Source organism: Salvelinus namaycush, chromosome 35 (assembly GCF_016432855.1).
Source record: "Salvelinus namaycush isolate Seneca chromosome 35, SaNama_1.0, whole genome shotgun sequence".
Lineage (NCBI taxonomy): Eukaryota > Metazoa > Chordata > Actinopteri > Salmoniformes > Salmonidae > Salvelinus > Salvelinus namaycush.
Genome location: NC_052341.1, coordinates 26,432,693 through 26,576,871, shown reverse-complemented (window position 1 = coordinate 26,576,871; position 144,179 = coordinate 26,432,693). Strand labels below are relative to the sequence as shown.

The 144,179-nt window shown below is 45.1% G+C and overlaps 5 protein-coding genes across 6 annotated transcripts; 4 read left to right on the top strand and 1 right to left on the bottom strand.

The window, feature by feature from the left end:
- The first annotated feature begins 2,636 nt into the window (after positions 1-2,636).
- LOC120029801 (protein kinase C epsilon type-like) lies at positions 2,637-16,827 on the top strand. Its single transcript, XM_038975074.1, has 16 exons — positions 2,637-2,837; positions 3,073-3,219; positions 7,180-7,243; positions 9,050-9,206; positions 10,084-10,118; positions 10,288-10,376; positions 10,628-10,757; positions 10,997-11,139; positions 11,218-11,293; positions 11,393-11,565; positions 14,659-14,832; positions 14,927-15,081; positions 15,215-15,353; positions 15,553-15,741; positions 15,926-16,072; positions 16,174-16,827. Exons 1-16 carry the CDS (start codon positions 2,637-2,639, stop codon positions 16,315-16,317), a joined length of 2,163 nt encoding a protein of 720 aa, XP_038831002.1. The 3' UTR covers positions 16,318-16,827.
- Positions 16,828-31,548: 14,721 nt separating this feature from the next.
- LOC120029310 (protein transport protein Sec24C-like) lies at positions 31,549-67,721 on the bottom strand. Of its 2 annotated transcripts, none has more exons than XM_038974529.1 (20): positions 67,574-67,721; positions 62,191-62,369; positions 61,415-61,577; positions 61,160-61,326; positions 60,306-61,073; positions 58,492-58,634; positions 52,615-52,854; positions 52,293-52,431; positions 52,092-52,207; positions 51,734-51,858; positions 51,439-51,630; positions 49,846-50,056; positions 49,465-49,635; positions 44,208-44,304; positions 39,756-40,040; positions 39,405-39,523; positions 38,954-39,133; positions 38,590-38,775; positions 38,412-38,501; positions 31,549-33,168 (listed from the first exon to the last, which is right to left on the bottom strand). In XM_038974529.1, the coding sequence occupies exons 2-20, from the start codon at positions 62,348-62,350 to the stop codon at positions 33,028-33,030; spliced, it is 3,693 nt and encodes a 1,230-aa protein (XP_038830457.1). In that variant the 5' UTR covers positions 62,351-62,369; positions 67,574-67,721; the 3' UTR covers positions 31,549-33,027. The 2 variants fall into 2 exon arrangements, with proteins under 2 accessions (XP_038830457.1, XP_038830458.1); XM_038974530.1 differs by having other exon boundaries at positions 33,028-33,168; positions 61,415-61,547.
- A 15,450-nt stretch (positions 67,722-83,171) lies between these two features.
- On the top strand, positions 83,172-95,372 carry LOC120029667 (synaptopodin 2-like protein). The gene is made up of 6 exons (XM_038974946.1): positions 83,172-83,264; positions 85,684-85,835; positions 85,992-86,267; positions 86,602-86,807; positions 92,480-93,504; positions 93,802-95,372. Exons 1-6 carry the CDS (start codon positions 83,172-83,174, stop codon positions 95,167-95,169), a joined length of 3,120 nt encoding a protein of 1,039 aa, XP_038830874.1. The 3' UTR covers positions 95,170-95,372.
- Positions 95,373-102,872: 7,500 nt separating this feature from the next.
- On the top strand, positions 102,873-105,835 carry LOC120029481 (myozenin-1-like). Its single transcript, XM_038974720.1, has 5 exons — positions 102,873-102,954; positions 104,080-104,246; positions 104,340-104,415; positions 105,258-105,438; positions 105,595-105,835. Exons 1-5 carry the CDS (start codon positions 102,873-102,875, stop codon positions 105,833-105,835), a joined length of 747 nt encoding a protein of 248 aa, XP_038830648.1.
- Positions 105,836-116,553: 10,718 nt separating this feature from the next.
- LOC120029666 (inactive ubiquitin carboxyl-terminal hydrolase 54-like) lies at positions 116,554-135,506 on the top strand. Its single transcript, XM_038974945.1, has 18 exons — positions 116,554-116,721; positions 117,937-118,029; positions 123,458-123,592; positions 124,334-124,447; positions 124,681-124,763; positions 126,286-126,391; positions 127,379-127,525; positions 128,003-128,152; positions 128,388-128,568; positions 128,742-128,921; positions 129,160-129,475; positions 130,314-130,700; positions 130,899-131,023; positions 131,194-131,386; positions 133,509-133,828; positions 134,057-134,404; positions 134,546-134,755; positions 135,328-135,506. The coding sequence occupies exons 1-18, from the start codon at positions 116,554-116,556 to the stop codon at positions 135,504-135,506; spliced, it is 3,435 nt and encodes a 1,144-aa protein (XP_038830873.1).
- Positions 135,507-144,179: the final 8,673 nt, after the last annotated feature.

The following is a 144,179-nucleotide window of genomic DNA, read 5'->3' as shown; positions in this document are numbered from 1 at the left end:
CGATGACTACATTTCTAAAAAACAGGTTATAGTCTACATGTACACCACCAAGTCAGAACAGTAGGCAAAATTAAGAGGTGAAATAGACCAAATTATTAGGGTGAGGCACATGGGCTACTAACAGCTTACTACACAACATACACTTAGTATTACTTTCTTAACTACAGTATACATACCTTGATTACAAAGTTTGATGACAAAATTTGCCCACGGAGGACCGCCACGCCACCTTCCTTTTCAAGTGAGCACAGCACAACAAGGTGAGTCCAAAAATGTCTTGTATGCTGCTGCATTAATGATGTAATATGCCAGGGAGGTATGTATACTGTAGTTAAGAAAGTTCTCTGGATTTATGGTGCTTTTAAGACATCTGGGAACTCAGGAGAAAAAGGTTGAATCATGATGATGTCAGTGATTTTCAGGTCGTAGCTTTAGAAAGAGGCCTGAGTTCCGAATTTACAATTCCGAGTTGGATGAAAGTTCAAAAACGTATTTTCCCAGCCATCCCATCTGGTTTGGGCTTAGTGGGACTATCATTTATTTTTTCAACAGGACAATGACCCATCACACCTCCAGGCTGTGTAAGGGCTATTTGACCAAGAAGGAATGTGATGGAGTGCTGCATCAGATGACATGGCCTCCACAATCACCCAACCTCAACCAAATTGAGATGGTTTGGGATGCGTAGGACCGCAGAGTGAAGGAAAAGCAGCCAACAAGTGCTCAGCATATGTGGGAACTCCTTCAAGACTGTTGGAAAAGGATTCCAGGTGAAGCTGGTTGAGAGAATGCCAAGAGTGTGCAAAGCTGTCATCAAGGCAAAGGGTGGCTATTTGAAGAATCTGAAATATACAACCTATAATGATTATTTTAACACTTTTTTGGTTACTATATGATTCCATATGTGTTATTACATAGTGTTGATGTCTTCACTATTATTCTACAATGTAGAAAATAGTAAAAACAAAGAAAAACCCTTGAATGAGTTGGTGTTCTAAAACTTTTGACCGGTAGTGTATTTCTTTTCTTTTAACTTAAAATGTGGGGCTCAAACCCATCTGCCCTAAATGACGGGTTGCATGCATGGCTCCAGTAGAATGTCCTTGGCCATTTACATTACTGTTAGATGAAAATCTAATCTCCAAAACAGAAACTTTTCAGGAAATCAAAAAAACTGCCATATTTTCCCATGAACGAATATACAATTATAAAACTTCAGAAGCTATTTCAAATAGGCCTTGGTCCCAGAGTCATGAAATGTTCAGAGTAGGCTACATTTGAGGGGAGTTAGCCAACTGCTTTCAATAGCCTATCCCTTCATGTAAAAAATGAAAATAGGCAAAAATTGAGTAACATGGCTTTCATCCAACAGCGACGGGATGAACTAAAAGCCCTTTGCGGATTCCCTGTGTGTGTGTGTGTGTGTATGTGTGCGCGCGCGCATGACAGTAGACATCACGGAGATGGTTATAATGTATGACATCATAGCAAGGACATAGTCAAGCTTTCATCAACACACTCCTCTTGTGTCCTTAGGTAAACCACTGGATTTGAACCGTGGTTGTCTGCGCAGTCAGTGCGCCACAAGACTGTTAGTCCGCTGAGCTAAAGCCAAACCATTAGGCTATTCATCAGTGTACCGAACCATCTCTTCTACACGTGTGTGTGTGTGTGTATCGTTTCTTTGGCCAGAGAGACTGTCTGATTGACCATATTGGGTGTGGTATCTTGCACACACAAACACACATACACAATCCCTTATCCGGCGCAGAGGGCAAGCGGCGCGGCTGACGCGTTTTGCGCATTTCCTGAAGCTCGCGCTCACACTGGGAAACCGCTGCTGGCTGGAGAAACGGGTGAATGCGCACAGGGAGAGATATAGGGAGAGAAAGAGAGAGAGAGGAAAACGACAGACAGATTGGGGGGGACCGATAGCCGGTCACTGGTTAGTTCTTTAAACCGTGGGACCCACCGGATAAGCAGACAGACATCCCGGGAAAGAGGAGAACCAGTGCTGTTCAAGACAGATTCTGTCGGAGCTGTTTACTGAGTTCGAGCTGCTTACAGCCGGCACGAGACACGGTGGAGGGATCGCGGATGTCTAGGTCTCCTCCCCCGCCCTGAGCCCGGGACAGCAGCTGCTCTACCGGGTACAGTCTCTGATCAGATGATCAGGACCGGAGCCGTTCTCTGTGATTCATGATCGGGCTTCTCTCCTTTCCCCCCACCACCGATACCTATTCTATAGCGTCGTTATTCGTTATTTCTGCTAACGACAACCCTCGCTATCTCTGCCATCTGCACGGGACGGACTGTAAACAAACACAGAGTGCACCGTCTGTCGTCTGGCCCGACCTGGTTTGGCGCAAGCAGGCTCGGTACCTGACTGTGGGGTGTGTCCAATAGACTCTATTAAGGGCGAAGAGGGGTGTTTTTACCCATGTTTACGTTTTAACATGACCGTGTGTGTGAGACAGTGTGTGTAGGCTATGTGTGTGTATCTGTGACAGTGTGTTGTAAACGTCTGACTGTTTGAATGGATTCTGGGATGTAGGATTACCTATCTAATATGGTGACTAGTTAGAAAGAACAGACTTACAGACAGACGGACCATCTGCACACACATACACACCAACATGCCAGTGTTCAGTGGGGTGTTGAAGGTGCGTGTGTGTGAGGCGGTGGATTTGAAGCCCACCCCCTGGGCACTCCGCCATGCAGGGGGGAAGAACTCATCCTCATTCCTCCTGGACCCCTACCTCACCCTCAACCTGGACCAGACCCACCTGGGACAGACCTGCACCAAGAACAGAAGCAACTCACCTGCATGGAACCAGGTACTGTACCAGATCCACTTCTCCAGGGCAGCGCAGCATTGGTGGCACACTTTTGCTTCAGCCCAACACAAACACCTGTACTAATCATGTGCTTCTGTTTAGGGCTAGCCTAAAGGTTACAGAGGCAGACTAATGGGAAGAAGGTGGCTGGTGTAAATCTGGCCAACAAAAGTGTGCAGTTGGATATAGATTGACAAAAATTATATTATATTATTCTGTTCTATTTTTTTTGTAGGACTTTACAGCCCAGATGACGGACGGACGGAAATTGGAGATGTCAGTGTTCCATGATGCACCAATCGGATATGACGACTTTGTGGCTAACTGCACCATACAGCTGGAGGACATTCTGCAGAACGGCAGCACACACTACCAGGCCTGGGTAGGAAGACGTGTGTGTGTGTGCGTGTGCGTGTGTGTGTGTGTGAGAGAATCATGCTTGCATGATGAGTATCCTTGCCTGAAACATTAAGACATGCATTAGCTCCCCAAGCTAATGCATAGGAGTTTAGCTCAGCAGGCTAACACAGTTTGTGGCACACAGGATAAATTAATTTCGTTACATTTGTGTCTGTCCGTACTTGTGTGTGACGTGTAGAGGTTGAGGGGGCCTGCTGAGGACTGGGCTGATGAGTATGTAGAGGTTGAGGGGGCCTGCTGAGGACTGGGCTGATGAGTATGTAGAGGTTGAGGGGGCCTGCTGAGGACTGGGCTGATGAGTATGTAGAGGTTGAGGGGGCCTGCTGAGGACTGGGCTGATGAGTATGTAGAGGTTGAGGGGGCCTGCTGAGGACTGGGCTGATGAGTATGTAGAGGTTGAGGGGGCCTGCTGAGGACTGGGCTGATGAGTATGTAGAGGTTGAGGGGGCCTGCTGAGGACTGGGCTGATGAGTATGTAGAGGTTGAGGGGGCCTGCTGAGGACTGGGCTGATGAGTATGTACAGGGCCTTCAGAAAGTATTCATACTCCTGATTTATTACACATTCTGTTGTGGTACAGCCGGATTTCAAAATGGATTGAAACTGACTGCACACAAAATCCCATAATGACAAAGTGAAAAGCTGTTTTTAGAAATGTGTGTAAATGTATTGAAAATTAAATACACCAATATAGTATCTCATTACATAAGTATTCACACCCCAGAGTCAATACCTGTTAGAATTACCATTGGCTGTGATTACAGCTGTGAGTCTTTCTGGGTAAGTCTCTAAGAGCTTTGCACACCTGTATTGTACAATATTGCACATTTTATAATTTTTTTAATTCTTCAAGCTCTGTCAAGTTGGTTGTTGATCTGTGCTAGACAGCCATTTTCAAGTCTTGCCATAGATTTTCAAGCTGATTAAAATCAAAACTGTAACTAGGCCATTCAGGAACATTCAATGTCGTCTTCGTAAGCATCTCCAGAGTATTTGGCCTTGTGTTTTAGGTTATTGTCCTGCTGAAAGGTGAATTAATCTCCCAGTGTCTGGTGGAAAGCAGACTGAACCAGGTTTTCCTCTAGGATTTTGCCTGTGCTTAGCTCCGTTTCTTTATAACCCCCAAAACTCCTGAGTCCTTGCCGATGACAAGCATACCCATAACATGATGCAGTCACCACCATGCTTGAAAATATATAGAGTGGTACTCAGTGAGGTGTATTCAGGAAATTTTTTGCAGTTTTACTTTAGTGCATGTTTTGTCATTTTTATTCCGTACCGGCTTCCTTCTTTTCACTTTGTCATTTAGGTTAGTATTGTGGATTAACTACAATGTTGTTGATCCATCCTCAGTTCTTTCCTATCAAAGCCATTAAACTCTGTAAAAGTCACAATTGGCCTCATGTTGAAATCTCTGAGCGGTTTCCTTCCTCCAGCAACTGAGTTAGGAAGGGCACCTGTATCTTTGTAGTGACTGGGTGTGATCATCCATGTAGTGACCATCCAAGGTGTAATCAATACCTTCACCAAGGGATATTCAATGTCTGCTTTTTTACATTTTACCCATCTAGCAATAGATACCCTTCTTTGCAAGTCATTGGAAAACTTCCCTGGTCTTTGTGGTTGAATCTCTGTTTGAAATTCACTTCTCGACTGAGGGACCTTAAAGATAATTGTATGTGTTGGGTACAGAGATGAGTTAGTCATTCAAATATCACATTAAACACTATTATTGCACACAAAGTGAGTCCATGCAACTTATTATATGACTTGTTAAGCACATTTTTACTCCGGAAGTTATTTAGGCTTGCCATAACAAAGGGGTTGAATACTTATTGACTCAAGACATTTCAGCTTTTCATTTTGAATACATTTCTAAACATGTCTAAAAACATAATTCCATTATGGGGCATTGTGTGTTGGCCAGTGACACAACATCTACATTTAATCAATTTGAAATTCAGGCTGTAACACAACAAAATGTGGAAAAAGGGTGTGAATACTTTCTGAAGGCACTGCAACACACACACACACACACACACACACACACACACACGCACACACACGCACACACACACACACGCACACACACACACACACACAAACACACCCCAGGGCTTCCTGCCCTGCTCTGTCAACCAGTATGAGGTCAGAGTGTACAGATCAATGGATCACTCCGATGATCGATCAGTTTTTATTGATGAGCCAGCCAAGTCAATACTCTCTCTCTGTACTGCTACAGCTAGTTACCCTCTCCTGTCTCTGTGGTGACATCACTGACTGTGGCCTCCTGGGTAATAACTGGATGGTTGCCGGGCAGTGACATCACTGGCTACGCCCCTCAGTGACCCTCTGTAGAAGTAGGGCAGACTGGGCTTAAGATGCCCTTGTAAACACACACACACACAAATGGGCCAGTGCATTCACAAGCACAAAGGCACTGGAAAAGAAACCTGATCAACAATACAATGTGTGTGTGTATCTAGTGTGTGTGTATCTAGTGTGTGTCATATATGGCCTTAGTGAAAGGGAAGCAATAGGGTGAAATTTGAGAACTCTCTTTCTGTGTGAGTTGACGTGTGTGTATATAAGTGTGTGTGTGTTTGCTGAAAATGCTGAAATCTCAATTCTGAGAATTTTTCTTTGATGTTGGAGACAAAACTCTCCTGAGAGAGGGAAAGGATAGATCTTTATTTTAATTGATCTATTTAAACAATGTATCAACATTTCTGTTACCATTATTATTACAAATGTACCCACTAATTAATTGCCCTATTATATCTCGAGATGTACTAGTCATCAGTAACAATGCATGTCATTTTAATGTGATGTTATTGGGATTTCACTGTGATTTAAAAAAAGTGATTTTATTAATAAATAGCATTTGAAACTACCTTACTTTGGAAATGTTTACCTATCCATGTCATGGCAATAAAGCATATTGAATTTGAGATAAAGGGAGGGAGAGAAAGGGAGGGAGAGAGAGAAGTGACTGGAGGGAGAAGAAGAGGGACAGAGAGATGATGACAGGAAGGGGTGCAGACACAGTGGAAGTGTAATGTGAGGTGTGTGTGTGTGTGTGTGTGTGTGTGTGTGCGTGTGTGTGTGTGTCAGGTAGTGAGAACTCAGATGTGTATTTAATGCTGGCCTCAGTCTCCAACCTACTTTAGGTTCCCTAGACACCAGACACTTACAGATCACACTCAATGATACAGTGTGTGTGTGTGTGGCTAGGGCTGTATCCCTGCATCCTAATTGGCTAACCGGATTAATGAGGTGAACTAATTTTTCCATGTCCATGGCGACAGTAAAGTACTTAAAGTCTCAGCCAGGCAATGTCTCTGAGTGTGTGATTCTAACTTAGCCATCTTGTTGTATGTGTGTGTGTGTTTATATTATATTTATATTAGGTCTACATATGTATTGCTCTGTGTGTCTGTGTATGGTGGCAGATCTGCTGTATGACAGGCAGAGTGTTGCGTAAGAGGATCTACGGCTGTCCAGAGCTTAACCAAGGATTTAACCCCCATCCCTCTCTAAATCTCTATCCCTCTCTATCACTCTCTCTCTCTCTGTCTATCCGCAGCTCTCTCTCTCTCTCTCCATTTGGAAAATGTAAAATACTTGTGAGGCCAGCTGCCATTGACGCTATGAAGGGTGGCAGGTAGCCTAGGTTACAGAAGCAGGTTCAAATCCTGGTGTGGGTAATAAAACATGTGAGAATTAACTGACAACACTTACCTGGCTCCAGGAGCTATAGGTGCTCCTCTCAATAATATGTGTTTGAATGTCTGGATGTTGGAAATACATTTCCGTCATAACAGGTGGACTATACTACTATTCTTTGATGTCATTGGTGTGTGTGTGTGTGTGTGTGTGTGTGCAGTGTGTTGTACATCAAAACAGACTCTTTCTCTCTCCAGGTTGATTTAGAACCAGAGGGGAAGGTCTATGTGATTATCGATCTGTCAGGATCTTCTACTGAAGGTAAAACTACTCTACCCACAACCCTCTGCTTCACCCACAGCCTCCTGTTCTACCCATAGAGAGTGAGGTCAGACACTAGCCCTAGGGCTATTGTTGCAAGGCCAGTCAGCAGAGCTGTGTGTGTGTGTGTGTGTGTGTGTGTGTGTCTCTCAATCGATTCTCACCCCTTTGTCCTACACCCCGTCTCACACAAGCTCTGACTCTCTCTCTCTCTCGATCTCCCTCAACATGTCAGTGACTAGATCAATATGATATTGCAGTCTGATGCCTGACTGGTAATTTAGATGTTGTGGCGTTTAATCATTGGTTAATTTTTTACAGCTGCTTCCCTGACCCCCTCTCACACCTGAACTTCCTCACAGTTCAGCTAGCTAATTTATGCTAATATATGCTTATTATTCATTTGTACTATATTTGTATATAAGGACGGGCAAGAACTGGAGAGTCAAAAAGAGAGAGAGAGAGAGAGAGAGAGAGAGAGAGAGAGAGAGAGAGAGAGAGAGAGAGAGAGAGAGAGAGAGAGAGAGAGAGAGAGAGAGAGAGAGAGAGAGAGAGAGAGAGAGAGAGAGAGAGAGAGAGAGAGAGAGAGAGAGAGAGAGAGAGAGAGAGAGAGAGAGAGAGAGAGAGAGAGAGAGAGAGAGAGAGAGAGAGAGAGAGAGAGGAGGTATTTTTAGGAGTTATTCTCTCTGCAATCTGTTCTGTGCTGCTCAGGGGCCTTCTCTCGTCCCCTCCCTTCCCCTCCCTCCATCATCTCTCTTTCTTCTGCTGCGTATCCTCCTATAATTCTTCTACCTTTACTTCACCATCCGCTCCTCTTCACTCCCTTTACCCTGGTTGTTGAGCTTTTCTATACTTTTCCCCCCTACACTCCTCTCTCACGTTTCCTTATTTGAGATCCTCTGTGATTGTGTGTGCTTGTGTGTGTGTGTTGTGATTGGTCAGTAAGTGTTCTGTGAGTTCATAGTACACCCGTCTCCACGGCAATCACTCACACCTGCCTAACCCCGCCCCTCTGTGTGGTGTGTGTGAACAGATGGATGATGTATTATGTAAAACACACTGATCTCAGTAATGGCCTGTTTAGCTGCTCCACTTTCTTGTTTTCTCTCTCAAACACACGCACACACACACACACATACACACACACACCTGCACGCACGCATGCACACACACACATACACACATACACACACACACACACACCTGCACGCACGCACGCACGCACACATACACACACACCTGCACGCACGCACACATACACACACACACACATACACACACACATACACGCACACAACAATGCACGCACAAATGCACGCACACACACACACACACACACACACACACACATACATACTGTACACACACAGTAACCACCTCTGCAAGACAACCTAGAGAGAGAGAGAGCGACAGAGAGAGTAGGAGGAGTGGAGGTGGTTCTCTTGTCTCATAAGGCTAATTCGGTCCTAGGGACACAGAGAGAGGGAGAGATGGATGGAGGTAAAACGATGGGACTGGAAGAGAAGAAAATGTAAATATCTTCATATTCTGTCCTTTGTTGTAGTGCCCACACAGAAAGACACAAAGAGAGGTAGAGGAGGACGGAGAAAGAGAGGGAGAAAGATACTGTACTTTTAGGAACGATCTCGTGTGCCCAATCCACAATCGGATGCTAGCCTCTACCCCAACCTCCCTTAGGCACTGGTGGAGATCTTACAGGATAAGTAATATGGTGCATCGGGTGATTTGGGATTTGCGAATTGGACCCCTCTTTAATGCTGCCTGTCTGTTTGTTAGCCTCGGCAGCCAATGAGAATGAGGAGCGTGTGTTCCGAGAGCGGATTGGTCCTCGGCGGCGGCAGGGGGCCGTCCGGAGGCGTGTTCACCAGGTTAACGGACACAAGTTCATGGCCACGTATCTACGGCAACCGACCTACTGCTCACACTGCCGAGACTTCATCTGGTGAGAAACACACACACACACACACACACACACACACACACACACACACACACACACACACACACACACACACACACACACACACACACACACACACACACACACACACACACACACCAGCATCAGCCCTCTGTTCCATCCTAGAGCTTCCTCTGCTGGTGAGACCCAGATAAAGCAGCTCAGAAATCAGCCCCAGTAATTATCATAGAATACACTACATGACCATAAGCATGTGAACATGCTATAACAGCCTCTACTCTTCTGGGAAGGATTTCCACTAGATGTTGTAACATTGCTGTGAGGACTTGCTTCCATTCAGCCACAAGAACAATAGCGAGGTTGGGCAATTAGGCCTGGCTCGCATTCGGCGTTCCAATTCATCCCAAAGGTGTTTTATGGGGTTGAGGTCAGGGCTCTGTGCAGGCCAGTCAAGTTCTTCCACACCAATCTCTACAAACCATTTCTGTATAGAGCTCGCTTTGTGCACGGAGGCATTGTCATGCTGAAACAGGAAAGGGCCTTCCCTAAACCACCGCCACAAAGTTCGAAGCACAGAATCGTCTAGAATGTCATTGTATGCTGTAGCACTAATTTGAAGACGTGTCCATATACTTTTGGCGATGTAGTGTATTTACATTTTAGTCACTTAGCAGACGCTCTTATCCAGAGCTACTTTCAGGAGCAATTAGGGTTAAGTGACTTGCTGAAGGGCACATCGGCAGATTTTTCACCTAGTCGTCTCAGGAATTCAAACCAGCTATCTTTCGGTTACTGGCCCAATGCTCTTAACCGCTAGGCTACCTGCCACCAATATCCCTGTTTTCTCTACAAAATGCTGTCTTTCTCTGTTTCTCACCCTCTCTCTTTGATTTGACAGGGGAGTACTCGGAAAGCAGGGTTACCAATGCCAGGGTGAGTTGTCTGTGTCCGTCTTTCTGTCTGGGTTCTTGAATTATTATGATGGTTCTAGTGATACCTGAACATTCTAGAATGAATCGAGACATTTTTGAGTTGTCTTTCTGTTGTATTCACATCGTGTGTTCAGTGTCCACTTAAGTGTGCAATTGTGTGTTTATTGCAGTGTGCACATGTGTGGTCCACAAGCGCTGCCATGAGCACATCATCACCAAGTGTGCCGGGATGAAGAAGCAGGAGGACACACCAGAGGAGGTATTGTGGACTGTTATTGGTCAACAAGGCCACCGTAGAGTTATCATGATGTATTTTGGTTTGGAAACACAAATGCCAAATTCTGTCTATTATAAACTATAGGCCTATATTCCTCTGTGCGCTGGACATAACTGTGTGTAGAGAGATGCTCCTATATACTAGGTGTAGATTCCTATCTCAGCTCCTAACTCTCCCCCCCTCCTTCTCTTTCTCCCTCCTTCCCTCCCTCCTTCACTCCTCCCTCTCTCCAGGTTGGTGCCCAGAGGTTTAGTGTCAACATGCCTCATAAGTTCAGCAACCACAACTACAAGGCCCCTACCTTCTGTGACCACTGTGGATCTCTACTATGGGGACTAATGAGGCAGGGCCTGCAATGCAAGGGTATGGCACCTGTGTGTGTGTGTGTGTGTGTGTGTGTGTGTGTGTGTGTGTGTGTGTGTGTGTGTGTGTGTGTGTGTGTGTGTGTGTGTGTGTGTGTGTGTGTGTGTGTGTGTGTGTGTGTGTGTGTGTGTGTGTGGTAGTATGCAAGGTGGGTGTTCATTGTCAACAGATGGTGTGAATATAATGTAGGTCCTAACTAAGACGTGTGTGTGTGTGTGTGTGTGTGTGTGTGTGTGTAGTGTGTAAGATGAATGTCCACAAGAGGTGTGAGGCCAACGTAGCTCCCAACTGCGGGGTGGATGCCAAAGGCATCGCCAAAGTCCTGGCTGAAATGGGAGTCACCCCTGACAAGATCTCCACTACCGCACAGCGCAGGAAAAAGGTATACACACACACTGATGATGGCAATGATGACAATGGCAATGTTGACGATAACCTTCTCTTTCCCCTCTCTCTTTAGTTACCCCCAGGGTTAGACTCCCAGTCACCTTCAGAACTCTCAGACGAGCTTCCCCTCACCTCACCCTCACAGCAAGGTAATACACAAACACACACACGCTCGCACACACACACATGGTCACAAACATACTCGAATACACAGAGTTGTCTGACTTCCTTTATGTGTGCGTGTGCAGAGCTGTCCGAGTTGGAGCGGCTACAACCGGGGACGTCGCTAGAGATGCAAGGTTCTCCCTCCTCCTCCACATGCTCCTACGCCTCCTCTACCTCACGGGAGAACGGAGCAGTGAGGAGGACTCTCAAAGACTTCAGTTTCATTAAGGTCCTGGGGAAAGGAAGCTTTGGAAAGGTGAGGAGGAGAAGGAGGGAGGAGCATAGGTCTGTGGCGGTCATGACATTTTGTCAGCCGATAACTGTCATGCAAATAACTGCCGGTCACACGGTTAATTGACCGTTAATTAACATAAACACATTTAGCATCTCCGGACATAGCCTACAAGCCACTGATGCAGACCTTTTGAACATCCACATTTTTTAAAAGTGTAATAAATCCATTTAATATAGCCTACACCAGAGATGGGCAACTCCACTTTTCCCCCATCCCTAGCAAACACTGCCGATTAAACTAATTGCATTCTAATCTGAAGATCATAATTAGTTGATTATTGGAGTCAGGTGTGTTAGCTGGGGCCAGGGCAAAAGGTGTGACACAAATCAGGCCCCCCCCCGAGGACTGGAGTTGCCCATCCCTGTCCTACACCATCGCAATAATTCCGTCATTTATTTTAGGCAGGTCTAAAGAAAACATGATGTGAAGAAAATGTAGCCTATTTCAGAAGAACAAAATAGCGTATTCTGAGTCGTTCTTAAGTTTGGCCCTGATCTGGCTATGCTATATGGCTACGGGCTACACTAGTTGATTTAGCAGGCAATATTAGCTTATAATTTCCGTGGCATTATTTTAATTATTTTATAGTAAGAACAATACAATTGAACATAGCTGAATAAAATAGAAAGGATATTTTTCTCAGGGAGTGCGCACATGCGGCTATTCTGTGTTGAGCGGTTAACAAAGAAACAGGTCCTCCTATATGCTTAATTTAGAGGTATTTATGCAACTTTACTTGTGATACAAACGTTGGGCTATATGTTTCGATTTCTAATACATTCTAAGGCTGCATGATGCTACTCTAATGATGATTTGAAAAAAGTCGCATGAAAGGTTTTTCAGGCTGCATACCGCCCCAACGCTTTTTTGGTTGCTACGTGATTCCATATGTGTTATTTCGTAGTTTTGATGTCTTCACTATTATTCTACAATGTAGAAAATAGTAAAAATAAAGAAAAACCCTTGAATGAGTAGGTGTCTCAAAACCTTTGACTGGTACTGTAATTACAAATAGTTTGTAGACTGCAAATTGACCTCAAGAAGCCCAAACAAATATGTTCCCTAAATTATAATCATTTTCAAACTTTCTTACATTTGTATACGATCACGTCTCTCTATTATGCTTAGGAATACTTGGGAACAGATTTCTTAAATTAAAATCGCTTGGAGCTGATTTCCAAGTGTTATTATTATTTTTTGCACAGAAAACGTGTGGTGCCAAATAAAACCACCCGCGGGCTGCCAGTTGGGGAACCCTACACTAGGCTCTCTGTAGACTATGGGCTCTCCAACCCTGTTCCTAGGCCTTTAGGTTACACTTGGAGTTATTTGGCCACTTGAGTTGTGATACAAACCTTATCAAAACATATAGCCCTATAGGTCGCGCTGTTTCTCAATTTAATCTTGTCTTTACATATACTAAATAATATATGTGTGAAATTATACTGAACAAAAATACAAACGCAACATGTAAAGTGTCAGTCCCATTTTTCATGAGCTGAATTCAAAGATCCCAGAAATGTTTCATACGCACAAAAAGCTTATTTCTCTCAAATTTTGTGCACAAATTTGTTTACATCGCTGTTAGTGAGCATTTCTCCTTTGCCAAGATAATCCATCCACCTGACAGGTGTGGCATATCAAGAAGCTGATTAAACAGCAGGATCATTACACAGATGCACCTTGTGCTGGGGACAATAAAAGGCCACTAACATGTGCAGTTTTGTCACACAACACAATGCCAATTTACTGACGGAGAAAAATACATGTCATCCGTATGCACTTGAATAGCTTTTCCCACATCCCATTTCATGCCATCAAGGTAGGCCACTCTGTTGTAAAGCAAAGCAACGTGCTTAATATTAGGACAGTTGAGAAATTAATATAGTAGGCCTAGCTTATAGAAGCTGATGGGATCCTCCACTTTTTAGTGGAGGCCATCAAAACTCTGTTTTGCCACACAATTACATAGCATAGCCTATAGAAATGTTGCACAACATGTGCTTATAGGAATATTAATTGAATTCCATCAAGCAGCTATGAGGAGCTGGCTCTCGCTGGCCAACAGCTGATCCTATTCCGCTCAAACTCTGAAGTGTTTGATGTGGTTTTTGATTGTATTTGCATTGATGTCAATGTGATTAGAGGGACAATGGAGCGCTGAGTACCAGGCCATTAGCGTCGGGCCGTTAGCGAGTTCGGTAGGCTACTAATGACCATCAGCGGCATCAGAGTGCAGTTTTGGAGAACCCTAGTTCCCGTGACTCAACTGGCCACCGTAACAGCCCTAGGAGGAGGGAAAGAGGTGGAAGGGACGGAGAATGGACATGGGGATGGAACTGATGTTTAAGGGTTTTGAGATGGTGTAAAGTCTCTTTTTCTCTCTCGCTCCCCCCTCTCTCTCGCTCTCTCCCCTCCCCGCTCTCTCTCCCCCCTCCCTCTCGCTCTCTCCCCTTCCCACTCCCTCTCGCTCTCTCCCCTCTCGCCCCTCCCCACTCTCTATCCCCCCTCCCTCTCGCTCTCGCCCCTCCCCTCCCCCCCCTCCCTCTCGCTCTCTCCCCTCTCGCCCCTCCCCGCTCTCTCTCCCCCTCCCTCTCGCTCTCCCCCCCCCCTCTCGCTCTCTCCCCTCTCGCCCCTCCCCCCGCTCTCTCTCCCCCCTCCCTCTCTCTCTCGCCCCTCCCCTCTCCCCCCCTCCCTCTCGCTCTCTCCCCCCCCCTCCCTCTCGCTCTCTCCCCCCCTCCCTCTCGCTCTCTCCCCTCTCGCCCCTCCCCCCGCTCTCTCTCCCCCCTCCCTCTCGCTCTCGCCCCTCCCCTCTCCCCCCCCTCCCTCTCGCTCTCTCCCCTCTCGCCCCTCCCCCCGCTCTCTCTCCCCCCTCCCTCTCGCTCTCGCCCCTCCCCTCTCCCCCCCACTCCCTCTCGCTCTCTCCCCCCCCCCCCTCCCTCTCGCCCCCCCCCCCCCCCCCCCTCCCTCTCGCCCCTCCCCTCCCCCCCCTCCCTCTCTCCCCTCTCGCCCCTCCCCTCCCTCTCGCCCCCCCCCCCCCCCCTCCCTCTGCAGGTGATGTTAGCAGAGCTGAAAGGCAGTGAGGAGGTGTTTGCCGTGAAGGTGTTGAAGAAGGATGTGATCCAGCAGGATGACGATGTGGACTGCACCCTGACAGAGAAGCGCATCCTGGCCCTGGCACGCACACACCCCTACCTCTGCCAGCTCTACTGCTGCTTCCAGACCCGGGTACACACTACACACACACACACGCACACATGTACACACACACACACACACACACATATACACTCACACCCCAACCCTCTCCCTGCTTCTCCAGGACCGTCTGTTCTTCGTGATGGAGTACGTGAACGGAGGAGACCTGATGTTTCAGATCCAACGCTCCAGGAAGTTTGACGAGGCTCGCTCTCGCTTCTACGCTGCTGAAGTTACCTCCGCACTCATGTTCCTGCACCGCAACGGGGTCATTTACAGGTAACGTCTGACCTTTAACCCCTGACCTTGAACCACAACATGAGAATTATATCGTGGCAACTGCTGTTGTTGTACCAGTGTTACGTTTTTTGTTGTTGGTGGCAACCATGTCCTCTCTCTCCCCCTCTCTCAGGGATCTGAAGTTAGATAACATATTGTTGGATGCAGAGGGACACTGTAAGCTGGCAGACTTTGGCATGTGTAAGGAGGGCATCATCAATGGAGTCACCACCACCACATTCTGTGGCACGCCTGACTACATAGCCCCTGAGGTGAGCTGAGCCAGTGTTACACACATTTCTGTCCCCTACGGTGTTTTTAGTTCCTCAGATGTTAAAGATAACGATGAGTGTGTGTGTGTGTGTGTGTGTGTGTGTGTGTGTGTGTGTGTGTGTGTGTGTGTGTGTGTGTGTGTGTGTGTGTGTGTGTGTGTGTGTGTGTGTGTGTGTGTGTGTGTGTGTGTGTGTGTAGATCCTGCAGGAGCTGGAGTACGGTCCATCAGTGGACTGGTGGGCTCTGGGAGTGTTAATGTATGAGATGTTGGCTGGCCAGCCTCCGTTTGAAGCAGACAACGAAGACGACCTGTTTGAGTCTATCCTCCATGACGATGTCCTCTACCCCGTCTGGCTCAGCAAGGAGGCTGTATCCATCCTCAGAGCTGTACGTACCATCCCTCCATCATTATACACCTTTGTCTATCTCATCCCTCCATCCATCCCTCTTACATCTGTGTGAACGGATATCTCCGTGTCTGTTTTTCTGTATTTCTCTCTTTCTGTCTTTCTCTAACCTCTTTGTGTCTGTACTGATCTCTCTCTCACTGTGTGTGCGTGTGTGCGTGCAGTTTATGACAAAGGCTCCAGCCCAGAGGTTAGGGTGTGTGTTGTCTCAGGGCTGCGACGAGGCCATTAAGAAACACTCATTCTTCAAAGACATCGACTGGACCCTGCTGGAGCAGAGACGACTCAAACCCCCCTTCAAACCACGCATTGTAAGTCACAAACACACGCACAAGCACACACACAGACACGTGTCTCCTGGTTGACTCCGCCTTCTCACTCTCTCTCTCTCTCTCTTCTTCTCTCTGTGTAGAAGACGAGGCGTGATGTGAATAACTTTGACGAGGACTTCACCAGAGAAGACCCAGTGTTAACTCCCACAGACGAGGCTGTTATCAGACAGATCAACCAGGAGGACTTTAAAGGCTTCTCTTTCTGTGCAGAGATACAGACATGAGAACTCTACGGTTTACGTGTGTGTATAAAGCCTGTGTTGATTGGTTACAAAGTGTTGTGTCTGTAGAGAAGTCTGAAGCATGGACCGGTGCTACTGGTTACTATTATTATTACTGTCCACTGTAGTGAGAAAAACTATACCTGGGGTCAAGTACATCTGTCAAATACATTCGTAAAATACCTGTGTTGTGCTTTATTTGGTTTGTCTGGTACAAAGGAACCAATAGAATAGTCCCAAAATTGCAAACTCCAATGTGAAAGAAACGCACCGCCTGACCCTGATTATATATATTTTATCGGTGTGTTTATTTCTTGGCTGGATATGTATTGTATTGTTTATTTTCTTGACTGGAGATGTATTTGATTGGTTAATATTGTTTTGTTTGTACAGTTTGTTTCATTTGCTTATGCGTCAGTGTCCCACTGGTTCATTTCAGCTACTTTCACCCAATCAGAGACGAGTAGTCCTCAATGTAGTACAGACTACCTCACTCTCACACTCCGTGTGTGTGTGTGTGTGTGTGTGTGTGTGTGTGTGTGTGTGTGTGTGTGTGTGTGTGTGTGTGTGTGTGTGTGTGTGTGTGTGTGTGTGTGTGTGTGTGTGTGTGTGTGTGTGTGTGTGTGTGTGTGTGTGTGTGTGTGTGTGTGTGTCTATATATATTTGTGTACGGTGTGTGTGCGTTTGTGACTTTCGTTCCCATAGTACTCCCCCTACACCCAGAAGCCATTTCTCTCAGCCAAAACCACTTTTAGTTCCTGCTGCTTTTCTACAGATATTTCTGTTTTATGTTCTGTTTTGTAAACTGTCAACAGTAGCTAGTGGAGGGAATCGCACCCTTCCCTATATAGTGCACTACTTTATGTACGCACACATCCACACACACTCTCTAAGAATAATTGTGTATAGTGTACAGTGTTAAATACAGAGGTGGTTCATATAGCAGGCCTGTTAGAGGCGATGTAGTGATGCTATGTGCACCCCGGGGTAAAATTGTTCCTGGTCACACTATTTCACTGTGCCAAATGTAGTGTAACAGCAGGAGGGGTGTCGGTTTGTCTGTCTGCTTATAATAAATACTCAACTGTCAACATGAAACTACCTCTCTCCCACTCTCTCTAACTGAGCTGTGTGTGTGTGTGTTTAAAGGTGCTGCACAGTGGTAATAAATTCCACATAAAATCATTTCTGAGTAACAATAACGTCCCTTACACTGAGTGTACAAAAAGGGATACTAGCTTAACTAATACGGCAGAAGGTAGAGCTGTTCGGCTCTGCGGGCATGTGAGGACATGAAAAAGACACCCATGATTCAACAAAACATGGTAGAGTCTGGGGAAATGACAGTTTTTAGCAACGAACATCAAACCACTGACAGACAGCTCCCTGTTTTCATCTGCAGCACGCCACCAAGCCCATCATACAGGAAACTGTTTCACTGACTGGTACACTGGCACGAAATGACATTTGCATGAGACAGAAAACAAAGAGACGACTAATAGAGAGCGAGAGGGTGAGAGAGACAGTGAGGGAGAGGGAGAGGGAGATGTAGTGATGCAAAGTAAAGGAATGATGGACATTTCAGAAGCTAGACCGAGAAATAGTTGTTCCATTTCTGCAGAGAACCCGTGTGGATAGATAGACAATGTTCAGTTCAACACGTTTTGAACATGTCAGTGTCTGAAGTGTAACTTACTGTGCTCTACGATGGCGACACCTGCTCCTGTCCCCGAGCTGCCACTGGCTATTCTGAAGGAGCTGGTTGGACATTTCACTGGTACCTGACTCAGAACGGACCAGATGGCTTTCATCTCATCCCCGAGGGCCATCTGGAGAACGCCGACAGGCAAGACACCGTGGATACCATGGTGAACTCCCACGGCCACGATGGAGCTATGACGATCTCCCTGGAAATCATGAAGATGAATCAGAAGTGAATGGCAGATCACCAAGGTGGGTATACCATATTCTTTCACTCCTGCACTGCTTAGTATTGCCTGAGAAAAGAAATATGCTGGAAAAAATCTGTGTAGGAGTTGAGAAAAAAACCTCTTCTCTTCCGCTCTCTCTGTAAAGGCTGAGATTGACGGAGCAGCTGCCTCAATTCCGGTTCCTGCCTCTCCTGTCTACCTCACCTGTACATCTCAGACTGGCGGCCATGTTGTGGCCCCTTCACACCCCGGGTGCTATATTGATGGTCCAATTCACTTCAACATCAGAGTCAACTCCATAGACGGTAAGTAGCCTACATACTTCTAAAGTATTGATGAGTTCTACAAATGTAAATCCCCTTGCGTTAAGTATTACAACTCATTTATCTTGTTCTTTCCTCTCTCTACCGCTCTCTCTTTTCTCGTCACCTGCCCGTCTCACCATGTTTCAACCTGTTCCTGTAAAGAGTGAGGACAACGGTAAGACAGATAGAATGGGGTGTTTGGCAGTCTTACTGTAGATCTGTATAGAGAAGGTTGTTCGGCAGTGGTAAGAATAGGGAAACGCTTTGGAAATGAAGTTGATTTTGGTATTTTACCAGATGAGCGAATCGAGAGGTGCCAACTTTTATATTATTATTATTTAAAAATATTTATTTTAACCCATCAGGGAGGACACGTATCTTTTTTTATTTTTTTTACAGCTTTTCTGCTACATCTACATACACTTTACATACATGGAGAGGTGCCAACTAAAACTCAAACTCAATCTGAAAAGGAGATTTTACCGTGTGTTTGAAGCCTGTTTTGCATGTTATTTTGGCATTAAGACCTGTCACATCTCCATTTGCAAACAATGTCAGAAAAAAATCATTGAGCTAATAAAGCTGCATACTAACATGGTCTCTTTTTTAGTTTTTTTGAGTAAGGCAGCTACAAAATGCAGGTGTTTCAACCTAGCTCATTGCTTTCTGTTGTTGTGGGGCAGCCAGCGGGAAATACGGAGCGTAGGGGTTGGTAATGTTCCATAGTTGCGCTGTGATTGGCACTGTGTTCTGTCACTCATGGGGAAACTACGTCACCGCAAAATCTACGGGGAGAACTCGAAAATTCAAGCCCCTTGGGTGCTGCCATAGATTTACATTAGAAGTGTCCATCCAAGGCTCAAGGTCATTGGCTACAGATAAAATGATGTCAAATCACATTATATCTACCGTAGCTTTGATTGGACTGATCATGTCAAAATCATACTTTCAGAATCTTAGTGTCACGTTCGTCATATGGAGTAGACCAAGATGCAGCGTGGTATGTTTCCATCCTTTATTTCGGAATAGAAAACTTCAAAGAACAAAAACAACAAAACGAACAAACGAAACGTGAAGCTAGAATAATGCTCACAGGCAACTATACATAGACAAGATCCCACAAAGCACAATGGGAAAATGGCTACCAAAATATGATCCCCAATCAGAGACAACGATAAACAGCTGCCTCTGATTGGGAACCATACTAGGCCAACATAGACATATAATTCACCTAGATAACCCACCCTTAAATCACACCCCGACCTAACGAACATAGAGAATAAAAGCTCTCTATGGTCAGGGCGTGACAGTACCCCCCCCCCCCCCCCAAAGGTGCAGACTCCGGCCGCAAAACCTGACTCAATAGGGGAGGGTCCGGGTGGGCATCTAACGTCGGGGGCGGCTCCGGTGCGGGGCGAAGTACCCACTCCGCTCGTGGACACGTCGCCGGAGGAACCGGACCGTGGATCGTCGCCGGATGCCCTGGACCGTGGATCGTCGCCGGGGGCTCCGGGCCGTGGATCGTCGCCGGAGGAACCGGACCGTAGATCGTCGCCGGAGGCTCCGGACTGTAGATCGTCGCCGGGGGCTCCGGGCCGTGGATCGTCGCCGGAGGAACCGGACCGTAGATCGTCACCGGGGGCTCCAGACCGTAGATCGTCGCCGGGGACTCCGGACCGTGGTTCGTCGCCGGGGACTCCGGACCGTGGTTCGTCGCCGGGGACACCGGACCGTGGTTCGTCGCCGGGGACTCCGGACCGTGGTTCGTCGCCGGGGACTCCGGACCGTGGTTCGTCGCCGGGGACCCCGGACCGTGGTTCATCGCCGGGGACTCCGGACAGGACTGAGAACTCCCGCTAGAGGCTCTGGACCGCAGACCGTCGCTGGAGGCTCTGGCCCGCATACCGTCGCTGGAGGCTCTGGACCGCGGACCGTCGCTAGAGGCTCTGGACCGCATATTGTCGCAGGATGCTCCGGACCACGGACCGCCGCAGGATGCTCCGGACCACGGACCGCCGCAGGATGCTCCGGACCGTCTCAGGAGGTTCCGGACCGCGGACTGTGGAGGCGCACTGGAGGCCTGATGCGTGGGACCGGTACAGGTGGCACCGGGCTAATGACACGCGAGTGTGGGGAGGAGGCACAGGACGCACTGGACTGTGAAGGCGCACTGGAGACACAGTACGTATGGCCGGCGCAGGATATACTGGGCCGTGGAGGCGCACTGGAGGTCTGGAGCGACGAGCTGGCACAACGCGTCCTGGCTGGATGTTCACTTTAGCCCGGCAAGTGCGGGGCGCTGGCACAGGACGCACTGGGCTGTGAAGGCGCACTGGCGACACAGTGGTAGAGCCGGCGCAGGATATCCTGGACCGAGGAGGTGTACTGGAGACCAGGAGCGCTGAGCCGCCACAACCCGTCCTGGCTGGATGCTCACTTTCGCACGGCAAGTGCGAGGAGCTGGCACAGAACGCACCGGGCTGTGGATGCGCACTGGAGACACATTGCATATCTCCGCAAAACATGGTGCCTGACTGGTCCCACGCTCCTCACGGCGACTGTCTTGGTCTAGACACCAAAACATCCACTCCAAGTCATCAGTCCCCTCAACTATCTCACAATACTCCTCGCTCAGTCTATCCCAATATTCCTCTTCGCTCTCAGACTCGCCCCTCGGCTTCGCCGACCAACCCGTGTGCCCCCCCCCAAAAAAATTGGGAGCTGCCTCTCGGGCTTCCGTCGTGGTCGTGAACTTCAGAGTCGCCGTTGATCCTCCTGCGTCTGCTTCCATGGAAGGCTTTCGTCTCCTGCCATTATCTCCTCCCAAGTCCAGGATATCTTCTCATCCTGGCCACGCGCCTTGGTCCGTTTGTGGTGGGATCTTCTGTCACGTTCGTCATATGGAGTAGACCAAGATGCAGCGTGGTATGTTTCCATCCTTTATTTCGGAATAGAAAACTTCAAAGAACAAAAACAACAAAATGAACAAACGAAACGTGAAGCTAAAATAATGCTCACAGGCAACTATACATAGACAAGATCCCACAAAGCACAATGGGAAAATGGCTACCTAAATATGATCCCCAATCAGAGGCAACGATAAACAGCTGCCTCTGATTGGGAACCATACTAGGCCAACATAGACAGACATATATTTCACCTAGATAACCCACCCTTAAATCCCACCCCGACCTAACCAACATAGAGAATAAAAGCTCTCTATGGTCAGGGCGTGACACGTAGTTAGAAAGCTAGACAAGCAGTCATCATCATGAATCAATTCAACAATCTACTGGCGAATCCTTTTCAATCTTTGTCAGATGAAGAGAAATTATAGATAGAACGTATCGGTGCTCATCGGCCATTGGACATAAACATTAGACAACAAGTTGGAAATTGCAAATTCAACAATGAGTGGTTTGGAAGGAATCAGTGGCTAACTACAAGCGTTGCAAAGCAATCCCTAGCCTTCTATTCAGTGGAGAGGGTGTGTGGTCCAAGTCTGTGTTTAAGGGACTCTTTCCAAGCTTAAAAGGATAAACATTCACATGCAACAGAAACATGGGCCAGAAAAGGTTGGATACATTGGCCATGCTGTCAATCCAGCATGACTTTAGCTGTGTTCAAAACAACTGGAAACTCTGAAATCTCAGACTTCAGTGAGTTCAAGACAACTGGGAACTAGGAAAAGAATGAGCTCCGACTGGGAAAGTACATTTTGAATGGTCATCCAACTCGGAATTCCAAATCGGGAACTCAGGCCTCTTTTAAGAGCTCCGATCTGAAGATTACTTACGTCATGATTCAACCTTGTTTTGTTTTTTTTAAAGTTCCCAGTTGTCTTAAAAGCGCCATAAATCCAGACAATGCCAGACTTTGATGACAACATTTGCCTACAAGAAGGACTGCCATATTACTTTCTTAGCTACAGTATACATATCTCCCTGGCATATTACATCATTTATGCAGCAGCATACAAGACATTTTCAAAAATGTCTTGTATGCTGCTGCATAAATGATGTAATATGCCAGGGAGATATGTATACTGTAGCTAAGAAAGTAATACTAAATGTATGTTGTGTAGTAAGATGTTAGTAGCCCATGTGCCTCACCCTCATAACTTAGCCTACTGTTCTGACTTGGTGGTGCAAATGTAGCCTATAGCCTGTTTTAGAGAAATGTCATAATTTAATATTGTAAGAGCTTTCACGGTCTGCTCAAATGCCCACTTTATTTATCCTACGGTTCTGACTTGGTGTACAGGGAGAATACTGTAAGAATGGCCAATGTTCTGAATTATGTTGCTGTACATTTCAAAAGTGCTGAACAAATAGTTATATTGACTACATCTATCTTAGCTCGCTCATTAATGTCTTAATCAAAAGTACGGATTGCCTCTTATCCGCTCATCGTGCCCTTATGCCATAGTTAGTACATCTCAATTGTCAGTAGAAGCCTCATTTGTTTAAGCAAGTCAGCCATACCAGCTATGTTTAAAAAAAAAGGCTGAATGAATTGTTTCACTGCCAGACAAGGCTCCGCTGATAGCCAGGTGTAGCGGTGGTAAGGATTCACTCCATGGTGCTGAAAAGAAAGCTCTGCTGTTGGGACTCTGCTGTTGGGACAGCTTTATGTGGGCCCTAACAGTTTGTGGGAACCGTTTGTCACCGTTACAGTGCAATTCATGTATTGATTAGTGTTATGTTGTGTAGTGGCTTTGCTAGCATGCATCAAACCATGTTTTGGGGAATTTTCCCCAACAAGATGTACATGCAAAAATTGCCACTGGTCTACACAGACGTACAAAGCTCAATAATGAACATGAGGTGAGACAGCATCCAGGAGACCAGCAACACAAGAAACACCAATCAAATGCAATGACATCTTTCAACCTTCACCTGGACAAGATCAACCTATCAGAACTGTTCTGACAAAAGGGAGTTGCTGGCATCGGGTTAAACGTCTTAGTGCAGAAGTTCATTCTGGACTGGGATGAAGGAAAAGCCAATCAAGATCTACAGTTGATATTTCCTCTTTTCAAGTGCTGAATTTGATGAGCAAGAAAAAAGTTTTATAGAGCTTCTCTACTGATTTTTAAGGAAACAAAAGAATCAGAAATATCAAACTACGAGAAGTATCAGGTTTTATTTGTGTTCGATGGCCTGGATGAGTGTCGACTTCCTCTAGACTTCCACAACAATGACGTATTGTTTGATAGAACCGAGTCAACCTCAGTGGACGTACTGCTAACAAACCTCACCAAGGGGAATCTGCTTCCCTCTGCTCAACTTTGGATAACCCCCCGACTTGCAGCAGACAATCAGATCCCTCCCTGAGTGTGTTGACCAGATGACAGAGGTAAGAGGGTTCAATGACCCACAAAAGGAGGAGTACTTCAGGAAGAGAATCAGTGATGAGATCCTGGTCAGCAGAATTATCACACACATAAAGACATCAAGAAGCCTCTACATCATGTGCCACATACCTGTATTCTGTTGGATCGCAGCCACCGTTCTGGAGAAAAATCTGGTAAAAGCAGAGAGTGGAGAGACTCCCAAGACCCTGAGACAGATGTACTCACATTTCCTGGTATTTCAAGAGAAAGACAAGAGTCATATGCTTCACAGAAGAGGAAACCTTGGCCCTGACTCGATGAGAAAGAGCATCAAGTCCCTGGGAAAACTGGCTTTCCAACAGCTGGAGAAAGGCAACCTGATCTTCTATGAGGAAGACGTGAAAGAGTGTGGCATAAATGTCAGGGAGGCGTCTGTGTACTCAGGAGTGTGCACTGAGATCTTCAGTGAGGAACCGACCCTGTGCCAGGGAAATGTTTTCTGCTTTGTCCATCTCAGTATTCAGGAGTTTATGGCTGCTCTGTATGCGTTTCTCACATTCTTCAGTGACAATGTGAATCTATTAGCCAAACAGCAATCCTTCTTTAACCTCTAATTCCTCCCAAACCCGGATCCGGGAGCACCCCCATCAGTAAAAAAGCTGACTAGCATAGCCTAGCATAGCGTCACAAGTAAATACTAGCATCTAAATATCATTAAATCACAAGTCCAAGACACCAGATGAAAGATACACATCTTGTGAATCCAGCCATCATTTCTGATTTTTAAAATGTTTTACAGGGAAGACACAATATGTAAATCTATTAGCTAACCACGTTAGCAAAAGACACCACTTTTTTTACTCCACCAGTTTTTTACTCCATCAGTAGCTATCACAAATTCGACCAAATAAAGATATAAATAGCCACTAACCAAGAAACAACTTCATCAGATGACAGTCTGATAACATATTTATTGTATAGCATATGTTTTGTTAGAAAAATGTGCATATTTCAGGTATAAATCATAGTTTACCATTGCAGCCACCATCACAACTCTCACCAAAGCGACTAGAATAACTACAGAGACCATCGTGTATTACCTAATTACTCATCATAAAACATTTCTTAAAAATACACAGCGTACAGCAAATGAAAGACACAGATCTTGTGAATCCAGACAATATTTCAGATTTTCTAAGTGTTTTACAGCGAAAACACAATATAGCGTTATATTAGCTTACCCCAATAGCAAACATCACAACAGCATTGATTCAAGCCAAAAATAGCGATAACGTATAAACCACCAAAATATATTAATTTTTTCACTAACCTTCTCAGAATTCTTCAGATGACAGTCCTATAACATCATATTACACAATGCATATAGAGTTTGTTCGAAAATGTGCATATTTAGCGGCACAAATCGTGGTTATACAATGTGATTAGTGGCCAAAACTTCAAGCAATCTGTCCGGCGCCATCTTGGAGAGGCACCTAATCTAATCGAAAACTATTCATAAACTTGACTAAAAAATACAGATTGGACAGCAAATGAAAGATAAATTAGTTCTTAATACAATCGCTGTGTTATATTTTTAAAATTAACGTTACTGCGCAATACAGCGTGCGCTAAAGCGAGACCGCACTGAAATTCATGGCGGAATTATTATTTGACATTTGTCAACATAAATACGAATTAACAGCATAAAGACTGCTTACTATTTTCTGAGCTTCCATCAGAATCTTGGGCAAGGTGTCCTTTCTCCAGAACAATCGTCTTTTGGTTGAAAGATGTCCTCTTCTCCTGTCGAAATAGCAGCTAACGATAGCCACCCACTGGAGAGGTGTCCAACTCGTGAAAGCGCATGACAAAGAAATCCCAGAAAATCGCAATAAACTGATATAAACTGCTATAAGTCGGTTTAAATTAACTACCTTATGATGTCTTTAACAACTATAACGAATAAAAACATGACCGGAGATACAGAACTGCTAAAACGAAAGCTTTGCAGGAGGCCATTGTGATGTCCCTGATGCGCCAGGCGCCCCGTTGAAAAGAACGGTATTTCCGTTCCACGGTCTTATATAGGGCCCCAGATTGCGCAATCCACTCCATTCAAATTCTCCCCGCTTACTGACATCTAGAGGAAGGCGTATGCAGTGCATGTAGCCCGATGGCTTACATGGGGACTTATAAACTGACCTCAGAACAGGGACCTCGATTTCTGAAATCTCACTCCCTTACAGGAAATGTGCTGCAGAATGAGTTCTGTTTCACTCAGAGAAATAATTCAAACGGTTTTAGAAACTAGAGAGTGTTTTCTATCCAATAGTAATAATAATATGCATATTGTACGAGCAAGAATTGAGTACGAGGCAGTTTAATTTGGGAACGAATTTTTACAAAGTCTAAATGGCGCCCCCCTAGTGTCAAGAGGTTTTAAACATTTACCATTCAGAGATTCATCTTCAACCAGCTTTTACAAAGCAGCAGTGGAAAAGGCCATACAGAGTGAGTGGACACCTGGACCCGTTCCTCCGATTCCTTCTGGGCCTCTCACTGGAGTCCAATCAGATTCTCCTACAAGACTTGCTAACTCAGAGGATAAGCGGATCACAGATCAACAAGGAAACAGTCAAGCACATCAAAGATCATTTCAAGGAGAATCCCTCTCCAGAAAGATGCATCAATCTATTCCACTGTCTGAATGAACTACATGACCATTCTCTAGTGGAGGAGATCCAAAGCCACCTGAGCTAAGGAAGTCTATCTAGAGCCAAACTCTCACCTGCACAGTGGTCAGCACTGGTCTTTGTGTTGCTGACTTCAGAAGAGGAGCTGGGTGAGTTTAACCTAAAGAAGTACTCCAGATTAGAGGAGGGTCTTCTGAGGCTGCTGCCGGTAATCAAAGCCTCCAGAACAGCCCTGTGAGTACAAAATCGACAGCAATACCTCAGATCACATCAACAGACACTGCACACGCTCTTCTCACTCTTTCGGTTTAGTCAGGTTAAGAGTTGAGTTTATCCATTATATTTCTTAGGCTGAATCGACGCAAACTCCCAGAGAGATGCTGTGAAGCATTGGCCTCAGCTCTTAGTACAAACTCCTCACACCAGAGAGAGCTGGACATGAGTGACAATGACCTGTAGGATTCAGGGGTGAAGCTGCTCTCTTCTGGACTGGCAAGTCCACACTGTAAACTGTAAACACTGGGCAGTCCAGACAGTAAACTGTAAACACTGGGAAGTCCACACTGTAAACTGTAAACACTGGGCAGTCCAGACAGTAAACTGTAAACACTGGGCGGTCCAGACAGTAAACTGTAAACACTGGGCAGTCCAGACTGTAAAATGTAAACACTGGGCAGTCCAGACAGTAAACTGTAAACACTGGGAAGTCCACACTGTAAACTGTAAACACTGGGCAGTCCAGACAGTAAACTGTAAACACTGGGCGGTCCAGACAGTAAACTGTAAACACTGGGCAGTCCAGACTGTAAAATGTAAACACTGGGCAGTCCAGACTGTAAACTGTAAACACTGGGCAGTCCAGACTGTAAAATGTAAACACTGGGCAGTCCAGACTGTAAAATGTAAACACTGGGCAGTCCAGACAGTAAACTGTAAACACTGGGAAGTCCAGACAGTAAACTGTAAACACTGGGCGGTCCAGACTGTAAACTGTAAACACTGGGCAGTCCAGACAGTACACTGTAAACACTGGGAAGTCCACACTGTAAACTGTAAACACTGGGCAGTCCAGACAGTAAACTGTAAACACTGGGCAGTCCAGACAGTAAACTGTAAACACTGGGAAGTCCACACTGTAAACTGTAAACACTGGGCAGTCCAGACAGTAAACTGTAAACACTGGGCGGTCCAGACAGTAAACTGTAAACACTGGGCAGTCCAGACTGTAAAATGTAAACACTGGGCAGTCCAGACAGTAAACTGTAAACACTGGGCAGTCCAGACTGTAAAATGTAAACACTGGGCAGTCCAGACAGTAAACTGTAAACACTGGGAAGTCCAGACAGTAAACTGTAAACACTGGGCGGTCCAGACTGTAAACTGTAAACACTGGGCAGTCCAGACAGTAAACTGTAAACACTGGGCGGTCCAGACAGTAAACTGGAGATAGTAAGGTGAGTGTTTTATAAACAGTCTGGTTATACTGGTAAAAAACAAGTATATAAATGTAATATTTGCTTATCACCACTTTTAGAGGCAGCTAAAATGTTAAACGTTTTTCTCTTTTTGTTTAAAGGTTTTCACTTTGTACTTTCACAGAGGAAGGATGTGCTTTTCTAGCCTCCTCTCTCAATTCCAACCCCTCACACCTGAGATAGCTGGACCTGAGCTACAATCACCCAGGAGTGAAGCTTCTCTCTGCTGTACTGGAAGATCCACACTGTAAACTGAGGAAACTTAGGAAAGAATGAATGTGTAAAAACAAAAAAGCCATTAACTCGGGTTTGGGATTGAGTGAGACTGTGTGAATCCCATCCCTGTTTTACTGCCTCTCTCTCCGACAGTGTGGCGTGCTGAGTTCAGGATTAGACCAGGACCACAGAGATGTGAGTATGTACAGTATGGGTATGTGATATTCTACTATGAGTTTCATATTTTTTTCCCAGATACATGTGACCTCAGACTGGACCCAAACACAGCACACAGAGAGCGCTCGCTGTCTGCGGAGAACAGGAAGGTGACAAGAGGGAAAGAGCAGCCGTTTCCTGATCACCCAGAGAGATTTGACTACTGGAGGAAGCTGCTGTGCAGAGAGGGTCTGACTGGGCGCTGCTATTGGGAGACAGAGTGGAGTGGGATCAGAGGGATCAGCAGGAGAGGAGAGCGACATGACTGCTGGTTTTGGATGAAGCCCTGTGTCCTGGAGTCTGAACTGCTCTAATGACAGTTACACTACATGGCACAATGACAAGAGCACTGCCATAACCGTCTTCTCTCTCTTAAAAATAGTAGGAGTGTATCTAGACTGGCCGGCTACAGTGTCTCCTCTAACACACTGACCCACCTGCACACGTTCCACTCCACATTCACTGAGCCCTTCTATCCAGGGTTTAGGCTAGGCTGGGTAGACTCGTCAGTGTCCCTGTGTCAGGTAGAATAGCCTCCCTGGAGGAACACCTGAGACTTCAGGGCGATCACACACGTTTTTGTGTGTGTAACATGCAGTAGATGACAAAGATAACGCAACCCCTAAACCTATATTCACATATGTGCTTTGAACCACACTAGACCTGACTGATAAATGAATGATAATCGGATTAAAGTACATACTTTTAAACAAGCAAGAGTTTTTACTATTCTTCTGTAACATTGTTTATTAGGTCCACCTGGTCCTGGACTAGTGTTGGTTTTAGTAGCAGTGTTCTGCCTGACCTTTCACCCAGCTGTTACCTACTAGGATCCCTATACAGTGAGCTCCAAAAGGTACTGGGACAGTGACACATTTTAGGTTGTTTTGGCTCTGTACTCCAGCACTTTGGATATGATACAATGAATACATGGCTAAAGCTCAGACTGTCAGCTTTCATTTGAGGGTATTTTCATCCATATCGGGTGAACCGTTTTGAAATGACGGCACTTTTTGTACATAGTCCCCCCCCCCCCCATTTTAGGGGAGCAAAGGTTTTGGGACAAATTCACTTATATGTAGAGTACCATTCAAAAGTTCGGACACACCTACTCATTCAGAGGGGTTGGTTTAAATGCGGAAGACACATTTCAGTTGGACAACTGACTAGGTATCCCCCTTTTGTTCTTTTCAAGGGTTTTTCTTTATTTTTACTATTTTCTACATTGCAGAATAATAGTGAAGACATCAAAACCATGACGTAACACATATGGAATCCAAAATGACAATACATTATTCCCCATTCATATCTATTGGATACAAACATTATCTGAAACACAACCAAAACAGCAAATGCATCCCAAAAATCAGTCACAAGCTTGCTTGGAATATGGGACCAAATACTAAACTTTTGACTACTCTAACACACAAGTGAATTTGTCAATTTTTTTTGATCCCCTAAAATAGGGGGGACTATGTACAAAAGTGTTGTAATTTCTAAAATGTTCACCAGATATGGATGAAAATGAAAGCTGTCAGTCTGCACTTTAATCTCAGTCATTGTATCATTTCAAATCCCAAGTGCTGGAGTACGCCAAAACAACAAAAATGGTCACTGTCTCAATACTTTGAGCTCACTGATTGACACTTTTCAAAAATAATTCCCTATTTCTTTTCAAATAATTTGAAATCGGAAAAAAGCAACTTCACAGAACCATTTTATTTAGTAACCTTAAGACAATTGGCATGGACAAAATCATTGGCTCCACTGTAGCTAGTACTTGGTTGCACAGCTTTTGGCAAAAATAACTGCAGACAAATGCTTCTTGTAGCCGTCAATGAGCTTGCAGCACCTTTTTACTAGCAATTTGTCCCAGTCTTCAGCAGCAAACTGTTCTAATTCTTGAACGTTTGCGGGGTGTTCAACACCAGCTGCTTTTTTCAGCTCTCGCCATAGATGTGATCTGGACTCTTCTCTGGCCACGCCATCCTTCAACAGAGACCCCGTTTTTGGACACTGGGTTGAACATTTTACTCAAACACCTTGGTAATCTGCTGTTTTCATGATGTCTTGCACATGTTCAAGGCTCCCCAGTATCAGAGACCGCAAAGAAACTCAACATTATCAAACCTCCCCTATGTTTGATTGTAGGGAGGGTGTTATTTTCTTGAATGTTTCATTTGGTCGTTGGTAGACATAGGAAGCCCCCCCCTGCTGAACTTCTCAAAAACCTACCAAAACAAGTCTAAAGTCTGTGGGAAATGTTATCTGTACCAATGAAACAAAATTAGAGCTCTTAGACAATACAGATCAGAGCAGTGTTTACAATGACCAAATGATGCATTCAATGAAAAATAATACCCTTCCCACAATCAAACATGGGGGTTGATTTGCTGCCTCTGGTACTGTGGGCCTTAAACGTGTGCAAGGCATCTTGAAATCAGCAGAATATCTGGTGTTGAGTCCAATGTTCAACCCTGTTTCCAAAACCACGGGTCTCCATTGAAGGTTGTGGGTCTTCCAGCAGGACAACCCCAAACACACATCAACAAGGACCCAGGAATGGTTCAAGAAGAAAAGCTGGACTTCTCTAGAGTGGCCAGCCAAGAGTCCAGATGTAAATCACATTCAAAATCTATGGAGAGAGCTGAAAACAGCAGTTGGTGGAGGGCATCCCTCAAACATTGAAAAATTAGAACAGTTTGCTGCTGAAGAGTGGGACAAATTGCCAGTAGTAAAGGCGCATCAAGCTCATTGATGTTACAAGAAACGTTAGTCTGCAGTTCTTGGCCAAAGGCTGTGCAACCAAATACTAGCTCCGGGTTGGCAATAACTTAAGTAGACAAAAATAAAATTTGTTCTGCAATGTTGGAAACCAACATTTTAGAATAGGGAATTATTTAAGAAAAGTTCAAGGGTGTCAATCTTTTTGGCTGCAACTGTATATAGGGCACTACTTTTGGTCAGTCTTATCAGGTGCAATTTATGAGTGACAGTTTGGCTAGGAAAAATTCCCTTACTGTAACCATAGTGCCAATGAGAGCAGGGATGGGAGAAGCATGGCATGGTGATTCAATAACTTTATTAACAGTCCAGGAGGCAATGACAAAAACACAGAGAAGGAAAACTTAAGATCACGGTCAGTCAGAAAGAAGGTCCATTCAACAGAGAGATGGGTCAGAGAAAGTGGCAGCACACCAACACTGTGTTAAGACATGAGAGCGAAAATAAATGCAAAAGTCCGTATGTAGCGACAGATCCCTCTTTTCCTTTAGTTTAGAGAAATTCACCAGGATCTGCCTCCAGAACCCCTCACACACACAGACTAAGCTGCACACCTAGACGGAACAAAAAGCAGGACTGCTTTTGTGTGAGCGGCAGCGACGGGGTAGGACTGACAAACCACAGCATTTGACACAAGTGTTTAAAACGGAGGATTTAATTCTGTACAGGTTATAGACGTAGGTTATATGTGTAAATATGAACTGAGGTTCTATAGCAGACAGTCCGCAGTGTGGGACAACTCAGACACAGCTGTATGTAGAGCACAGGGTCGTGTTCAGCAAGGTACAACGTAGCAAAAACATTCTGCTACGGAAACCAAAACAAAAGTACTTCCCTGTTTCAAATAGTTTTCTCCTGTTTCGTGCCTACTGAACATGACCATGCGACCCACCATTATTCTCATCACTCTTTCTCTGACTGACCTCAGTTTTGAGAAGCACAGCCAGTCACTCCTTCCCTTCACAGACAGGAAGACAAACAGGCATCATGTCGAGCTGATACACACGTTAATAAACAACATGACACACACACCTCAACCAAACAGTCTATACTGTGTGACTCATAGTGGGACCCCCACGCTGGTTGAACGTTCAAACCCCTCGCCTCTGGATGATTAGATGCATAGACTTTTATTGGGAGTTTAACCTCAATCACAGATTATCTCTATATACTTCTCCCTATCTCCTATTGCCTCAGTAGTAAGTCACAGAGAGCGTGCGCACACACACACACACAAGGCCATGTCTGAGGGAGAGCGAATAAGACAAATAGAAAAATAATTCTAGAGATGGAAAAAAAAAACATTTATTTCATGTCATGTATAGTTTGTCATCTTCAGCTCTACTGGGTCTGAATCATACAAAAAGAGTGAGTTTCTACCAGCGGCCGGTACACCCACAACAGCCTTTCAGTGCTAGTGTTAGACAGAACACCTACTACAATCAACAGCAACTCTCTCCCACACACACACACACACACACACACACACACACACACACACACACACACACACACACACACACACAACCTCCATTGGCCAGTGGATCAGCTCCAGCTGTTTTAGAGCTTGACGTTTGGAATAGTAGAGTCGTATGAGGACACACACACGGAATCTGCCACGAGGCTTTGTATATGTCTCCGGCCTCTCGCTGACAGAGGGGGAGGGGTTAAGTTTATTAGGTAAATAAAAGATAAAGCGCATCAAGGGGGGGGTTGAGAGGTGCCGGAGTCAGGTTTGAAGGGTCAGAAATCAGGGTCCTAGCTGAGTAGCTGGCGGATCTCCTTGTGCATGTGACACAGGAAGTCGACGTAGGAAGCTCCTCCGCTGGTGCCCTTGTCCTCACACAGGAAGTGCTTAAAGATTAGCTCCGCCTTGTCCTCCTGCTTCACCACCATCAACTACAGACACGTGTGGAGAGAGAAAGAGATGTTAACACACACACACCTTATGCTTCTGTACTACAACCAGGGATCTCCACTTACTTTTTCTAGTTGGTGGCACATGCACATCAAATTAATTTATAAAGCCCTTTTTACAGCAGCAGATGTCACAAGGTGCTTATACAGAAACCCAGCCTAAAACCCCAAAGAGCAAGCAATGCAGAAGCACATGATTTAGTCGATAATGATGATTGATAACAACGAGCCTGTCGCCCATAAGGTGCCTGCATTCCTTCCAGAACCTGGCCATCTTTTAACTTGTGTTCTTACATTGATTTGGATAGATTTACTGGATCAGCAAAGAAGAGAGACGTAAAATAAAGTGCAAAATGTATTGTGTTATTGCCATGTGTTCTTTTCTGCAAAATCCTCTTGAGGTCAGAATAAAAAATAAAAAACGATACTTCGAAAAAAATGTAAACTAGGGAGGAGGACTGATTGTCCTCTTTTTTCTTCTTAATGTTTTCACTTTCAAATCTCACTTTAATAGAAAAACAACAAAATTGGATGTTCCAAGTCCACAACAATGCTTAAACCACATCAGGGGACAATTTTTTAGGTCTGGGGGAAAAAGCTGAGAAACGTAGCCATTTTAGTGTAGTCACAATTTAATTCAGTGAAGTGATGTTTCTGTAGGGCCCTTGTGGCGTTCTCAAAACAAACGGTGACTGGATGATGCAAATAACCTGTTTGGGCTGCAGGGGCAGTATTGAGTAGCCGGATAAAAGGTGCCCATTTCAAACGGCCTCGTACTCAATTCTTGCTCGTACAATATGCATATTAGTATTACTATTGGATAGAAAACACTCTCTAGTTTCTAAAACCGTTTGAATTATATCTGTGAGTAAAACAGAACTCATTTTGCAGCAAACTTCCTGACAGGAAGTGGCACATCTGAAATCGATGCTCTGTTCTAGGGCCTGCCTATAAAGGTCCTTGATATTTATTGGAATACATGCACTTCATAATGTCGACAGGCAGTGAGAGAAGAAATGGAGTGTATAACTTGATCTGGGGTCGAATAAAAGCTCTCGGCATGACGTGTCACCAGTTTCCTGTTTTCTGGAGAGCGCGTGAAGGGACCTGGTTTTGCCTTCTGATAAGCTGTCGTTATAGAAGACTAATATCTCCGGCTTTGATTTTATTTGATACATGTGACAATATCATCGTAAAGTATGTTTTTTCAATATAGTTTTATTAGATTATTGAAATTTATTCGGGACGTTAGGCGTGTTGCGTTGTGTGCCTTTGTTCAGGAAGGAGAGCTTCGCGCTACTTTGCTAGCTTTCTGTGCTAATTGACTGGAGAAGAGGACATTCTAAATCCAAACAACGATTGTTCCCGACAAAGGACCCCTTGTACAACATTCTGATGAAAGATCATCAAAAGTAGGACCCATTTTATGATGCTATTTCATATATCTGTCGAACATGTGAAATAGTCGTTTGCGCCCAGATTTTGGGTACTCTCTCGCTATACCTATGTATTTTTTAGTAACGTTTATGTATAGTTATTTGGTCAGAATAGTTGAGTGCCATAAAAATATCCGCACATTCTGGGAAAAAGATGCTACGTTAGCACAATGTATAACCACTGATTTCAGCTCTAAATATGCACATTTTCGAACAAAACATAAGTGTATGTATAACCTGATGTTATAGGACTGTCATCTGATGAAGCTTATCAAGGTTAGTCAAAAATTTATATATCTTTTACTGGTTTATTCGCTATCGCTAACGTGCCTATTGCTATCGCTAACGTGCCTTGATGAATGAATGCGGTAGTGTGGTAGGCTATTGTAGTAAGCTAATATAATGCTATATTGTGTTTTCGCTGTAAAACACTTAAAAAAAATCGGAAATATTGGCTGGATTCACAAGATGTTTGTCTTTAATTTGCTATACACCATCGATTTTTCAGAAATGTTTTATGATGAGTATTTAGGTATTTGACGTTGATGTCTGTAATTACTCTGGCTGCTTCGGTCCTATTTGTGACGGTAGCTGTGATGGTAGCTGCAATGTAAAACTGATTTATACCTCAAATATGCACATTTTCGAACAAAACATAGATTTATTGTATAACATGTTATAAGACTGTCATCTGATGAAGTTGTTTCTTGGTTAGTTTGGTTGGTTCTTGGTTAGTTAGGTTGGCTTTGTGCATGCTACCTGTGCTGTGAAAAATGTCTGTCCTTTTTTGTATTTGGTGGTGAGCTAACATAAATATATGTGGTGTTTTCGCTGTAAAACATTTTAAAAATCGGACATGTTGGCTGGATTCACAAGATGTTTATCTTTCATATGCTGTATTGGACTTGTTAATGTGTGAAAGTTAAATATTTCAAAAAAATATATTTTGAATTTCGCGCCCTGCACTTGAAGTGGCTGTTGTCATATTGTGCCCGGCTTCGGGCTTGCAGCCCAAAGAAGATAATCATGAATCTGCCAGGCATACATAGGCTACTTTGTAGTTACCTTTGAATTGCTTTTCCATCTACCCGAAAACAGTCAGGCTATCATTAGCATCGCTAACGGCTTCACAACATAGTAGACATAGGCCCTACCTCGCACACGCAGGGCTCAACATTCATTACAATTTACTAGTGACACACCCGGGCCAGTGCCAACAAAGCTACTGGCCAGAATAAATAGAATAAATCTTACCGGAAAGCGAATGATGCGTGCATCCTTTCAATAGCCTGTGATTTTATTTTTCATTTGCCGGCTGGGCAAGTGGGTTCATACAGACATTGGCAAGTCACAGTCAAGGACTTTAGGACTTTTTCAAGCACTTAATTGTGACATCTGCTGATGTAGAAAAGGGCTTTGTAAATAAATTACAAATCAATTAATGAAATGTAAGGTCCTACATTTTATATTTAAATGTTGTAATAGCCTACAGATTTTTTTATATATATATATTTTTTAAATAAACTCAAATTGTATGCATTCCCACTAAGAATAATGCTTGTTTCAATAGGACTTAACAACAGCATTATGCATTGACACTCACATTATTTTAATCTGTTAGAATAATGCGAGCATTGCCTGACTAAAAATCTAAATCTAATTCATTTGTCACCTGCACCGGACATAACAGGTGTAGACTTTACAGTGAAATGCTTGCTTATGATCCCTTTCCCAACAATGCAGAGTTAAAAAGTAAGAAAAATGTGCATGTGTGTGTGAGCATATGTGGTGTGTGTGTGTGAGATGGAGTGTCAGCGTAGTATGTGTGTGGGTCAAGTCCAGTGAGTGTGTATAGACTCAGTGCAAAAATAATAAAAAGTCAATGCCAATAGTCCAGGTAGCTATTTGATTAACTGTTCAACAGTCTTATGGTTTTGGGGGTAGAAGATGTTCAGGAGCATTTTGGTCCCAGACTTGGCCCGAGTGATGTACAGGACCGTACACACTATCCTCTGCAGTACCTTGAGATCGGATGCCAAGCAGCTGCCATACCACGCAGTGACGCAGCCAGTCAAGAAGCTTACAATGGTGCAGCTGTAGACCTTTGAGGATCTGAAGGCCCATGCCAAATCTTTTCAGCCTCCTGAGGGGGGAAGCGGCATTGTCGTGTCCTCTTCGCGACGGTGTTGGTGTGTTTGGACCATGAAAGGTCCTTAGTGATGTGGACACAGGAACTTGAAGCTCTCGACCAGCTCCACCACAGCCGTGTCGATGTGAATGGGGTCGTGCTCGGCCCGCCGTTTCGTATAGTTCACGATCATCTATTTTGTCTGGCTGACATTAAGGGAGAGGTTGTTGTCCTGGCACCACACTGCCAGATCTCTGACTACCTCCCTATAGGCTCTCATCATCGTCAATCAGGCCTCCCACCGTCGTGAATGTTGGCAAACGTAATGGTGTTTGAGTCGTGCGCGGCCACGCAGTCATGGGTGAACAGGGAGTACAGGAGGAGACTAAGCACATAACCCTAAAGGGCCCCCGTGTTGAGGGTCAGCGTGGCAGATGTGTTGTTGCCTACCCTCACCACCTGGGGGCGACCCGTCAGGAAGTCCAGGATCCAGTTGCAGAGGGAGGTGTTCAGTCCCAGGGCCCTGAGCTTGAAGGACACTACGGTGTTGAAAGCTGAGTAGTCAATGAACAGCATTCTCACGTAGGTGTTCCATTTGTCCAGGTAAAAAAAGGGCAGTGTGGAGTGTAATAGACATTGCGTCATCGGTGGTTCGTGAACTGGACTGGTTCTCAGGTGTCTGGGATGATGGTGTTGATGTAAGGGATGGCAAGCCTTTCAAAACATTTCATGGCTACAGATGCGAGTGCAACTGGGCGATAGTCATCTCGACAGGTTACCTTGGTTACAGGGACTATGGTGGTCTGCTTGAAACATGTAGGTATTACAGACTGGGTCAGGGAGAAGTTGAAAATGTCAGTCAAGACACTTGCCAGCTGGTCAGCGCATGCTTTGAGTACGCATCAGGGTAATCCGTCTGTTAACCTGTTTAAAAGTTTTACTTGCATAGGCTACAGAGAGCGTGATCACACAGTCGCCCGGAACAGCTGGTGCTCTCATACATGGGTCGTTGTTGTTTGCCTCGAAGCGAGCATAAAAAAGGCATTTAGCTTGTTTGTTAGGCTCACGTCACTGGGCAGCTCGCAACATGGTTTTCCCTTTGTAATCTGTGATAGTTTGCAAGCCCTGCCACCTCCGTCGAGCATCTGAGCCGGTGTAGTACGATTCGAACTTAGTCCTGTATTGACACTTTGCCTGTTTGATGATTCAGCGTCGCTGGTACTTCCTGCTTTAGTTTTTGCTTGTAAGCAGGAATCAGGAGGATAGAGTTATGGTCAGATTTGCCAAATGGAGGGCGGAGGAGAGCTTTGTATGTCTCTGTGTGTGGAGTAAAGGTGATCTAAAGTTGTTTTGCCTCTAGTTGTACAGATAACATGATGGTAGAAATGAGTTAAGAGATTTCAGTTGTCATGCATTAAATAGACAGCTTTATCCAAACAAACACACGTATGAAGTGTGTCCATGTGGTAGTTAGTCTCACAAAAGGTGTAATGCGTTCCAATTAAAAATGTGTGTGTTGCACTGCCAAGTCAAACGGTTGCAACGTGACTGTTTAGGTCGCAGTATTGAACCCTGACAAGACAGAAATAGAGATGGAAAGATACAGAGAGGGAAGAAAGAGAAGAGAGAGACAGAGACAAAGAGAGGTAGTGGAGTCTGACCTTCATGTATCGTGACCGTTGTGATCTGAAGGAGTCGATGATCTCTCGGAGTCTCTGGGAGAACGGGTTGTCCAGCTCCGGCAGACTCGTCTGGAACACAACACACACATTTAGGAGACACCCACACACTTAAAATCAAGACAATGATTTGTAAGAAGTTGAAGTCTGTGTGTCTCACCATGTTGGGGTCTATCTGGCTGAAGGTGGGCGTTCCAAAGATGTTGCTAAGCAGCTCCTGCTGAGCATTGGCTCCCACCCACAGGAAGAGGTGGAGCCCTGTCTCCAGGAGGTAGACTCCGCCCTTCGACAGGCGCTCCTCTGAGTTACGCACGGCCATTGGCAACGACCCTCCATCCAACTTCACCTGAGATGGAAAGGTACTTGATTAACACACGATTTAACAAACTGATTTCACATTGATGTAATATGTTCTTACATGTTTGCTTCAGCAAAGTAAGATGATGCCTTGTCATGCCAAATGAGGCTGATTGAAGTGAATCGAGAGACAGAAAGAGAGCGAGTTGGAGAGCAGTGTCTCTCACCAGGGGCAGTAGGCGGGGATAGAAGAAGATGTGGCTCTCTGATACGTCCATACAGCTGAGCAGCTGTCTCAGGTAGGCTCTGTCGTCCAATGAGATGTCAGCTCCCGGCTGCAGCACGTCACTCTTCAACACACAGTTCAGATAGACCGGCAGCAGCTTCATACACTCTGGTAGGATCAGCTACAACAGGAGAGAGGGGAAGGGATTGAGTGTGTACGTTTTTGGGGTGTGTGTGGGGGGTTTTTGGGGTGTGTGTGGGGGGGTTGATGTGTGTGAGAGACTGACCGATCTGACTGGCATAGGAGGTGCAGTGTGAGGGTGGTAATGGGGTGAATGTATAGTGTTTGTATGTGTACAGTGTTTGTGAATGGTGTCGGGGGGGGGGGGAATGTGTGTATGGGGTGTGTGTCACTGACTTGGCCAATAGGGGGTGTGTGTGTGAGTGACTGACCTGTCCGGCAGACGAGGGGCTGGCACAGTTCTTGCGGTAGCAGGCCAGAATCTGGGCACACTGGTTCACCATGGTGTCTCTCACCGTCTTGGTGGGGGTGTTCAATATGCTGCGGTACGCTACACACAGACACAGAGAAAAGCCCTTAAGTTGGTTCGAATCCTACTGGTATCAATCACACCTACAGTATCTCACATCTAAAGTAGATGTAGGTGTTCGGTGATTGGACCCCTGCTGATCTTTATACATTCTTTCTCTTAGTAACGTGATCTCGAAACACACTACACAATTTCACGGCTATATAGACTGAGGCATAGGGGGATAGACGGATAGTGAGCGTGTGATACTGACCATACTTGGAGAAGAAGTTGATGATTGTGTCCGTCTCGCAGTTCCGGTAGAGGTCGGCGAGCTGGGAGCAGCAGTTGACCGCCATGTTGTGGACCCGCAGACGCCGCTGACCACTACAGCTGGTGTACAACACCGCGCACTGCATGAGCGCCCCGGTGTCCTCGCTGAGCTTGTCATCGTGGCGGAATTCCACGGTCACGGTCTTGTCACAGTCCAACCCTGCCAGCTCCACGTCTGTCGTATTGCTCATAAAGAACGAGCCGAAGAAATCTGTCGCTCTGATGCCTGGAGGAGAGGATGTTATGACGGAAGTGAATAACACCACTAGGTGAAGAGTGAGTGTGCAGACAGACGGCAATACAAATTGTTCCAGAGAGACACAGAATAAGTTATCTTCATCATAGAAATGCCACCAAACAATATTTTGAAAGAGGAAGCAAAGTACTTTAAGCATACGTTCTCTTTTCAGTCTCCTCCATCTCCACTAAACAAAGGTAACTGTATCGATTTTGTTTCTTCTATTAACAATGTAAAATGTACAGAAAGACTCATGTGAAGGCCAAATTACAGAGGAGGAACTTCTTGATGCAATTAAAGCCTTTAAGTCTGGGGCTGGATGGCATTCCAGTGGAGGTATACCAATCCTTTGTTGATGTACTCAGAGGACCGTTGTAAGCATGTTTCAACCATATAAAAAGAGTAGATTATCAGATACTCAACAGGGTCTGATTTCATTATTACTGAAACAGGAACCAAGTGGTAAATATAAAGACTTGGAGGCCCCTTATACTTCAGTGTTGTGACTAAGGCTGTTGCGGTGACCGTACTACCGCCACACCGGCGGTCACGAGTCACGAAGGCAGTCAAATTCCACGTGACCGTTTAGTCACGATAATTAGGCTTCTCCAAGCTCTGATGCTGGCTGCTGGTCATTAGTAGCCTACCAAAACAAGCTAGCGCTCCATTGTCCCTCTAGTCACTGACATCAATGCAAAATCTAATCAAACACTTACTGAGATCCCGAGATCCCGTCTCTATTCAATAGAAGATCCCATCAGTTTTCTATAGGCTAGGCCTACTATATTTATTTCTCAACTTCCCTAATAATAAGCACATTGCTTCTTTTACAACAGGGGTATTAGCCTACCTGGCTGGCATGAAAATGAACCATGGGAAAAGCTTCCTCCATTCGCTATTTAAGTGCATAGATGACATGTATTTTCCCCCCTTTATAATAAAAGCATCACATGGATAATTGCATTTGCGGTCACTTTAGATAATGGGTTATAGCCTACTACCATGTGTGCATTGCTGCGCTTATAATGTGAAGAAATAGCCTAATAGTTTATCAACATTTTAAGCTAAACGTTCTGATCTGTTGCATCAGCCACATTGCATAAAAAAAGTTTTGATTCAAGTGGTTGTATTAATTTGGGCTCTATTGCAACCTACAACGGTTCGAGACTATGTTTGGAATATTTATTTCTCGCATAGAATGTCGACTTTTGTACTATGGGGGACAGTAGATTGACATGCTGTTCGTTAGGCCTACTCATCAAGTTGTCTAACGAAAAGAAAATGTGGACAGTTCTACCAATATCTTCAATATGCACCTCGAAATTGGGTAACGAAGCGTGCAGTTGCGTCCCCGATGTGTCGGTCTTCACTTGTAGCCTGTGAGAAAGACCCGATCACGTGAAGGTGTGAGAGGTGATTCGGAGCGCATTGAGAAGGGCACAACGCAAAAGGTATGCCGCCGTGAAATTCTAGGTATTATCAAGTGCTTGTCAAATTGTGAATGAGTGACTGATGTGTGTACAGCCGGCGAAAAAAAAAAAAAAAAAAGCAGAGCTCATTTAGTTGTTTGGAGAACAACTAAAGTTACATTAACTAAATTAAGCATATACGAATAACTATTTATTTGTTAACCCTCAACACGGAATAGCCGCATGTGCGCACTCAAAATCATTTGGAGAAAATATCCTTTCTATGTTACTCAGCTTTGTTCAATTGTATTCTTCCTACTATAAAAGAAAGCCACAGAATTCTAAGCAAATCTTGTCTGCTAAATGAACTAGTGTAGCCCACAGCCATATGACATAGCCAGATCAGTGCCTAACAATTCAGAGTATGCTATTCTGTTCTTCTGAAATAGACTACATTTTCTTCATATCATGTTTCCTTAGACCTGTCTGAAATAATGTATTTATTGTGATGGTGTAGGCTATATTACATGGATTTATTAGACTTTTTAAATGTAGATGTTCCAAAAGGTCTGCATGAGTGGCTTGTAGGCTGTGCGTGGAAGCCAGGAGATGATAAATGTGTGTGTTAATTAACGGTCAATTACCGTGAGATCGACAGTTACTTGCTAGACAATCCACGGCTGACGAAATTAACCGCCACACCCCTAGTTGTGATGCAAAAAATTCTGGCAAAACTATAATATAATTTTAAAAAATATAATTAAAAAAGGGTATTGTCAGATATTATCTATTCTAATCAGACAGGTTTTTTTACACGGAAGATACATTGGAGATAATATAAGACAAGTACTGGAAACAATAGGACACTATGAAAAATCTGGGAAACCAGGCCTGGTATTCATAGGGGACTTTGAAAAGGCTTTTGATAAACTACGACTGGAATTTATATATAAATGCCTGGTATATTTAAGTTTTGGAGAATCTCATACAAATGGGTTAAAGTTATGTATAGTTACCCCAGGTGTAAAATAGTAAATAATGGCTACATCTCAGAAAGTATTAAACTGTCAAGAAGAGTAGTGCAAGGTTTTCCACTAATCAGCATATCCATTTATTATGACCATCGAAATGTTAGCTATTAAAAACAAAAGGTGTCTTCGTACGCTGATGAGTCATGTTCTCTTTTAAATCCACAATTTGGATCCCTCCACAGCATCATAGAGGATCTAGATACTGTTCTAACCTCTGGGTTACAACCAAATTATGATAGTGTACTATATTATATATTGGATCATAAAATAAAAAATTTAAAAAATTTACATTTGGAACGGCAAGCTAGATAAAATTAAAATTGGCCTATTAATATAACGAATATGAATTCAGAGGGCAGAAATGATTTAATATTAAAGCATTAGATCTCTCACTAAAGGTGTCAGTCATACAGAAGGTATACTTAAACCCAACTGGTTCTCTAGCAGATTAGTAAGAATGTCTAACCCCTTGTTCAAGAATGGCCTTTTTCCTTTTTATTCAGATTACAACCTCTCACATTTGGTTATTTGAAAATGAAATCATCTCCAATATAGCTATTTTCAGTTTAGTCCACCAAATAATACAATATATTATGGTTAAACTCAAACATACTAATTGATAATATTTTATAGAAAAAATAAAAAAAATTGACAAAAAGGTATAATATTTGTAAATTATATAATAAATAGGACTGGTGGAGTTATCACATGCAGTTAACACAAATATATAGAAATGTCTGCTCAACCCAAAAGTACTACCAACTAATTGCAGCATTACTGCAAAATGGAAGAGGCAAGTAGAAGGGAGAGAAAGTAAGGAATTTATCTGTCGGCTCTGCATTAAAGACCAATTTTTTTTGTTTTTTTAAAAGACAAAAAAAATGTAAGGACCAAAAAAAATGGACAGCTGTGCCATATAGATCGCAAAATAGTTGGGAAGAGATTTGACGTACCAATTCCATGGAACATGGTTTATGAGCTGATACACAAAACAGTCCATATGTAGCTTCTTTGTGGTCGCGGGTTCAGGAATGGCTGAAGAATTGCAACACTTATATGGAGCTAACTCTGTAAATAGCACTGCTGGGTGATTTGAAAAGTCAATCGATCAATAATACTTCTAGCAAAAATGTTTCTTTAAACGTACTTTTGTGAAACATCACGGCACAGTTGAAAAATATTTGGCAAATAGAAACTGGAAGGTGATCAGAAATATATGGGAGGGGTTGAGTGGAGCCGAAGGGTGGGACTAAAAACAAGATAACTATTGTAAAATATACTGGGTCCGTAAAATGTATATAGGTTCAGAACCTTTATGAAACAGCACAGTAAAAAATATATTGCAAATAGAAATCAAAACGAGATGTTCTTCAGCGATGGGAGGGATTGAGGGTAGTTGAAGGATAAAAAATTATAAAAAAAGAACTATTACATTGTGTCCGTAAAACATATATAGTATGGATAACCTGGAAGTTGAAGCCTAAGTGTTGTCCATTAGTTTACTCAAATTAGGGGAAGGGTTGTAGGGTTAAAAGAACATAAAGGGGGGGGGGGAAGTGTGTGTGTATGTGTGTACACACGAAAGTATTCAGACCCCATAATAAATGTGAAACAAGTTAGGTTACAGCTGATCTGGCCCCCCACCCCCCAAAAATGGTGAGTGTGTGAGACTGTGCGAGCGAGAGAGAGCAAGTGAGAGAGAGCAAGACACTTACCTGTGCTGGTTCGGACCCTCATGACAGCATCGAAGCCCATCGGCTTCTGAACGTCTCTCCGCAGATCATTCAGGAACCGCTCACGGTCCGTCTCGGCCTGACAAACCACACAGACAGTGAGTGAAGGCAGGTAACAGGTGAAGGGTGGACGTGGTTACACCCAAACGAGCCCCGCCGCGTTGCATGCACGAGCGTTGTAAAATAAAATGTATAAATGTTATTCAATCATTTCACCCACACCGCTCGTGCAATGTACTATGTAGAACAATGTAGCCTTGTGGTAAAATAGAACTTGGTTCCATTTGAGACACTTGACGCACTGCAAGTCCCACCTCTCCCATCTAATCATTGGTTTTCAGGAGCATACAAACCCACTTGGGTATTTGAAAGATGAACAAGGAGTGATTAAATCGTAGATATCTTAGGGCTGCGGCGGTCACGAAATTTTGTCAGCCGGTTATTGTCTTGAAAATGACTGCCGGTCTCATGGTAATTGACCATTAATTAACATAAACACATTTAGCATCTCCAGGCCTCCATGCACACAAGCCTTTGGAAATCTACATAAAAGTCCATCACAATAAATCCATGTATTTTAGGCACGTCTAAAGAAACATGATGATATTTTTCCCTATTCCCGAGCGAGTGTGCATATGAAGTGCCTATGTTGACCATAAAAGTGATGAATTTGAAACAGGTACTATACACGCTAGATTGAGTTGTGAATGATACAAACTAGAGGTCGACCGATTAAATCGGCATGGCCGAATTCAAGTTGATAACAAATCGGTAATCTGCCTTTTGGACACCGATTATGGCCGATTACATTGCAATCCACGGGGAAATTGCGTGGCAGGCTGACCACCTGTTACGCAAGTGCAGCATCAAAAGGACCTTGTGGCTGCAAGGAGCCAAGGTAAGTTGCTAGCTAGCATTAAACTTATATTATAAAAAACCATCAATCTTCACATAATCACTAGTTAACTACACATGGTTGATGATATTACTAGGTTAACTAGCTTGTCCTGCGTTGCATATAATCAATGCGGTGCCTGTTAATTTATCATTGAATCATAGCCTACTTCAACTTCGCCAAACGGGTGATGGTTTAACAAAAAGGGTATTCGCGGAAAAAGCACAATCATACCCAACCATAAACATCAACGCCTTTCTTAAAATCAATACACAGAAGTATATATATTTTTTTAACCCTGCATATTTAGTTAAAAGAAATTCATGTTAGCAGACAATATTAACTAGGGAAATTGTCTCACTTCTCTTGCGTTCAGTGCAAGCAGAGTCAGGGTATATTGTGGGGCGGCAGGTAGCCTAGTGGTTAGAGCGTTGGACTAGTAACCGAAAGGTTGCAAGATCGAATCCCTGAGCTGACAAGGTAAAAATCTGTCGTTCTGTCCCTGAACAAGGCAGTTAACCCACTGTTCCTTGGCCATCATTGAAAATAAGAATTTGTTCTTAACTGACTTGCCTAGTTAAATAAAGGTAAAATAAAAAATAAATATGGAACAGTTTGGGCCGCCTGGCTCGTTGCGAACTGTGAACTAATTTGCCATAATTTTACATAATTATGACATAACATTGCACAACCTTCAATGTAACAGCAATATTTTGACTTAGGGTTGCCACCCGCTCGATAAAATACGTAACAGATCCGTATTTCACGAAAATAATAAACGTTTTGTTTTCGAAATGATAGTTTCCGGATTTGACTATATTAATGGATCAAAGGCTCGTATTTCTGTGTTTATTATATTATAATTAAGTCTATGATTTGATAGAGCAGTCTGACTGAGCAGTGGTAGGCGGCAGCAGGCTCGTAAGCATTCATTCAAACTTTACTGCGTTTGCCAGCAGCTCTTAGCAATGCTTGCTTCACAGCGCTGTTAATGACTTCAAGCCTATCAACTCCTGTGATTAGGCTGGCAATACTAAAAGGGCCAATTAGAACATCCAATAGTCAAAGGTATATGAAATACAAACGGTAGAGAGAGAAATAGTCGACGCGTCATAATTCCCATAATAACTACAACCTAAAACTTATTAACTGGGAATATTGAACCACCAGCTTTCATATGTTCAGAGCAAGGAACTTAAACGTTAGCTTTTTTACATGGCACATGGCACATTGCACTTTTACTTTCTCCTCCAACACTGTGTTTTTGCATTATTTAAACCAAATTGAGCATGTTTCATTATTTATGAGACTAAATAGATTTTATTTATGTATTAGATTAAGATAAAATAAAAGTGTTCATTCGGTATTGTTGTAATTGTCATTATTACAAATATATATATATTTTTTTAAGCCGGTATCGGCTATTGGTCGGTATCGGCGTTGAAATATCATGATCGGTCGACCTCTACAAACCTTAGAATGTCTTAGAAACCAAAACATATACTTATGGGCTGCATGCTGCAACAAAAGGCTATTGACAAAAAAGCTTGCGCTCAGTTCCTTGACTCAGACTGCAAACGCTGTTCTCTCAAGTGATCATATTTTCACCCAACAGACTAGTCTCAAATGTAATCTTGTCTTTACTAATATGTAACATTTGTTTCAATTTAGAAAAGCCAAATGATCAAAATGGGCAGGAACGGGGCAGGGGGAAAATGTCATCTGTATGCACTGGACTAGCAAAATGGAGGCTGCTTTCATGCTGTTGGATACTCTGGTTTTATGGCGGAGCAGCTGAGAAATAGAGTAGCAGCTGGGATCCTCTTTTAGTAGCAACCATCAAAACTCTGCTCTCACACAGGATTGCATATAGAAATGTCTGGGCTTATAAGAAAACTTATTTCACTTCACGCATCGACCACTGTTTGAGGAGCCTGCAGCCTCTCGCTGCGTGACAGGTGATATACCGCACAAAATCTGTATGCCAAGGGCTCTCCAACCATGTTCCTGAAGCCATCCAGTGCTTAAATTTGGGAAACCAACTGAAATCTGTTCGGAAGCATCAACAGTAACATGTTTTCACAACGAAACATAAATAAACTGCTGCCAGGCCCTCTCTCTGCACGCTCGAGAAAGGAATGAAGGAAAGAGGAGATGCAAATGAACGGAGGTTCTGTATAGCTGAAGGTAGTCAGCCTATTAATTATGAAAATATAAAAATGCCCTATTACTAGGCTATTCAACATCTAATTATTGTAGGCTAACTCTGTAAGCCGCCCTGCACAATCAATGAACCAACAGCATCGCCTAGGCCTATATGTTCTCTCCCAGACTTATAGATAGAACGTTTGGAGTGTAGCATAAGGTAACCAGTCCATCCAGTATGCATAATAAGTCAGATTTCTAGAATTAGTTTAATTTGAGTATAGGCTAGACCAATTTGTTTTACATGTTTTTCCGCCATGTGTAATATGCAGTAGGCCATTAGGCAATGGACATATACATTGCATTCAGAAAGTATTCAGACCACGTTTTACAGCCTTATTCTAAAATACTTTCTAAAACTTGATTGGAACAATTAAAAAACGTCAAGGATGATCAATGGAAACAGGATGCACCTGAGCTCAACTTCAAGTCTCATAGCAACGGGTCTGAAAACGTACGTAAATAAGGTATATTATTTTGTATAACTTGGTAAAAAGATCTAAAAAACGGTTTTTGCTTTGTCATTATGGGATATTGTGTGTAGATTGATGAGGATTATTATACAATTTTTTATTTATTTATTTTTTATCCATTTAAGAATAAGGCTGTAACGTAACAAAATGTGGGAAAAGGGGTCTGAATACTTTCCGAACACACTGTATTGCATAACTGCACAATCATTATTTTAATGAAGACAAAAAATAAGTGGGCTTGGGCTCACATAGGCCTAAAGCTCTAATATGCATACGGTTCTAAACGTCTTGAACGCTTTGAATTAATCATCACCTTAGAAAGCGTTGTCCATTTAGTTGTGTTTGGCTTTGAAACATCCACAACGACCATGTTGTTCGCTCAGTTTCAACCCGTTGAACTATTTACTTCAATTTGATCAATCACAGTGAGGTCAAAAAAATGTGGCCTAACTGAGTTTTAAAAGCATGATACTGTTTTGATAATTGTTCAATGTGATTTTCCATAGCATTTGCATTGATGTCAGAGTGGTTCCCTGAGTACCAAACCATTAGCTGGTCGTTACCAACACATGTCCAGAGTGCAAAAATACCGTGATTTTACAGGTAACATGATTTTAATTATATATATTTTTTTATCTATCCAATTGGATATCAGATTAACCTTTTTTTTTTTACCCCTTTTTCTCCCCATTTTGTGATATCCAATTGGTAGTTACAGAGGTCGAGAGCCATGCGTCCTCCGAAACGCGACCCTGCCAAGCCGCACTGCTTCTTGACACACTGCTCGCTAAATCCGTAAAAATCAGCCACACCAATGTGTTGGAGGAAACACTGTACAACTGCGGCCATAATCCCTGTGAATGTGCCCAGCCCGGCACAAGGGGTCGCTAGAGAGCGATGGGACAAGGACATCCCGGCCGGCCAAACCCTCCCCTAACCCGGACGATACTGGGCCAGTTGTGTGCTGCCTTGTGAGTCTCCCGGGTCACGGCCGGCTGCAACACAGCCTGGGATCGAACCCGGGTCTGTAATGAAGCCTCAAGCACTGCGAGGCCCAAGTCACGTGGAATTTGACTGTGGTCATGACTGCCGGTGTGGCAGTAACTGTCACCACAACAGCCCGACAGACAACTAAAAACTAACCAGGGTTCGCCTTTTATCTGTGGATTAACACTAGAAGCTCAGAGAGCATCATTGAGGTTAAGAATTTCACTTTTGAATTACTCTAATTTTCAAAGTCATGTCTCCCCCATGCTTGACTTGTCCTAAATAAGTTGATTCAACACGGTCGTTGCTAGATTTCCAATAACACAGAGTTGTGTTCTAAGCAGTTTTAGGAGGACATAGCCATTTCCCCCCCTGCCTGCCCTTCACCCCGATAGTTGGCTGCCATCTGTCAATGGCCCATTGAAACTAAACGTAAACTATATAGAAACTAATTTCACACATAGGCCTATAATAGATGTAGCCTAAAGACAAGATTACATTGACAATCGGATGCGTGACATTATCTTCAATTGCTTTGTTAAAACCTCACCCTTTTCACCCCAATTTTCACCTAAAATGACCCACAATCCCAAATCTAACTGCCTGTTGCTCAGGACCTGAAGCAAGGATGTGCATATTCTTGGTACCATCCATCAACCAAGAGAGAGGTGTTTCTCACCTGGAAGTAGGTGTATTTGTAGACGGAACCCCCGGTGGAGACGGGCACCACGCCAAGCGTTGCCACGTCCACGTACTGGTTGGGAAACAGGAAGAGGTCGACACAGCAGCCCTGTGCTACACACTCCTTAGAGAGGTTACTATAGAAACCAGACTGGGGCTGGAACAGAGACTGGAGAGAGAGAGAGACGCATAGACCGAGTCAATGACCCAACCAATAGCAGATAGAACACTTTCTCCAGAATGAGGGTTCTTTATGTGTTCAGTGTCTAATTGCAACAGTATCTGCCACACAGTTACCATATCAGTTTATCTTGTCCTTGTTAGTGTGTGTGTGTGAGAGAATACATATGTATGAGTGTATCAGTGTGTTTGTGTCTACCTTCTCCTTGTCTGTTCCCACTAGTTTCTTGTCCTCTCTATTCTTCAGTTTCCCAGGAGCCTCAGCGATGGGCAGAGTGGAGTGGAACACAAATAGCTTCCCAGCACAGTCTGCAGCCTTCAGTGCCTCCAGTCCTGCCTGGATGACTGGTCCAAACACCGTCTCAGTCTCCCTGGTGTCTGCAAACATCTCCGGAATCTGGTCTAGCAAACTGACACACACACACACACACACACCAAATGAGTCTACACAACTTAAACCAGTTGCGAAGTCTGGACAGATGAGACGTCTGCTTTAATACATGTGACGAATATAAATGTTAATGGGTGTATACTAGGGCTCCAGACAGTGACCTGTTGCTTGGCTGTGTGATTAAATAAAATGTGATATTTCTTAATCTTGCTATTTTTTGGGGAGGCTTAAGCCATGATTTGGTCAAACAGTAAAGTGCATTATCCTGATTCATCTAATGAAAGTTCATGCCCTGCGGCTGCCCCTCTGCCTCTTGTTTCGCTGACGCTGTGACGAGCGAACCACTCTCACTGCCTTTCCCGGGAGAAAATAAAAGAAGCATTCTGATTGTATAACATTTCAAAATCCAATTGCAGAGTAAAACACAGCTTCCTGTGTAACGCTGTAGAGAGGAGGTGCTGAGCTTTATGTAGGTACACTTTCTCAACTTGGACTATTGCGCTAAATTGCAACTATTTTACAACCCTGATATTTGATGTGGCTTTGAGATCGGCCATTGCATTTGCACAGGTATTTGGTAGTAGGCTACAACTGCAGTTTTTTATTTTAGGACATTACATTTGCTGTTAGATTAACATATGGCTACTAGCAGTGGGTTTTACACTTCGAGTTAGTGATCTAGAAAATGTGTTTTGAGTTTCCACTTAGGTGGTGAATTAGCCCCCCCCCCCCCAAAAGTAACCAATGATATTAGTGCACATAAAGATGTAGGCAAATTCATCTCTATTGAAACTATTTTAACAGTAAAATATAACAATAGCCTAATTGTCAACCCGAAAGTCATGACAACCACTGTAATAGGATGCGCATAAAAATATTTTGAATCACAACATGTTAGAAGAAACAACTTATTTCTTAAATACCATCTCAGTTGTTGATTACAGTCCTTAATAAAGCCCAGAATTATAAGATCTTTATAAGGTAAGATCTTTATAAGATGATTCATGTAATGGAATAAGTTAATATTCAGTTAAGAGTAATTTACACAATGCTTAGCATATTCAAATAGGTTTTCCCTTTACGTAACACACATGATTTCCAGTGTTCTATTTGAGACGATCATTTGTGTACAGGTTCATGGCCACTTAGACAGTAAACTGAATGTTATGATTGTTGTCATATCTGTTGACAGTGATTGACTCCAGACCGGAGGTACAAGGACCCGGGGACACAATGTTATTGTATTCTATGACACTCTGTGATTCTACAGCAACTGATATTGTGACTTCCTACCGTTCCTACTGTTTTACAGAACATTGGTGCTGTGGGATTAGATCACGGGCTGGTGCCACGACAGGAACCTTAGTCTGGAGGCCTGGTGTAGATGTATGTGTTGCTTACCTCTCGATGACCATCCGGCTGTCGTTTACGCTGACCAGGAAGCCGTCGAGCAGAGGGAGGAACATGTCACTGACGTCACTGACCACCATCATCTGGGGCTGGGCCAGGCTGGACTTGACGTTGTAGAAGTGTAACACCTTGTTGTAGGTCACAAAACCCACACGCACCACCGAGTCTTCCTCTGGGTTCTCCCTGGAGGGTGAGTGGGGGAGGGGGGGAGAGCAAATGTCATTAATTAGCTAGTGGGTGTGAGTTTACATGGGTGAATAGTGTGTGTGTGTGTGTGTGTGTGTACCTGGGCAGGTAGTCCAGTAGAGTCTTGAGCTCCTGACAGACGATGTTAACCATGCCGCTCTTCACTGCGTTGTAAGACACATCGATGAAGAAGATGAACGACGGGGGCTGGGGGAGCTTATTGTTCTGAGAGAGAGAAAGGAGGAGAGCGCGAGAGAGAGAGCGTGAAAGAGAGAAGTATTTAGACGAACCAGTTGGCACGTTACATAACGGCACAGCTTTTCTTTGGTCGAGAATCTCTGCTATGTGCCAAACCTGGTCATTGTCACAACAGACAGAATCTGGCTCATGAAAATCTCCTGGTCCAAAATAGAGCAACGCTACGGGCCTCCAGTCTTTTCTAAATGCAGACACCTTACCTTACAGTAGTCGACGGTGGCCACAAACTCGTAGCTGCCCTGAGAGAGCTCTGGCCGATCGTAGCAGTCCACCCTCTTCCCTGTGTGGTCCAGATGCTGGAAGTAGTGGGGAGGCACTATGGGAGAGAGAAAGAGGGAGTGTTATAACAAAAAATAACATTGACGTCAGACACACACACAATATCACCCGCGCACACATACCCTCTGTGACACAGCTGCAGAAGCCACACTGGAAGCGGCGTCCGGCCTCGATGAACTGCATGTAGGGACACATGTAGGCCTTACAGCGGTTACAGCGGATAGGACCGCCTTCCCCATGGTCCACAATGTACGGAGGGGTCTGAGAGACAGAGGGGGGTCTGTTTAGCATCGTATACCGTAGTTCAAACCCAGAAACGGCAGAGGCCTCCAATTCTTGCAAAAAATTAACACATACGAGAGAGAGAGAGCGAGCAAGAGGTAAGAGTGTTTTGAGAGGAGAATAGACCAGAGGAGATTAAGGGGGGTGGTGTGTGTGTCTCACCTCGTCGGGGGGCAGCATGGCCAGGGGTTTGATTACAGCGGCCAAGGGGACTTGGGACTGTTTGGCCATGTCAGCGGTGCAGGGCATGTTGTAGGCTGTACAGCGGATGAACCGCGGGCTGGCATTGCCCTGGTCTTTCACCTGGAAGTTGGTGGTGACCAGGGGTGGAGCCTGACCTTTGACCCCAGTGGTGAACGGCTCACTGCTCTTGTTGACCCGGTCATCCTCAATCACCTGAATCTGAGGTAGAAAGAGAAAGCGAGTTTTACAGACACACTAATGTTAATTTGACAGAGGGTGGAGTATAAAAGACATGCAGGGGAAGAATCTATCCACCACACACACAAACCTATTCTCCTGCAGGAGAGTAAAAAAAAAAAAAACAGATCTCCCAAAGAGAACAGAGAAGATGAACCAAAAAGCAGTGATGCCATTCTATAATATAAACACAATGACACAGCAACCATGGCAACAGTGCACAACACACTAACACTACTAGGGAGGGCTTAATATGCAAATGTAGCATGATTGTGGACACAAAAAAAAGCAAGGAATTTGGGCAAATTTCAGGGTGCTAGAAATTGTGGGCAAATTTCAGGGTGCTAGAAATTGTGGGCAAATTTCAGGGTGCTAGAAATTGTGGGAAAATTTCAGGGTGCTAGAAATTGTGGGAAAATTTCAGAAAGCAAGGAATTATGGGTGAGTCGTGTGTGAGACACTGCAGGCTGGCATGCGAGGAGGAAGAGAAGAGGTTGGGGGGGGGGGGGTCAGAACACACCAACGACCTGTTGGTCAGACATAGAAACATTGGTAGGCTCCAGAGGGTCTGGGTTCAAAGGTTAGGGTGTAGCAGTTAGAGAGAAGACACACAGGAGTTTGCTGGGCTGGAGATAGGGTGCAGGTTAGGATGTAGACAGGGTAGTGCTGAGCTGTGTGCTTTGAGGTTGTTTCATTTAAAAAATTAAAATCACAGTTTTCAATTTCAGTTCCCCCTCAAAAAATAATGCATTATGTGGGTTCAATGCTGTAACAGCATAGCATAAAACGATTGATGGTGAAACAACTTATGAGGCTCCAACAATCACTTATTCACATTACTTTCCTTAAATAAAATATTTTGGTTGGGTACAGCACATTTGGAAAGTATTCAGACCTCTTCCCTTTTTCCACAACGTTACATTAAAGCGTTACAGGTTGACATTTTTGCAAATGTATACAAAAATCAAAACAGAAATACCTTACATAAGTATTCAGACCCTTTGCTATGAGACTTGAAATTGAGCTCACGTGCATCCTGTTTCCATTGATCACCCTTGAGATGTTTCTACAACTTGATTGGAGAATTCAATTGATTGGACATGATTTGGAAAGGCACACCTGTCTATATAAAAAAAGGTCCCACAGTTGACAGTGCATGTCAGAGCAAAAACCAAGCCAGGTTGAAGGAATTGTCCGTAGAGTTCCGAGACAGGATTGTGTCGAGGCACACATCTGGGGTAAGGGTACCAAAACATTTCTGCAGCATTGAAGGTCCCCAAGAACACAGTGGCCTCCATCATTCTTAAATGGAAGACGTTCAGAACTCTTCCTAGAGCTGGCTGCCCGGCCAAACTGAGCAATCAGGGGGAGAAGGGCCTTGGTCAGGGAGGTGATCAAGAACCCGACGGTCACTGACAGAGCTCCAGAGTTCCCATCTCTACAGAGGAGAACCTTCCAGAAGGACGGCCATCTCTGCAGCACTCCACCAAATCAGGCCTTTATAGTAGAGTGGCCAGACGGAAGCCACTCCTCAGTAAAAGGCACATGACAGACTGCTTGGAGTTTGCCAAAATGCACCTAAAGGACTCTCAGACCATGAGAAACAAGATTCTCTGGTCTGATGATACCAAGATTGAACTCTTTGGCCTGAATGCCAAGATTCACGTCTGGAGGAAACCTGGCACCATCCCTAAGGTGAAGCATGGTGGTGGCAGCATCATGCTGTGGGGATGTTTTTCAGCGGCAGGGACTGAGAGACAGGATCGAGGGAAAGATGAACGAAGCAAAGTACAGAGATCCTTGATGAACCTGCTCCAGAGCGCTCAGGACCTCAGACTGGGGCAAAGGTTCACTTTCCAACAGGGCAACGACACTAAACACACAGTCAAGACAACGCAGGAGTGGCTTTGCGACAAGTCTCTGAATGTCCTTGAGTGGCCCAGCCAGAGCCCAGACTTGAACCCAACCAAACATCTCTGGAGACCTGAAAATAGCTGTGCAGCGATGCTCCCCATATCCAGCCTGACAGAGCTTAAGATGGATCTGCAGAGAAGAATTAGAGAAACTCCCCAGATACAGGTGTGCCAAGCTTGTAGCGTTATACCCAGGAAGACTCAAGGCTGTAATCGCTGCCAAAGGTGCGTCAACAAAGTACGGAGTAAAAAGTCAATAGTTACGCAAATGTGATATTCCACTTCATTTTATACATTTTCAAAAAAGTCAAAAAATTTGTTTTTGCTTTGTCATTATGGGGTATTGTATGTAGAATGATGAGGGGGGAAAAAACTACTTAATCCATTTCAGAATATAAGGCCGTAACGTAACAGAATGTGGAAAAAGTCAAGGGGTCTGAATACTTTCATTTGTTTTTAGTATGATGACTATTTCATGAAACTCCAATGAGAGCAGACTGCCCATTACATTTATCACTTATTAATAAGCATTTTTTTTCTCACATGACTTATTACTTTATTTTTTCTCTCACTTTATTTGAAGACTTACTATTTCATTCCAAGTGATCATATCATCTCTGCTCAGGTAGTAGCAGCCAGCCATCTACACTACTTGACCAAAAGTATGTGGACACCTGCTTGCTGTACATCTCATTCTAGAATCATGGGCATTAATATGGCGTCCCCCTTGCTGCTATAACAGCCTCCACTCTTCTGGGAAGGCTTTCCACTAGATGTTGGAACATTACTGCGGGGACTTGCATCCATTCAGCCACAAGAGCATTAGTGAGGTCGGGTACTGATGTTGGGCGATTAGGTCTGGCTCGCAGTCGGCATTCCAATTCAAAGGTGTTCGATGGGGTTGAGGTCAGGGCTCGGAGCAGGCCAGTCAAGTTCTTCCACACCGTTCGACAAAAAAACATTTCTGTATGTACCTCGCTTTGTGCACGGGGGCATTGTCATGCTGAAACAGAAAAGGGCCTTCCCCAAACTGTTGCCACAAAGATTGGAACTACAAAATCGTCTAGAATGTCATTGTATGCTGTAGCGATAATATTTCCCTTCACTGGAACTAAGGTGCCTAGCCCAAACCATGAAAAACAGCCCCAGACCATTATTCCTCCTCCACCAAACTTTACAGTTGGCATTATGCATTGAGGCAGGTAGCACTCTCCTGGCACGTGAAAAAAAACAGATTCGTCAGTCGGATTGCCAGATGGTGAAGTGTGATTCATCACTCCAGAGAAGGCGATTCCTCTGCTACAGAGTCCAATGGCGGCGAGCTTTACACCACTCCAGCCGACGCTTGGCATTGCACATGGTGATCTTAGGCTTGTGTACGGCTGCTTGGCAATGGAAACCCATTTCATGAAGCTTTCTACTAACAGTTATTGTGCTGATGTTGCTTCCAGAGGCAGTTTGGAACTCGGTAATGAGTGTTGCACCCAAGGACAGGGAATTTTTACACGCTACGTGCTTCAGCACTCGGCGGTCCCGTTCTGTGAGCTTGTGTGGCCTACCACTTCGTGGATGAGCCTTTGTTGCTCCTAAACGTTTCCGCTTCACTATAACAAGACTTACAATTGACCCGGGGCAGCTTACTTGTGTATATACAGTACCTGTCAAAAGTATGGACACACCTACTCATTCAAGGGTTTTCCTTTATTTTTTACATTGTAGAATAGGAATCATGTAGTAACCAAAAAAAAAAAAAAAGTGTTCAACAAATTATAATATATTTTATATTTCAGATTCTTCAAAGTAGCCACCCGTTGCCAAGAGTGTCAAGCTGTCATCAAGCCATTCTCTGAACCAGCTTCGTGAGGTAGTCACCTGGAATGCATTTCAATTAACAGGTGTGCCTTGTTAAAAGTTAATTTGTGGAATTTCTTTCCTTCTTAATGCATTTGAGGCAATCAGTTGTGTTGACAAAATAGCCCTATTTGGTAAAACACCAAGTCCATATTATGGCAAGAACAGCTCAAATAAGCTGAAGAGAAACGACAATCCATCATTACTTTAAGACATGAAGGTCAGTCAACTCGGAAAATTTCAAAAACTTTGAAAGTTTCTTCAAGTGCAGTTGCAAAAACCATCAAGCGCCTTGATGAAACTGGCTCTCATGAGGACCGCCACAGGAAAGGAATACCCAGAGTTACATCTGCTGCAGAGGATAAGTTCATTAGAGTTACCGGCCTCAGAAAACACAGCCCAAATTAATGCTTCAGATTTCAAGTAACAGACACATCTCAACATCAACTGTTCAGAAGAGACTGCGTGAATCAGGCCTTCATGGTCGAATTGCTGCAAAGAAACCACTACTAAAAGGACACCAATAAGAAGAAGAGGCTTGCTTGGGCAAAGAAACACGAGCAATGGACATTAGACCGGTGGAAATCTGTCCTTTGGTCTGATGAGTCCAAATTTGAGATTTTTGGTTCCAGCTGCTGTGTCTTTGTGAGACGCATAGTAGGTTAACAGATGATCTCTGCATGTGTGGTTCCCACCGTGAACCATGGAGGTGGTGGTGTGATGGTGCTTTGCTGGTGCCACTGTCAGTGATTTATTTAGAATTCAAGGCACACATAACCGGCATGGCTACCACAGCATTCTGCAGTGATACACCATCCCATCTGGTTTGCGCTTAGTGGGACTATCATTTGTTTTTTTAACAGGACAATGACCCAACACACCTCCAGGCTGTGTAAGGGCTATTCGACCAAGAAGGAGAGTAATGGAGTGCTGCATCAGATGACCTGGTCTCCACAATCACCTGACCTCAACCCAATTGAGATGGTTTGGGATGAGTTGGACAGCATAGTGAATATTTTTAAGACCGCTAAATAAGATCCATCAATCAATTAGATGTATTGTCAGGTAGAGATACCTAAGCAACTGCTCTCTATCCCTCGTGTCTACCGCTCTCCCCGTCTTTCTGCTGGACCCACAGGCTTGCCTGTGGCAAGAACCAATGAGAACAGGCAGCTGGAGGCACATTGGATTCTGGTCATTGTAGTTAATTACAACGTTTTCTGCGCTTAACTATGATGAGTTGGACAACATGAAATCTTTATAGAGATATTGCACATTGAGCTCAGAAAAATATATAAAACAAATGGAATTCAAATAATTGAACCAATATCAGTCAATTAGTTATTTAAAAAACGTAAATAAACACATTTCAGTTAATTGCTCAGCACTAAGGATAACGGGTTAAAGGGAAGGGCATAGGGGTTAGGAGTTAGACAGGACTTACTGGGCTGGGGATAGCGTCTGGGTCTATTCTATGTCTCGATTTCTGCACAGCCGGCAGCTCAGACGCTTGCTTTACATTCACAACAAAGATTTGTCCAGCAAATTATCAAATCAAACAAAACCAAAAGAAAACAGGGGACAGAGAGAAGAGGATGTAAATAACTCAGGAGCAGGATTATTAGCTCCCTGGCTGATTCTGTGATTATTGGTTATAGATTAGTCAGTCATCAGAGAGAAGGCAAGCAAATCATCGGTGTTTGATGCACATGCTCAACAGACTGGGTTAAACTGTTAGACTGCGCGCACACACACACACAACATACAGTCCAATACCTAACATCATTATCACCAATACACTATCACAAGATAAAGTGAGCATGTGTTACCAGGATGGGTTGTGTGTGTGCCTTACCGGGCTGGGGATGGAATCAGGGTCCAGTCTCTTCTGTGCAGGGGGAGCGGGTGCAGGGGCAGGGCCTGCTCCGTAGTTCTGTTGCCCGGGATATTGCGGGCCTGCATAACCGGGCTGGGGCCCTCTAGGCTGCCCAAACGCACCTGAGGAAGAAAGTATTGATCGATTATAAACTCTACAGGGTGGGCTTTCGTTCATTAGCTGGCAGATGTGGGTCCAGGGTGTCTGGGACATCACTCTCTAATTCGCATACAGCCCCAACAGAGCCACAGATGATATTGCACTCCACACTGCCCTCACCCACATGGACAAAAGGAATACCTACGTAAATACTGTTCATTGACTACAGCTCAGCGTTCAACACCATAGCCCCCTCCAAACTCATCACTAAGCTCAGGACCCTGGGACTTAACACCTCCCTCTGCAACTAGATCCTGGACTTCCTGACGGGCCACCCCCCAGGAGGCAAGGGTAGGCAACAACACATCTGCCACGCTGACCATCAACACAGGGGCTCCTCAGGGGTGTGTGCTTAGGCCCCTCCTGTGCGCCTGGCTCACCGACGACTGCGTGGCCGCGCACGGCTCCAACACAACATCATTAAGTTTGCTGACGATAACGGTTGTAGGACTGACTGATCACCGACGACGATAAGGCAGCATATAAGGAACAAAGACCTGGCAGTGTGGTGCCACGACAACAACCTCTCCCTCAACGTCAGCAAGACAAAGAAGCTGATCGTGGACTACATGAAACAGGGCACACCCCCACCCACATCGATGGGGCAGTAGTGGAGGCGGTTGAGAGCTTCAAGTTCTATCCATGTCAACATAACTAAGGAACGAACATGGTCCACACACACAGTTGTGAAGAGGGCACGACAGCACCTCTTTGCCCTCAGGAGGCTGAAAACATTTGGCATGGGTCATCAGATTCTCAAAAAGTTCTACAGCTGCACCATTGAGAGCGTCTTGAAGGGCTGCGTCACCACTTCGTACGGCAACTGCAAGGCACCCGACTGCAAGGCGCTACAGGGGGTGGTGAGTAAGGCCCAGAACATCACTGGGGCCGAGGTCCCTGCGAACCAGGACCTCTATACCAGGCGTTGTCATAGGACGGCCCAAACGTTTGGCCCGCGGGTGGTTTATTTGGCCCCCAAATTTGAGCAAAAATAATAAATATTTATTCATTTTATTATTGTTAAACAAAGACTAAAAACACAAGGAAATCAGCTCCAAGTGATTTTAATTTAAGAGATCTGTTCCCAAGTATTCCCACGCATAATAGAGAGACGTGATCGTATACAAATGTAAGAAAGGTTGAAAATGATTATAATTTAGGGAACATATTTGTTTGGGCTTCTTGAGGTCAAATTTGCAGTCTACAAACTATTTGTAATCATATTCCTAGTCACTTTATCCCTACCTATTTGTACATATATACTTTAATTACCTAGTACTCCAGCACATTGACTTGGTACTGGTACTCCCTGTATATAGCCATGTTATTTTTACTCTAGTGTTATTCACCATGTATTTATTTATAGTGTCACTATTTCTGTTTCATTTTATATCTTTAACTCCCCATTGTTGGAAATGGTCCAGTAAGTAAACACTTCACTGTTCGTCTACACCTGTTGTTTACAAAGCACGTGACAAATAACATTAGATTTGATTGATTTGACTAGAATGACATTTGATTTTCACATCCATTCTGACTGCCAAATACATTATATTACAAAAACTCCAGACTTGCCAAAAGCAAGCTAGTGGTCTAGTAGAAGATGAACAGGGGTTTGAACATGGTGTACTCACCATTCTGGTGGGTTGGGTATCCTCCCTGCATGCCAGGCTGAGGAGGCTGCTGTTGCTGCATGGGGCCGGGGGGAAGGTGATTGGCCTGCTGCTGGGACATGGAGGGGGGTGGAATGGGGCCTCGAGGAGAGGGCCCAGAGTGGAAGGGAGGGGGTCCGGGTTGGGACGGGGGCTGTGGACCTGGGTACTGGGAAGGGGATATAGAGATAGGTGGGAAGGGGCCAGATTGGGAGGAGGGAGGGAAAGAGTGCTGGGTGGGAGGAGGGGGGCCAGAGTAGGAGGCCTGGGAGACAGGAGGAGTGGCGGAGTTGGGGAAGGGTTGCTGAGCAGGGGAGCCAGGTGGGAAGGACTGCTGTTGGGAGACTGGAGGAGGGGCGGAGTTGGGGAAGGGTTGCTGAGCAGGGGGGCCAGGTGGGAAGGACTGCTGTTGGGAGACTGGAGGAGGGGCGGAGTTGGGGAAGGGTTGCTGAGCAGGGGGGCCAGGTGGGAAGGACTGCTGTTGGGAGACTGGAGTGGCCTGAGGTTGGCTGGGAGGGCCCAAGTATGGAGAGGAGGAGACGAAGGGTTGGGAGGGATGGTGGGCAGAGGGGAAGGGTTGTTGTTGGGGGGGAGGGGGGCCACCATAGTACGGCTGGGAGGCTGCAGGTTCACTGGGAGGGGAAGGCTGGGAGGGGGCAGCAGACAATGGGGGAGGAGCTTGCGTATAGGAGGGTGGGGCTGCAGAGGAGTATGCAGCACTGATTGGAGGCTGGGAGCTGGGATGGTGAGCTGGAGAAAGAAAATTCAGGTAACTAGGATTGTGTTTAGCAGGCGCAAAGTTTGGCACGAAATTCGTCAATCAATCCATTTCTTACCATATCCCGGCCCAACAGAGGTGGGGGGACCGGACCCGATCTGCATCCCTGACATCTGATTGGTAACCTGTTGCATGGGGGGCGGAGCACCGTACTGCTGGGAGTAGGAGGGGTGTGGCCCGGACAAGTTCATAGCACCTTGGCTATACGGCTGAGACACTGGCGACCTGGACACACAAACAACTTGTCACACACACACACACACACACACACACAACGCTGTCTAGTATATATACTGTGTGTGTGTGGTCTGACCTGTGAGCTGGCTGGGCCATAGAGTGACCCATAGGTGGGGGTCCGTTCTGAGAGTCTCCCTGGGAATACTGGGAGTACGCCTGGGGGGTGGAGACTGGACGGGGGGCAGAGGTAGGGGGGCCTCTGGCAGGTCCTGAGAGAGAGGGGGGCGTTAGGCACCTGCCTGCAAATGACCACAGGTTTGAAGCACAGCGGATGGCATTCAGAACGTGAATAGGACGCCCATTACGTCATCAACGTTAAAGATATGATTAGGCCTACTCCCAGACAGAAAAACCTGCATAGATTCAGAGTGAGAGAGCAGTTACCTAAGTCAATAGGAGAGGACAGGTCAGAGACAGGGTTAGCTGCCACAGCCTTAGAGGGAAAACTGGCATAGGGAGAGTAACCTGAAAGACAAGAAAGGAGGGCGACACCGTGTACAGAGGCAGGAATAGAAATGCAGAAAGCCAGGGGGAATGGAGGAACACACACATAATATGCTTATTCACGCAGGTCCACACACACACAAACAGGAAGAGGAGCAACTAGAAACCCTATGGTTGTTGATGCATTCGCACTACAATCAACTACATCCAAACACACACGAGCTGCCAGGAAACGATGGTGGGAAAGGCAGGGAGTGGACTTTGCGATGGGTTCAGAGAAAGAGGGACAGAGACAAGTTTTACCTTGCAGAATGTAAGCTAGCTCGTGGGAGGAGGGAGAGAAACCGAGACAGAGTCCCTTGCGAGACAGAAGAGGTGGGTTAGGGTTAAGGAAAGAGAGAGACTTACCTTGTGGTGGAGCCCCAGGCTGGTAGGCTGTAGCGGGCCCGTTGTAGGGTCCGTAGGGGCCAGGGTAGCTCCCTCCCAGGGGAGCGTAGCTGGGCTGGCCATAGCCAGGCTGGGGCGGGCCGTACGGAGACGCCATGGGAGTCTGCTGGTTCACATTCATTCTCAGTTCATACCTGGAGCTGGGAGAGGTTAACATGCATTTAGCACCCCAAGCAGGGTTTGATTTATACCTTTGACTTCACTGCCCTAACAATACTAGTCTGGGCCAACGTGGATCTTTTGAAGTTCAAGGGAGTGCCCTGCTTTGTGCCCTGTAGCTGGAAGTGGACCCTGGCTATCTGAGCTGAAGAATTTAAAGTCAAGGTGAATAAAAAAGGTTTCTGTAGAATCCATAATGGTTCCCCTAGAGGGGAAATATGCCCACTCAGCACAACCAGGCCAGCCCCTGTGTACTGGAGTCAGTATAGTACTGTAGGGCTCCGGGCCAACACCGAAGACATGGGCTCCATCTCAATAGTGTTCTCATCTCTCTCTCCATCAGTGCTGACGTGAACGATCTGGACAGCTGAGAGCAAATTCCTAGAGAGCATCCACCTATCATGTTAGATCACTGCAGTAGAGAGAAAGACACTAGAGTTATGAAATGCAGGTCTTGTTTAGCAACTAGTGCTGAGCGATTAACCAAAATGTTGTTTTTCCCCCCCAGTTATTAAGGCCGTGATTGGGAGTCCCATAGGGCGGGCACAATTGGCCCGGCGTCGTCCTGGTTTGGCCGGTGTAGGCCGTCACTGTAAACAAGAATTTGTTCTTAACCGACTTGCCTAGTTAAATAAAAGGTAAAAAAACAAAAAACATTTAAACTACTAATTGACCGACATCTGTTCAAATACTTGAATTCCATTTAGTTCAGGTTTTTTGTGAGCCAACACCGTTTCTCTAGAGAGAAATCGAATCATTCTCAAGAGAAATCAAGTCAAGAACTATGTGGGACGCTGGGCTGAAAGGCGTTGTTTTCATTAAGCAAATATTCAACCTAGTTCAGTGCAGAAACGTGGTAGTTAACTACAACGACCATACTCCACTGCACCCGTTTCTGGCTCGGGCAGAGACGGATCAGAGAGTAAGAAGCAATGCGAGCGGTTTCACTCTTGGTGAAATCTGTCCAAAATAAGCCCAATGCTTTTCTATGGGCTTATTTTGGACCTAAGCTTGTCGCCTGCCTTCCCGCCTTTGGGACAACGACTCCCATTGTTAGGGCGGAGACATGAACATCTCGTCATTATATACAGAACTCTGGAGGGATACACTTTTATGCCTGCTACGTTAGTTTAGATAAACACAGACCGATTGCATGAGAGTGGAATGTATGATGAGAAGGATAGAGAGAGCTTGTGAAAGGATGCCTTATCTACTTTGAAGAACGAGTCAAATGATTGGGAGACAGCTCTGCAGCATTCTAAGGCAGGCTAGCCTTGCTAAATAGGATGACCCAAGACAGTACAGTATGGGAAGCACAGAGATAACAGATTGTCTGGCTGGCTGCTAGTGCCTGAGCAGAGATGATTACTTTAAAGAATTCTAAATATTCAAATAAAAACCAATAATATACACAACTGAAATATTTCATTTTATAGTAATTTCCTATTGATGTCTACCCAATGTGGACCAGACAGAGACAATGGAATATGTTCTGTTTCGCCAATTGAATATTCACTATTTTGGGCTTTGGAATTTCCATTAAAAAGAGCTAAAATCTTTTTTGTGTCATTATTTCATAATGCATTTAATGTTTAAAAAATATACGTTTTTTTATATATAATCGAACCGAAACCAAACAGACCTCAAAAAGCACTAAATTGCTCAGTACCATTAGCTAAATAGCCACAGTCCCAAACCTACACAATGTATGCAGAAAACATTTTCTCTTTTTGCCTGTTCTCATGTCTCCTGTGCTCCTTCTGCTGCGACTGTCCACCATCCCATTTACACACAGACAGCCATGTGTTTGACCTTTAAATTACTACAACAAAGCTTAGAGAAAACATGAAAACAATTAAGATATATATCATCAATTGCCCATAAGGTTGAAAATATGATTTTTAGGCCATATCGCCCAGCCATACTTAGTACACACTTGGCCCCGCCTACATCACCCTACTACAGGCCTGACAAGGAAATCTGATTTTGGCAAACAGGTCAGGTTTTTCCCCAATTCACCTTCTTTAAAAACACACCTAACCTAATTTCTCTTTATGTGAGCAAAATACAACCCTAGCTATACAGCACAAGTAGGATCAATCAACAGACCTTGTTGACACACAAGGCTCAATCAAACATCATGTGACTGGCTATAACCAAGCTGACAGCCATATAATGGATAGACTAGTGTCCTGTCCTCCGTACACTGACACTAGAGGCCAAGCTACACCACCCACTTGTCAAAAAGCATGTTAGCTAGCTATTGAGCACCCATTCACTTAGCTACCTCACCAACAACACATCTTTCTTTTAAAGCTGCAATATGCACGTTTTTGGGCAACCCAACCAAATTCACATAGAAATGTGAGTTCTAGAAATGTAATTCTCATTGAAAGCCAGTCTAAGTGTTAGATATGTTCTATGTGCGCTATTTCTATGCTTCCCGTTCTCAAACTTAGTATTTTACATTCGGTGTTGTCCACCAGCTTCAAACAGCTGAAAATATAATATTTGTGGTTATGGAAAATATCTCACAGCCGTTTATGACTGCTTGTTTTGTCAAATAAACTGAAATTAGGGGAACTACTAGAATTTTTTAAACCAGGAAATGGAGGAGCGATTTCTGCATAGTGCAACTTTAAAACATCAAATGTCGTTACATGTAATCTAAATGTATCAAATTATTTCTCATGAGAGGGCCATACAGAATAACTAGTAATGCTGCATACTCCAATAAAGTTAATCTCACCTTTCTGGTTAAAATTGTTTTGAATTGCTGGGGTGTAGCCACTTTTGGAGGACACAAGCTCAAGTACACAGTAGAAATATGATGAAAAATAAGAAATATTTTATGACGTATTTCCTATTCAACAAAACTGTATGAATAAGGCTTGAAATGACATATGCTTTCTAAATAAAGCATAAGCAAATTATAAAGCCACCAACTATAAGCTTTCTCCTTCCTTATAACTGTAAAATACATATTTGCATGTTCGGTGTTAGAGAAAATGTGCATATTCTCTAAATGTCTCTCTTGATCAAAATATCCTGACCTCTGAACGTCACACAGAGCTAGCTCTTGCTTGGCTTCCTGAACTCGTCCAGGAACTCGCCTTTCACCTAATAGTAATCTCTTCCATCTCTGACAAACAGAAAGTGTTTGTTTAAAATCTATGACTTATTTATCAAATACAATTCTTTGTCACATGTGCCAAATAGAACCGTGAAATGCGGGGGGGGGGGGGGGGGGGGGGGGGGGTAAATGTAAATAGTCCGGGTGGCCATTTGACTAATTGTTCAGCAATCTTATGGCTAGGGGGTAGAAGCTGTTAAGGAGCCTGTTGGACTTAGACTTGGCTACAAATAGATCTCTGAATGTGCTATAGTGATGAAATCACTCGCCTTCTGCGCTATGGTGTAAGGATTGCAGGCATGTGCTTTGTCAGTGGTTGTGATGTAAGGTTCAGCCAGGAGTTGGACATTCGGAAGAGCAAATTAAATGGTAGGAGGGACATCCCAGTGTTTTCATATTTCACATCCTACGTCACACAGGCACAAAAGAAATATACTACTGTGTCTGTGGGAACCAGGGCTATCTCTCAATGCAAGCTGTGGTGTCCACAGATGGATTTATAAGCAAAAATGACAGCCGGAACCGGTACCAGAACCACACAGGTCCCCTAAACAGGGGACTTTACATCTATGAGGTTAAAATCTGGTTAAAGGCATTAACCTAGTCTGCCAAGACCTGACCTGGATGTTAACTCATTGACTTGCTGGCCTCATCTAATAGAATTTGCATCTATTAGCTAGCTAGCCACTGGTTAGCCTAATATTGGACTAAAGGTCCCTTAAAGTCACTCCTTAGTCCAAGGACCTTACATGTTCGATTCTCAATTGCGATATGGTTCTAGAAACATAAATCCCTATACTTTCATATTACATAAAAATAATTTCACAAATGCAAAATACACACTTAGTGTACACTGTTTTAACACAGTTTCAGCCGACAGTATTGTTCGGTGACAACAGTCTGCCATTTACACACAGGTGTTCGGATAACGTTAATTAGCACATGCAGTCCACTCAGTCTTTTATCTGTTTTTCCTAAACAATCCTGTAACATGGAAATATATGTCTGTGTGGGAACCCTAACCATATAAAAAGGTGTGTATCAATTTAACCTATTGTTTTTAGATGTTTTTTCTTGTCAATATTAAAGATACGGTCCTTATGCTTCCAAATCCGTTCCATCCGAGCGTCGTGGCTCTAAGAAGCCTTCATCCAATGACTTATGTGTAATGTAATGGCACAGAGTCATAATTAAGGACTAGCCACTGCACTGGTTACCTTAGCTAACTAGTCACCTCTGGTGTAGCAATATTATATGATGACAAACACGGGTTCATTCAACACAGCTCTTTAAATAATTCAAGGTAACAGGTGCCACGGCTAGAAATACAATACCGTTGGATCTGTATACTGTAGCTATTAACAGTTAACGCTAGCTAGCGTAACGGGCCTGTTGAATGACTTCGACGTATCGGTGTTAGCAAGAAACTGTCAAACGTGCTGAGCTACGGCTGGCTGACTAGCTAAAGTTCATTGAATAGCTTACGTCTGTTTAGCAACTAGTTATCGTTCAAAATGCTAATTTGCGCTTGATCTATACAGCCCATTGAAGTTGAACACACTTTAATGGACAGAGAGGAGAGGTATTTTAGGTTGTTATCCCGTGAACTAACGTTAACTACAAGCTAGAGACAAGCAATCTCAGTACGTTAACTAGCGCGGGTAACTATGGCTAGTTCTAGTTAGCTAGCCAACCAATGTTGCATTTCACCGGGCTACAGTAGCTGAATCAATATTCATTATTGTGATCAGAGAAACAATCAGTTTCTATACACGGTCTTGAGTAAAACACCACTAACTAGCTAACCTTCATGTCAGTTGACGTCTTTGGGCCTACATACACGGAGTTGATTCATGACAAGAATCAGCACTCACAGCAACTGAAGCAGCTAAATAATGGAGCGTAAAGCTAGTATCCTGCTGACGTTAGGTAGCTAGCTAAGTTAGCATGCAGCTAGCTACCAAGTTAGCTAGCTATACTACCACCGATTTCTAATATATGTTTTCTTTAAAGGAATTGAAATACTTCACCAAGGTACAACTCGACACTCACCTCAAAACTGGATAAAATAACGAGTTAGCCAAGAGATCGGTTGTCCCTGCTCACAACCGGTTCCGAAGGCCAGTGGCCGTCAAACTATTGCCGTTGTCCGTCCTGGGGTGTTTCGCTAATCCTTTCCTCTGGTTTCTCTCCAAGCGGACATTCGCACCGGAACTGTCGTAGATAGCTGTCTGCCACGTCCACATCCGGACACTGCGTCAGCTGAGCGCTCAATAACAACAGGGAGGTTAAGGTTGGGAATTATGTAAATCTATGGTTTATTACACCTTTAACAGTGTATGGAATGTAACGTTTAGTATTGCAGTTATCAATCTCCCTAAAATCTTATCTAACATTTTATTGTTTCGGTCTCAGAGGTTGATTGTACTTCATCATGGTGCTGTCCCTATTATCTACTTAACAAAAATTGTTAAATATTTTTAGGCCTGCTTATTTCCGAATTGAATATGTATCTGTTGTCTGTCTAGGAAAGTTGTAACTTGTTTTGTACAGTAGGGACACTCATGTGGAGTTGAAAGTCACTGGTCACATGTTTGGTAGGCCTACTCAGGTGACAAGGAAGTGTTAGCACAGATGAGCAGGTGGAGTGTGACTTGCAGTATTGGGTGAGATGACGCGAGGCAGGAAGAAGGGCGCGAGGTTCAAACCCAAACGGACGTTTGCGAAATACAAGCCAAATACTTTCTCCTTTTAGTCAAATACAGGAGAGATAATTACATGTTAAGGTCCTAAAAAACCCTGAGCAGTCGAAGGATAGTGAACTCTCGGAAATTGAACTGTGCAACAGGTGAGGTGAAGGCTTCTGAGCCTCATCCCAATGATCAGGAAAATGCCTGAGATTACTCTGGCCCAGTGGGAGTACGATTCATGGATAAAGTGGAGTTTTGTCAAAGTATCCAGAAGGTGATTTGTGTGTCTGCTGCACAGATGGAGAGGGTACTACGTTTCGCAACTCGTGACGAGAGCTGTGTTCTGCTTTGCGCTCCGAAACAGAGCCGCTGAAAATAGTGATAACCGGGGTGGCATTGAGTGTTCAGAGATTCAGATTCAGGGTGTTTAGTAGTCACATATACAGGGTTGCAGGTGTGAAAATCTTAGGCTCAGGATGGTAAAAAACAACAATAGAAATAGCACTACATATACTGAACAAAAATATATGAGCTGAAATAAAAGATGCAAAAAATCTTATTTCTCTTTTGGCCAGTCCAATCTAAAATGTGCACAAATTTGTTTACATCCCTGTTAGTGAGCATTTCTCCTTTGACACGATAATCCATCCACCTGACAGGTGTGGCATATCAAGAAGCTGATTAAACAGCATGATCATTACACAAGTGCACCTTGTGCTGGGGACAATAAAATACCTCTAAAATGTGCAGTTTTATCACACAACACAATGCTACAGATGTCTCAAGTTTTGAGGGAGCGTGCAATTGGCATGCTGACTGCAGGAATGTCCACCAGAGCTGTTGCCAGAGAATTGAATGTTCATTTCTCTACCATAAGCTCCTCCAACTTCATTTTAGAGAATTTGGCAGTATGTCCAACCGGCCTCACAACTGCAGACCACATGTAACCACGCCATCCCAGGACCTCCACTTCCGGCTTCTACACCTGCGGGATCGTCTGAGACCAGCCACAGTGAAAACTGATGAAAGTGAGGAGTATTTCTGTCTGTAATAAAGCCATTTTCTGGGGGAAAACTCATTCTGATTGGCTCAGCCTGGCCCACCAATGGCTGCGCCCCTGCCCAGTCATGCAAAATCCATAGATTATGGCCTAATTTATTTATTCCAATCGACTGATTTCCTTATATAAACTGTAACTCAATAAAATCTTTGAAATTATTGCATATTGCGTTTATATTTTTGTTCAGTTTACATCATAACTAGCAGTGATGAATATATACATGTCCATTGGGGTGGAGGTAGAGTAAAGACTGTTTAGGGGGTGTTGGGGAATGGCCATAGGGGGGAGCAGCATGACCATTGAGGGGGTGTGGGGACCAAGTGAAGTAAAAACTACAATTATAATTTAAAAAATCCACAATATACATATTAACAACTGCAAAAGGGATGGATGTCGTTGGGGTGGGGGCAGAGTAAAAGTTATTTGGGGAGGTGGGGGGAAAATGTCCATAGGGGGAGCAGCATGTAAGGTAAGTGACAGTTGAGGGGGTGTGGGAGGAAATGTCCATAGGGGGAGCAGCATGTAAGGTAAGTGACAGTTGAGGGGGTGTGGGGGGAAATGTCCATAGGGGGAGCAGCATGTAAGGTAAGTGACAGTTGAGGGGGTGTGGGGGGAAATGTACATAGGGGGAGTGGGGAGCAGGTAGCTGGCTATTTGGCAGCCTGATGGTCTGAGGGTAGAAACTATTGGCCAGTCTTACAGTTTTGTCCAGGAAGCTCCTGTACTGCCCGCGCCTGAATTATTGAAGTGGGAAGAACAGGGCATGGCTTGGGTGGCTGGGGTCCCTGAAGATCTTGGGCTTCCTGCAGCACCTGGTGTTGTAGGTGTCCTGTAGGGCAGGCAGTGTGCACCCAATGGTGCGTTCGGCTGCACGTATCACCCTCTGAAGCGCTTGCAGTCCACGGCAATGGAGTTGCCGTACCAGGCTGTGATGCAGCCTGACAGTATGCTCTCAATGGTGTTCCTGTAGACACTGTGAGGGCCCTCGGGGACAGGCCAAATTTCTTCATCCTCCGGAAGTTGAAGAGTCGCTGTCGTGCCTTCTTCACCACGATGTCCGTGTGGTTAAACCATTTCAGCTTCTCTGATGATGGAGTTGGAACTGTGTGAGGCCATGCAGTCGTGGGTATACAGGGAATACAGGAGGTGACTGAGGAGGCACCATTGTGGGGCACCCGTGTTGAGAATCAGTGTCAAGGAGTTAATGTTGCCTATCTTCACCACCTGGGGGACGCCCATCAGGAAGTCCAGGACCCAGTTGCATAAGGGAGGAGTTCAGACCCAGGGCCGTGAGCTTTGTAATGAGCATATAGGAAACTATGGTATTGAAGGCCGAGCTGTAGTCGATAAACAGCATCCGAATATATGCATTCCTTTTGTCCAGGTAGGTAAGGGAAGTGTGCAGTGCAATAGCGATTGCGTCGTCCGTGGATCTGCCAGGGCGGTAGGCGAATTGGAGAGGATCGAGTGTGTCGGGGAGGGAGGAGGTCATATGGTCTTTGAATAGCCTCTCGAAGCACTTCATGATGACGGAAGTGAGTGCTACTGGTCGGTAGTCATTCAGTTCAGTTACTTTCCCTTTCTTTGGCACAGGTATGATAATGGACATCTTGAAGCAGGTGGGTATAGTGGCCTGAGCTAGGGAAAAATTTTAAATGTCCAAGAACACAATAGCCAGCTGGTCTGCACATGCTCTGAGGGCACGGCTAGGGATGCCGTCTTGGCCGGCAGCCTTACGAGGGTTAACACGTTTGAATGACTTGAAGGACATACGTCCACTGTGGAGACTGTGAGTGTGTAACCCGCGTTGTCATTGGTGGCTCTCCTCGCCAGCTCAGGGTCATTGTGCTCGAATTGTGATAAAAACGTGTTTATCTCCTCCAGTAGGGTGGCGTTGGTGACAGCGATGTGGCTGGGTTTCTTTTTGTAATCCGTGATCGTTAGGAACCACATACGCCTTGTGTCCAACCCGCTAAATTGCTCCTCCACTTTGTCCCTATACGTGTTTCGCCATCTTGATCGATCTGCGTAGGTTGTATTAATACTGTTTAACCAAACTATTGTTCCCGGTCACCTTGCCCTGTTTATAATCAGCATCTCGCTCTTTCAGTTTTCCTACAAGGCTGCTATCAATCCATGGTTTTTGATTCGGGAACATTTTTTAAAGGCATTATCAGTATCACGTCATCTATGCATTTTTTTTAATGAATCAGGTGACTGAGTCAACGTATTCATTGATATTATCTCCAGAGGCGCCATGGAACATTCCAGTCCATGTGATCAACAGTCTTGGAGCGTGAATTCAGATTGATCGGACCAACGCTGTACAGACCTGACCACCGGAACATCCATCTTGAGTTTTTGTTTGTAGGTGGGAGAAGCAAGATAGAGTCATGGACAGAAGGGGGCCTTATACCCGTGACGAAAAGTCGTCTAGCAGTGGTCAAGAGTAGAATGTCCATGAGTTAGACAGTCGATGTGTTGGCAATCATTTGGGAGCACGGTTCTCAAATTACTTTTGTTAAAGTCCCCTGCAACAATGATCACTGCCTCCAGGAATGCAGTCTCCAGTTTGTTAAGGGTCCAAAGAAGATCTTTGAGAGCCTTTTTGGTGTCGGCTTGGGGCGGAATGTACACAGCCATGGCGATAATCCCTGAGAGGTGGATCGACTGAAGTTGAGGATCCTCAGTGTTTTGATGCAGAGTGTTTGCTAGATAATGTCATGCTAGAGTATATCAGTTATCCCGTAAGAGCTTTTGTTCCGAACCAACTACGGTGTTTCAGGTTCCAAGTGTATGGTCATGTTGCATCAGTATGTAGGAGGGAGATTCCGAGGTGTACGAAGTGTGCAGGATGGCATGGGACAAAGGAATGTGTAGTTTCGGTGGAAAACGTGGAGTGTTTTAATTGTGGGGGTGGCCATGTTGCTGGGGATCAGAAATGTGCGAGTGAGACAGGTTGAAGTTTCAAGGGTGAGAGCAGTGCAAAGTGTCATATGCTGAGTCAGTGAGGAAAGTACAGGATGGTGGGTAAAGGGTGAGGGAGCCTGAGATGATCCCTATGAGTAGTAGACCAGTACAGAGTGACTTGAACATTTTGTGCTTTAGTAAGGTTGGGTTTTTGGCGTTTATTACTATGGTCATTAATTGTACCGCACAGATGGAAAGGAAATCCCAGAAGATTGAATTTCTAGTAGCAGCAGATAGCTTTTCGGGTGTCAGAGATTTGAGTGCAGAAGAACTACAGGGGGTTTGAGAGAAGGGATTCCATCCTCTCAGGTCGACGGCTTGGTGTATGATCTGTTAGGGCCAAAGTAGTGGGAAGGGGTGGTGGGGTGTGTTCGGGATAGTGGTAAATATGCAGAAATATAAAGTTGAAGTCGGAAGTTTACATACACTTAGGTTGGAGTCATTAAAACTTATTTTTCAACCACTCCACAAATTTCTTGTTAACATACTATAGTTTTCTACTTTGTGCATGACACAAGTAATTTTTCCAACAATTGTTTACAGACAGATTATTTCACTTATAATTCACTGTATCACAATTCCAGTGGGTCAGAAGTTTACATACACTAAGTTGACTGTGCCTTTAAACAGCTTGGAAAATTCCAGAAAATGATGTCATGGCTTTAGAAGTTTATGACAGGCTAATTGACATAATTTGAGTCAATTGTAGCTGTACCTGTGGATGTATTTCAAGGCCTACTTTCAAACTCAGTGCCTCTTTGCTTGACATCATGGGGAAATCAAAAGAAATCAGCCAAGACCTCAGAAAAAATATTGTAGACCTCCACATGTCTGGTTCATCCTTGGGAGCAATTTCCAAACGCCTGAAGGTACAACGTTCATCTGTACAAACAATAGTACGCAAGTATAAACACCATGGGACCACGCAGCCGTCATACCGCTCAGGAAGGAGACGTGTTCTGTCTCCTAGAGATGAACATACTTTGGTGCGAAAAGTGCAAATCAATCCCAGAACAACAGCAAAGGACCTTGTGAAGATGCTGGAGGAAACAGGTACAAAAGTATCTATATCCACAGTAAAACGAGTCCTATATCGACATAACCTGAAAGGCCGCTCAGCAAGGAAGAAGCCACTGCTCCAAACCGCCATTAAAAAGCCAGACTACGGTTTGCAACTGCACATGAGGACAAAGATCGTACTTTTTGGAGAAATGTCCTCTGGTCTGATGAAACAAAAATATAACTGTTTGGCCATAATGACCATCGTTATGTTTGGAGGAAAAAGGGGGAAGCTTTCAAGCTGAATAACACCATCTAAACCGTGAAGCATTGGGGTGGCAGCATCATGTTGTGGGGGTGCTTTGCTGCAGGAGGGACTGGTGCACTTCACAAAATAGATGGCATCATGAGCAAAGAAAATTATGTGGATATATTGAAGCAACATCTCAAGACATCAGTCAGGAAGTTAAAGCTTGGTCGCAAATGGGTCTTCCAAATGGACAATAATCCCAAGCATACTTCCAAAGTTGTTGCAAAATGGCTTAAGGACAACAAAGTCAAGGTATTGGAGTGGCCATCACAAAGCCCTGACCTGAATCCTATGGAAGATTTGTGGGCAGAACTGAAAAAGTGTGTGTGCGAGCCAGGAGGCCTACAAACCTGACTCAGTTACACCAGCTCTGTCAGGAGGAATGGGCCAAAATTCACCCAACTTATTGTGTGAAGCTTGTGGAAGGCTACCCGAAACATTTGAACAATTTAAACAATTTAAAGGCAATGCTGCCAAATACTAATGAGTGTATGTAAACTTCTGACCCACTGGTAATGTGATGAAAGAAATAAAAGCTGAAATAAATCATTATCTCTACTATTGTTCAGACATTTCACATTCTTACAATAAAGTGGTGATCCTAACTGACCTAAGACAGGGAATCTTTACCATGATTAAATGTCAGGAATTGTGAAAAACTGATTTTAAATGTATTTGGCTAAGGTGTATGTAAACCTCCAACTTCAACTGTACAACAAAGTGTCTTGTCTGCCGGAAAACCACACAAAGAAGTAGGTGAGCAGCATCTGCAGAGACTTGAAGGCAACTTCATCAAAAAACTGCATGACCTTTCATCACATGGTTTTTGTAAAGTTCACACTTTAAAAGGCGGTGACCAATGATGGTCACTGACTAGACAAAATTGTTCCGCTTGAATGTGCCCTCAGTCAAGCTCTGCTGATGAATTCCTCTCCTGTAGGCGACAACATCTTTGTAGCTGAGATCTGTCAGTTACTAGTGGAGGGTGTGAAGCAGAGCACTGAGAGGATGGCCTATATCAGGGGTAGCCTACTCAACTACTATTGGAGAAGGTCCTAGGTGGAAAAGGTCCGGATGGATATTGTAACTTATCGTCATAGTAACAAACCCCCACCTCTCAACCCCAAACTGTTCACACCCCTGTTGTTGATGGAAAGAAAATGTTTCTGTTTTTAAGATAATTTCTTGCAATTCTACACATTTTGCCATGAGGCGGAGATAACTTTTTGCAATTTTAAAGCTAATCTCCTGAAATTCTCCACATGTTGTCATGTCTTATGTGTGTATAATAGCTGAGTGACTCAACAAAATCAATTGGGGCCCCCATGGGCACATAATCTGGCCATAATAAGATTTAGATAGCTAGTTAGCCTAATTTACCAACCTTCACATCTGTCAGTAAACGACCACTGCCCATGCACTACCAAATTTCGTAATTGCACCTTGTGCATTCTATTATTGCAGCTCTCAACAGCATTATATTGAAAAACTGACAAAGTAAACATTTGTAAATAAATTGGTATTGACCCTGTTCTGGTTGTAGATCCGGACTGCAGTCCGCCAGTTGAGTATGGCTGGTTTATATTCTGATGGACAAGGTTCAGCCCGGCCTGTTCACAACTTCCTCCTGAGAGTGCGGAGGCCACCCAAACTCAGCCCCTGTCTAACCGAGCTTGGCATATTTGGGGCCTACATCAGGTACATTCATGGACCCATCTGTATATATTCCTTTCTTGACAACTTTACAGAGAGATGGCTATACAACTTCAAAAAAAGATATCCTGGGGTGTTTATTTCTTGGTCTGACAAGAGAAAATCTAAACTATTGTTACTAAGCCCTTGCAGAGAAACCACATGACCAAAATCACATAACTGGTGTTACATCAGAGAGGGCAGAGCAAGCCTTAAACAGGAAGCTCACCCCGCAAAGCACATGGTAAGATCAGTGACATAGATTTTTTTCTTTTTTTGATGTTAAGGTTATAAAACTGTCAAATAATACACTGTCCCAAATTGTAATCTAATACATAATAAAGTTGCCCATTTTTTGTTGTTGTCCCACTTTACCAATCATACTGTGGGTAGCTAAATTAGGACAGCTTGGAGTAGCTGAAGTTGGACAATCTTATAGGCTTTTCCAATGGAGGAAAGAGATCCAGTTTACAATAGGGACCCCCTGTGCAATAGTATCTAATAATTCACAACAATATACACAAATCTAAAAGTAAAATAATGGAATTAAGAAATATATAAATATTAGATTGAGCAATGTCGGAATGGCATTGACTAAAATACAGTAGAATAGAATACAGTATATACATATGAGATGATTAAAGCAGTATGTAAACATTATTCAATTGCCTAGTGTTCCATTATTAAAGTGGCCAGTGATTCCAAGTCTATGTATATAGGGCAGCAGCCTCTAAGGTGCAGGGTTGTGTAACTTGGTGGAAGCCGGCTAGTGATGGCTATATAATAGTCTGATGGCTTGAGATAAAAGCTGTTTTTCAGTCTCTCGGTCCCAGCTTTGATGCACCTGTACTGACCTTGCCTTCTGGATGATTTCAGGGTGAACAGGCCGGGGCTTGTGTGGTTTATGTCTTTGATGATATGTATTCCTCTTGTTCAAATGGGATAGGCCAGTGTGCAGTGCGATGGCGATTGCATCATCTGTGGAGCTATTGGGGCGGTAAGCAAATTGAAATGGGTCTAGGTAAGGTAGTGATATGATCCTTAACTAGCCTCTCAAAGCACTTCATGATCACAGAAGTGAGTGCTATGGGCTTGTAGCACTCATTTAGTTCAGTTACCTTTGCTTTATTGGGTACAGGAACAATGGTGGACATCTTGAAGCAAGTGGGGACAGCAGACTGGGATAGGGAGAGATTGAATATGTCCGTAAACACTCCAGCCATCTGGTCTGCGCATGCTCTGAGGACGCGGTTAGGGATGCCGTCTGAGCCGGTAGCCTTGCAAGGGTTAACACGCTTAAATGTCTTACTCACGTTGGCCACAGAGAAGCTGAGCCCACAGTCCTTGGTAGCCGGCCGCGTCGGTGGCACTGTGTTATCCTCAAAGCAGGCAAAGAAGGTGTTTAGCTTGTCTGGAAGCAAGACGCCGGTATCCGTGACATGGCTGGTTTTCCCTTTGTAGTCCGTGGTTGACTGTAGACCCTTCCACATATGTCTCGTGTCTGAGCCATTGAATTGCAACTCCACTTTGTCTCCGTACTAACGGTTTGCCTGTTGCCTTATGGAGGGAATAACTACACAGTTTGTATTTGGCCATATTAATGAGATGGTTCGCGCTTTCAGTTTTGCGCGAATGCTGCCATCTATCCACGGTTTCTGGTTTGTGTAGGTTTTAATAGTCACAGTGGGTACAATATGTCATATACACAGTGGTGTAAAGTAATTAAGTAAAAATACTTTAAAGTACTAACTTACTTATGTACTTTTTGGGGGTATCTGTACTTTACTTTACTATTAATATTTTTGACTACTTTTACTTTAACTCCACTACATTCCTAAAGAAATAATGTACTTTTTACTCCTTACATTTTCCCTGACACCCAAAAGTACTTGTTACATTTTGAATGCTTAGCAGGACAGTAAATTTGTCTAATTCACATACTTATCAAGAGAACATCCCTGGTCATCCCTACTGCTTCTGATCTGGCAGACTCATTAAACACAAATGGTTTGTTTGTAAATGATGTCTGAGTGTGCCCCTGGCTATCCGTAAATTTTAAAAACAAGAAAATCGTGTCTTCTGGTTTGCTTAATATAAGGAATTTTAAATGATTTATACTTTTACTTTTGATACTTAAGTACATTTAAAAGCAAATACTTTTAGACTTTTACTCAAGTACTATTTTACTGGGTGACTCACTTTTTTTGTCATTTTCTTTTAAGGAATGTTTACTTTTACTCAAGTATGAAAATTGGGTACTTTTTCCACCACTGCATACACTTCCTGATGAACTCAGTCACCATATACGTGTATTCGTCAATGTTATTCTCAGAGGCTACCCGGAACATATCCCAGTCCGCATGAAACAATCTTGAAGCATGGATTCCGATTGGTCAGACCAGCGTTGAATAGACCATAGCACGGGCACTTCCTGTTTGAGTTTCTGTCCATAGAAAGGGAGGAGCAAAATGGAGTCGTGATCAGATTTGCCGAATGGAGGACATTTCGAAAAGTTGAGTAGCAGTGGTCCAATGTTGTTGCAGAGCGAGTACTACAGTCAATGTGTTTGGTAGAACTTCGGTAGCGCTATTCCTCAAATTTACTTTGTTAAAATCACCAGCTACAATTAATTCTGCCTCAGGATATGTGGTTTCCAGTTTGCATAAAGTCCGGTGTAGTTCTATGAGGGCCGTCGTGGTATCGGCTTGAGGGGGAATATACACGGCTGTGACTATAATCAAAAAGAATTCTCTTGGGAGGTAATACGGTCGGCATTTGATTGTGAGGTATTCTAGGTCGGGTGAACAAAAGGACTTGAGTTTCTGTGTTATCACAATCACCATGAGTAGTTCATCATGAAACATACACCCCCGGCTTTCCTCTTCCCAAAGAGTTCTTTATTACTGTCTGTGCGATGTACTGAGAACTCAGCTGGCTGTATGGACGGGGACAGTATATCCCGAGAGAGCCATGTTTCCGGGAAACAGAGTATGTTACAATCCCTGATGTCTCTCTGGAAGGAGATCTTCGCCTTGAGCTCGTCTACTTTATTATTCAGAGACTGAACATTTGCAAGTAATATGCTTGGAAGCGGTGGATGGTGTTCACACCTCCTGAGTTGGACTAGAAGTCCACTCTGAATACCTCCTCTCCGCCGCCAGTGTTTTGGAGCAGCCTCTGCAATAAGTTCAATTGCCAGGTACAAACAAAGGATCCAATTCGGGAAAGTCACATTCCTGGTCGTGGTGCTGGTGAGTTACCGCCGCTCTGATATCCAAAAGTTATTTAGGCTGTATGTAATAACAAAAAAAAATTCTGGACATGGTGCTAAATGAGTATGCTGGACAGACATCTGCTGAGGACCAAGAGTGATGAGCTCAGAATCACATTAGTGGAAAGCAAGACTGTTCTCCAGTGGTGTAAAGTACTTAAGTAAAAAATACTTTAAAGTACTACAACCCTGGTCATCCCTACTGCCTCTGATCTGGCAGACTCACTAAACACGTGCTTCATTTGTAAATGATGTCTGAGTGTTGGAGCGTGCCCCTGGCTAGCCGTAAATAAATAAAAAAACAAGAAAATGGTGCCGCCTGGTTTGCTTAATATAAGGAATTTGAAATGATTTATACTTTACTTTTGATACTTAAGTATATTTGAGCAATTACATTTACTTTTGATACTTAAGTATATTTAAAACCAAATACTTTTAACATTTTACTCAAGTAAGATTTTACTGGGTGACTTTCATTTTTACTTGAGTCATTTTCTTTTGAGGTATCTTTACTTTTACTCAAATGACATTTGGGTACTTTTTCTACCGCTGCTGTTCTCATGGCAGGCTTGGTTGTAGCTAGATATGTTCGAATCGCTTCAGGGACAATTCTTTTTGCATTTTAGCTAGCCCTAACCCTTTTCCTAACCTTAACCCAATTCTCCTAATGGAGGTGTGGCGGAGAGTGGCAGTGCTCGACAATCCACTCCTCATCTGACCTGCACTGCCCTCTGTCACATTACTAGAGGAACTGCACAGGACGGTAACGATAAGTGCCCTTCTTTGACCACAGAGAAAATTGCTGCTCCCCAGCTAAAGTAGATTTTTCTTTTACCTGGTTTTGACTGTAGAATCAAACATGTGCTCTTATTGCTTGTGTAGATCAAGAATGAGCCTGATGGAGGAAGGAAAGCAGCGAGCGGTTTGCTGACGTCAACGTTGTGAACAGAGTGCCATATGGTGGCAGTGGGGTTATGGTATGGGCAGGCATAAGGTACAGACAACGAACACAATTGCATTTTATCGATGGCAGTTTGAATGCACAGAAATACCGTGACGAGATCCTGAGGCCTGTTGTCCTTCAATTCATCCACCGCCATCACCTCATGTTTCAGCATGATAATGCACAGCCCCATGTCGCAAGATCTGTACACAATTCCTGGAAGCTGAAAATGTCCCTGTTGTTCCATGGCCTGTATACTCACCAGACATGTCACCCATTGAGCATGTTTGGGATGCTCTGGATTGACGTGTACGACAGCGTGTTCCAGTTCCCGCCAATATCCAGCAACTTTGCACAGCCATTGAAGAGGAGTGGGACAACGTTCCACAGGCCACACTCATCACCCTGAACAACTCTATGCGAAGATGTGTCGCGCTGGATGAGGCAAATGGTGGTAACACCAGATACTGACTGGTTTTCTGATCCATGCCCCTACTTTTCTTTTAAGGTAGGCCTATCTGTGACCAAAACATGCATTCTGTATTCCCAGTCATGTGAAATCCACAGATTAGGGCCTAATGAATTTATTTAAATTGACTGATTTCCTCATATGAACTGTAATTTAGTAAAATCTTAGAAATTGTTGAATTTATATTTTTGATCAGTATATTTCAATCTGTTTGTCTGCATATTTCAAGACATGGCATAAATATGAGGACGATTCTCTTTATTTTTTGGGGGACCAAAAACGTGGAAATGAATCAATCCGTCATCACTAACACAATGGAAAAATCGAATAATTTATTATTGAAATAGCATGGGCGACCGAGAAAAAGAAATTGATACAATTTAAGGCCAAGTGGCAAATAATAATGCAGGCACTAGGGATGGGGGTGTGAGCATGTGGGTCTGGGTAGATGAGATGTAGTCATTGATTGTGTGAGTCTGTAAGTTGTTGTTCGCATGTATAAGTTAGTATATGGAATTAATAAAAAACGGAAAAACTAAATATAAAATAAAAGAATGAGCCTGATAGAGGAAGAAAAGCTATGTGCGGACACTGAAGTGTTACTACCGCAATACATTTGGATCACTGCCAGTTCCACTATTTTGGCTAAGCAAAAAGAGTGTAGTATCCTATTCTAGATATTGCACAATCAAACAGAGAATCTAAGTGATTTCATCACAAAAGAACAGAACAATTGTGTCACGCCCTGGCCTTTGTTATCTTTGTTTTCTTTATAATTTTAGTTAGGTCAGGGTGTGACATGGGGGATGTATGTGTTTTGTATTGTCTATGTCTTTACGTTAGTTGCTTGTGTCTGCACTTTCGTTTTATAGCTTCACGGTCGTTTGTTGTTTTGTATAGTTTGTCAGTGTTCGTTTCGTTTTCGTCTTCAAATAAAAGAAGATGTATTGTTATCACGCTGCGCCTTGGTCCTCCTCTCTTCCACAATGTTACGACGATCGTGACAAATTGCAGTATGTGAAATCTCTAAAGCTGTCAAATGTGATATTTTAACATGAGGGAAGTCTAAAGAGGAAGGCCTAATATTCGTAAAGTAAATAATGATATAAAGATACATAAGTTCAATTGTTCATGTTTTAAAGGTATCATGGGAATAATAGTAATACATTTTATTATTTCACATTTTTGTTATTTTTTATGCATTCATTTTAATGCATGGCTGTTATGTAGTCTAATATGACTGGCTTTCAAATACATTGGTGCAACTTTGGTTTTAGAAGTGGGAGGGACATTATTATAATAATTTTTTATCCAGTCAGATAATCACCTCAAACAACCTACCCGGTCGATCTGAGGCGTCCGCATGGTCCTAAAGCAGATTGTTGCCCTGTTTAAAAAAAAAAACACATTCCAATGATAAAACTGGGGTGGGGGGGGACAAAACTGCAATTCCAGAATGTAGGGGGACATGTCTCCCCATCCCCAGTGAAAGTTGCGCCCCTGTTCAAATATACCGTTGGGATTTGATGCAAAAAATCCAGTTCTATTTCATGAACACCAGATAGGACATGAAAGGAACGCAATGCAAAAAAGATTGATTTGTATCTATAGCTAGGTTTCCATCCAATTGGCGACAGATTTTCATGCGAATATTCTAAACTCCGCATTAAAACAATATGCGCATTTTCCCACAGAGATGTTTCCATCAAATTGACTTGTTGCAGATTAAAGAATGTGCGTGAATACGTAGTGCACATAAAAATTATTTTTGCAGTTAAATTCCCATGTACTGAATACAAAATACAAGTTAAATGGGTTTCCATCGCATTTTCAACTCCACTGATGGTTTTCCCACAAAAAATGTCTGCCCACTCAGGTATTGGCACGTGCGCTCTAGCCAACAGCGCGCAAATACACGTACTGTACAGTATAGTCTACATGATGAGATTATTTTTATTTGCCAAACGGCAGCCCAGCATCGATGATCATGTCACCAGAATAAGAGCCTCGATATTTATTGGAAAGGAGCATCATGCTCATCAACTTGCACTTTCACCAACCTGTGAAGTTCATCATAATCAGCATGATTTCCTGACAAGTCGTAGTGCGAGGACCACACGTCATCGTGTCACTCCAAGTTTAATTCGATATGATTGTTATTATATCCACCGACATTTCTTGCATAATTCGTTTTACCGACACAAAAAGATTCCACCTTGTCTAGCGTATTTTGTTTTGTCGACATTTTGAAAGTTTACCGAACATTTTTCTGTTTCCATCAGGCCTGGCCTGTCATTACATTTGTTTCATCCGACATGCATTTACTCGCATAGAAAGTTTGGATGGAAACCTGGTTAATCACATAGCATTTTACCGCAGGTTTTTAAATCCGAAAAACGTGTGGCCAGTTTAATGTGGCCACGAGTTGCTGATTTGTCGGTAAAAAAATATGATCAGTAGACTACTGTATTACCAAAACTGGTATCGCTTTAGACACAAATCTCTGGTGTTATCATAACAGCAGTGTAATAGCGCCCCCTAGCAACACTGACCCGCTATGACAGGCTAGCCTTAGCTCACTGTGAATGTGGAATGTGGACCACAATATGTAGGCCTATGTTCTGCTCTTAAAATACCCCTCACCCTCTCCTTTCCACTCTGTCCTCTTCACTCAGGGCAGTTGGACACAAAGCCTCGGAGACGGCTGGTTTGGGGGTCAGGGCAGTATGTGTGATGGGGTCAGGGGGTTATTTTGGGAGGATCTATCAGCATCCTGCAGAGTGACATGACACGTGTGGTGGATATAAAACACACACACACACACACACACACACACACACACACACACACACACACACACACACACACACACACACACACACACACACACACACACACACACACACACACACACACACACACACTCTCACCCCCTGTGCCCCCCCTGACAGCCGACACAGCATTCCACTGTTAGCAGAGGGAAACCAGTTCCTCTCTCTCTCTCTCTCTCTCTCTCTCTCTCTCTCTCTCTCTCTCTCTCTCTCTCTCTCTCTCTCTCTCTCTCTCTTTCTTTCTCTCTACCCCCTTCCCTCTCAACCCCCCTCTCTCTGGGTGGAGTGGGCTGGGTCACAGAGGAAGTATGTCAGACCAGAGAGACAGCACATACACAGAGCAGTCGGAAGAACCAGAGAGACATACACTCTGTGTGCAGTGTTGTTTAGTGTGTGTGTGTGTTATTGAGTAGTGATGGTAGCAGAGGAGGTGGTGATCACTCTCTCAGGAGGGGCTCCATGGGGCTTCAGACTGCAAGGAGGAGCAGAGCACCAAACACCACTGCAGGTGTCCAAGGTACGACTTGTGTGTGTGATAGAGTGGGGTAGGTGGAACAGCAGGTTGTGTGTCTGTTATACGCTGGGCTGTGGGGACAGAATGGTACGAGTATGTGTGGAAAAGAGTGGAGCACGGGGCAGATCATGGAGTAACAGTTGCAGGAGAGGGCTAGGGAACAGCGGGTGTATGTAGATGGTGGTCTCAGGCCGTCAGAGTTCTGCCCTCTCCATGTCGTGCGCTGCCTGCCTGGTCATTACTGGTACGATAACTGAACCCTCTGGCACAAAATGACTGCTGTGGCATCAGCCAGGTGGGTGCTACACATTGGTAGAAGCCGGCAAGTTCCCCCTTCCCCCCCCATGTAACGTAAAGCACGTTGAGCTGCTGGGCAAGTTCTGTAAGGCATCATTTTCATTACTTAGCTGTGTAACCCTTCCTAAAAAGTCTGTTTGGTTGTCATGGTGATTGGATTTTAGGGACTGTGGATCATGGGCTGACCCTAATGGACACATGATCTATGACCTTTCTTGGTGTTTAAGTGTGTTTCATCTCTATGTATTAATGTGTGTGTGTGTGTGTGTGTTTGAGATGGTGTGTGATCGGAATTATCATGTTGTCTCTGTCAGTGTCGTATGCTAGTAAGACACGAGCACAGGAATTGAGGGCATGCTCTCTAAGTGGACACACAGAAACACACACACACACACGCAGACACGTTGGTGTTGACAGGGCAGAATGCATTTAATCTAATAAGAAAAGATATTGTGAAAATATGGGCCATGACCTGACTCTGCTTGGCATAGATGTTCGTACTGGGTTCTATTTTATTCTATTCTATAAACCAGGGGTGGCCATGGGAGAGATACATGAAATGCAGGCTTTTTCTCCATCACACCTTTCAGCTAAACAAGGTCCTGATGAGCAGCTAGTCACTGTTCTGTTGCCATTGCCAGACAAGGTCACCTCTAGTTTTATCTGTAGTGGTGTGTGAGAGAGAGAGGCCTTTTTTTTCCATGGCCTGCTCCAGCTCCTCTTAAATGAGCTATTCTGATCCTACGGACCTCTCTACTCCTAGTTGGGCTTATCTGAGGCACGTCTGCCCTCCACACACACACACACACACACACACACACACACACACACACACACACACACACACACACACACACACACACACACACACACACACACACACACACACACACACACACACACTGTCTGGTGTTGTTGACCGGTAGAGTTGAAAAGCGGTGAGTAACGTAAATGCTAATGCTAACCAGGCTAATTTGAAAAGTAGCTTCGATATTCACCATATAAAGTGTGTTAAAAGGCTACATCCCTGGTTAGCTGCTCTGTGGGTCCGTCTAGAAATGTGGCTGGTTCAATTGCTGGGGTTTATTTTGGGGTGTATGGGGAACACATGGTGAATGTGAGGCGTGCCCTCTGCCCTGGGCCTGCAATGTGTGTATGGAAGGGGGAGGGTGGGGTGCATCTGTCTAATACCCTCTCTCTCATTGTGTTTTCCCACAGTGTGTGTGTGTGTGTGTGTGTGTGTGTGTTTGTGTGTGTGTGTGTGTGTGTGTGTGTGTGTGTGTGTGTGTGTGTGTGTGTGTGTGTGTGTGTGTGTGTGTGTGTGTGTGTGTGTGTGTGTGTGTGTGTGTCAATGGGGTAGTGGTGTCTTATGGGATGGTCTGTGTAGTACCAGATTTTGTGTGAAGAAACTGCACTCGACAGGTGACCAAACCGTGCTTGTGTGGGGTTGGTTTGAGAGTCTTATCCCTTAGATATTTGGCTGTTTAGCATGACATGTCTCTGCTATCTGTCGTCTGTCACCTGCTCTTTCCCTCCCTCTCTCTTTCTCTCTCCCCCTTTCTTTCCACACCCCATCTCTCTCCCTGTATCTCTCTTAACCAGCTCTCTCTATCCTCCTCATTTCTCTCTCTCCTTCTTCCCCTTTCTCCCCACCTCCCTTCACCCCTTCTCTTTATCCCTTCGCTCTCTCGCTCTCTCTCTCTCTCTCTCTCTCTCTCTCTCTCTCTCTCTCTCTCTCTCTCCTTCTTCCCCTTTCTCCCCACCTCCCTTCACCCCTTCTCTTTATCCCTTCGCTCTCTCTCTCTCTCTCTCTCTCTCTCTCTCTCTCTCTCTCTCTCTCTCTCTCTCTCTCTCTCTCTCTCTCTCGCTCTCTCCATGTCTATAGAGCTCTGCTTCCACCCCCCAACCCCCCTTCAGTAAAGATAGGTTTATGACATCATTGCCTAAATTGTACCACCCTTCAGGCCCCCCCCTCCCCCTCCTCATATCCCAGAAGCGATGATGACCTCACACCCCATAACCTCATAACTGAGTTGTCCCCCCCTGTGATTCCATGCTGCTGGATTGAGGCTGTGTGTGTGTGTGTATATGTTAATGTGTGTGTTGTGTGTTGCAGGTGCGACGGCGCAGTAAGGCATGCAGGGCTGGCCTGAGGGAGGAGGATGAGTTGGTTGCCATTGGCGACCGTGTGTGTGCCGAGCTCAGCCACGCTCAGGCCATGACCCTCATCGATTCCCACCGGCACACACTCAACCTCAGGATCAAGAGGTCAGAACAGACGCACGCACGCACGCACGCACACACATGCAAGCAAATACACACCTACACTAGACCGATACAAGTATATAATACGCAAAGCAGATACATACATGAACACACACACACACAGCCTGACTATCTTTCTCCATTTCTTTCTGTCTCCAGGTCTAGGTCTGGGGTCCACACTGTGGCCGTGTCGGGTCGTACACCTACACATATAGCTACACACACATACACACCGACACACCCAGTTCTCTCCCCCACTGACGGGCCAGCCTGCCTCACCATCACCTCCCCCCCTGACAGTGAGGCCTACTATGGAGAGACGGACAGTGACGCGGACACACACACACACACACACCGCCGTCAGCGACGCACACCTCCACATACACGCTCTCCAGGTCGCCAGCAGCAGGAGGAGGAGACCTCGGAGTTGAGCGGGTACGAGACAATAATCATCCCCAACCTTGCTTCCTGGTTTGTACCATGACATCTTGACCTATCCAATCCCTCTCTCTCTCTCTTCCTCCAGGTATGAGAGCGCTCCAGATGGAGGGGTTTCCCTGCAGGGGCCCTGGGAGCAACTACCCACATTTGGAAACGGGGTGATCCAACAGTGGGAGCAACCAACAGGATTGGGAACAGGGGGGTTTCAACCTGGAGTACCACGCAGGGAGGTGGTCTACCAACCCCAACCCCCACAGTCCCAGCCAGAGTGGACCCACCCAGCCCAGCCCGTCCCACATCCTGAGCAGGGGGAGCCGACGGGGGGAAGAGAGGCGGAGGGAGAGGGAGACAGTGGTTTCCAGGAGGCAGGGTTGTGTGTGGGTCTGGCCTGCTCACCCCTGGTGTCTCCAGAGCGGGCTAAAGGAGCCATGATGCTGGGCTCCAGCCGACAGATGGTTCCCATGGTGGGCGCCCAGCTTACCCCAATCAGTGATGATCTATCTACCACGTACAAGGACAAGGCCAGGCAAGCCAGTGAGTGCACTATACCAGATACCCTACACACTATACACACTACAGCCTACACGTGAACTCTTCGGGCTGCTTTGAACGGTCTCTGCGAAGCCTGTGGATTGTCTGAGTGTTAAGAGTGTGTGGGAGTAAAGGTGTCTGAGCTGTGATAGGACCCCCTCTGGTGTTGTTCTGCTGTAAGTTCAGCCTCTCACCTTGCGGTCAGCTAGGAGGGGGTTGTTAGAGAGAGAGAGAGGGAGGGAGAAAGAGAGAGAGAGAGAGAGAGAGAGAGGGAGGAAGGGGGGAGGAAGAGAGGAAGAGATATTTCCAGTTGCTGTCTATCCTATGAATCAAAGCCTTCATCTCCTATTTTCATCTCCTATTTCTGCCCCTTAGTCTCTCCAGTCAGTATTCTAAGCCCTGGTCTCCTCCAGACTATTTATAGTTGGGCAGCTAGCATTCCCTTCTAGCGTTGATGGACACACGGACACAACTGACCTCACATTTAGTGATCCACACAGCTGAATGTGCAATGGGGGAGGGGGCAGCATACATGATCAATGATATATACCCTATTTACATGATGAATGATATGTACCCTATTTACATGATGAATGATATGTACCCTATTTACATGATCAATGATATATACCCTATTTATATGATCAATGATATATACCCTATTTACATGATCAATGATATATACCCTATTTACATGATGAATGATATGTACCCTATTTACATGATCAATGATATATACCCTATTTACATGATCAATGATATATACCCTATTTATATGATCAATGATATATACCCTATTTACATGATCAATGATATATACCCTATTTATATGATCAATGATATATACCCTATTTATATGATCAATGATATATACCCTATTTACATGATCAATGATATATACCCTATTTATATGATCAATGATATATACCCTATTTACATGATCAATGATATATACCCTATTTACATGATCAATGATATATACCCTATTTATATGATCAATGATATATACCCTATTTACATGATCAATGATATATACCCTATTTACATGATCAATGATATATACCCTATTTACATGATCAATGATATATACCCTATTTACATGATCAATGATATATACCCTATTTACATGATCAATGATATATACCCTATTTACATGATCAATGATATATACCCTATTTACATGAATCAATGATATATACCCTATTTACATGATCAATGATATATACCCTATTTACATGATCAATGATATATACCCTATTTACATGATCAATGATATATACCCTATTTACATGAATCAATGATATATACCCTATTTACATGATCAATGATATATACCCTATTTACATGATCAATGATATATACCCTATTTACATGATTAATGATATATACCCTATTTACATGATCAATGATATATACCCTATTTATATGATCAATGATATATACCCTATTTACATGATCAATGATATATACCCTATTTATATGATCAATGATATATACCCTATTTACATGATCAATGATATATACCCTATTTATATGATCAATGATATATACCCTATTTACATGAATCAATGATATATACCCTATTTACATGATCAATGATATATACCCTATTTACATGATCAATGATATATACCCTATTTATATGATCAATGATATATACCCTATTTATATGATCAATGATATATACCCTATTTATATGATCAATGATATATACCCTATTTACATGATCAATGATATATACCCTATTTATATGATCAATGATATATACCCTATTTATATGATCAATGATATATACCCTATTTACATGAATCAATGATATACAGTGGGGCAAAAAAGTATTTAGTCAGCCACCAATTGTGCAAGTTCTCCCACTTAAAAAGATGAGAGAGGCCTGTAATTTTCATCATAGGTACACTTCAACTATGACAGACAAAATGAGGAAAGAAAATCCAGAAAATCACATTGTAGGATTTTTAATGAATTTATTTGCAAATTATGGTGGAAAATAAGTATTTGGTCACCTACAAACAAGCAAGATTTCTGGCTCTCACAGACCTGTAACTTCTTCTTTAAGAGGCTCCTCTGTCCTCCACTCGTTACCTGTATTAATGGCACCTGTTTGAACTTGTTATCAGTATAAAAGACATCTGTCCACAACCTCAAACAGTCACACTCCAAACTCCACTATGGCCAAGACCAAAGAGCTGTCAAAGGACACCAGAAACAAAATTGTAGACCTGCACCAGGCTGGGAAGACTGAATCTGCAATAGGTAAGCAGCTTGGTTTGAAGAAATCAACTGTGGGAGCAATTATTAGGAAATGGAAGACATACAAGACCACTGATAATCTTCCTCGATCTGGGGCTCCACGCAAGATCTCACCCCGTGGGGTCAAAATGATCACAAGAACGGTGAGCAAAAATCCCAGAACCACACGGGGGGACCTAGTAAATGACCTGCAGAGAGCTGGGACCAAAGTAACAAAGCCTACCATCAGTAACACACTACGCCGCCAGGGACTCAAATCCTGCAGTGCCAGACGTGTCCCCCTGCTTAAGCCAGTACATGTCCAGGCCCGTCTGAAGTTTGCTAGAGAGCATTTGGATGATCCAGAAGAAGATTGGGAGAATGTCATATGGTCAGATGAAACCAAAATATAACTTTTTGGTAAAAACTCAACTTGTCGTGTTTGGAGGACAAAGAATGCTGAGTTGCATCCAAAAAACACCATACCTACTGTGAAGCATGGGGGTGGAAACATCATGCTTTGGGGCTGTTTTTCTGCAAAGGGACCAGGACGACTGATCCGTGTAAAGGACAGAATGAATGGGGCCATGTATCGTGAGATTTTGAGTGAAAACCTCCTTCCATCAGCAAGGGCATTGAAGATGAAACGTTGCTGGGTCTTTCAGCATGACAATGATCCCAAACACACCGCCCGGGCAACGAAGGAGTGGCTTCGTAAGAAGCATTTCAAGGTCCTGGAGTGGCCTAGCCAGTCTCCAGATCTCAACCCCATAGAAAATCTTTGGAGGGAGTTGAAAGTCCGTGTTGCCCAGCAACAGCCCCAAAACATCACTGCTCTAGAGGAGGTCTGCATGGAGGAATGGGCCAAAATACCAGCAACAGTGTGTGAAAACCTTGTGAAGACTTACAGAAAACATTTGACCTCTGTCATTGCCAACAAAGGGTATATAACAAAGTATTGAGAAACTTTTGTTATTGACCAAATACTTATTTTCCACCATAATTTGCAAATAAATTCATTAAAAATCCTACAATGTGATTTTCTGGATTTTTGTTTCTCATTTTGTCTGTCATAGTTGAAGTGTACCTATGATGAATATTACAGGCCTCTCTCATCTTTTTAAGTGGGAGAACTTGCACAATTGGTGGCTGACTAAATACATTTTTGCCCCACTGTATACCCTATTTATATTATTTGAATCTGTAAATAACGTTTCAAGGATACTTTATGTGAAAAACAACATTCTTCCCATGAAGCTAGACATACCGTATGTCTGACCTGCTTAGATGACTACATGAATGTCTCACAGCTGTCTACCTCACCCTGAACTATAGCAGTTGGTTGTGACTCACTGATTTTCATCCCAAGCACGGTTTTAGCCTGCTGAGCTAAAGCCTAGGCATTAGTTTTTGAGGCGCTAATGCAAGTCTTCAGGTTTCAGGCAAGGTTACATCTTGGACAAAGACAATAGTGACAGACTGTTGATTGAGGGGACAAGTGACCTGCCCTTTCTCATAATACACACACACACACAGCTAAGAGTAATGAGTAAGTTGTTCTTGACGACCTAGAACAACACACACACACACACACACACACACACACCTTTTACAAGGTTGTTGTGTGGACATTCCTTGCGCGTATGTGAGGTGGGTGATGTAAGGGGGAGAACCCGATAGACTGTGTGTGTGTGTGCATGCGCGTGCGTGTGCCCAGACAGGTGTGCAAAGGATGTTCCCCCATAATGAAAGGGGGGCATGACTGAACAAGGTTTGGGAAGCGCTGATCTAGTTAATGATTTGCACAAATACAGATGGGGAACCCCATGCTTCAGTCTATGTATTTATTGGCACTATGCTGCATCAGTTGGGCTACAGGTGATAAGGCCTATTGCTAAGTAATACAGCAGCCTGATAATATAGACCGATATGTTGTTAGGCTCATTTCTGGACATTCATTTTGAAGTAAAAGTTGCAAGAACTGACTTTCTCACAGTCATTCTACAAACAAAATGACATGCCAAGCGTGGTGAAGGGTACACAAATAAGCATAAGCGGTTATGGCATTTAAAGGGGTATGGTGGTGACTCTCTGAACTGATTTTGATAGTTTTCTCAATTATTAGCAAAACATCTGAATTGGGCAGACTGTGTAAACACAGCCTTAGAATTAGACCAACAGTTCAAAGGTAATACGGACATTATTGGTATTACAGATGAGATCATGAATATTTTGTATTTTCTCTTCAAAATTCACCAGGAACAACCATTTCACAGCTATTTTTTTTAAGTCTCCTGGGGGGGCATGTCCCCGAACCCCTCTAGAAAGGTGTTGACCCCGGTATCCATTAACCCTGACCCCCTAATATGCAACACAAAGTTACGCCCTTGCAGACAGGGATGTGGACACTGACCAACAGTCTAACAGGTCGCTGCTCAACTGGGGAGTAGGGGGAATTTAGAGCTTTGAGCCCCCCAGCACACTCTCCTGTCTGTCAGGGTTGAGCCCCTCCCTACTTGTTGATGGTGTCACCTATCATGGTGTCATTCCAGATGGTGTTATTCCAGAGTGACATTCCAGATGCTATGATGTCATTCTGTTGATCACAGACATAATTCTAACCAGACCTTTCTTATTCATTTCAGTTACTTATTTAATCAGGGGCATCATTTCAGCTAAACCTTGGGTATGGCAAAGTGACGGGGATTTCTTAAAAAAGTGACTGCATTTACTGCTTATCTACAAAATGTACAAACTCTAAAATGCAATTTGGAGAACAGCAAAAACAAGCAAAATTGACTCCAGTCATTATCACCTTGTTGCTGTTAGTTAACTCACCTGTCAAAAGGGTACTTAACTTTCGATGCACTAGCTCAGCACCGGGATTAAAACTCCAGTTTAGTTTCATGTTAAGTCAGATGGCTTTGGCAGTTACCTAGCCAAAGCCATCTACTACAGCCATCTTTACCTCTGCAATGTGTTGAGAAAAAGTCCCGCTGTTCCCTGCAGCTGCATCGATGCGCTCTCCATAGAGAGAAGGAAGCGAAGCAAGAGGTTTCATTCTCGTCAAAATCTGTCCAAAATCAACCCAATCTGTTTCAATGGGCTTATTTGGCCTGAGCTTGTTGCCTGCCTTCCCACCTTTGGGACAACGACTCCCATTGTTAGGGCAGAGACATGAGTATCTTGTCATTAATTATAGATCTCTGCTCTATATGAAGCCAGACGTACAAACAAATACCGCTAAACTGCATTTGCATTTGAATCGAGATTGGAATGATTTTAATAGCCTATTTTAAATCATTGGTGTTGAGCTATGATATGGCGACTGCCATACCCAATTGACACTCCTGTATTTAATCCTCTGCCCTCTCTTACTCTCTCTCCCTCTCCTCCCCCCTCCTCACATCCCTCCCCATGTCTCCCAGAGCTGCAGAGAGGAGAGAGTGTGGTAGAGAAGCAGGTGAAAGAGGCTCGTACTAAATGTCGTTCCATCGCCTCCCTGCTCACCGACGCTCCGTACTCCAACTCCAAAGGGGTTCTCATGTTCAAGAAGAGACGCCAGCGTGCCAAGAAGTACACCCTCACCTGTTTCGGCCGCGCGGAGGGGGAGGTGGGTCCTGAGACTGGGGGAGAGACGGAGGGAGAGGAGGAGGAGGGGATTTCCTTCCTCTCGGGTTCAGAGGTGGATGAAGAGGGCTTCGCTGGAACCTTTGACCCCACTTGGGACAGCGGATACCTGGACCTGCTGGATAGGAGGAGCTCCGCCTGTCCATCCACCTATAACTCAAGGTCCCAAACACCAACCAATCAGAGCTCAGGGTTGGATTCCTCGGCTTACCAGAGCCCAGAGATGAATGTGTCAATCAATCAGGGCTCTGTGACGAATGCCCCGGCCTATCAGAGCCCAGGGCTGGACTCCATTGCCTATCAGGGGAAAGAGACAGAGCAGTATGAGCAGCAAAGGAAAATGGCCACCCATGTCGCCTATAACCCCGCCCCTAACCCCTCCCCGGCCGCAGGTTTGTCAAACGGGGGCCCTGTAGGGGTGAGTCGGGCCAGTGTGGTTCTGACCCCCCCCTCTCACACACCTATCCTCCAGCCTGACCTAAACCCTAACCTTAACCCGCCTGGAGGGATCCATAACCGCACGGCATGCCCCTTCACCTCAGGCCTCGCCCCATCTCGCCCTCCAGCCACCCCTGTCATCTTTCGACCCATCCAGCCCACTCCTGCCGTAACAATGGTTTCCAAACCCACCTCTGCGGTATCCATGGTGACCATTGCCCCTCCTCGCCCTTCAGGGGGGCCCCAGGCAAGGAGAGCGGTCTCCAGTACCTCTCTCTACATCCCCCCTAGACCTGCTGCAGCAATCCTCTCTCCTCCTCCCTCTTTGGCCTCAGCTCCCTTCTCTCTTACCTACACTCCCTCTCAACCTTTCACTTCTCCCTCTGTCCATACTGCCACCTTCTCTCCCTCTTCTGCCCCCTATTCTCTTCCTAATCATCCTCCTCAACCCACCCAACACTTCTGCTCCTTGACTGCTCCTCAACCTTTCTCTCCACCTCCTCCTGCCCCCACTCAACACTTCTCTGCTCCTCCTCGACAACCTTTCTCTCCTCCTCCTGACGCCCCAGTCTATCCATCCTCTGCTGTGGCTGCCCAGCCTTTCTCTGCTCCTCCTTCTCTTAATCAATCCTTCTCTCCTTCCTATCCCACACCTTACTCTCACCCACCCCCCCTTGCTCAGACCCAACCCCCTCCTCCCCTGACCTTCAACCCCTATGTTGCCATAGCGACCCCCTCCACTGCCCAGCCCCCATCCTCTGATTCGCTGTCCTCCCGTGAACAGCGTATCGCTGTCCCCGCCTCCAGAACAGGCATACTTGCGGAGGCACGTCGTCGCAGCAACAAGAAGCCCATGTTCCGTCCGTCTGTGGAGAACAAGAAGGATGTGTCTCCCAACCCGGCCCTGCTCGAACTGCTCCAAAACCCGGACGCACCAACCAGGATGGGTCCACGCCCCGGTCCCGGTCCCGGCTCCATGGGGCCTAGTGGAGGAGTGGGAGGTGTGGAGACTGGAGGTGAGTCTGGCCCTGAAGAGGACTGGTTGAGGCTGGGGGCTGAGGCCTGTAACTTCATGCAGGCCCGGAGAGGCCCCAAGCCCCCTCCTGTGGCCCCTAAAACGCAGGGCCCTCCACAGCTACCCCAGTTAGCGGGGAAGGGGGGTCAGCTGTTCGCCCGTAGGCAGAGCAGGATGGATCGCTATGTGGTGGAGAGCACCCCCTCCTCACCCCAACCCTCTCCCGGCCACCCCCGCCAGCCCTCTCCCACCCCCTCCCTCCCCTCTCAATTCAGATACTCCTCCAGCTGCAGAGCCCCCCCTCCCATCAGCTACAACCCCCTCCTCTCCCCCTCCTGCCCTCCCCAGGCCCAGCGCCAGAGGGCGGGGGTTGCAGGGCAGGGTGGGAGACCAGCGGGGCAAAAAGACGCTCCTGGGGGTCAGAAGGCTCAAGGCATCAAGGCTCTGGACTTTATGAGTCACCAGCCCTACCAGCTAAACTCCTCCCTCTTCAGTTACGGGGGCGGGACTCCCCAGCAAGCACAGGCCTATCAACAGCAGACTGGCGGCTCCTACGGGCCAATCAAGACGCCACGTGTGTATGAGATCAAGCGCTTCTCCACGCCACCTCCCACAGGCCCCTCTCCTACGATCATTGTCCCACGGTCAGCAACCACACTGGGAGAACCGCTGTGGAGGTCTGATATCATTTCCCCTCTGCCCACAGCCACTTCCTGCTACCAATCCCCCTCTAACACCCCCTACCAGCTTCAGTCCCAGTGGGTCCCTCCTCCTCCAGCCCCGACCGTCCCCCTCCCTCAGCTCCCTAGCTTCCCCTCTGCCCATGTCCCTAACCCTCACCCCTACCCCTCCGAGCCCCACGCCCCTCAACAGGGTAACAGGCAATTTAAGAGCGCCCCTGATCTCAGTCCTCCTGCCCACACCCCACCTCGCCCCGCCTCCACCAAGCCCTCCAGAGTGCCTCGCCCCAGATTCAGCACCTCTAACCTGGGTCTGCAACCCAGTGTCTGGCGCCCCGGATCCACCACGCACTGAGGTTGCAGGTCATGAATTGGCACGAAATGACAGGAATATAAATCCCCCCACATTCTGTTGTGATTTTGGTTTTTGGTCTTTGTCACGTCAAAGAAGATGTTAGTTTGGTGCATTGCAGGATTTGATTGATTTCTTGTTTGGGCACTATTGCAACTCTTGGATCACACCACGCATTTCATCATTTTTCTTCTTATGATCATTTGACCACCTCTGTTTCGCTTCGTAAAAAATATTGTTTGATGTATAGTCGATACACGTTGTTGATATAGTTGATATGTATAAATATATGAATGTAAAATAAGTATTTAATGACAATCAGAAAGATAAAAAAGTGATCTAAAATAAGAAAGACATGGACAGGGAGAGAAAATGGGGCACGATGTGAAGTTTAAGAAAGTTTATTTAAAGCGATGGGGTCGACAGAATGAAGGTGAAAATAAAGAATGAAGTTGAGCGATAAACTGATACATGGAGGATGTGCTAAAGACAAGCCTGTGGAACGAGAGAGCGAGGGAGGAGGGAGAGGAGGGATTAGAGGAGAGGAAATAAGAGTCCTCTCTAAGAGACAAACTGTTCGGTAATATGCTAATCTGTTAAAGACTGGATGGACTATATGCCTGCTGTGTGCTGCCATTGTGGCTTTAGCTTGGCAGGCTAACACTATCTCGTGGATTGAAGACGGCCCAGTTGGTCACATAAAGGCCTGAATCTGAAATAGAGATCTGACTCCGTTACAACTATATTGTACTTATTATTGTCATGATTATTGTGATTATATTCTTATTCTGAATATTATAAAATAGCCCGTTTTTTTGGGGGGGGGGGAGCTTCATATGATTGTGTCAGAGTATTGCACAGTAGTACATCAGGATGCATTTGTTAGATGTTTTCCCCACTTCATAAAGTGCACCCTTTATTGTTATAAGGAAGGGAGGTGAGGGGTGGAAGGGGCGGGAGGTAGGAGGTAGTGGTGATGATTTGTCTGATTGTTGATATGCGAGCTGTTAAGTTGTTATTCTGTGGTTCAGAGAAATAAAACTAGACGTGAAACTCTCCAGCTGTCTGTCTGTCTGTCTGTCTCTACCTACAGTGGGGCAAAAAAGTATTTAGTCAGCCACCAATTGTGCAAGTTCTCCCACTTAAAAAGATGAGAGAGGCCTGTAATTTTCATCATAGGTACACTTCAACTATGACAGACAAAATGAGGAAAATAAATCCAGAAAATCACATTGTAGGATTTTTAATGAATTTATTTGCAAATTATGGTGGAAAATAAGTATTTGGTCAATAACAAAAATTTCTCAATACTTTGTTATATACCCTTTGTTGGCAATGACAGAGGTCAAACGTTTTCTGTAAGTCTTCACAAGGTTTTCACACACTGTTGCTGGTATTTTGGCCCATTCCTCCATGCAGAGCTCCTCTAGAGCAGTGATGTTTTGGGGCTGTTGCTGGGCAACATGGACTTTCAACTCCCTCCAAAGGTTTTCTATGGGGTTGAGATCTGGAGACTGGCTAGGCCACTCCAGGACCTTGAAATGCTTCTTACGAAGCCACTCCTTCGTTGCCCGGGCGGTGTGTTTGGGATCATTGTCATGCTGAAAGACCCAGCCACGTTTCATCTTCAATGCCCTTGCTGATGGAAGGAGGTTTTCACTCAAAATCTCACGATACATGGCCCCATTCATTCTGTCCTTTACACGGATCAGTCGTCCTGGTCCCTTTGCAGAAAAACAGCCCCAAAGCATGATGTTTCCACCCTCATGCTTCACAGTAGGTATGGTGTTCTTTGGATGCAACTCAGCATTCTTTTCCTCCAAACACGACAAGTTGAGTTTTTACCAAAAAGTTATATTTTGGTTTCATCTGACCATATGACATTCTCCCAATCTTCTTCTGGATCATCCAAATGCTCTCTAGCAAACTTCAGACGGGCCTGGACATGTACTGGCTTAAGCAGGGGGACACGTCTGGCACTGCAGGATTTGAGTCCCTGGCGGCGTAGTGTGTTACTGATGGTAGGCTTTGTTACTTTGGTCCAAGCTCTCTGCAGGTCATTCACTAGGTCCCCCCGTGTGGTTCTGGGATTTTTGCTCACCGTTCTTGTGATCATTTTGACCCCACGGGGTGAGATCTTGCGTTGAACCCCAGATCGAGGGAGATTATCAGTGGTCTTGTATGTCTTCCATTTCCTAATAATTGCTCCCACAGTTTATTTCTTCAAACCAAGCTGCTTACCTATTGCAGATTCAGTCTTCCCAGCCTGGTGCAGGTCTACAATTTTGTTTCTGGTGTCCTTTGACAGCTCTTTGGTCTTGGCCATAGTGGAGTTTGGAGTGTGACTGTTTGAAGTTGTGGACAGGTGTCTTTTATACTGATAACAAGTTCAAACAGGTGCCATTAATACAGGTAACGAGTGGAGGACAGAGGAGCCTCTTAAAGAAGAAGTTACAGGTCTGTGAGAGCCAGAAATCTTGCTTGTTTGTAGGTGACCAAATACTTATTTTCCACCATAATTTGCAAATAAGTTCATTAAAAATCCTACAATGTGATTTTCTGGATTTTTTCCCCTCATTTTGTCTGTCATAGTTGAAGTGTACCTATGATGAAAATTACAGGCCTCTCTCATCTTTTTAAGTAGGAGAACTTGCACAATTGGTGGCTGACTAAATACTTTTTTGCCCCACTGTATGCCACCAACATCAAGCCACCGTTGCGGACCCCGACGTCTTGCTCCCAGACAAACTAAACAGCTTCTTTGCTCGCTTTGAGGACAATACAGTGCCACCGACACGGCCCGCTACCAAAACCAGCGGGCTCTCCTTCACCGCAGCCAACGTGAGTAAAACATATAAACGTGTTAACCCTCGCAAGGCTGCCGGCCCAGACGGCATCCCTAGCCGCGTCCTCAGAGCATGCGCAGACCAGCTGGCTGATATGTTTACGGACATATTCAATCAATCCCTATCCCAGTCTGCTGTTCCCATATGCTTCAAGAGGGCCACCATTGTTCCTGTTCCCAAGAAAGCTAAGGTAACTGAGCTAAACGACTATCGCCCCGTAGCACTCACTTCCGTCATCATGAAGTGCTTTGAGAGACTAGTCAAGGATCATATCACCTCCACCCTACCTGACACCCTAGACCCACTCCAATTTGCTTACCGCCCCAATAGGTTCACAGACGACGCAATCGCAATCACACTGCACACTGCCCTAACCCATCTGGACAAGAGGAATACCTATGTAAGAATGCTGTTCATCGTCTACAGCTCAGCATTTAACACCATAGTACCCTCCAAACTCGTCATCAAGCTCGAGACCCTGGGTCTCAACACCGCCCTGTGCAACTGGGTCCTGGACTTTCTGACGGGCCGCCCCCAGGTGGTGAGGGTAGAAAACAACATCTCCACCCCGCTGATCCTCAACACTGGGGCCCCACAAGGGTGCGTTCTCACCCCTCTCCTGTACTCCCTGTTCACCCATGACTGCGTGGCCATGCACGCCTCCAACTCAATCATCAACTTTGCAGACGACACTACAGTGGTAGGCTTGATTACCAACAACGACGAGACGGCCTACAGGGAGGTGGTGAGGGCCCTCAGAGTGTGGTGTCAGGAAAATAACCTCTCACTCAACGTCAACAAAACAAAGGAGATGATCGTGGACTACAGGAAACAGCAGAGGGAGCAGCCCCCCATCCACATCGACGGGACAATAGTGGAGAAGGTGGAACGTTTTATGTTCCTCGGTGCATTTTACAGATGCACAATCGAGAGCATCCTGTCGGGCTGTATCACCGCCTGGTATGGCAACTGCTCTGCCCACAACCGTAAGACTCTCCAGAGGGTAGTGAGGTCTGCACAGCGCATCACCGGGGGCAAACTACCTGCCCTCCAGGACACCTGCACCACCCGATGTCACAGGAAGGCCAAAAAGATCATCAAGGACAACAACCAGCCGAGCCACTGCCTGTTCACCCCGCTATCATCCAGAAGGCGAGGTCAGTACAGGTGCATCAAAGCTGGGACAGAGAGACTGAAAAACAGCTTCTATCTCAAGGCCATCAGACTGTTAAACAGCCATCACTAACATTGAGTGGCTGCTGCCAACATACTGACTCAAATCTCTAGCCACCTAATAATTCAAAATTGTTTGTAATAAATGTATCACTAGTCACTTTAAACAATGTCACTTTATATCATGTTTACATACCCTACATTACTCATATGTATATACTGTATTCTATACCATCTACTGCATCTTGCCTACGGCGTTCGGCCATCACTCATCCATATATTTATATGTACATATTATTTTTCATTCCTTTACACTTGTGTGTATAAGGTAGTTGTTGGGAAATTGTTAGATTACTTGTTAGATATTACTGCATGGTCGGAACTAGAAGCACAAGCATTTCGCTACACTCGCATTAACATCTGCTAACCATGTGTATGTGACCAATACAATACAATTTAATTTGATTTTGAATATGAAGGACTGGGTAAGAGTTGTATTATGATCATATGGGACCGTCCCTACCTTCATCCACTTGTGGTAATAACTGGTACTGAACTCAGTCCTGTGGCTCTCTTGGCGTTAGGCCCTTTTTGAATCTTCATACGCTAACTATCACGAGCGCCCCTCCTATTTTTAGTCCTGTTAATCTCCAGTCGTCTGGTTGAGTGCTGAGTGCTGGACTCTAAACACTGATACATTTGACAATGTTATTAGAGTAAAGACATCAGAAGAATCAATTCGCTCTCTATCTCCCCCCTCACTCTCTATGTCCCCTCCATCTCGCTCTCTATGTCCCTGTCTCTCTCCCCCCTCACTTTCTATGTCCACCTCCTCCACTCTCTATGTCCCCCCTCACTCTCTATGTCCCCCCCCTCTCGCTCTCTATGTCCCCGTCTCCCCCCCTCACTCTCTATGTCCCCCTTCCCACCCCTCACTCTCTATGTCCCCATCTCTCTCCCCCTTCTCACTCTCTATGTCCCCGTCTCTCTCCCCCCTCTCAACCTCTATGTCCCCGTCTCTCTCCCCCCCTCTCACTCTCTATGTCCCCGTCTCCCCCCCTCTCACTCTCTATGTCCCCGTCCCCCCCCCTCTCGCTCTCTTGGTGGTCAGTTGTGTAACAGAGATCTGATTGATATGGGGACACAGACACCTGTTTAGTCTAAAGGTGTAAATCCTGTCTGAAGGATGGACTGGACACTTCAGTATGGTGAGAAACACACTGCTCAGGGAGCGGAGGGAAGCGGGATAAGGAATTATTATCTTATATTAAATTAATTATTTCTCTATCCTCTATTACGTTATTCCTCCCTCCCTTTTCACACACACCCCTTAAAATCTCTCTCTCTCTTTCTCTCTCTCTCTCTCCTGGTCTATACATAGACCTCAGGAGCATCTGAGAGATAGTATCAGTCTCCTCGTAGACCCTTAAGAAGCTCCTAGCCCACCTGAACCCTTAACCTCCACCCACCCACCCAGGCCTCCATAGCCCAGCTCCTTCCTGTGCTAGGGTTTCACTCCCTCTTGGGTGTAGAGGAGGGGAGGCACTTGGACACTCTCTTGAATACTTTCAACTCTTCTCCTTCTTTCCTTCTTCTCTAATTCCTGAGGATTCTACTGAGGTAAGGCTGAGTTTGTGACATCACTGCCCACGCAATCCCACACACACACAGTCTTTCACACACACACACACACACACACACACACACACACACACACACACACACACACACACACACACACAAGCAGTACATGTCTGTGGCTTATATTGTTGTGATAATAGGGAAATGATGCAGGACTGATACAGGTCTAAATGTCACCAGGGTAGGGTCAAGCTACCAGGCAGGGAGTGAATTGAGCTATATACCAATTGGAGAGTTGATTGAACATGGGTTTATGCCAGGCAGGGCCTGCACTGTGCTAGGCTGTGCTGTGCCAGGCAGAGAAGTCCCCGTCAGTGTGAATCATGTGTCATCCACCATATGGCAGCGTATCATATCACATCATAAAATGAATGAATAAATGTATCAACGGCATCGTTTCACATCAGCTAGTAGCTGCATGGATTATGCAACGCTGGCTGACTGATAAACTCTTCAACACTTACTCGATACACCTTTGACAGCCCCGTGTTAAATCATCGGGTACTAAGTTGAAGGACGACATGGTCAGTGAATGCAAACTATGCTGTTGACCTGCTTGTTCCCGAAACCATTCCCATTCCATGTTCCATCAGAACAGAGTGAGTTAGGAATGTGAGGTTGATGAGCGGCAGGTAGCCTAGTGGTTAAGAGCGTTGGACCAGTAACCGAAAGGTCGCTGGTTTGAATCCCCATCTGACTAGGTGAAGAATGTGTCTATATAACCCTAATTCCTCCTGTAAATACCTCTGGAGAAAAGTGTCTGCAAAAAAAATGAATGGAAAGAGAGATTATCTGGGGACTTCTAGAGGAGGAGCGGAGTGTTTTGGGAATTGGGATGTTTGGGAATGTGCTGACTGACTATGTTTATTGTCCTCCGGTGGGATTTATCGGCAGCTAAAACAGGAATAGTGAGCGGGACAGGAGTCCCTTCTGCTTGGGGTAACCAGACATTCAGGATCACGTTCTCCTGAAGTTGGGGGACTTTTCCCAACGCTAACCCAGCAGGAGCTCCATAAGCCTGGCGTTCTCCCACCTCAGCGGGAGCAATATTTAAATGTTGACCTGTAATTGATTGTCTTTATTGTGTACAATATAGGCAATCCATTTTATATACAGTACCAGTCAAAAGTTCGGACACAGCTACTCATAGGTTTATTTTTTATTTTTACTATTTTCTATATTGTAGAAAAACAGTGAAGACATCAAAACTATGAAATAACACATATAGAATCATGCAGAAACTAAAAAAGTGTTAAACAAATCAAAATGTATTTTATATTTGAGATTCTTAAAAGTAGCCACCCTTTGCCTTGATGACAGCTTTGCACGGTCTTGGCATTCGCTCAACCAGCTTCACGAGGAATGCTTTTCCAACAGTCTTGAAGGAGTTCCCACATATGCTGAGCACTTGTTGGCTGCTTTTCCTTCACTATGCGGCCCTTCTCATCCCAAACCTTCTCAATTGGGTTAAGGTCAGGTGATTGTAGGGGCTAGGTCATCTGATGCAGCACTCCATCACTCTCCTTCTTGGTCAAATAGTTTGACATACATTTTAAAGTGAAAAATCTTAGTTCAGCATTACTCTGTCACTGTGGAATTGCCCTGTGTGTGTGTGTGTGTGTGTGTGTGTGTGTGTGTGTGTGTGTGTGTGTGTGTGTGTGTGTGTGTGTGTGTGTGTGTGTGTGTGTGTGTGTGTGTGTGTGTGTGTGTGTGTGTGTGTGTGTGTGAGTGGTGACAGTAGCACTCAACAGAGCTGCTGTGGAACATGTAGTAATAATAGCTACAGGGTGTTGGATTCCAGCAGGAGCTTCAATTACAGCAGATTAAACCAATTACACCAACTACAGTATGGAATATAGACCCACAGGCCCAGAGCCTCAGAGTAATGGTTCCCTAGAAACCTAAAACCTTTCCTTATCGGGTCAGTTATGTATCATCATCATCATCATCATTATCAGTCTGATTGGGATTGGTGGATGTCACCGATCGCTCTGTGATTGGCTGTTGATTTGAACTGTGTATTTCTGATTGGTGCAGGCTCTAGTCATGCCTCTCTCAACTCCCGCCCCCCCAAAGAGGAAGAAGGCCAACAAGATCATTACTGATCTGACCAACATCACCCAGGACGGTATGACGCATGCACGCGCACACACACCCACGCGCACACACACACACACACACACACAGACCACACACACACAGTCCTGATTTACAAGGTACTGCAAGCTACAGCTCTCAGCACAGGATTGCTTTGCCAGCCTTGTGTGTGTGTGTGTGTGTGTGTGTGTGTGTGTGTGTGTGTGTGTGTGTGTGTGTGTGTGTGTGTGTGTGTGTGTGTGTGTGTGTGTGTGTGTGTGTGTGTGTGTGTGTGTGTATATTGTGTGGCTGGGCTCCAGGTGTTATGAGTGATATCAGAGAGTGTGTAGCGGATGATGAGTAGAACGTTTTACGGGGACGAGAGCAGACCAGCCAGCCATCTGTAAAACACATTTGACACTTTTATCAGAGAGAGAGAGAGATAGGGAATAGGGGGAGAGAGAGAGAAAGAGATATAGGGAATATGGAGAGAGAGAGAAAGAGAAAGAGATATAGCGAATAGGGAGAGAGAGAGAGAGAGAAAGAGATATAGGGAATAGGGAGAGAGAGAGAGAAAGAGATATAGGGAATAGGGAGAGAGAGAGAGAGAGAGAGAGAGATAGGGAATAGGGAGAGAGAGAGAGAGAAAGAGATATAGGGAATAGGGAGAGAGAGAGAGAGATATAGAGAATAGGGAGAGAGAGAGAGAGAAAGAGATATAGGGAATAGGGAGAGAGAGAGAGATATAGGGAATAGGGAGAGAGAGAGAGAGAAAGAGATATAGGGAATAGGGAGAGAGAGAGAGAGAGAGACAGAAGGACCATATAACATTTGAATATTTCCACCTTTGCTCTCATATTGGTTAAGTTGGAATTTTCGCCATGTTGTTCGCAGCTATCTGCACTTTCAGATCAACAGTGCTTAGGAGTTGGGAGTTTAGACTAGAGGATAGGGGAGGGGGTGAAAGAGTTAGTGGTGATATGGGTCTGGGAAGAGAATATTGATTGATAATTGAATGGATTAATATAGCCCGTCTCCAGTGCTCAAATCACTTTACATAGTAAAGGTGGGACTGTGATGCTTTGTGAACTTAGCATTGGAATCAATGCAATCAGGGATATGTAAATTACAGTACATGTCATCTCATTCAATGACATTGTGTTTCCCCCTTCTACAGATGAAGAATCGGACCCCGAGGCATCAGAGTTTGATCTGGGCACTAAGATCAAGACTCCTAAAGACACCATGCTGGAGGAATTGTCTCTTATGACCAACAAGGGATCCAAGATGTTCAGGAGGAGACAACAGAGGGTGGAGCGCTTCATCGTCACCAACGAGAATATGGTGGGGGAGAGGGGGGTGGGGGTTGGTGTAAGGGTACATGTGTGTGTGTGTGTGCTGATCTGGCTGTGTGTGTGTGTGTCCTGTCTCCTCTAGCAGAATCTCCAGAGCCTAGTTCCGTCCCTGGGTTGTGAAATGATGGCCCCACCACCCGAGCCTGAACCTGAGCACGGTAGGCTTTGCACTTTTAGGACTTCTCAATTAAGTTCTATTGTACCAAGCTGTACTGAACAAAAATATGAACGATACATTCAACAATTTAAAAGATTTTAACGATTTTACAGTTCATAGAAGGAAATCAGTCAATTGAAATAAATACATTTGGCCCTAACCTATGGATTTCACATGACTGGGTAGGGGTGCAGTCATGGGTGGGCCTGGGAGGGTATATGCCCACCCACTGGGAAGCCAGGCCCAACCAATCAGAATGAGGCTGGCGTGGTTACACGTGGTCTGCGGTTGTGAGGCTTATGGTAGAGAAATTAACATGAAATGATCTTGCAACAACTTTGCTGGACATTCCTGCATTCAGCATGCCAATTGCACTCTCCCTCAAAACTTGAGACATTGTGTTTGTGTGACAAAACTGAATATTTCAGAGTGGCCTTTTATTGTCCCCCAGCACAAGGTGCACCTGTGTAACGATCATGCTGTTTAATCAGCTTCTTGATATGCCACACCTGTCATGGATTATCTTGGCAAAGGAGAAATGCTCACTAACCGGGATGTAAACACATTTGTGCACAACATTTGAGAGAAGAAGCTTTTTGTGCGTTTGGACAATTTCTGGGATCTTTTATTTCAGCTCATGAAAAATGTGACCAACACTTTACATGTTGCGTTTATATGTTTATATGTTTATATGTTTGTTCAGTGTAAATCAAGCACACCTCATGTATGTAAAACTATTTGACATTCATATGTATTGAAGCGTGTTCTGACGTCAGCACCAGGAAAACTTACACACAAGCGAAAAACAGTGAGACGATGTCATGTTTATCTCCCCCACAGTAGAGGAGGAGGTGTTGGATAAGGAGGCGGAGAAAGAGAAGAGGAGGCAGCAGTATGTGCGTACTTATGTGTCTCCATGGGAACGGGCCATGAGGGGAGACGAGTCTCTGACTGCCACCATGCACCACTGCATGGCTGGACCACACCCCCCCCACGAAATGCCCAAGTTTAAGAGCTTCAACAGGTAACGCACACACATTCACATGCACACAAACACGCACGCACATACACACCTGTCGAAAATAACCAGATTCAAGACCTTCAGCAGGTTACTGCTGATGCGTTTATGACTATGCAGACATGTATTTTGTACGTTATGATATTAATATTTGATTGACAGGTCGGCCATGCCTTATGGCGGCTCCGAGAAGGCGGGAGGCCACATGACCTTCGAGCCTCCTGAGATCCTATTCGCCCCATTGGAGCTGGAGCCTCTCCCTTCCCTGCAGGCGGACATTAGGTCCCGCCCCTCGTTCAACCGCACCCCCATCGGTTGGGTGTGCAACCCGGAGGACAACTCACACATCCACATGCAGTTGGACAACATGCCTCCCTTCGACGGCGAGACGGACAATCTGTAGACACACACACACACGCACGGACGCACACACACACACACACACACACACACACACACACACACACACACACACACACACACACACACACACACACACACACACACACACACACACACACACACACACACACACACAGAGGTACTGTAGCCACACACTGATGTAGACACACACTGAGGTACTGTAGACACACAGTGATGTACTGTAGACACACACTGAGGTACTGTAGACACACACTGAGGTACTGTAGACACACACTGATGTACTGTAGACACACAGTGATGTACTGTAGACACACACTGAGGTACTGTAGACACACACTGATGTACTGTAGACACACACTGATGTAGACACACTGATGTACTGTAGACACACACTGAGGTACTGTAGACACACACTGATGTATTGTCGACACACACTGGTGTATTGTCGACACACATTGGTGTATTGTAGACACACACTGATGTATTGTAGACACACACTGAGGTACTGTAGACACACACTGATGTACTGTAGACACACACTGATGTAGACACACACTGAGGTACTGTAGACACACACTGAGGTACTGTAGACACACACTGAGGTACTGTAGACACACACTGATGTAGACACACACTGATGTACTGTAGACACACACTGATGTAGACACACACTGAGGTACTGTAGACACACACTGAGGTACTGTAGACACACACTGAGGTACTGTAGACACACACTGATGTAGACACACACTGAGGTACTGTAGACACACACTGATGTATTGTCGACACACACTGATGTATTGTCGACACACACTGATGTAGACACACGCCGCATGTGACAAATACAATTTGATTTGATTTATTTGCGTGAAACATAAATGGCTGAAGAGAAAAGAGACAGAAGATGATGGTGATGATCAAATCAAATCAACTCAACGTTTATTGGCCGCGTACACAGATTTGCAGGTGTTATGGCAGATGCAGGGAAATCCTTCTGTCACTAGCTCCTGCAGTAAAATAGAATGTGTCGCAAACACTGCATAATACAAATACACAAATAACCCCCAAAATCTAAACGAGAAGTCAAGTAGTAACAATCCAAGTAGATAAGGTGATGTGATGATGAAGATGATATGACAATAACTTGGACAGTTGTACATGTAGCCTCGACACTGTAGACATTATAGACACACCTGATGTTTCCAGCAAACTCTGTATTTTATCCAATAAACCTTTCCCTGTACAGAAATCCTGGCTGATGAACTCTGCTTATTTGCAATTGATCACTATCCCCTCAACACATTAGAATTCAGGTCTGCTCTGCTACAGTAGCTATTGCCATGACGTAATTGGTACATTATCACCAAGGCAGTTCCGCTCATTGACCGGTAGAGGGCGGCAAGGAGCTATTCATTCCCACAGGCTGACGTCACTCACTGTAAGTGAGCTCGGGAAAACCGGCCAGCTATCGCGAGAGCAGGGTGCCGCGGCCGCAGCACTGGATGGAAGGTTGGATTGAGCGCTTCTCTTCTTCTCCCTCTCCTCTCCCTCGTTCTTTTTTACCGGGACAGCACGAGACTGGAACGGGACACGAACGGGACCTGAGGTGAGCACGCACAGTTTAAACTCCATCTACGAGAGATTAAGGCAGGGACACGGGGTACTCATTCACCAGTAAAGAACGCACGCGGCAAAGTCAGTTCGAAAGGATGTGCGTGTTTCCGCGCGGCCAGATGTCATCTACTGTGCGTAGGTTTTGCTCTCTCTCTCTCTCTCTCTCTCTCTCTCTCTCTCTCTCTCTCTCTCTCTCTCTCTCTCTCTCTCTCTCTCTCTCTCTCTCTCTCTCTCTCCAGTGTTTACGCAGCGCTGCATGGTTCATATGGTTGAAATGGATGTAATCGATGTCCTTTACGCAGGTAGCTCAGAGGCACACACACTGGCAGCATCAGCATCTCCACGAGTGTGGCTTTGTGCATCATTACCATAATTTTAGAACAGGTGGAGATTCAGAGGACCAGATTGACACTTTCAGAGTTGGTAGATATTGTATAGATACCTAATACTTTAAACGGATTATTGGAACTTGCTTATAAACCTTTCCGTTAGGTTATTATATTTTATTACAGCTGGTTTGTGTTAGCCTTTAACGGCCCTGGTGACTTGTTGATAGAAAGCCAACCGCAGCCCCGGTATTGATTTACCGCTGCGGTTTGGTCTCTATGATAGATTATGTTGGCTGTTACTCTTCATACCAGCACGAGGACACCCCTGCTGCGAGCACACACACACACACACACACACACACACACACACACACACACACACACACACACACACACACACACACACACACGCACACGCACACAGCTCTTTACAATGCATGTACTGACACCTTGCTGCGGTCTGGACCAAGCATGGCTCTCTCTGGCATTCTCTCTCTCTCACGCTCTCTCTCGCTCTCGGTCTCTCTCTCTCGCCACTCAGCAGAACAGAGTGGTAGCAGTTAGCAGACCAGACAGTGGGTTGAAGAGAAATATGTGGTCAGGTAGAACTGATGTAATTCCACTTTGGTTTGGAGACTGTAGTTAAATCCTGATAGGCTGGTTTTGGCTTATTGTTGTGACTGTTGTTTATTGCTGGAGGAAAGGACAGGGATATAGAGGAGGAGGGGAAATGGGGAGAGGACAGGAGAAGAGGTGTCTACTTTTTCATTCACTCTCCTTCCTTCCTTCCTTCCTTCCTTCCTTCCTTCCTTCCTTCCTTCCTTCCTTCCTTCCTTCCTTCCTTCCTTCCTTCCTTCCTTCCTTCCTTCCTTCCTTCCTTCCTAGCCTCTCTCTCTCTCTCGCTCTCTCTCTCTCTCTCTCTCTCTCTCTCTCTGTCCCTCTTTATCCCTCTCTCCCCCTAATCTGTGAATAGTAGAACGTGTGAGGGTTAGTGTGCGTTTTGAATTACATTATGTAAGAGAATATATTAACATATTCTCATATTCTCAGCCTTTTTAATCATCCTCATAGAAGGTCTGTGTGCATGTGCACGTGCCTGATAATATGTGCGTGTGAGTCAGGTGTGTGTGTGTGTCTTTATAAGGTAGAGTAAAGTACATACTGTATAAGCTGGGGGGAAATGACCTTGAGGGGGTGTTTGAGTCTTAGATCACTCTTCTACTCTCTGTCACACGCATCCATATGTACTGTATATACACACGCACGAGTCACGACACACATGCACGCACACGCGCGCGCCGTGTTAGTGACTCCTGCGTAGGCTACTTTGACCAATAACAGTTCAATGCATTTCCGGAGTCAATAGAACTACTACTTCATAGTGAGAGTTCATTGTGAAAGTATGGGATGTCCTGAGAGGCCGCTTGACATTGGCCTAACTCTCTAATTGTGATTGCACTCTGAAGCTGTGTGTGTCTGGATATGAATTCAAATAGATTTCTAGAAAACAATGGAGTTTAAGGGGGGAATGTTCTTGTTCCATGAATGAAATGTTCTAAAATGGAGTGTTCCGTATGTAATGTCTGAATAGAGCTTCAGAGAGGGGCTGGTTCTAGAGAATTACTGAGAGAGAGAAAGAGAGAGAGAGGACCCTAGCCAGCAAACCTCTGAGAATTACTGAAGAAAGAGAGAGAGAGAGGGCGAGGGAAAGGGAAAGAAACAGTGAGAGAGAAAGAGCGAGAGTGGGGAGAATGAACTCTGGGTTCTCCCCGTTGTCAACCAGTGCTATTTGAAGCTATAACCCAGCTACGGCGCATGCGTGTGTGTGTCAGTGCGGAGAGACTTGAGATAGGGAGACTTAAGGAAAGGGAGAGAGCGAGAGACAAAGATGGATGAAGGAATGGATGAGAAGGGAGCACAGAGGTCAGAATGAGAGAGAGAATGAAGTATTTCAGCGGATTGGAGTTTAAAAAAGAGACCTAGGAGCCAGGCCATTGGAAATCCAACTTTAGTTGTTTCCTTTTCTTGTAGGGCTCCAAAGAGCAAAATGCCAAAATCTTGAAAACCAATAAAGTAGATTCACCAAAAGCAAACACTGGCCTGTGGGCTAGACCAGGGATTCTCAAACTTCTTGGGGTGGGGGACTCCTTTTGTGATAGCAAATTCATCAGGAACCCCCTCATAATCAGAACACAACTCAAGTGCAAAATAAATAGCCTACTAGGATTTTTACTACGACGTCAGCAGTGCGTGGCTGGACAAACCGTGGTCACGTCCCCCTGCTTAGACGTTGTGTGCGTAAACCAATGGTTGCATGCCACGTCATCGACTGTGTCATCGACTGACATATCGCTGTAACACATGATGTGGTTAGCTGATACTTAAAATACCTATCCAGGTGTTGTAAGGTCTGGCAGGTAACAGCAATGCCTGGGCAGAGGAACGTGCCTCAAGTTTCGGGCCCGGAGAAAGAACATTTAAAAGGCCCGCATCTTGGCATTTGGAGAGAAAATGTAGCAGTTTTCAAGCCAATTTCCTGCAATTCTATACATTTTTTCTTGGGGCAGAGAGAATTTTTGTTGTTGAAACTTTAAAGATACACTATATATACAAAGGTATGTGAACACAGCTTCAAATGAGTGGATTTGTATGAAATCAAGCACACAGCTATTCAATCTCCATAGACAAACATTGGCAGTAGAATGGCCCGTACTGAAGAGGTCAGTGACTTTCAACGTGGCACCGTCATAGGATGCTGCCTTTCCAACAAGTCCGTTTTTCAAATTTCTGCCCTGCTAGAGCTGCCCTGGTCAATTGTAAGTACTGTTATTGTAAAGTGGAAACGTCTAGGAGAAACAAAGGCTCAGCCGCGAAGTGGTAGGCCACACAAGCTCACAGAATGGGACCGTTGAGTGCTGAAGTGCGTAACGCGAAAAAATTGTCTGTCCTCGGTTGCAGCACTCACTACCGAGTTCCAAACTGCCTCTGGAAGCAACGTCAGCACAATAACTGTTTGTCAGGAGCTTTATGAAATGGGTTTCCATGGCCGAGCAGCCGCACACAAGCCTAAGATCACCATGCACTATGTCAAGCGTCGGAGTGGTGTAAAGCTTGCCGCCATTGGACTCTGGGGCAGTGGAAACGCGTGATGAATCACGCTTCACCATCTGGCAGTCCGACAGATGAATCTGTGTTTGGCAGATGCCAGGAGAACACTACCTGCCTGTAAAGTTTGGTGGAGGAGGAATAATGCTCTGGGGCTGTTTTTCATGGTTCCGGCTAGGCCCCTTAGTTCCAATGAAGGGAAATCTTAACGCTACAGCATGCAATGGCATTCTAGACAATTCTGTGCTTCCAAATTTGTGGCAACAATTTGGGGACGGCCCTTTTCTTTTTCAGCATGACAATTGCACAAAGCGAGGTCCATACAGAAATGGTTGATCGAGATCGGTGTGGAAGAACTTGACTGGCCTGCACAGAGCCCTGACCTCAACCCTATCGAACATCTTTGGGATGAATTGGAACGCCGACTGCGAGCCAGGCCTAATCACCCAACATCAGTGCCCGACCTCACTAATGCTCTTGTGGTTGAATGGAAGCAAGTCCCCGCAGTAATTTTCCAACATCTAGTGGAAAGCCTTCCCAGAAGAGTGGAGGCTGTTATAGCAGCAAATGGGGGACCAACTCCATATTAATACCCATAATTTTGGAATGAGATGTTTGAAGAGCAGGTGCCCACATACTTTTGGCCATATAGTATAATATCCTGCAAATCTGCACATTTTACCATAAGGCAGAGAGAACACTTTGCAGTTTTAAAGCTTAAATTACAGTACATTTATGTCAAATACATTTTGGGGAATAGTATTGAGTTTATAAATTGATAATTGATGTAGTACTGTGGATACCAATATCCCTGTAAGCCTCCCAGGCCCATGTTGCCCAGGGTTAAGAATTGTAGATGTAAGAATTGTAATTGTACTGTAGATATTTAATATAAATTGTATTGTATTGTATTACACACTATACACTTATTCCACGGATCCCTTGGCCAAAAGTCTTTTAATCTGTTGTTATTAATATTATTAATATTCATATATATACATATTTTCAAATATGTATATATACACTACCGTTCAAAAGTTTGGGGTCACTTAGAAATGTCCTTATGTTTGAAAGAAAATACCCTTTTTTCCATTAAAATAACATAAAATTGATCAGAAATACAGTGTAGACATTGTTAATGTTGTGAATGACTATTGTAGCTGGAAACGGCAGATTTTTTATGGAATATCTACATAGGCGTACAGAGGCCCATTATCAGCAACCATCACTCCTGTGTTCCAATGGCATGTTGTGTTAGCTAATCCAAGTTTATAATTTTAAAAGGCTAATTGATCATTAGAAAATCCTTTTGCAATTATGTTAGCACAGCTGAAAACTGTTGTTCTGATTAAAGAAGCAATAAAACTGGCCTTCTCTAGACTAGTTGAGTATCTGGAGCATCAGCATTTGTGGGTTTGATTACACAGGCTCAACATGGCCAGAAACAAATAACTTTCTTCTGAAACTCGTCAGTCTATTCTTGTTCTGAGAAATTAAAGCTATTCCATGCCAGAAATTGCCAAGAAACTGAAGATCTCGTACAACGCTGTGTACTATTCCCTAGAAAGACGAGTGGGAGGCCCCGGTGCACAACTGAGCAAGAGGACAAGTACATTAGAGTGTCTAGTTTGAGAAACAGACACCTCACAAGTCCTCAACTGGCAGCTTCATTAAATAGTATCCGCAAAACACCAGTCTCAACGTCAATAGTGAAGAGGCAACTCTGGGATGCTGGCCAGTGTTCCTCTGTCCAGTATCTATGTTATTTTGCCCATCTTAATCTTTTATTTTTATTGGCCAGTCTGAGATATGGCTTTTTCTTTGCAACTCTGCCTCGAAGGCCAGCATTCCGGAGTCGCCTCTTCACTGTTGACGTTGGGACTGGTGTTTTGCGGGTACTATTTGCCAAGAGGTTTTCCTTTTGTCCACCCTTACTTTGTCACAACACAACTGATTGGCTCAAACGCATTAAGAAGGAATGAAATTACGTAAATTAACTTTAAACAGGGCATACCTGTTAATTGAATTGCATTCCAGGTGACTACCTTATGAAGCTGGTTGAGAGAATGCCAAGAGTGTGCAAAGCTGTCATCAAGGCAAAGGGTGGCTACTTTGAAGAATCTCAAATTTTGATTTGTTTAACACTTTTTTGGTTACTACATGATTCCATATGTGTTATTTCATAGTTTTGATGTCTTCACTATTATCCTACAATGTAGAAAATAGTCAAATAAAGAAAAACCCTTGAATGAGTTGGTGTGTCCAAACTTTTGACTGGTACTGAATATATTTGGTAATATTTTGAGATCCGGCCACGGACCCCCTGCACTACCTCATAGACCCACCTGCATAGTGAAAAGGCGTTCAATCAAGCATGCAAATTCTTTCTGGAACGTTCCCTCTTCTGGCGACAGGTAGCCTCATGGTTAAGACTGTTTGGTCAGTAAACAAAAGGTTGCTAGTTTGAATCCCCGAGCTGCTGTTCTGCCCTTGAGCAAGGCATTTAACTCCAAAACAACTCCTCCTAGGTGCTGTAGACCTTGCTTAACACAGTTCCCCGCATTGCTGTGATTCAGAGAGTTAGGGGTTAAATGAAGTAGACACATTTTGCCTGAATGGATTCTTGTTGAGAGAAACTCAGAAAGTAAGATAATGGTCATGTTAGAAAAGGTAAACAAACAGTAAGACATTTAGACGTGGATCAGGCTGTGCATTTTTATCTCCTGATATATTTAGTACTTGACTATGCACCTTTTAAAGGCAATGTTCCGCGTTCGCGGAGACCGCATTCGCGCTGAACACTTCATATGTCGGCTCAATCAGAAATCATCTTTAAATGTCAAGGGAGCTGTAACAAGGATCTAGCGCTGATTGGATTGGATCCCGGCCTGAAAGCAGTGTGGGAGGAGAGCCAGAGAGAGAGGGAGGGCAGGAAAGGGGGATAAAAATAGAGACAGGCTTTAAGACTTGACAATACAATGCAACTCTCAGTAGCTAATTCATGTTATTTGTTACTCTAGTGACCCGCCTGAGTGACCATCGGTTGTTGTTGTTGTTGTTGTCATCTTTGTTGTTGTTTTTGTTGTTGGGGGTGGTTGTGTGTGTGGGGTGCAGCCAGCTGTAAGGGAGGCCATTGTGTGTGTGGACAGTAGATTGTCTTTCACTGTGCTGGCCTGTGGTGTCACCAGCCTCTATCAACTACTACGGTGAGAAGGAGGGGAAAAAGAGGGATAGGGTGAGAACTGGAGCACATCTATGGTGTAGTGACCAATATGGGTGGTGTAGAGTAGGGCATTACGTGTTCATGGTGCTGGACCACAGGGTCTTAGAGTTTGATTGAATATTAGTAATACTCTGACTCACCCTGGCTGCCAGGAACTCTCAACCATCAATACACATCACCACCATCACCACCAGGTTCAGGCTCTGGCCGTGTGTGTGTGTGTGTGTGTGTGTGTGTGTGTGTGTGTGTGTGTGTGTGTGTGTGTGTGTGTGTGTGTGTGTGTGTGTGTGTGTGTGTGTGTGTGTGTGTGTGTGTGTGTGTGTGTGTGTGTGTTGGACCAGTGCAGACTAGTGTGCCGAAGCACATGGTTCGGCTTTTCCCCCACGTGCCTGCAGCTTGGCCTATTTCCATGGTAACTAGCCGAGAAAATGAACACACACACACACAGACAGACATACGCACACACACAAGATCACATCAGTTCAATACTGGATGTTGTTGTTCTTTTGAGTAAAATGTCAATGGGAACATGAACATCACACAAATCCAGTATAAATCCATCTCTAGTTTGTCTCTCTCTCTCTCTCTCTCTCTCTCTCTCTCTCTCTCTCTCTCTCTCTCTCTCTCTCTCTCTCTCTCTCTCTCTCTCTCTCTCTCTCTCTCTCTCTCTCTCTCTCTCTCTCTCTCTCTCTCTCTCTCTCTCTCTCTCTCTCTCTCTCTCTCTCTCTCTCTCTCTCTCTCTCTCTCTCTCTCTCTCTCTCTCTCTCTCTCTCTGCATGCTTGTGTGTTTTAGGCTGTCCAGTGCTGTGGGATCAGGACGTGGTGAGCAAGCTGTTGATTGGAGGGTTGTTTACAGCAGGCCGTGCTTCTCATGGTCACCAGGGGAGAGGGGTTATGTAAGAGAGGATTTCTCTCTCCCCCCTCCCTCTGCTTCTCTGTACATTTCCCTGTTTTGACCCCCCCCCACCTGTGTTCCTCTCTCATTTTCACCCCAAATAATACAGTATAATTACAGTAGGAGAGAGTGATATGCTCCTTGCTCCAATCAACATAGACAAACACTGTTTAGGTGTTAATGTCCTGTAGATGATGTAGTGTTATTAACCGTACACTAAGCACAGCAGAGTGACTGTCCGGAGGGTACACACTGTATCTCTTTTAATGCCCTGTGTCCTGCTGGAGCCATCGCTATAGAAACAGCCCACGCCATCTTACACACACACACACACACACACACACACACACACACACACACACACACACACACACACACACACACACACACACACACACACACACACACACCACCCGTAAACCGCAGCATCGCTGTGCCCTCTGGACCGTCGCCAAGGGGTCGCTATGGCAGCACGGCAACGGGGGGGGGGGGGGGGGGGGAGTGCACTGCGGCTCCACTACTGACCAGTCTGTTACGCAACACACACACACACACACACACTTGTTTTACTATCCTTGTGGGGTACAAACAATGGATTTCCTTTCAAAATCCTGTTTTCCCTAACCCGTAACTCTAAACCTAACTCTCACCCTAACCCTTAACCTAACCCTATCCTTAACCTTAACACCTAACCCTAACCCTAAACCTAGCCCTAAACCTAACCCCTAACCCTAGTTGTAACCCTAACCCTAAAACTAACCCCTGAGATGAAAATAGCCTTTTTTCCTTGTGGGGACCGGCAAAATGTCCCCACTTGTCCGAATTGTCCTTGTTTTACTATCCTTATGAGGACTTCTGGTCACAAGGATAGTAAAACACACACACACAAAGTGGCAGCGACAATGCACAGACACAGACAGTGACTGTACACACACAACCATTCAGGCATGTGCACTGACATTCACGCACGGTGAGTAATACTGCTCCAAAATAAGGCCCAGATAAAACTGTCCTAATAATGACATAGCAGACAGCTCATCACAACAGTAGTCTGACACAAATCTGTCTACAGTACAGTACAGTACTACACTCAGTGTTATTTTCTAACTTTCAGGACAGTTTGCAGGCTACAATATTGTGAGTATTGTGGTATACATTGGAGACTTCGGTGCGGTTTTGCGGAGGTAAAATGTTGCTACGATGTAGTAGGCCTGTACACTGTGAACGTGTGTTTTATTAGAGATCTAGCTGACCCTGTGGTGATTGTGTTGTGTGGTTTATTTCTTGCAGGCAGCGAAAAGAAGAGCCAGGGACACTGAGGAATAGAAGAACCTGGACACAGAATATCAGCAGAACAGTTAAAGACTGTGGAAGTAAAGGACAGTGGACACCTGCCAGTCAAGACTTAAAGAGACCGTAGCTCTCTCTCCCCATCTTTTGATCTCTTCTCTTTATTTCTCTCTCAATCCCGCTCCCTCTCTAATGGGAGTAACTTAGAACACGTTGTTCCATCTCACGCCCCCACCCCCTCCCTGTGTTTCTGTGGTGATGGAAGCGCCCAGCAGGAAGTGATGTCGTGGAAGAGGAACTACTTTGCGTCGGGCGGTGGCAGCGGAAGTCCCGGTGGAGGGCTACAGGGCCTGATCACGACCCCGCGGACTATGGCCTCCTTCGCCCCGAGTAAAGGCCTGAGTAATGAACCTGGACAGAACAGCTGCTTTTTAAACAGCGCCCTGCAGGTACACACACACACACATACAAACATACACTGAGTGTACAGAACATTCTTCATTTATCGGGGCATGGGACTGCAAGGTGTTGAAAGTGTTCCACAGGGATGCTGGCCCATGTTGACTCCAATGCTCCCCACGGTTGTGTCAAGTTGGCTGGATGTCCTCTGAGTGGTGGACCATTCTTGATGCACACGGAAACTGTTGAGTGTGAAAAACCCAGCGGCGTTGCAGTTTTGACACACTCAAATCGGTGCGTCTGGCACCTCCTACCATACCCTGTTTAAAAGCACTGAAATCTTTTGTCTTGTCCATTCACCCTCTGAATGGCACACATACGCAATCCATGTCTCAAGACTTAAAAATCCTTCTTTAACCTGTCTCCTCCCTTTCATCTACACTGACTGACATCAATAAGGGATCATAGCTTTCACCTGGATTCACCTGGTCAGTGTATACACTACTTTCAAAAGTTTGCTACAATAGTCATTTACAACATTAACAATGTCTACACTGTATTTCTGATCAATTTTATGTTATTTTAATGGACAGAAAATGTGATTTTCTTTCAAAAACAAGGACATTTCTAAGTGACCCCAAACTTTTGAACGGTAGCGTAGCTGTCCTAGACTGTCATTCTCAGTGATATCTCACTCTCTGAGTCCCTGGGGAGCAATGATTCAGTGATGAGATGGTGTGAGAGAGAGAGAGAGAGAGAGAGAGATACAGGGACAGAAATAAAGAAAGAAAGGAAGAGAAAGATAGAGACAGAAAGAGAGAGAGAGAGAGACAGAGAGAAATAGACAGTGGGTGAGAGAGGGAGGGAGGAGAGAGAGGAGAGAGGATAGAGAGAGGGAGGGATGGAGGTAGAGTATGTCCTCTCTCTGTCCGCTGTAGTGATGTTTCACAGCTGGGAGCTGATTAATCATAAATAAATAAACTAAGGAGGGATGGAGGAGGAGGGCATGCACTGTCACCTTCCTCTCCCCCCTTTCACACACACTTTGAATACGGTTGAATGTCTTAATTTGAATACTTTTTATGATAATTTTTTTGCTGTCACAATACCCGACTCGCATCCCACCAAATGTTTACCACCTGGGATTCGAACCGTCAACCCTTTGTTTGCTGGTCTGACCTCTAGGTTACATGCCTCCTCTTCAAAATGTAAATATATCCAATATATAAAAATGTAAATATATAATGCGTATGTTTTCGCCTTAGGTTCTGTGGCATCTGGATATCTTCCGTAGAAGTTTCCGCCAGCTGACCACTCACAAGTGTATGGAAGACTCTTGCATCTTCTGTGCCCTCAAGGTAGGTGCAGCTGTGTGAATTCTCTATGCACCTAGCAACGGGCGCGGGCGCATGCCCCGCCCACCTGAGGATCTGTCTTTTACAGCCGTCTATTTCCTGTGTTTGAGGGGTGCAACTTCCTCTTGTCAGTCACTTAAATCTCGCTGCATTGATGGCTTTCATTTAACTCCTGCGTCTCTTTCACACTCTTGCTTTTGCCTGTCGTTTTTCCCCGTTAACGTTACAACCGCGGAAATGTCTGTAATGACCTGTCAGACACACCCCGATATTGGCTGAAATGGGCTCAATGGAATACATTGTCTTTCCGTTGCATCTATAAGAACGCTGAAGCCTCGTCTGTGATTTAACACATCGTCTCGACACTTACATTGCAATAAACTTTATTTTGATGTGTGTTTATTTTTGGTGGAATGGAAAAAAGTAATCCTTTGACATAGTTGAAGTGTTTACAAATCAGACGCGGTTAAATGAAAGCAACTTCCAAAAAGGATCACTCGGATTATGGTGATATTATGTCTGATCTCGCAAACAATGTAGAGTATGTATAGATAGGTGTAATCTAGAGCCAAGCGTGTTGATTTCTAGTCTGAGGGTATCCTGCTATTGACAAAGTTGTTGAATTATTACAACACAACGTGACAACAACAGTAATTCATGAGGCAGTCTAGACAGGTGAGTGCTGGTAGGCCTAGACAGAGGACCTTGTTCTATTGCAGCCCTGGTCCACCCCTTTAAGTTAATCTAATACATATATTTCTATTTAAAATAAATAAATAAAAGAAATACCTGATTCCGTTAGAAAATGTATATATGAGTGCATTCTAAGAAAAAAACGGGGACATTTTACAATCATTTTTCAATAATACCTGAATTCCCACCAAAATACCTGAAATCCATTCATTATTTATCCGTGTCAAGAATTGTTTTCATGTGCTATAATTCATTCAATACCTGATTATAATTGATTTAAACACTTTTTAACATTTTGATGACCGTAGCTGGTACTGTATGTAGCTCAGAGCATGCGCTGACCAGCTGGCAAGTGTCTTAACTGACATTTTCAACTTCTCCCTGACCCAGCCTGTAATATCGACATGTTTCAAGCAGACCACCATAGTCCCTGTGCCCAAAAAAGCCAAGTCTAAATGACTGTTTCCCCGTAGCACTCACATCTGTAGCCATGAAATGCTTTGAAAGGCTGGTCATGGCTCACATCACCACCATCATCCCAGACACCCTGGACCCACTCCAATTCGCATACCGCCCCAACAGATCCACAGATGACGCAATCTCTATTGCACTCCGCACTGCCCTTTCCCATCTGGACAAAAGGAACACCTACGTGAGAATGCTGTATGCTGTTCATCAACTACAGCTCAGCGTTCAACACCATAGTGCCCTCCGAGCTCATCACTAAGCCAAAGAACCTGGAAACAAACTAACTCTTCTGACTCATCACATACGCTGCTGTTACTGTTTATTATCTATCCTGTTGCCTAGTCACTTTATCCCTACCTACGTAGAGTACCAGTCAAAAGTTTGGACACAGCTTCTCATAGAAGAGTTTTTCTTTCTTTTCACTATTTTCTACATTGTAGAATAATAGTGAAGACATCGAAACTATGAAATAACACATATGGAATCATGTAGTAACCAAAAAGTATTTTATATTTGAGATTCTTCAAAGTAGCCACTCTTTGCCTTGATGAAAGCTTTGCACACTCTTGGCATTCTCTCAATCAATCAAATCAATCAAATTGATTTATAAAGTCCTTTTTTACATCAGCCGATGTCACAAAGTGCTATACAGAAACCCAGCCTAAAACCCGAAACAGCAAGCAATGTAGATGTAGAAGCACGGTGGCTAGGAAAAACTACCTAGAAAGGCAGGAACCTAGGAAGAAACCTAGAGAGGAACCAGGCTCAGAGGGGTGGCCAGTCGTCTTCTGGCTGTGCCGGGTGGAGATTATAACAGCACATGGCCAAGATGTTCAAACGTTCATAGATGACCAGCAGGGTCAAATAATAATAATCACAGTGGTTATAGAGGGTGCAACAGGTCAGCACCTCAGGAGTAAATGTAAGTTGGCTTTTCATAGCCGATCATTCAGAGTTAGAGACAGCAGGTGCGGTAGAGAGAGAGAGTCGAAAACAGCAGGTCTATGACAGGTAGCACGTCCGGTGAACAGGTCAGGGTTCCATAGCCGTAGGCAGAACAGTTGAAACTGGAGCAGCAGCACGACCAGGTGGACTGGGGACAGCAAGGAGTCATCAGGCCAGGTAGTCCTGAGGCATGGTCCTTGGGCCCAGGTCCATCAAGAGAAAAGAGAAAGAGAGAGAATTAGAGGGAGCATACTTAAATTCACACAGGACACCGGATAAGACAGGAGAAAATATTCCAGATATAACAGACTGACCCTAGCCCCCCGACACATAAACTATTACATAAACAACCAGCTTCATGAAGTTGTCACCTGGAATGCATTTCAATTAACAGGTGTGCCTTGTTAAAAGTTAGTTTGTGGAATTTCTTTCCTTCTTAATTTGTTTGAACCAATCAGTTGTGTTGTGACAAGGTAGGGGTTTTATACAGAAGATAGCCCTATTTGGTAAAAGACCAAGTCCATATTATGGCAAGAACAGATCAAATAAGCCAAGAGAAATGACAGTCCATCATTACTTTAAGACGGTCAGTCAATGCGGAAAACTTCAAGAACTTTGAGAGTTTCTTCAAGTGCAGTCGCAAAAACCATCAAGCGCTATGATGAAACTGGCTCTCATGAGGACCGCCACAGGAAAGGAAGACCTAGAGTTACCTCTGTTGCAGAGGAGAGGTTCATTAGAGTTACCAGCCTCATAAATTGCAGCCCAAATAAATGCTTCACAGAGTTCAAGTAACAGACACATCTCAACATCAACTGTTCAGAGGAGACTGTGTGAATCAGGCCTTCATGGTTGAATTGCTGCAAAGAAACCACTACTAAGGGACACCAATAAGAAGAAGAGACTTGCTTGGGCCAAGAAAGAGCAATGGACATTAGACCGGTGGAAATCTGTCCTTTGGTCTGATGACTCCAAATTTGATATTTTTGGTTCCAACTGCCGTGTGTTTGTGAGATGCAGAGTAGGTGAACGGATGGACTTTGCATGTGTGGTTCCTACCGTGAGGCATGGAGGAGGAGGTGTGATGTTGTGGGGGTGCTTTGCTGGTGACACTGTCTGTGATTTATTTATAATTCAAGGCACACTTAACCAGCATGGCTACCACAGCATTCTGCTGCGATATTCCATCCCATCTGGTTGGCACTTAGTGGGACTATCATTTGTTTTTCAACAGGACAACGACCCAAAACACACCTCCAGGCTGTGTAAAGGCTAATTGACCAAAAAGGGGAGTGATGGAGTGCTGCATCAGATGACCTGGCCTCCACAATCACCTGACCTCAACCCAATTGAGATGGTTTGGGATGAGTTGGACCACAGAGTGAAGGAAAAGCAGCCAACATAAGCAGCTCAGCATATGTGGGAACTCCTTCAAGACTGTTGGAAAAGCATTCATCATGAAGCTGGTTGAGAGAATGCCAAGAGTGAGCAAAGCTGTCATCAAGGCAAAGGGTGGCTACTTTGAAGAATCTGAAATATAAAATATATTTTGATTTGTTTAAATCTTTTTTGGTTACTACATGATTCCATATGTGTTATTTCATAGTTTTGATGTCTTCACTGTTATTCTACAATATAGATAGTAAAAATAGTAAAAATAAAGAAATTAGTAGGTGTGTCCAAAATTTTGACTGGTACTGTATATGTACATATCTACCTCAATTACCTTGAACACCTGCATATTGACTCGGTACTGGTACCCCGTGTATATAGCCAAGTTACCATTACTCATTGTGTATTTATTCCTTGTGTTATTATTAATATATATTTTTTTCTTTCTGCATTGTTGGGAAGGGCCCGTAAGCATTTCACTGTTAGTCTACACCTGTTGTTTTTGAAGCATGTCACAAATAACATTTGATTTGATTTGTCGTATTTACCTGTTATATCTATTGTGTGTTTAGTCACTTAGCTCTTATGTAGCATGCAGCACGTACGAGTGTGTGTGTTCTACAGTATACTGTGGGTGTATTACTGATGCTGGGTATCAGTACACATAACAGTGTGTATTTCGTATGGTGTGTATGGCAATGCGTTCTAATGATGGTGTGTGTAGGGAAATGTATTAGGGTGTGTAGGGATGTGTGTCAGTCTGAGTACATTGTGTTTTGTAGCAGTGTTGGTGTGTGCATAGTATAATGTAGTGTTGTTGGTGTGTACTATGTGTGTGTAGAAGTGTGTGTCGTGTAGGGTGTGTGTGTGTAGTGGTGCATTTGTTAGTGTCTCCTGAGCCTCTGTAATTAATTGGCTGACTGAAAGAGCTGAGACAGCAGAACCCACGCTAGGGTGCTACACACACACACACAAGCTCGTAGGTGAAGAAGTATGGTTGGTGTACATGTGAGGCTATAGTAAAGATAACTGCTGTGAGTTGAACAGATTCTGTCTGCTGATTAGACACTTGCGACACAATGTCTAACTTGCAACACAATGTTCACCACCCCTTGGCCCTCCTTCCGCACCGGTTGAGAGAGTGGGAGTGAGTAGGAGAGAGAGCCCAATTCTGATCATTTTTCCACTAATTGGTCTTTTGACCAATTACATCAGACCTTTTCACATTTCGCTCTTTTTCAGATCTGGTTGGTCAAAAAAACAAATTAGTGGAAAAAAATCAGAGTTGGGCTGCCTGTCTAAGTTCAGCCAGAGAGATGAACATAGCGGGGGAGAGACCGGGGGAGGGAGAGATGAATATGGTAGTGGTGTCGATTTCTCCTTTCCTCTCTTGCTGTAGTAGAGTGATGCTTAGGAATTTTCCCCTCAGCTCAATCACACACACACCTCCCTCCTCCCCCTCTTTATATCTCCCCTCTTTCCTTTCTCTTTCTCTTTCCTTCCCTCCCTCCCTCTCTGTAGGGTATAGTCCCCCTCTACTCTCCTTGGCGCATTGCTGCAGTCAGCAGAGCCACCGTGACACACACACACACACACACACACACACACACACACACACACACACACACACACACACACACACACACACACACACACACACACACACACACACACACACACACACACACACACACACACACCTCTCTAGCCTTAAAGGGGCGTCCCAGTTTGTCTATAGTGAAACAATGAGGGAAGAGGTAATAGTTGTAGAACTGTTGTAATACTCCTCCTCTGTCCTCACACCGTGGTAGATGTCCGACCAAGACGCAACCACTTGGACGGAGTTGTATTATGGTACGTTCTACTCTGTTAAAGCTGCAATTTGTTCAGTTTTAGTGTATGTGTGTGTGTGTGTGCGTGTGTGTGTGTGTAGAGTATCTTTGCCCAGTTCCAGTTCAGCAGTGAGCGTGTGTTACCGTCGGACGTGTTGCGGAGTGCGCTGGCCAAGACCTTCCAGGACGAACAGCGTTTCCAGCTGGGGATCATGGACGACGCAGCAGAATGCTTCGTAAGCCTAACACGCACACGCACACACGCGCACCCACACACACGCCAACCCTCCTCATGGGGAGCTTCTGCGTGTGCGTGCTATCACTCCAGCCCTGCTCTAACACCATCTAATTCTACTTGATTCGCAAAGTAAGATGCGTTTGAGCAGGGCTGGAACAAATTCCTGCAGGAGGGTGGTCCATCTAACGCCTGTCTATTTTGTGTCCTTCTGCCTCTATTAAGACTCGCAGCCCAGCTCTGCTAGCATTAGCCATTTAGCTAACTCTGTCCCTCTCTATAGGATTACACAGGAGTCGTGTGTGTTTATCCCAGTGTGTAAACATCGATACAGATAATTGCTTTTAAGCTAATAAGAGTTGGAGTGACCAGTCAACGGACAGAGGAGGGGAGAAGAGGAAGAGAGCGGGAGGAGGAGGGGAGAAACCCGGGAGAGGGACGGAGGAGGGAGAGAGCGAGAGAAGGCGAGGGGAGGACAGAGACAGAGCTAAAGGGATAGGTGCTATTTTTCAGTGTCCCTCTCCTACACAGCGGCGTTAGATCCTCTCCTCGCCTCCACAGTTTGCGTGTGTGCGTGTGTGTGTGTGTGTGTATGTTTGCGCCCGCGTACGTGTGTGTCAGGGAGGTACTACTTGATCGATTGGTAGTAAATGTGTTCAGTCAGAACATCCAGCGGGTCTTATAAAATACACACACAATCTGTGTAACTCTGTGTGTGTGTGTGTGTTTTTTTGTGTTTCAGGAGAACCTACTGATGCGTATCCATTTCCACATCAGCGCCGAGACCAGGGAGGACATCTGTACAGCCAAACACTGTATACCACACCAGAAGTTTGCCATGACGCTGTTCGAACAGGTGGGACATACATATACTAAACCCTAACACGTTCATAGGGATATTCTATTTACACAAAGTGACATAAATTAATCAAAACACTCAGGCCCCTGAGGACTGGGGATGCACATCAGTTGTGTTCCTGCTTTGACTGAAGCAAAGGCCTGCACTCATGCCGGCCCGTTGTGGATAAGAGAACAGAATGTCTCTGTATGTCTTTATAATATATATATATATATATTTTTTTTTTTCAGTGTGTGTGTAATATTTGTGGAGCCACGTCGGACCCCCTCCCCTTCATTCAGATGGTTCACTATATCTCTACCACGTCCCTCTGGTGAGAACAGACATATCTGTGTGTACAGTGTGTGTGTGTGTGTGTGTGTACAGTGTTTGTATAGTACAGTGTTTTTTTCTTGAGGATGTGTGTGTACACTGTATTGTACACTGTGTCCTGTTCATGATGATATACAGGTAACTGACAAAATAATGGAAACACTTCAGTACATAAGGGTTGCAAAGTATGCTGAATGCAGGTCCCTCCACAGAGATCTCAGTGACTTTGAAAGAGGGGTCTAAAAGGGGCATAGGGGATGTCAGTCACCAGATCTCCACCCAATTGAACAGTTCTGGGAGATTCTGCAGCAGCGCCTGAGACGGCGTTTTCCACCACCATTAACAACATTTCTCCTGGAACAAAATGGTGTCGCATCCCTCCGACAGAGTTCCAGACACTAGAATCTATGCCAAAGTGCAGTCAAGCTGTTCTGGTGGCTCGTGGGGCCCAACAACTTGTTAAGACACTTTATGTTGGTGTTTCCTTTATTTTGACAGTTACCTGTATGTGTGTGTATAGTTTAGTCCAGTGTGTGTTCTTGAGGACACGTGTGTGTGTGTGTGTGTATAGTTTAGTCCAGTGTGGGTTCTTGAGGACACGTGTGTGTGTGTGTGTATAGTTTAGTCCAGTGTGTGTTCTTGAGGACACGTGTGTGTGTATGGTTTAGTCCAGTGTGTGTTCTTGAGGACACGTGTGTGTGTATAGTTTAGTCCAGTGTGTGTTCTTGAGGACACGTGTGTGTGTGTGTGTGTGTATAGTTTAGTCCAGTGTGGGTTCTTGAGGACACGTGTGTGTGTGTGTGTGGTTTAGTCCAGTGTGTGTTCTTGAGGACACGTGTGTGTGTATGGTTTAGTCCAGTGTGTGTTCTTGAGGACACGTGTGTGTGTATAGTTTAGTCCAGTGTGTGTTCTTGAGGACACGTGTGTGTGTATGGTTTAGTCCAGTGTGTGTTCTTGAGGACACGTGTGTGTGTATAGTTTAGTCCAGTGTGTGTTCTTGAGGACACGTGTGTGTGTGTGTGTGTATAGTTTAGTCCAGTGTGGGTTCTTGAGGACACGTGTGTGTGTGTGTGTGTGTGTGTGTATAGTTTAGTCCAGTGTGTGTTCTTGAGGACACGTGTGTGTGTGTATGGTTTAGTCCAGTGTGTGTTCTTGAGGACACGTGTGTGTGTGTGTGTGTATAGTTTAGTCCAGTGTGGGTTCTTGAGGACACGTGTGTGTGTGTGTGTGTGTGTGTGTGTGTGTGTGTCTGTGTGTGTGTGTGTGTGTGTGTGGTTTAGTCCAGTGTGTGTTCTTGAGGACACGTGTGTGTGTATGGTTTAGTCCAGTGTGTGTTCTTGAGGACACGTGTGTGTGTGTGTGTGTGTGTGGTTTAGTCCAGTGTGTGTTCTTGAGGACACGTGTGTGTGTGTGTGTATAGTTTAGTCCAGTGTGGGTTCTTGAGGACACGTGTGTGTGTGTGTGTATGGTTTAGTCCAGTGTGTGTTCTTGAGGACACATGTGTGTGTGTGTCCTTGCTGCAGTAACCAGGCGGTGAGGATGTTAGAGTGTAGAGAGAAGCCCACCCCTGACATGTTTGGAGAGCTGCTCCGCAACGCCAGCAACATGGGAGACCTACGCAACTGCCCAGTGAGTGTACACACACACACACACACACACACACACATACAAACAAACTCACGCATTGATGAACACACATTGACAGCTCTTTGTACTGGTTTGCGTGCCGGTGTGTGTGTGTGTGTGTGTGAGCTTTGTGCTGCTGCCGCATGGTAAAGAGCTGTTGGTGTGAGGCGGTGAATAGATCCAGTGCTGCTCCACACACCCTGCCCCTCTCTGCCAGAGTACCCACACAAAGGGCCTCTTCTCTGGGCAGAGCCTGGCGGCTGGCCCCTTCTACAACCCCCCAGCCCTCCAGTCCCCAGTCTCCCTGCTAGTCACATCGCCATTATCTTGTTATTGCGAGGCTGAGAGGATCCCTTCCCTCTATGCTTGTACAATACTGCCTGTGATAGCTTTGGCCCCATGCTATGTCCCGTGTTTATCCCATGGCCCCATGCTCTTCTCCCGGAACCCATTCGGAGCGTGTGCCCTGTTGAGTGTGTTTTTTTCAGATGAGTTGTGTGTATTGCTATGAGAGTGTGTGTGTCCCTTTCTCAGGACCAGGTCGTCCTGGCATAATCCCTTCCTGTCAGTACCGGTGCCAGCCCGGTCCAACCCGCTACCCACGAATGGAGTGTGTGTGTGTGTGTGTGTGTGTTTGTCTTTGTGTGTGTGTTCTGGCACTCTCTCTGGTTGCCAGGGTGTTCTCAGGCTGTTTTCGAGCCGGCTTTGCCAGCCCTGGTGTGTGCGTTTGTGTGTTCGTTTCTGTGTGTGTTTGTGTTCTGCCAGCTCTGTGGTGGGTCGTGAGTCAGAGGAAGAGTCTAGAACACATGGTTCTGAACTCAACAGAACAGAAGGCTACTGGACAAACACTACTCAGCAAACTATCCCTCTCTCTCCCAGATTCCAAATAAGATTCCTCAGATTCCTTAATAATCACTTCAAACCATTCTTCTTCTCTTTTAATAATGGCATTATTTTATGCTTTCCTCTGCCTCACTTCCAACCCTGTAGAGTAACTGTGGGGAGGTGTTGCGTATCCGCCGTGTGCTGATGAACTCTCCAGAGATAGTGTCCATCGGCCTGGTCTGGGACTCAGACCACTCTGACCTGGCTGAGGACGTCATTCACAGCCTGGGCACCTGTCTACGCCTGGGGGATGTAAGACACGCAGACACGCACACACACACACACACACACACACACACACACACACACACACACACACACACACACACACACACACACACACACACACACACACACACACACACACACACACACACACACACACACACACACACACACACACACACACACAATGATTAACCTTAGCAGAGGCTTTAGCTCAGTGGTCTTGATTTCTTTCGATTGCCCAGACAACATACCTCATACCTGCTCTTCTCTTATCCTCTAGTACATCTGATTTCTCACCTCTCTCACCTCTCTCTCTCTCTCTCTCTCTCTCTCTCTCTCTCTCTCTCTCTCTCTCTCTCTCTCTCTCTCTCTCTCTCTCTCTCTCTCTCTCTCTCTCTCTCTCTCTCTCTCTCTCTCTCTCTCTCTCTCTCTCTCTCTCTCTCTCTCTCTCTCTCTCTCTCTCTCTCTCTCTCTCTCTCTCCCTCTCTCCCTCTCCCCTAGTTGTTCTACCGTGTGACAGAGGAGCGGGCTCGTCAGGCTGAGCTGTACCTGGTTGGTATGGTGTGTTACTATGGTAAACACTACTCCACATTCTTCTTCCAGACTAAGATACGCAAGTGGATGTACTTTGACGACGCCCACGTCAAAGAGGTGAGTCAGTGATTGAGTGAATTAGTTAGTTAGATAGTTGACATGTGTTTTTATCGAGAATGTAGCTGTATAAAGGATATCATTAATGAATATAAGGAATAGATACTTTATTGTTAGAACGGAAATTCATCTTCCCTGAATGGTGAGCTATTTTCTGGGGCTAAGTGCCTTGCTCAAGGGCACAACATTAGATATGTTGGTTAGTAGTGTGTGTTTGTGTGTGTTATCTCGATAGATCGGTCCTAAGTGGAAGGACGTGGTGGCGCGGTGTATAAAGGGTCACTACCAGCCTCTACTGCTGCTCTATGCTGACCCCCGGGGGACGCCGGTGGTATCGCAGGACAACCCCTCCTTCTCTAACCCCCAGCTGGACCTGCTGCACTGCAGCAAGGCTGGCTATGACAGCGAGGACTCTGGTAACCTTTAACCCCTGACCTCTAAACCCTGGCCCTCACCCCAAAACTCCTTAAGCTTGGCACGTACCCTTAACCAAACCTCTCTCTCTCTTCTCATGTTCTGTCTGTCCGTCTGTCTCTCTCTCTCTCCTTTCCTCCCTCTCTCTTTCTCTGTTTCTTTCTTTCTCTTTCAGGGCGGGAGCCCTCCATATCCAGTGATACCCGTACAGATTCTTCAGACAGCTCCAGCCACCGAGCATCTCGAAATCGCCCTCTCCACCAGTCAACAGGCAGCCACCTGTCCAACGAATCGCAGACCACAGTGGTCGGTAAACATGACAACGGCACGCCCCTACACAGCGCAGACGCAACAGGTGAATTACATAATGTTACAATACCACTTCAGTAACATATCTGATTCAGCTAATGATTAGTTGATCAATTGGATCAGGTGTGTTAGTGCTGGGCTAAAACAAAAGCCTGCACACTCTATAATCCTCCAGGATCAGAGTTGGAGAACGGTAAACACAAAAACAATCTAACCACCCTCTCTCTCTCTATTTCTGTCTTTCTCCCCATCCCTCTCTCCATCCCTCTCTCTATCTCTGTCAGACTCAGTAACAGAGGCTCCCCCACGCCCCCCCTCCCCTACCCTGCAGCAGGGGGACTATAAAGAGACAGCTGGGTTCCTCCTCTCCTCTCGTCGTCCCATGTCGTCATGCTCTTCCTCCCACCCTTTCTCCTCCTCCTCCTCTTCCTCCCATCCCCCCTCCTCTACCTGTTCCTATCCCGTCTCCTCCTCCTCTTCCTCCCGTCCCATGTCCTCTTCCTCTTCCTCGGGTATAGGGGGGTCTGTGCTGGGTTCTGAGGCAGGGGCCGTGGGGCCTCACTGGGAGGATGAGAGCACTAGCAGCGAGTCCAAGTCTAGGTGGGTGCTGCTGAACAGAAACACACATTTATACTGACATATACAGTGCCTTTGGAATGTATTCAGAACCCTTGAATTCTTCCACATTTTGTTACGTTACAGCCTTATTCTAAAATGGATTAAATAAATACAAATTCTCAGCAATCTACACACAATACTCCATATAATGACAAAGCGAAAAACTGAGCAATCGGGGAAGTAGGGCCTTGGTCAGGGAAGTGACCAAGAACCTGATGGTCACTCAGACAGATTGAGAATTCCTCTGTGGAGATAGGAGAACCTTCCAGAAGGACAACCATCTCTGCAGCACTCCACCAATCAGGCCTTTATGGTAGAGTGGCCAGACGGAAGCCACTCCTCAGTAAAAGGCACATGAGAGCCCGCTTGGAGTTTGCCAAAAGGCATCTAAAGACCCTCAGACCATGAGCAACAAGATTCTCTGGTCTGAGGAAACCAAGATTGAACTTACTTCAACAAAGTACTGAGTAAAGGGTCTGAATACTTATGTAAATGTGTTCAGTTTAGATTTTTAACATATTTGCAAAAATGTTTTTAAAAGTTTTTTGCTTTGTCATTATTGGGTACTGTGTCTAGATTAATGAGGGGAAAAAACAATTTAATCAATTTTAGAATAAGGTTGTAACGTAACAAAATGTGGAAAAAGTCAAGAGGTCTGAATACTTTCCGAATGCACTGTACTTCCATATAGTCCAAGTCCATGTGAATGTTACACAGTAGAAGGCTTATATAACAAGTGTTGCTGTAAAGTTTGTTCTCCTAGCTTGTTACAGTAAGTTAACCTTTTACAGTGTTACCTTCTAAATGTTTGACTCTCCAGTTCTTCTGGTGGTCGATGTTACCGGCCAGCCTGGAGGCCACGGAGGGAGGCCCTGAACATCGACAGCATCTTCACCCGCCAGAGAGGCTCTCCGCTGGGCTACAGCACCCTGCCCGGGCCCCGTCTACCTCCAAAGCTCCATCAACACTGTCCAACTAACACGCCTGATCTGCAGGGGGCAGGAGAGGTGGCCTGGGGTGTAGCGGGCTTGGGGGGACACACTGGGGGGGTGGCCGGTGTGGCAGGGATGCCAGGGTTGCTAGGCAATGGTACGGGCTGCCCCCCTCCTCCTCCCCCGTTGAGAGGGGTGGAGCTTCAGCCCTGTCTGATCCAGAGGATGGAGAGTGGTTACGAGAGCAGCGAGAGGAACAGCAGCAGCCCTGACAGGTACGTACACACACACACACACACACACACACACACACACACACACACACACACACACACACACACACACACACACACACACACACACACACACACACACACACACACACACACACACCATGGCAGCGCAATACGTTTTGTCCTTTTTGCAGTCTCACAGAGTTTCTCTCTCTCTCTTTCCCCCTCCCTCTCTCTCAGGGAGGTAGGTCAGAAGCGTGTGTTGATGTCTGGTCCGTCGTGGCGCTCGGTGCCCAAGTCCAAGAGCACCAGTGCCATCCTGCAGGAGCTGCCAGCACCTAGCTGGGGCAGCAACAGCAACCTGGGTGTGTGTGTATATATGTGCGTGTGATATGTAACGGTGTCAAATGGGTAGCGTGTGTGTGTTTGTACAGTATTCAGGTTCTAAAGTTTGTTTCTCCCACCTCCCCGTGCGTGTGCTTGTGTGTACGTGTGTGCACTTGCATGCGGTGTGTATGTGTGTGTGTGTGTGCAGGCGCTGGCCGTAGCGAGCTGGATGAGCTTCAGGAGGAGGTAGTGAGGAGAGCGAGGCAGCAGGAGCAGCAGAGGAGGAAAGAGGCGGAGAGAGAAGCTGCGGTGGGATTCAACCCCAGACCCTCCAAATACATGGACTTAGACCAGCTGCAACACCAGGGTGAGGGCAGGGAGGGGCGTACGTCACCGCGACTGTCTGTTCCTTACACCTTCCTCCTTTGGTGGCTGTCTGTCCGTCCCGTCCTTTTGTCTTGTCAGGACACGAGAGAAGATACTTTTGTGTAGTGGCTCATTTTGGGTGTGTTTATGGTTACCTACTGTCTGTGTGCGTGCGCGCGCGCGCGCGCGTGTGTGTGTGTGTGTGTGTGTGTGTGTGTGATGCTATAACAGCGTATAGACGAGTGTTCTCGACTCCCTGGTGGGTGCAGGCTTTTGTTTTGGCCCAGCACTGACACACCATCACTGGGTGGTTTTAATTGGTCCGTTGAATTAGTAGGGGCGTGTGTCCCTGTGTGTCTGGTTGTCTGTCGTTCACCTTCTTCAACACACACACACACACACACACACACACACACACACACACACACACATAACCTTCGGGTAAATCGGTGGCATTATTTCTAATGCGATTCAATGGTTTTAGCGTTGCATAATGACGTCAGTGCTTTAAGCTAATACTAACAACCTCAATCTGCCTGGTTCCATGTAACACATCACAGCTAACAACAGGAGAGGAACCGCACTGCACTTCTTGCACAGTACAAGTCAACATTGATGCGACTCATTGGGAACCTGCTTGTCGTCTCTGAACGTACGCCAGATTTGATGGTTGCTCTCCTGCTGTGTCTCTCTGCATCTTCTCCTAACCCACTAACAACACAGACAGCAGTGGGCACGTTCACTAGGGTTAAACGCTGCACGAGCTGATACTAGATCTGTTCTGAAGGCCTAGTGTCTTCCCCTGATCTCACGACCCCAGCTCTGCTCTCTCTCTCTCTTGAAAACCCTCATCTCTCTGTCATTGACTAACCGACATGCACGCACACACACGGGCACACACACACACGCATAAAGGAGCTGTTTGCATGCTGGCCCCCTCATAACCACTCCTCTACTCTGCTTCTCTTTTTTCTGCCTCTCTTTCCTCCATCCCTCTTTCCCTTCTCTTTATTTATTTCCAACTCTCTTTCTCATTTCCATTTCCAACTCTCTCTTCTCTCTCTCTTTTCATCTCTCACTCTTTCCATCTCTCTCTCTCTCTCTCTGTTCTATCTCTCTCCATCTCTCGCTCTTACCATCTCTCTCTCTCTCTCTGTCCTCCTGCTCTCTCGTTAACATTCTCAGCTGTGCTCAGCCCCTTGCATGAGGCTAATGCTCATAGTGGATTGGCTGTAGCTGCGTGCATGAGGAGCACTTGGGAACCAATCACACAGGATCAGGATATGGAGCAGGAGACAAGAAGCGCCCGTCCACAGGGGCATCGCAGGTACCATAACTGTCCCCTGTGTGTCCCCAAAACCCACCCCAGGACCCTTCTGTGTGTGTCCCAGCTCTGCCTGTCCAAAAATCACCCCTAACTCCTCTGTGTGTAGTGCAGTGGAAAGTGTTTCTGCTCTGAGATAATTGGTCTGTACTGGTCTGTATTTGTCTGTGTTGGTCAATGTTGGTCTTTACTGGTTTGTACTGGTACTTGTTGTGTTGATGGTGAGATATCTGGTCCAGACCTGTCTAGGAGTGGGCTGTAGGTCTGTCTGCCTTTCTGCCTGTCTGTCTGTTCGTGAGGGGCTGGTGCTGTGTTGGATGGGAGGTATACTGTATATGTAGTCAGTAGGGGAAGATGAGGAGAGGAGACTAGTGCTTTCCTCTCATTATTCAGTCCTCTCTTCCTCCCCTCCTATATCTGGTTATTTTTTCCCCTCTTCCTCTCCTCCTCTTTCTTGTTCTTAACTGCTCTCTCATTTATTCTTTATTCCCTTATTATAATTTTTCCCTCTCCTCTTCTATTGATCAACGTTGAGCTGTGATTAATGGGTGACTGCTGCAAAGGCTGCTGGGTAATTACTGAGCCAGCGGAGATGTAGAGAGTTAATGTGGGTGGTGGTGGATTTTGTGTGTGTGCTTGCTGACTGGTGTCTTGATGATTAAGTGCCTTATAGCTTTATGAATCCTACATTACAGTCATGAGCCTGACATAAGATGCGTTTGTTTCAACACATTCCATTTGAAGAGTGTTTTTGTTTCATCCTTTATTTACTCTGATTGTGAATGGCTGCTGAGCATCTCTGACCCGCCCTTTCTCTCCTGTCGCCCAATCAGTGAACAGCCTGGCCCGCTCCAAGTACTGCTGACGCCCAATCAGGAGGGGGAAGAGGTCCGGCCAGCCTACCAGGATGCAGCCCTGGGCCCTGGCCAGCCCTCTCTCTCCTACAGACCCTCCCCCATCCTCACCCCTCTCCACTCATCCCTCCAACCCCCTCCCACCGACAACTCCGCAGCACAGGTTGAGGAGGGGAGAGACAGCCTTTTTAGCGGGGGAGAGGGGAGAGAACGGGTCAGGAGGGAGGAGGATGTGGGGATGAGTGAGGTGGGGGGACAGGGACTGAGGAAAGTTGAGGAGGGGGAGCGGTTGAGGAGGGGTGAGGAAAGACAGGGGGTGAGGCTGGAGGAGTTGTTACAGGTTGGGGGTGTGTGTGTGAGACCTCTAGGCAGACACCTGGCCATCTCTCTTCCCTCTTTACCTCTCAGACTCTGGGATATATCCGACACACACACGACCCCCTCACACACACATTCACCCTCTGACCCCCAACACACACGACCCCCACCCCCACATTCAAACACTGACTCCCCACACATGTATACAGACCCTGAGCCCCCACACAAACAGTCTGACCCTCTGCCCACCCCCCCCTCATCCCGCAGTCAGCCCCACCCCTCCCCGCCCACCGCCTCTTCTGATTGGCCCAATCAAGTTTCCACCTTCAACACCATCACAAGTCATTGGTCCTCCTGGAGCTTGGACCGCCCAGATGCCGTGGTTACGCCATATGACACACCTCCAGATCGCTGCCTCCCCATTAAGGCACACCTCTCCCACAGAAAATACAACTCCCAGCCTGCACCTGCACAGCATGAACCCTGTGACCCTGAGGAGGCAGAGTTATCAGAGCTGGACTTCCTGTACCGGGCCAGTCTCCAGGCAGGAAGTAGAGGTACGTACTGTAGATATTGTAGTTGTGTGTATGTGTGTTTATGTTTAAAGTGTGTGTATGTACAGTAGCTGTGTGTCTAGTGTGTGTATGAAGCTATGTGTGTATATAGTCCCTGACCTCTTTTCTCCTGCGTGCGACCAGGTGGCAGCCCGGCCGGGAGGCTGCAGTGTGGGGTAAGAGGGCCAGCCCGCTCCTTCACTCCCAACACCAACATGGAGGGGAGTGTGTACCAGACTGACAGCAGCAGCACAATGGTCCGCAGTCTGAGCGGCACAGTCATCAACCCGCGTCGCCACCGTCTCGCCGCTGCACGCAGCTTTGTGAGTTTATCATACGCAAGCACCACCGGAGGTTGGTGGCACCTTAATTGGGGAGGACGGGCTCGTGGTAATGGCTGGAGCGGAATTAGTGGAATGGTATCAAATACATCAAACACATGGTTTCCATTTGCTCCCCCGTTCCAGCCATTATTATGAGCCGTCCTCCCCTCAGCAGCCTCCACTGACACACACGCACTGCTGCACCCCAGTGGTCATGTTGTAGAGCTGCATCGCTGTTTTCACCTCCAATTCTCATCTGCAATACCATCACACTGCTGTTCTCTCTCTCTCTCTCTCTCTCTCTATCCCCCATCTCTCTCTCTCCTTCTGAAGGTGAAGCAGACAGATGTCAGTGCCTCTGCTTACTTACCTAATCTCCTCTGAGACCCTGTATTGTTACACCATCATCATCTTCGTCATCACCATCTTCATCATAATATGTATCTTCATCATCACCATCTTCATCTTAGTCATCGTCATCTTCAACTTCACGATCTTCGTCTTCATAATCATTATCATAATTATCATCACCCAGTCCTTTCATGACCCCTTACCCTTCACCTCTGGGGCCTGTCCGTCACTGTGTTGTCCCTCCCCCTGCAGGAGATGCCCAATGGCGCGGGGAGTTTCTGGTGTCTGACGGGGGTGAAGCTGACTTCAGACCACTTAAGACAGTGGTCTTCAGACCACTGACGTGCCTCCTTATGCATCTACGCAACAGGCACCTCCGAGGGCAGCTCGCTGGGGTCCTTACTCTCCACACCGCTACAGGAAACTCGTAGGGCAGCTCTCCGGGGTCCTAACACGCAACACCGCTATAAGCACATCCCACATTGGACCTCTAGGGTCCTTACCCTCCACACCGCTACGGGCACGTCCCAGGGCAGCCTTCTAGGGTCCTAACCCTCCACAGTTCTACAGGCACCTCCCAGGGCAGCTCTATGGGGTCCTTACCCTCCACACAGCTACAGGGACCTCCCAGAGCAGCTCTTTTGAGTCCTAATACTCCACACCACTAAAGGCACCTCCCAGGACAGCTATTTGCAGGTCCTTACCCTCGACACTGCTAAAGGCACCTCCCAGGACAGCTATTTGCAGGTCCTTACCCTCGACACCGCTAAAGGCACCTCCCAGGACAGCTATTTGCAGGTCCTTACCCTCGACACCGCTAAAGGCAGCTCCCAGGACAGCTATTTGCAGGTCCTTACCCTCGACACCGCTAAAGGCACCTCCCAGGACAGCTATTTGCAGGTCCTTACCCTCGACACCGCTAAAGGCACCTCCCAGGACAGCTATTTGCAGGTCCTTACCCTCGACACCGCCAAAGGCACCTCCCAGGACAGCTATTTGCAGGTCCTTACCCTCGACACCGCCAAAGGCACCTCCCAGGACAGCTATTTGCAGGTCCTTACCCTCGACACCGCTAAAGTCAGCTCCCAGGGCAGACATCCGGGGTCCTAACTCTCCACACCGCTACAGGCACCTCCCAGGACAGCTATTTGCAGGTCCTTACCCTCGACACCGCTAAAGGCAGCTCCCAGGGCAGACATCCGGGGTCCTAACTCTCCACACCGCTACAAGCACCTCCCAGGACAGCTATTTGCAGGTCCTTACCCTCGACACCGCTAAAGGCAGCTCCCAGGGCAGACACCCGGGGTCCTAACTCTCCACACCGCTACAGGCATCTTCCAAAGCTGCCCTGCACCTTACCCATTGCCATGATAGGGGGTTGGTCTAGGACCCCCCCCAACCCCAAACACACACCTCTCCCCACGTCCGTCCCTCAGTGGTCTACTAACCTCCCTCTACCCCCATCTCGCACCCTCCGCCCTTCTTCAACTATTCAGTCTATGCAGTCATTCTTAGTCCCCCTCAGCAGGAATTACTCTGAAACCCAAAACAACAAACTCACGTAAATACACTTCTAGCTAGCTAGCTTGCGACCTGCTAGCCTGTTAGCCTCCTAATATAGTCTGACTCTGAACATTATCCTGCTAGCCTTCCCCTCTTTGGGTCTATAAAGGAGGGAGTAGATTAGCTAGCCTGGTTTAGCCTATGATCTCCCTGCTTTATCTGCCCCAATCAGAGGGGCTCTGGAACCTTTAGGTGACTGAAAGATCCACAGGGGGGGGGGGGGTTACCGATAAGCCACGGCTTATTCCTTTTTCTTTATGGGCATTTCCTGTCTGATGACAGCACAGCACACCTGGATATGTTGTTTCCAAGGGAACCCCAGAACTAGTGCATACGTGCCTACATAGCTACGTATAGACTGAACTCTAATAATAACTAAAGTCATGTACAGAAAAACGATATATGAAACCTGTATGTTATTAAGACCTTATGGAATGTTCATACTAATAATGATAATAATGAAGATATTGATAACTTTAGTGGTGACTCCTGGTCCTGGATTGAGTGACCTTCACAAGTGTTCAGCTGGAGGTCACCTGACTGACCGTTGTAACGGCTAACGCTGCTCTCCCATTTCTATCGGGAGAAACTACCTTCCTTTTCCCTTTATTTATTTTTACAGATAACGGTAGCTAAACGGAACAAACTTTTGCACACCTGATGTAACGTGAGAGAGAGAGAGCTTTGATAGAGCGAGGGTAAGGGAAGTGTGTTTGCTGAAGTGTACTTGATGAAGGGTAAATGTAATCTAATTTATTTGAGGCCTCAGGTTAACATGATTGGTTCTTAGTTACTGAGATTCTCTATTTTCTTCTGGACCTTTCCGTTCAGTTCTGACCCTGATGTTACTCAGATATGAATGGTGAAACACTATATTATAAATATACTTCATATAAATATATGTACTGTAGGTATTAGAGATATATTTTAAGGCCATGCCATGATATATTTTTATCATGGCAATGTCTCTCATCCTCCAGTTATAACAGGGTTATTTCTCTGACTTACCCCTAACTGAATAACACTGACATGTCTTGAAAATGTTATGATATGATTTAACCTGCTGAACATGTTATAACATATGTACATATAATATGTATGTATATACATAATAAGTACATACATTTAATACATTATAACTAATCCCTATTTGGAGACCAATGGCCAGTGCAGAACGAGATCTAGACAGAACTGATAAATGATTGTTGTATCTAAACCAAAGGTTGGCACTTAGACAAAGACACAGCTCTCTGTCTGTCTTTAACATTTAACAAAAAAAATGTATTTATTAATTTGATTATTTTGTTGCTGTTGTTTGTGTTGTGGATGTTGGAGAATGTAGCCAACTGTAGCGCATGAGTCTGCTATGCAAATCAACCTTCCCTCCTGACCCTTGACCTCTGACCTGACAGATAGGAAGCAGGAAGTGGACACGCCCACGAACGGACGCTTTATTTACGAATTTAAGTCAAGAAGATACGTGATTAAATGCTGCTGTTGAACTCTGTACTAAGTCATAGGCTCGATCCCAAATGGCACCCGTCTCCCGATGTACTACACACTACTTTTGGCCAGAGCCCTACATAGGGAATAGGGTGTGATTCCCATTCGCACCATATACATACATAGTACTGAAGTGGTTCACTATGTAGTAAAAAGGGATAATGTATACCAGGGGTATTCAACTCTTACCCTACGAGGTCCGGAGCCTGCTGGTTTTCTGTTCTAACTGATAATGAATTGCACACACCTGGTGTCCCAGGTCTAAATCAGTCTCTGATTAGAGGGGAACAATGAAAAGAACACAGTGGAACTGGCTTCGGGGTACAGAGTTGAGTTTGTTCCTAGCATAGTATACAGCCCTCAGTCAATGGAAACTCAATGCAAAGAGAGAGTGGAAGAAAGAGAGCGATGATGAACGAAAGAAAGTACGTAGAGAGGAGATACAATGATGTACTGTATGTGTGTGAAATAGAGATGATGTGAGGATGAAAGAGGGCTAGGAGTCGTTTTTAGAGAGTGAGTTGTATGTGTTTATGTGCGTGTAGGGTGTTTGTGTGTGTTGGTACTGGGTATCATTGCTTGGCGAACGAGGGAAAGAGGGATCCTGTATTTTTGCAATAAAGTTATTACCACTGCTCTCTTAATGGGGCGTAACCACTCATCTGACTCTGTCTTCTCATTGGCTGCTTTCTATGTGAAGGGAGGAGGCTGGGTATCATGGCATTTAAGCCTTATTTCTACTGTACCTGAGCAATTAGCTATGCAAAATGGCTTCCCTGCACAGTTTCGCCCATAGCTGCGCAAAGTAGGGGTGCTGGGGGTGATGCTAATGTTAATACTCCCGTCTGAACAGGCATCAATAAAATCATTCAAAATACTACACCAGAGAGCCACAATCTGGGCAGCACGCTCACCAAATATCAAACAGCTTGTTGAGGTGCCGCCATACAAATAGAATCTTAACACAATTGAGATCCCTACCTATATGTACATACAGTGCCTTCGAAAAGTATTCAGACCCCTTGACTTTTTCACACATTTTGTTACGTTACAGCCTTAATTCTAAAATGTATTAAATAATCTACACACAATACCCCATAATGACAAATATTTTTTTTTTTTGCAAATGTATTACACTACCGGTCAAAAGTTTTAGGACACCTACTCATTCAAGGGTTTTTGTTTATTTTTACTATTTTCTACATCAAAACTAGGAAATAACACATATGGACAGTGTTAAACAAATATATTTTATATTTGAGATTCTTCAAATAGCCACCCTTCGCCCTGATGACAGCTTTGCACACTCATGGCATTCTCTCAACCAGCTTCATGAGGTAGTCACCTGGAATGCATTTCAATTAACACGTGTGCCTTAAAAGTAAATTTGTGGAATTTCTTCCTTCTTATTGCGTTTCAGCCATTCAGTTGTTTTGTGAGTCCATATTATGACAAGAACAGCTCAAATAAGCAAAGAGAAACGACAGTCCATCATTACTTTAAGACATGAAGGTCAGTCAATACAGAAAATTTCAAGAACTTTTAAAGTTTCTTCAAGTGCAGTCACAAAAAACATCAAGCTCTATGGTGAAACTGGCTCTCATGAGGACCGCTACAGGAATGGAAGACCCAGAGTTACCTCTGCTGCAGAGGAGAGGTTCATTAAAGTTACCAGCCTCAGAAATTGCGGCACAAATAAATGCTTCACAGAGTTCAAGAAACAGACACATGTCAACATCAACTGATCAGAGGAGGCTGTGTGAATCAGGTCTTCATGGTCGATTGCTACAAAGAAACCACTACTAAAGGACACCAATAAGAAGAAGAGACTTGCTTGGGCCAAGAAATACGAGCAGTGGACATTAGACCGGTGGAAATGTGTTCTTTGGTCTGGAGTCCAAATTGGAGATTTTTGGTTCCAACCCCCATGTCTGTCACATCTGCTCCTGCTACGCCCTCTGGTGTTCATCCAGTGTCTTCTTGACCTGCAGTTACTTCCCCTGTACACTCTCTCCCTCTCCCTCTCTGTGTGATTGTGTGATTGGAGACAGGTGTGCTGGAGTCACAGCAGATCCCTACCAGCTGCAACTCGTTCCATAATCAAGACCTCTACAAATACTCAGTCATGCCACATCCACTCTGCCAGATCGTAATCTCTGCTCAGTCAGTTCATGATTCTAACCATTTATGATTATTCAAGATCCTGTTACTCTGCTGTGCCTGTTTCCCTGCCTGACACCGTTTGTCCTCTCATTGCAGTTGCCGCTCTGTCTCCTGTTCCACATCTCACCACCCAACTACCTTACTCTGGATTTTACTCATCACCACTACCTTGGATTCCCCTCAGGACCTGTTAACCCTGTTCTACTCAGCTGTGAGACATGTCTTTGTGAGACATGATGTTGGTTAACAGATCTCCGGATTTTGTATTTCCCACCGTAAAGCATGGAGGAGGAGGTGTTATGGTGTGGGACATTGCTGGTAACACTGTCTGTAATTTATGTAGAATTCAAGGCACACTTAACCAGCATGGCTACCACAGCATTCTGCAGTGATATGCCATCCCATCTGGTTTGGGCTTAGTGGGACTATCATATGTTTTTCAACAGGACAATGACCCAACACACTTCCAGGCTGTGTAAGGGTTATTTTACCATGAAGGTGAGTAATGGTGTGCTGCATCAGATGATCTGGCCTCCACAATCCCCCTGCCTAAACCAAATTGAGATGGTTTGGGATGTGTCGGACTGTAGAGGGAAGGAAAAGCAGCCAACAAGTACTTAGCATATGTGGGAACTCCTTCAAGACTGTTGGAAAATCATACCAGGTGAAGCTGGTTGAGAGAATGCCAAGAGTGTGCAAAGCTGTCAAAGGCAAAGCATGGCTATTTGAAGAACCTCAAATCTAAAATATATTTTGATTTAACACTTTTATTGGTTAGTACATGATTCCACATGCAGACCTGCCAACATGCACGCATTTTGCATACCAACTACGCAATTCTCTGTCCATGTATGCAGGTATGAGATCCGAGTTAAAAGTACACAGAAATGAATTGGCCCCGATTATTTTTGTATAAAAACATCCCGATTCTCGAGCTGCAACACACCGACATGTACGGAGTTTGTCAACGGACATGGAGATTAATACATCATTATTCAACGTAGCTGCCCGGTGTCTGCCCCTCCTGTTTGTTGTGATGCTGAGTTTGCAGACTGTCAGCTATACGTAAACACATGGACAAATCCATTTTCGACTCCGTGTGTTGTGGTAAGGTTGTTTTAAGCTAACGTTAGCGAACATAAGATGTGCAGTCAGTGGGCTCTAAAGTGGCAGCAGTTCACTCGCATTTGCTAGTGAAAGAAATGTAATGCAAATACGGAAAAGAACTGGTCGCATTTGTGCGAGTGTGATATAAATTTAATTCTGCGTCGCATTAGTTGTATTTTCCACGTAACATTACGAGGATCACGCAACCTGATAGACTGTAACTTTAATTATGATACACGTCACAAAAAGCATTACAAAAGTATAATCGGGACTTTAGAAGCCTTCGCGATGAAGAATGAACGAGTGCACGGTATTAGCTACAGAGGCAATGCTTCTAAAATGCCTTTGCATTAGGTTTAAGATATCAATTTCGCAAATCTGAAACACAATAGGCACCTTTACATAGGCTGAAACACCGGACTCTTCTAGGAAACCACGTTCAGATTCCTCCTCCTCGTCCTCACTTGAGCCCTCCAAGAATAAAGGCCCTTTGTGTGTTATTTCTAATTAGATCTTATTAGTGACTTTTACCATATGTGTAAATAGAATGCTGTCAAGAAACTATTCCAGCCTTTTATAGACCAACCTTTCAGACTCACAAATAGCGCGCGCACGAGTGTGCGGGGGAAAGAAAACCTGGCGGGTGCTATGCGCGCGAGTTGAATCTCCAATTTGCCGCGCGCGTCAGGTACTCTAAAAAGTTGGACAGGGTTGGCAGGTCCGCATGTGTTTTTTCATAGTTTTGATGTCTTCACTATTATTCTACAATGTAGAAAATAGTAAAAATAAAGAAAAACCCTTGAATGAGTAGGTGTTCTAAAACGTTTGACTGGTAGTGTAAAAACAGAAATACCTTATATAAATATTTAGAACTTTTGCTGTAAGACTCGAAATTGAGCTCAAGTACATTCTGTTTCCATTGATCCTCCTTGAGATGTTTCTACAACTTGATTGGAGTCCACCTGTGGTAAATTCAATTGATTGGACATGATTTGGAAAGGCACATGCCTGTCTATATAAGGTCCCACAGTTGACAGTGCATGTCAGAGTAAAAACCAAGCCATGAGGTCGACAGAATTGTCTGTGGAGCGCCGAGACTGGATTGTGTCGAGGCACAGATCTGGGGAAGGGTACCAAAACATTTATGCAGCATTGACGGTCCCGAAGAACACAGTGGCCTCCATCATTCTTAAACGGAAGAAGTTTGGAACCACCAAGACTCTTCGTAGAGCTGGCCGCCTGGCCAAACAGCAATCGGGGGAGAAGGGCCTTGGTCCTGAGTAGTCTCCCAGCCACTGGAAAACATTCTCACAGCATGATGCGGCCACCACTCTGACAGAGCTCTAGAGTTCCTCTGTGGTGATGGGAGAACCTTCCACAAGGACAACCATCTCTGCAGCACTCCCAATTAGACCTTTATGGTAGTGTGGCCAGACAGAAGCCACTCCTCAGTAAAAGGCACAAGACAGCTTGCTTGGAGTTTTCCTAAAGGCACCTACTGTAAAGGACTCTCAGACCATGAGAAACAAGATTCTCTGGTCTGATGATACCAATATTGAACTCTTTGGCCTGAATGCCAAGCATCACGTCTGTGGGAAACCTGGCACCATCCCTACGGTGAAGCATGGTGGTGACCGCATCATGCTGTGGGAATGTTTTCCAGCTGCAGGAACTGGGAGACTGAACGGAGTACAGAGAGATCCTTGATGAAAACCTGCTCAGGACTTCAGACTGAGGCGAAGGTTCACCTTCCAACAAGACAACAACCCTAAGCACACAGCCAAGTCAACGCAGGAGTGGCTTTGGGACAAGTCTCTAAATGTCCTTGAGTGGCCCAGCCAGATCCCGGACTTGAACCTGATCAAACATCTATGGTGAGACCTGAAAATAGCTGTGAGCGACGCTCCCCATCCAACCTGACAACGCTTGAGAGGATCTGTAGAGAAGAATGGGAGAAACTCCCCAAATACAGGTGTTCCAAGCTTGTAGCGTCATACCAAAGAAGACTCCAGACTGTAATCTCTGCCAAAGGTGCTTCAACAAAGTTCTGAGTATAGGGTCTGAATACTTAGGTCAATTTAAAAAAAAATGTAGGCAAGTCAGTTAAGAACACATTCTTATTTACAATGACGGCCTTACAGAGTTACAAAGAGTCCAAATGTAATATTTCAGTTTTTTTATTTGAAATAAATTGGCAAAAATTTTGAAAAACGTTTTTTGCTTTGTCATTTGGGGAATTGTGTGTAGATTGATAAGGGAAAAGAACGATGGGCAGCCTGGCGCCCTCAAGCGCCAGGGAGGGGGAGGGGGAGCAGGCAATTGAAGCTGTTCTTGTGGCTCTGCTCGGCTCATTGTTTCCTTTATTTTAGTAGTTACCTGTATCAACTACTGTACATTGCATTTTTGTTACACTGCTTATACACACTGGCTATTTATATACAGGATTCCTGACATAGATCACTCTAATACACTAAGTGTGCAAAACATGCTCTTTCCATGACATGGACTGACCAGGGGAATCCAGGTGAAAGCTATGATCCCTTACTGATGTCACTTGTTAAATCCACTTCAATCGGTGTAGATGAAGGGCAGGAGACATGTTAAGGAAGGATTTAAGCCTTGCAACAATTGAGACATGGATTGTGTATGTGTGCCATTCAGAGGGTGAATGGGCAAGACAAAAGTGCCTTTGAATGGGGTATGGTAGTAGGTGTCACACGTACCTGTTTGAGTGTGTCAAGAACTGCAGTGCTGCTGGGTTTTTCACG

Coding starts and splice junctions, on each gene's coding strand:
- LOC120029801 (XM_038975074.1), top strand. CDS start 2,637: ATGCCAGTGTTCAGTGGGGTGTTGAAGGTGCGTGTGTGTGAGGCGGTG. Junction 10,758..10,996: donor GCAGGGCCTGCAATGCAAGG/GTATGGCACCTG, acceptor GTGTGTGTGTAG/TGTGTAAGATGAATGTCCAC. Junction 11,294..11,392: donor CACCTCACCCTCACAGCAAG/GTAATACACAAA, acceptor GTGCGTGTGCAG/AGCTGTCCGAGTTGGAGCGG.
- LOC120029310 (XM_038974529.1), bottom strand. CDS start 62,350: ATGAATGTGAACCAGCAGACTCCCATGGCGTCTCCGTACGGCCCGCCC. Junction 58,635..60,305: donor ATACCCAACCCACCAGAATG/GTGAGTACACCA, acceptor TTTCTTCCTCAG/GTGCGTTTGGGCAGCCTAGA. Junction 44,305..49,464: donor ACAAATACACCTACTTCCAG/GTGAGAAACACC, acceptor GTGGTTTGTCAG/GCCGAGACGGACCGTGAGCG.
- LOC120029667 (XM_038974946.1), top strand. CDS start 83,172: ATGGTAGCAGAGGAGGTGGTGATCACTCTCTCAGGAGGGGCTCCATGG. Junction 86,268..86,601: donor GAGACCTCGGAGTTGAGCGG/GTACGAGACAAT, acceptor GACGGGGGGAAG/AGAGGCGGAGGGAGAGGGAG. Junction 93,505..93,801: donor AACCTTTCACTTCTCCCTCT/GTCCATACTGCC, acceptor CCCCTTGCTCAG/ACCCAACCCCCTCCTCCCCT.
- LOC120029481 (XM_038974720.1), top strand. CDS start 102,873: ATGCCTCTCTCAACTCCCGCCCCCCCAAAGAGGAAGAAGGCCAACAAG. Junction 102,955..104,079: donor GACCAACATCACCCAGGACG/GTATGACGCATG, acceptor CCCCTTCTACAG/ATGAAGAATCGGACCCCGAG. Junction 104,416..105,257: donor CGAGCCTGAACCTGAGCACG/GTAGGCTTTGCA, acceptor CCCCCACAGTAG/AGGAGGAGGTGTTGGATAAG.
- LOC120029666 (XM_038974945.1), top strand. CDS start 116,554: ATGTCGTGGAAGAGGAACTACTTTGCGTCGGGCGGTGGCAGCGGAAGT. Junction 131,024..131,193: donor GGGCAGCAACAGCAACCTGG/GTGTGTGTGTAT, acceptor GTGTGTGTGCAG/GCGCTGGCCGTAGCGAGCTG. Junction 131,387..133,508: donor GGGCGTACGTCACCGCGACT/GTCTGTTCCTTA, acceptor TCGCCCAATCAG/TGAACAGCCTGGCCCGCTCC.